General features: G+C 38.8%; 9 protein-coding genes, 4 long non-coding RNA genes and 3 pseudogenes across 20 annotated transcripts; 4 read left to right on the forward strand and 12 right to left on the reverse strand.

Moving 5' to 3' along the window:
- Positions 1 to 10633: 10633 nt before the first annotated feature.
- Positions 10634 to 18744, reverse strand: LOC114826128 (probable LRR receptor-like serine/threonine-protein kinase At3g47570). Its single transcript, XM_029105928.2, has 5 exons — positions 18635 to 18744; positions 17551 to 17766; positions 17380 to 17457; positions 11406 to 12563; positions 10634 to 11286 (listed from the first exon to the last, which is right to left on the reverse strand). Exons 2-5 carry the CDS (start codon positions 17570 to 17572, stop codon positions 10877 to 10879), a joined length of 1668 nt encoding a protein of 555 aa, XP_028961761.1. The 5' UTR covers positions 17573 to 17766; positions 18635 to 18744; the 3' UTR covers positions 10634 to 10876.
- Positions 18745 to 23175: 4431 nt separating this feature from the next.
- Positions 23176 to 25904, reverse strand: LOC114826130 (uncharacterized). Its single transcript, XR_003774995.2, has 2 exons — positions 25614 to 25904; positions 23176 to 23217 (listed from the first exon to the last, which is right to left on the reverse strand). It is a non-coding gene; the product is annotated as an uncharacterized lncRNA (long non-coding RNA).
- A 72-nt stretch (positions 25905 to 25976) lies between these two features.
- LOC108172075 (uncharacterized) lies at positions 25977 to 27515 on the forward strand. Its single transcript, XR_001788640.3, has 2 exons — positions 25977 to 26087; positions 27242 to 27515. It is a non-coding gene; the product is annotated as an uncharacterized lncRNA (long non-coding RNA).
- A 132-nt stretch (positions 27516 to 27647) lies between these two features.
- On the reverse strand, positions 27648 to 29576 carry LOC114825892 (probable LRR receptor-like serine/threonine-protein kinase At3g47570; annotated as a pseudogene).
- A 9411-nt stretch (positions 29577 to 38987) lies between these two features.
- Positions 38988 to 42438, reverse strand: LOC103419215 (probable LRR receptor-like serine/threonine-protein kinase At3g47570). The gene is made up of 6 exons (XM_070825287.1): positions 41916 to 42438; positions 41756 to 41843; positions 41517 to 41615; positions 41448 to 41451; positions 39762 to 40423; positions 38988 to 39628 (listed from the first exon to the last, which is right to left on the reverse strand). Exons 1-6 carry the CDS (start codon positions 42405 to 42407, stop codon positions 39213 to 39215), a joined length of 1761 nt encoding a protein of 586 aa, XP_070681388.1. The 5' UTR covers positions 42408 to 42438; the 3' UTR covers positions 38988 to 39212.
- A 2385-nt stretch (positions 42439 to 44823) lies between these two features.
- LOC139197810 (uncharacterized) lies at positions 44824 to 45774 on the forward strand. The gene has a single exon (XM_070825788.1). It carries the CDS (start codon positions 44824 to 44826, stop codon positions 45772 to 45774), a length of 951 nt encoding a protein of 316 aa, XP_070681889.1.
- A 4643-nt stretch (positions 45775 to 50417) lies between these two features.
- LOC103414215 (uncharacterized) lies at positions 50418 to 52448 on the forward strand. The gene is made up of 2 exons (XR_011583080.1): positions 50418 to 51842; positions 51917 to 52448. It is a non-coding gene; the product is annotated as an uncharacterized lncRNA (long non-coding RNA).
- A 2084-nt stretch (positions 52449 to 54532) lies between these two features.
- LOC114825893 (receptor kinase-like protein Xa21) lies at positions 54533 to 56415 on the reverse strand. The gene is made up of 3 exons (XM_029104939.2): positions 56403 to 56415; positions 55416 to 55958; positions 54533 to 55272 (listed from the first exon to the last, which is right to left on the reverse strand). The coding sequence occupies exons 1-3, from the start codon at positions 56413 to 56415 to the stop codon at positions 54833 to 54835; spliced, it is 996 nt and encodes a 331-aa protein (XP_028960772.1). The 3' UTR covers positions 54533 to 54832.
- Positions 56416 to 57055: 640 nt separating this feature from the next.
- LOC103408243 (putative receptor-like protein kinase At3g47110) lies at positions 57056 to 60571 on the reverse strand. The gene is made up of 2 exons (XM_029105929.2): positions 57874 to 60571; positions 57056 to 57755 (listed from the first exon to the last, which is right to left on the reverse strand). The coding sequence occupies exons 1-2, from the start codon at positions 60569 to 60571 to the stop codon at positions 57340 to 57342; spliced, it is 3114 nt and encodes a 1037-aa protein (XP_028961762.2). The 3' UTR covers positions 57056 to 57339.
- Positions 60572 to 62377: 1806 nt separating this feature from the next.
- LOC103432936 (peptidyl-prolyl cis-trans isomerase CYP18-2-like) lies at positions 62378 to 64541 on the reverse strand. Of its 8 annotated transcripts, none has more exons than XM_070824893.1 (5): positions 64420 to 64541; positions 63963 to 64080; positions 63759 to 63832; positions 63368 to 63501; positions 62378 to 62673 (listed from the first exon to the last, which is right to left on the reverse strand). In XM_070824893.1, exons 2-5 carry the CDS (start codon positions 64059 to 64061, stop codon positions 62579 to 62581), a joined length of 402 nt encoding a protein of 133 aa, XP_070680994.1. In that variant the 5' UTR covers positions 64062 to 64080; positions 64420 to 64541; the 3' UTR covers positions 62378 to 62578. The 8 variants fall into 8 exon arrangements, 5 of the variants coding, with proteins under 5 accessions (XP_070680994.1, XP_070680996.1, XP_070680993.1 ...); XM_070824895.1 differs by having other exon boundaries at positions 63759 to 63835; XM_070824892.1 differs by adding an exon at positions 63624 to 63685 and having other exon boundaries at positions 63759 to 64080.
- An 8070-nt stretch (positions 64542 to 72611) lies between these two features.
- Positions 72612 to 73931, reverse strand: LOC103432939 (probable LRR receptor-like serine/threonine-protein kinase At3g47570). The gene is made up of 3 exons (XM_008371165.1): positions 73694 to 73931; positions 72948 to 73412; positions 72612 to 72832 (listed from the first exon to the last, which is right to left on the reverse strand). Exons 1-3 carry the CDS (start codon positions 73929 to 73931, stop codon positions 72612 to 72614), a joined length of 924 nt encoding a protein of 307 aa, XP_008369387.1.
- A 4142-nt stretch (positions 73932 to 78073) lies between these two features.
- LOC103432938 (probable LRR receptor-like serine/threonine-protein kinase At3g47570) lies at positions 78074 to 81504 on the reverse strand (annotated as a pseudogene).
- Positions 81505 to 84177: 2673 nt separating this feature from the next.
- On the reverse strand, positions 84178 to 85930 carry LOC139197881 (uncharacterized). The gene is made up of 2 exons (XR_011583257.1): positions 85671 to 85930; positions 84178 to 84505 (listed from the first exon to the last, which is right to left on the reverse strand). It is a non-coding gene; the product is annotated as an uncharacterized lncRNA (long non-coding RNA).
- Positions 85931 to 91595: 5665 nt separating this feature from the next.
- On the reverse strand, positions 91596 to 95202 carry LOC103432810 (probable LRR receptor-like serine/threonine-protein kinase At3g47570). Its single transcript, XM_008371014.4, has 2 exons — positions 92350 to 95202; positions 91596 to 92237 (listed from the first exon to the last, which is right to left on the reverse strand). The coding sequence occupies exons 1-2, from the start codon at positions 95045 to 95047 to the stop codon at positions 91822 to 91824; spliced, it is 3114 nt and encodes a 1037-aa protein (XP_008369236.1). The 5' UTR covers positions 95048 to 95202; the 3' UTR covers positions 91596 to 91821.
- An 8385-nt stretch (positions 95203 to 103587) lies between these two features.
- On the forward strand, positions 103588 to 110124 carry LOC139197404 (probable WRKY transcription factor 7; annotated as a pseudogene).
- Positions 110125 to 120463: 10339 nt separating this feature from the next.
- Positions 120464 to 122747, reverse strand: LOC139197811 (probable LRR receptor-like serine/threonine-protein kinase At3g47570). The gene is made up of 3 exons (XM_070825789.1): positions 122444 to 122747; positions 121002 to 122159; positions 120464 to 120879 (listed from the first exon to the last, which is right to left on the reverse strand). Exons 1-3 carry the CDS (start codon positions 122745 to 122747, stop codon positions 120464 to 120466), a joined length of 1878 nt encoding a protein of 625 aa, XP_070681890.1.
- Between the last annotated feature and the right edge of the window lie 21432 nt (positions 122748 to 144179).

Here is a 144179-nt window from a genome sequence, read left to right on the forward strand (position 1 = left end):
AAGTTAAGCGAATTTGAACGAGAGCAATCCCAGGATGGGTGACCTACTGGGAAGTTCTCGTGTGAGTTCCCAGAAAAAAAAAACTGTAAGAGCATGCCCAAAGCGAACAATATCTTGTTACGGCAGAGCTGAGATTGGGATGTGATAGAATGGTATCAGAGCCACTCTGCCGTGTGGTGCTAGTATGCCAACGAGGACGTCGGGCCCCTAAGGGGGTGGATTGTAACATCCTACATTAACCAATGGATAAGGGGTGATGTGCCTTATATGTACATGCCCACCTCTATATAGCACGAGGCTTTTTGGGAACTCATTGGCTTCGGATTCCATTAGAACTCCGAAGTTAAGCAAGTTTGAGCTAGAGCAATCCCAGGATGGGTGACCCACTGGGAATTTGCTCGTGAGTTCCCAGAAGCAAAACCGTGAGGGCCTGGCAGGGGCCCAAAGCAAACAATTTCGTGTTACGATGAAGGTGGGGTCGGGATGTCACATCCCAATCTCGACTCCGTTGTAGCACGATGTTGTCCACTTTAGGCCCCGACCACGCCCTCACGGTTTTGTTTCTAGGAGCTCACAGGAGAACTTCTCAGTAGGTCACCGATCCTGAGATTGCTCTTTAGCGAACTCGCTTAACTTTGGAGTTCCTACTGAATCCGAAGCTAGTGAGCTCCAAAAAGGCCTCGTGCTAGGAAGAGATGGGCCCCTATCGCGGATTAACCAAGTAAGACCACTAGTGACCCCCTATCGCAGATTAACCAAGTGGGGTCGTGGTCTCCTCCTAGCCTTCAATTTAACAAACATTTCAATATGCAATTCGAATCACTTTTTCACAAATATTTACAATCTATGAATCAATTCACATTTAATAAAAATAGATTGATGGCCAATTATAAAATAATCACATTGTGAAATCCCATCCCCATAATTTCACCATTTATTACGTATCTCGTATTTTAAATTCATTTTTCTCGCTTACGTTATCTTTATTAGTTAATTTTAATTCCATCAATTTTAAGTTTAGTAATTGATTAGTTATCGAGTTGGAAATTTCATAATCAATCTTTATCTTTCGTTGACAATTCGAAGTTGCAACTAGTATTTTTAAAAAGATCTCAAACCCAGGAACGCATAGGCGAAAGCCGTTTGCGAGTTCGAAGCATCCTCATTCCCAATCTTATCCTTTCTTGTGTGCCCATACATCCCACGAAGCATCCTCATCTCCGCTACACCCATTTTGTGTCCGTGTTGATGCTTCACCGCCCAACATTTTGTGCCCTACAACATCGCTGGCCTTATTGCCGTCCGATAAAATTTTCCCTTGAGCTTCAGTGGCCTACGACGGTCACACAACATGCCGGATGCACTCTTACACTTCATCCATCCAGCTTGTATTCTATGGTTGAGATCTCCATCTAATTCTCCGTTCTCTTGCGAGATAGATCCTAGGTAGCGAAAACGGTCACTTTTTGTGATCTTCGCTAGATTGCTCCGGTCATTAGTGTGGATAAGTATATAAATGGATAGAGATAGGAAAGCAAACACAAGATGTACGTGGTTCACCCAGATTGGCTACGTCCACGGAATAGAGGAGTTCTCATTAATTGTGAAGGGTTTACACAAGTACATAGGTTCAAGCTCTCCTTTAGTGAGTACAAGTGAATGATTTAGTACAAATGACATTAGGAAATATTGTGGGAGAATGATCTCGTAACCACGAAACTTCTAAGTACTGGAGTGTGGTATCGTCTTGACTTTCCTTATCTGTCTCATAGGTAGATGTGGCATCTTCTCTGGAAGTACTCTTCCTCCATCCAGGGGTGGTATCTGTAACTGGTGGAGATGCACAAGGTAATGTATCAATGTCACTTGAAGCTTACTTGTAGTTTCAGGCTTGGTCAAGCGCGATACAAACCATGTAGTAGGAGTCCCCCAAGTCGCCGAGCTAGGGGATCTGCTGAAAGAGGTGACAGACAAGGTAAGCAATGAGAATAGATGATATGGGATACTTTTGCTTTTGAAGAAGTAACTTTCCACAGGCTTATTCTTGAACTGGGCTGGAAGGTTTTTTGGTTTCCTCCAGAGATAAGGCCGACTGAAGAATTTGAGGGTCAAAACAAGTCCATCAAATCTAGAGTACGTTCGACCCTGCTGATATGGGATATTTTTACTTTTGACAGAGTAATGGATGTATCGGCACGTGTGCTGTTACGCTTGTCTCCACATGCTTCCTTGTATCCTTCTCACTTGCCCTATCTGTTCCTCAGGCAGATGCGGGATCTTCCCTGGAAGCATAAGGTGTTGAAGATGAGTACTCGAGAGCAATGCCAGGTAAGGGGTTCCAGGCAGTCAGTTCCTGGCTGGAAGCTTGATTCTAAGTGCCGACTGATTGCTCTCATTCTCCTTGTCTTGCAGGTAAGAACAAGGCCAAAGGAAAAGACAAGGAAAAAGCATGATATGGGATACTCTTTCTTTTAACCCTGATGATATGAGATATTCTTGCTCTAGTATAGCTTGTTTACAGAGGTATTATCGGGGGGAAAGAAAGCTGAATATTTCGAAAGGCTTCGTTGGGAGTGCCCTCTCAGATAAGAGGAAGGGTTGAGCATTTTTGCAGGTCTGCCTGTCCGTTGGGGATGGAGGTCGACATATATAGGAGTCTCCCTAACATCAAGTAATAATGATATTCCTTTACCCTGCTTGGTCATAGCACGGTAGTGGGAGCTGCCAGCTTCACAAGTTTTAACTCTATCAGAGCACTTTGAAAAAGTGGTCTGTGGTATCTGGAAAGCTGATGTTGCGTGTGAAGATTACAGACAAGCTTTATCCAAGGAGATCCAGCTCTTGAAGTTGGGAAAGTGGTGCCTCTTTGGTTTTCGAACAAGCAATCCTGTCGGGGATCTGGCTCTCGAGATTCGGAGAACGATGCCTCTTCGATTTTTGAGAAAGCAATCCTATTTGGGGTCTGGCTCTCGAGATTCGGAGAGCGGTGTCTTCGATTTTTGAGAAAGTAATCATGTTGGGAGTCTGGCTCTCGAGATTCGAAGGGCGATGCCTCTTCGATTTTGGAGCAAACAATCTTGTTGGGAGTGTTTTCTCGAATGTGAGTAAAGGTTGGGCATGTTTGCTAGTCTACCTTGCCACGAAGCACATAGGTTGACACACAGGGACTTTCCAATTATCCAGTAGTGGTACTGTTCCTTTACCCTCTCTTCAATTTTTGAGAAAGCAATCATGTTAGGAGTCTGGCTCTCGAGATTCGGAGGGCGGTGCCTCTTCGATTTTGGAGCAAGCAATCTTGTTGGGAGTGTTTTCTCGAATGTGAGTAAAGGTTGGGCATGTTTTCTAGTCTACCTTGCCACGAAGCACAGAGGTTGACACACAGGGACTTTCCAATTATCCAGCCGTGGTACTGTTCCTTTACACTCTCTTCGATTTTTGAGAAAGTAATCATGTTGGGAGTCTGGCTCTCGAGATTCGGAGGGCGGTGCCTCTTCGATTTTGGAGCAAGCAATCTTGTTGAGAGTGTTTTCTCGAATGTGAGTAAAGGTTGGGCATGTTTGCTAGTCTACCTTGCCACAAAGCACAGAGGTTGACACACCGGGACTTTCCAATTATCCAGCAGTGGTACTGTTCCTTTACCCTTGTGGGTAATAATATGGTAGCTAGACCTTCAAAATTTATGTGTCTAAACTTTGTTAGTGTTGTTTCTTTGCTAATCTTTTACCCTTCTTGGTCAGAGCGATGTAGTGGGAGCTGCAAACTTCACATGTCTCAACTTTGTCAGATAACTTTGGCAAAGTTATATGTGGTACCCATGAGCTACTGTTGCGTGTGGGAAATGGGTGATTGAACAGTACGATTCATGTGCTTTCTACTTCGCCAGAAATCTTCGACAGAATGCCCATAAATTTCGCAAAGCTGAGTGTGCGTGTGACAGGTGCTGACAGGGCTGGAAAAGTAGGTGCCTCTTCGATTTCTGAGATCGGCCCTCGTGGTCTCTGAGCAGCCCAGCTTTTGAGAAAGCAAGCCTCTTCGATTTCTGAGATCGGTCTTCGTGGTCTTTAAGCAGCCCAGCTTTTGAGAAAGCAAACGCCTCTTCGATTTCTGAGATCGACCCTCGTGGTCTCTGAGCAGCCCAGCTTTTGAGAAAGCAAACGCCTCTTCGATTTCTTAAGCTTCATCGAGTGCAGATTTTTATAGGGGCAGACATTAAGTTCCAAAGCACACTTGAATATCCACCAGTAGAAGCTCCATTCTTGCACTTCTAAGATCTTGATTTGTCCGACCTCTTCTCTCTTCAACACCTTTGAAAATGTCTGGCCCCTCCGACCGTCGTTTTGACTTGAACCTTGTTGAAGAGGCAGCCCCGCCTTCTCCAGACAACATATGGCGCCCATCCTTCGTCTCCCCTACTGGTCCTCTTACCGTTGGGGATTCCGTGATGAAGAATGATATGACCGCTGCGGTAGTGGCCAGAAACCTTCTCACTCCCAAAGATAACAGACTACTTTCCAAACGGTCTGATGAGTTGGCTGTTAAGGATTCTCTGGCTCTTAGTGTTCAGTGTGCAGGTTATGTGTCTAATATGGCCCAACGCCTATTTGCTCGAACCCGCCAAGTTGAATCATTGGCGGCTGAAGTGATGAGTCTCAAACAGGAGATTATAGGGCTCAAGCATGAGAATAAACAATTGCACCGGCTCGCACTTGACTATGCTACAAACATGAAGAGTAAGCTTGACCAGATGAAGGAATCTGATGGTCAGGTTTTACTTGATCATCAGAGATTTGTGGGTTTGTTCCAAAGGCATTTATTGCCTTCGTCTTCTGGGGCTGTATCGCGTAATGAAGCTCCAAATAATCAACCTCTGATGCCTCCTCCTTCTAGGGTTCTGTCCAGTACTGAGGCTCCGAATGATCCCCCTCCGGTGCCTTCTCTTTCTGGGGCTCTACCGACTGCTGAGACTTCTCCTAAGCAACCTTTGTGAAGGCTCCCTCTTGTTTGTTTATTTTGACTCAAGTATATGTACATATTTGTAACTTATCGGGGATATCAATAAATAAGCTTTCATTCATTTCAACGTATTGTGTTAAATACACCAAAGCCTTATTCGCTAAGTTCTTTGAATTTTCTTTTGTTGAAGCTTGTATGTTGAAGCTTTGTGAGTGGAGCATGTAGGTTGAGGTAGTGTTCCCTTAATTTCCCGAGTGAGGAAAACTTCTCGGTTGGAGACTTGGAAAATCCAAGTCACTGAGTGGGATCGGCTATATGAATCTTAGAACGCCATTGTGTTCTGTCATGTGTCATGTCCTCCGTTAGATCCAAGTATTCTAAGTCTTTTCTTATGGTCTCTTCCAAAGTTTTCCTAGGTCTTCCTCTACCCCTTCGGCCCTGAACCTCTGTCCCATAGTCGCATCTTCTAGTCGGAGCGTCAGTAGGCCTTCTTTGCACATGTCCAAACCACCGTAACCGATTTTCTCTCATCTTTCCTTCAATTTCGGCTACTCCTACTTTACCCCGGATATCCTCATTCCTAATCTTATCCTTTCTCGTGTGCCCACACATCCAACGAAGCATCCTCATCTCCGCTACACCCATTTTGTGTACGTGTTGATGCTTCACCGCCCAACATTCTGTGCCATACAGCATCGCCGGCCTTATTGCCGTCCTATAAAATTTTCCCTTGAGCTTCAGTGGCATACGGCGGTCACACAACACGCCGGATGCACTCTTCCACTTCATCCATCCAGCTTGTATTCTATGGTTGAGATCTCCATCTAATTCTCCGTTCTTTTGCAAGATAGATCCTAGGTAACGAAAACGGTCGCTCTTTGGTATTTCTTGATCTCCGATCCTCACCCCTAACTCGTTTTGGCCTCCATTTGCACTGAACTTGCATTCCATATATTCTATCTTTGATCGGCTTAGGCGAAGACCTTTAGATTCCAACACTTCTCTCCAAAGGTTAAGCTTTGCATTTACCCCTTCCTGAGTTTCATCTATCAACACTATATCGTCTGCGAAAAGCATACACCAAGGAATATCATCTTGAATATGTCCTGTTAACTCATCCATTACCAACGCAAAAAGGTAAGGACTTAAGGATGAGCCTTGATGTAATCCTACAGTTATGGGGAAGCTTTCGGTTTATCCTTCATGAGTTCTTACGGCAGTCTTTGCTCCTTCATACATATCCTGTATAGCTTGGATATATGCTACTCGTACTCCTTTCTTCTCTAAAATCCTCCAAAGAATGTCTCTTGGGACCCTATCATACGCTTTTTCCAAATCTATAAAGACCATGTGTAAATCCTTTTTCCCATCTCTATATCTTTCCATCAATCTTCGTAAGAGATAGATTGCCTCCATGGTTGAGCGCCCTAGCATGAACCCGAATTGGTTGTCCGAAACCCGTGTCTCTTGCCTCAATCTATGCTCAATGACTCTCTCCCAGAGCTTCATTGTATGACTCATTAGCTTAATACCCCTATAGTTCATGCAATTTTGTATGTCGCCCTTATTCTTGTAGATAGGCACCAAAGTGCTCGTTCGCCACTCATTTGGCATCTTCTTCGTTTTCAAAATCCTATTGAAAAAGTCAGTGAGCCATGTTATACCTGTCTCTCCCAAAACTTTCCACACTTCGATTGGTATATCGTCTGGGCCTACTGTTTTTCTATGCTTCATCTTCTTCATAGCTACAACCACTTCTTCCTTCCGGATTCTACGATAAAAGGAGTAGTTTCTACACTCTTCTGAGTTACTCAACTCCCCTAAAGAAGCACTCATTTCATGTCCTTCATTGAAAAGATTATGAAAATAACCTTTCCATCTGTCTTTAACCGCGTTCTCTGTAGCAAGAACCTTTCCATCCTCATCCTTGATGCACCTCACTTGGTTTAGGTCTCTTGTCTTCTTTTCCCTTACTCTAGCTAGTTTATAGATATCCAACTCTCCTTCTTTGGTATCTAGTCGCTTATACATATCGTCATAAGCCGCTAACTTAGCTTCTCTCACAGCTTTCTTCGCCTCTTGCTTCGCTTTTCTATACCTTTCACCATTTTCATCGGTTCTATCCTTGTATAAGGCTTTACAACATTCCTTCTTAGCCTTCACCTTTGTTTGTACCTCCTCACTCCACCACCAAGATTCCTTTTGGTGTGGGGCGAAGCCCTTGGACTCTCCTAATACCTCTTTTGCTACTTTTCGGATACAACTAGCCATGGAATCCCACATTTGGTTAGCTTCCCCCTCTCTATCCCACACACACTGGGTGATTACTTTCTCTTTGAAAATGGCTTGTTTTTCTTCTTTTAGATTCCACCATCTAGTCCTTGGGCACTTCCAAGTCTTGTTCTTTTTTCTCACTCGTTTGATATGTACATCCATCACCAACAAGCGGTGTTGATTAACCACGCTCTCTCCTGGTATAACTTTGCAATCCTTACAAGTTATACGATCCCCTTTCCTCATTAGAAGAAAATCTATTTGTGTTTTTGACGACCCACTCTTGTAGGTGATCACATGTTCTTCTCTCTTCTTAAAGAAGGTGTTGGCTAAGAAGAGATCATATGCCATTGCAAAATCCAAGATAGCTTCCCCATCCTCGTTTCTCTCCCCAAAACCATGGCCACCATGAAAACCTCCATAGTTGCCTGTCTCCCTGCCCACGTGTCCATTTAAATCTCCTCCTATAAATAACTTCTCCGTCTGAGCAATTCCTTGCACCAAGTCTCCAAGGTCTCCCAAAATTTCTCTTTCGAACTCGTATCCAACCCTACTTGGGGTGCGTACGCACTAATCACATTGATAAGTTCTTGTCCTATTACAATCTTGATTGCCATGATTCTATCTCCTACCCTCTTGACATCTACAACATCTTGTGTCAAGGTCTTGTCCACGATGATGCCAACACCGTTTCTCGTTCTATTTGTGCCCGAATACCATAGTTTAAACCCTGAGTTTTCTAGATCATTTGCCTTACACCCAACCCACTTAGTTTCTTGTAGGCACATAATATTTATCCTTCTCCTCACCATAACTTCTACTACTTCCATAGATTTTCCCGTCAAGGTTCCTATATTCCACGTTCCTAAACGCATTTTGCTCTCTTGAACTCTACCCTTCTGTCCTAGCTTCTTCACCCTTCCCCGTCTAATAGGATCAAAGTACTTCTTTTGTGTGTCCCGTGTAAAGTTGATAGGAGCATATGCTCCCAAACAACTTTGAGTGGAGTCATTCGAAAAGAAGTTTCTATAGCCCCCTTGCTTATTTAACACTGCATCCGGGTGCCGATAGAGATACAGCGACCCTTGCTCACTTATCACTGTGCTCGGGCCACACAGCGCGCGACTTACGGGTGACGCCCTAGCTTTAGCTCGATTTCGTTCTGGATTCATTTTCATAAGGATTCGACGTGATCATGGAGTGCCGGCTATCGACTACCTGACGCCCTCCCCCTCCTCCTTTATCCGGGCTTGGGACCGGCAATGTAAGATAAACTTACACGGCGGAGTTGGAATATATATTTGATGGTTGATAAAAATGATGGATTGTGTTTTGGAATATATATTTGATGGTTTGATAAAATGATAGATTGTAAAGGACCATTACCCTAGTGTCATGGGGTTAGGTGACACTAAGTCTGCACCACGTAGCAATGGTACTGGATGGTCCTACTTGGTTAATCCGCGTTCAGGGACCATACTATTTGTGGATCGCGCTTGGTTAACCGCGTTGGGCGATCCTTATATCCTAGGTATGGCCATACACATTTAAAGGTGATCATGCTTGGTTAATCCGCATTGGGTGATCACCTTCCAATAGTTGTAGGAGTGACTCTGCTTGGTTAATCCGCATTGGGGGGTCACTACCTATTTGGTTATTTTCTTAGGGGTGACTCTGCTTGGTTAATCCGTATTAGGGGGTCACTACCTACTTGGTTACTTTCTTAGAGGTGGCTCTACTTGGTTAATCCGCTTTGGGGGGCCACTTCCTATTTGGTTACTTGCGTAAGCTTCGGCCAAAAGACGTCTCTTTAACTCTAGTTTTGAATGTATCTATGAATGTGGCTTTGAGAACTCTAATTTTTAATTTAGAAAACTCGTTGGATGTATGTGTGACTCTTTCGGAGTTTGCAAGGTTTGGTAGCGATTTCTTATGAATGATTTATATTCAAGGTTTATAAATTGTGAATGATGGCTGGTTTTATTATTAGTATCATATACTTTGTATTATTTGTCACTCACACAAGCTTCGTAGCTTATCCGGGTTGTTGTTTGCCCGGTGCACCATTTCGATGATGTAGGCACTGATTTTATAGGTAACAAGTCTGAGTAGCTTCGAAAGGTTCGTAGGTGGGGTAGCAGTACAATTATCAGAGATTTGGAGTGCTAGGTTACCCCTATATCCTATCTTGTACTTTATCTTTGGGACTTTTTTTTTAGCACCTCAAACTTGTTCTTAGTAAAGCAAAGATTATGCTTCTTTTTGGGATGTACATATTTGTAAATATTTTGTGGAGAACTTAGCCACCTTCACTTACAACTTTGCACCAACTGTTTTTGTTATGCCTAACAGTTTTAAAACCTGCATCGGGCTCCCTTGCTAGTGTATTACTACTAACCATATAGATTTAAGCCAAAAATAAAAAAATAAAAAAAATCGAACATGTAAAAAAATTGCTGGTCTCATGAAACTTCTCCAAATAAGTTACAAAAGGAAGTTTGAATTATCAAATGCATTAACAAGAGAAACCTTTCCAAGAGGTTTAAGATTATTGCAGCTGAGATGGAGCCTCTCCAAAATTGTATTCTGACATTTTATCAGACATAATTCCAAATTTCCAAACAAACATAAAGCTAATCTTGATCACTGACTTTCAATACCACACGTCAATTTAATCATTTCGTTAAAGTTTCGTCAATATTTTTTGTCCCACTAATTCAATCATAAGGCGCCATGTGAATGACCTATAAGAAACTAATTTTTTTTAAGATTTTAAACTAACAGTAAATAAGAAACTAAAAACCAAAACTAAAAGAAAAAAAAGTCATCATCGTCTTCATCAAGGTAAGCTCAAAAAGAAAAGGAATGCACCATGACACCATTAAAGCACTTGGCCTCATGAACTCACTCATCATTCTCTGTAGTTGGTTATTCTCTTCATGTCAACACAAAATACTCGTTCGTTGGTTCACTCTTAAAAAAATAGTTTTTTATAGTTAATTCACGTAGAGCCATATGATTGCATTAGTGCGACCACATCAGCACACAAACGAAAAATATTGATGAGATTTTAACGGAATGACTAAGTTGATGTGCGATAGTGAAAGTCAATGACCAAATTTCTTGATTTTTGAAACTCATGGACCAAAATGAGGAGTTGGATCAATGTCAAGGACCATTTACAATAAAAACCTTTATTTTGTGCAATCTACATGTCATCATTACATTAGATGTGTGGGTCCCACATACAAACTAATAGAATAGTTGACATAATTTTAATGGAATGAACAAATTGATGTGGGATAGTGAATGTCAGGGATGATAGTGATTGATTTTGAAAGTGATAGACCAAAATGATGAGTTTGATCAATCTTGGGGATCATTTGTGATAAAACCCCAATTAAAATTGATAAGAACAAGAACCAAACTTAGATTGACAAATTCCAAATTTCCAAGCAAACGTAAAGATGATCTTACAAATTAAGATCATTTACAAAACATACAAAATGAAATTGCAAAACGGGAAAATCCACCTCGTCATCATTCAGAAGATCACCATGCAAAGTTCAAGCATTGTCATGGGATTTTATTTATTTGACAATAACAGGGTATTATTACTCACTACTTGGATCGTCATCACGGATACTCTCTAGTCTCCAGGCATCCTAGTTCCAATTAGCACATCCCTTATTAGACTCAATTCAGCTACCACATTGCTCATGTCTTTTCGCTCTCTCGGCATAGCTACAGAACAAGCAACTCCTACTCTTGCAATGGAAGTCAAGCACTCCACAACCCTTTTTCTTCGATCATTTGGTGCATGATTCCCCCTATTACTTATGGGATTAGTACTGTTGCTGCTTTCTTCTATTTGAACAATTAGTGGATCACATATTTCTCCCATACGTTCAGGTAGAGCCATCATAACAAAATTATGCAGGTCCATACCACCTTTAAACATATCATCTGTCGGCCTCTTGCCAGTTAACATCTCCAACAACAGTATTCCATAGCTATACACGTCGCCATATGTTGACACCTCGCCTCCCATTCCATACTCTTAAGTTATATGCACCAAAACATAACTTTGTTCTTATGTGTGACTTCAAAAAAAAACTCATGCTATATACAAAACCATAGTGCAAGCACAAATAAAATATATACAAAAGAAAATTTACCTGGGGGAGTATAGCCTATGGTGCCTTTTATGACATTGGAACTGCTATCATGCAAAGGAGATGGGCAAGAAGCATCCCGGAGGCACCTTGCTAAACCAAAATCACCAACACAAGCAGTCATGTCACTGTCTAACAAAATGTTGGTGGGCTTTATATCACAATGAACTATTGGCATGTGGCAGCGGTTGTGCAAATAATCCAAAGCACACGCTACATCGATGGCAATGTTAACTCTTTGAGTGAGATTCAAATTCTTTGGCAGATTGGCTGGCCTATCCACTCCTGGAGCTGATATGTGCAGCCACTCATCTAGGCTTCCATTCACCATGAACTCATACACCAGGGCTTTGAAATCGTTTCCTTGAAAATCAATGCTTGAACAAGCAGTCAGTAGCTTGACAAGATTTTGATGCCTAATGCTCTTCAAGGCTTCACATTCAGATATGAAACTTTTAGAAGCTCTTGAAGTTTGAAGATTGAGTACTTTCACCGCAACATTTCTTTCTTCATGCTGATTGAGAACTCCCTTGTACACGGACGCAAAAGTTCCAGCACCAATTAGATTCGAAGAAGAGAACCCATCAGTGGCTTTGAGGAGATCTCCATAGGACAGTTTCAAGAGTGAAACCCCCAGTGATGATCCTAAAGTTGACTTAAGCGCTCTAGCCTTTCTTGATCGATAAAGAAGCGCAAGTAACAACACCAAGACCAAGCCAACAACCCCACAGGAAACTGAGATAATTAGGTTCAACTTAGGAGATAACCCTCGCTTAGCTTGAGTGGAGATGCACTTAGGCAATCTTAAGAGAGGTATACCTCCACAAAGCCGTGTGTTTCCCATAACAGATACAGCACTTGCATTCTTGAAAACTCCTTGGATTGGTACTGCACCGTCAAAATCGTTAAATGAAAGATTCAAATTCTGCAAGAAGGGGAAACTCTCCAAATAGTTGGGAATAATGCCAGACAAGTTGTTGTGAGAGAGGTCACAGTCTTCAATTCCTCTCAAAGAGCTCAAGGATTTAGGAATTGTCCCTTGCAATGAGTTCCCACTTAGATGCAGACTTCTCAAACTTGTGCAACTCCCTAAGCTTTGTGGAATCTCACCAGATAACTTGTTTTCAGAAACATCCAAGAAAACAATATTCAACCCGTTACCTACTTCCATGGGAAAGGATTCAGTAAGTTGGTTTCCAAATAGATTCAAGTAAACAGGTAAATTGATGACTTGTTTTGGAATTGGACCGCTAAGATTGTTGTGGGAAAGATCCAATTCTAACATAAACCTGCAGTCTCCGAGACTTTGTGGTATGCTTCCATTTAACTTGTTTGAGCTGAGACCCAATGTGCTTAATGAAGTTAGATTTCCTAGAGATGATGGAACATTACCTGACAATTCATTCGAATCTAGAAATAGGTCATAAAGCTTAGTCAGTTTACCTATTGAACTCGGTATAGTGCCTGCCAATAAATTTGCAAAAAAGCCTAGTCTCTCCAAGTTGATAAGATTTCCAACCCCGATGGGAATGTTTCCGCGTATCTGATTGTATTGAAAATTTATTTCCCTGAGCTTTGTTGAGAGATTGCTGATAGATTCAGGCAGCACTCCCCCAAAATTATTGAGGCCGGTAGCTAAAAATTCTAAATTGGTGCAATTAACTAGAGAAGAGATGAAATCCAAGTCACCTTCCTCGTTATTTCCAAGATTGTTCTCATCAAGTTCAAACCAATCCAAATTTGACAAGCGTGCCAGACTAGGCACTTTTCCAATAAACTTATTGGATGTGATAGAAAATACTGTAAGGTTTGAGGCGTTGGAGATTGAAGCTGGTATTGGTCCAGTGAATTGGTTGGTATAGAAAACAAAGGTTTCGAGGTTTGGAAATATAGTGTGGCCCAATCCAGGAGGAAGAGTTCCATGAAGGTTGTTTTGAAACATATAAATGACTTTAATTGACGAGAGGTTGTATATGGAGGGAGGGATGGTACCATTCAAATAATTTGTAGCCAGTGAAAAATGTATTAAGCTTTTCAACTGGCCAAGGATATTTGGAATACCTCCATGGAGATTATTTCCAGATGCAGATAACCACCAAAGAGAAGAAAGATTCCCAAAAGAAGGTGGGATTTTCCCATAAAAATTGTTCTTGCCTAAACTAAGTACCTGAAGCTTGGACAATGAGGCAATTTCAGTCGGAAGTTTGCCACTAAGAGTGTTGCCATATAACCGAAGGTCTTGGAGGTTAGAGCAACGTGATATGTTGAATGGAATATGACCACTAAAGGAGTTGTTTTCAAGGCGTAGTCTTTCCAAGCGGAACAAACGACCAATTTTTGGAGGGATGGTGTGGCTGAAGCTATTGTTCTGGAGGTATAAAGCCCTCAGAAAGCTCAGGTTTCCAATGTGGGGAGATAGGTGGCCGGCCAGCCTGCTTGATCGGAGGTCGAGCACTATAACCCTCTGGTGTCTGCGGCCACAAGTAATGCCTGGCCAATGACAGAAGTGGAGGGATTCATTCCAAGAGCTAAGGATGCCGAGGGTATCGGTAACGATTTCAGCTTTGAAGGCAAGCAAGGAAAACCTATCCACCTCACACACCGCTAAACGCGAGAAGGAGGCAGAGCTAAAAAGAAAGAGAAGAAAGACTGGTTGGATGAAAATAAACCAAATGCTAACATGAATACTTGAGAACTGCATTTTAGCTAGGCTGCAAAATGAGGCTCTGGATATTTAACCTTAGGTAATCGTAAGTTGACGCAAAGAAAGGAGTCAATTTTAGCGTCCAAATTGGGTTGGACGGCTGGTTTCTACGTGCATGCCGTGGTTGACGGGTTGGGGAACACAACACATAGCTTTTGCACTCGCAATAATTCTTAATTAAAAAATGCTACTCTTATCAAAATTTCATGCAATATTTGTATCAATAAAGGAAGGGCTTAACTCTGTCAAAAATTCTAATTTACCATATTTGTATTCTCTCTAATAGAGATGTGACCTACATGTGTTGATAGACCAACCTCTATTAAAAAAACGGTAGAAATAATAATACAAATATGTGATAAGCGTTGCACTACTCGAGTAACTTACACGTTGGTTCTTGATGAAAAAAGAAGACTTTGACATTTTACATTAGAATTATCATAAAAAGCAGAAAGTAAAACGTAGAGACCCACTAGCTAGTTTTCTACCGTATTGGAAGGTTCACGCAAAGTGGGTAAAACTAGAAGAAGTGCCCGTATTGGAAGGTTCATGCAAAGTAGGTAAGACTAGGAAAAGTGCCCGTATTGGAAGGTTCACGCAAAATTAGGTAAGACTAGAAAAAGTGCTCGTAAGTATGTAAGACTAGAAATCTTTAAAATATTTAGGAAATATGTCAATGTAGAAAACAGAGGCCTCTTATGCTGTGAGTTTCAAAACTGTATAGAACATGTAACATTTGTATATATAGCGATACTATTTACATACATGTGGAATGTAGGAAAGAAATTAATCCTTTTGTTCTGAATCAAGATCACTAATTCCAAAATACAATTTCAAGAACCATTTCCCTACAGTTGAACATCAAGAAGATCACTAATTCTGAAATACGGATTAAATTTCTCTCCATGTTAAAAACCATGTAAGCAGAGAGACAAAGGAAAGTACCAAAACTCTGAAAATTTTAACCCTTAGAGCTCACTCTTGTTATAAAAACTGACAAAAAAAAAAAAAAACCATAAGTTCTATATAAAAAAATTGTAATAATAGTATACTACCCAAAACCATAAAAGTGCAGAAAATAGCATTCTCCATATACACGAAAAATTAAGAACTGATTGATTCCCACGTATTCAACTTTCATAATACACAATAATTACAAATGGACAAGGATTGTCTGCCCTCCACTTTCGGTGCCCTCCCCGTGCTCTCCTATTTGTGTGATCACGGTTAAGCCACGTCAACATTTTATATGACTATTTATTTTTGTCTTGTTATATATATATAAAAACAATATAAAATGTGACGTAGCTTATTCGTAATCACACAAAACATGAGGGCACAGAAAGGATACCAAAAGTGGAGGGCAGACAATCCTCGTCTATTACAAATTTGGTTTCACAAAATCCCAAAAGGGAGAACTAAAAAGAGAAACTAAAATGTGAAGGATGAGGGTCCGCAGCCCTGATTTTCATATCCACAAACGCACAAATTCTTATATTTTCGAAAGCATGTGCAACCCAACACAAAAACTAAATAAAAACTTAAATAATACATGAATCATCTGTGTTTTCCTTTGCAAACAGCCAAGGGGATAGGAACTAAAATAAATTACCTGACCAACAACCTCTCAATAACCAAGCTTGAAAGCATAAAAACAAACCCTTCAATCTTTGTGTGCAAAATTAATATCACAATAAATTCAACCCCATTTCCACAATTAAGAATCAAATTTGATAAAAATACAAAATTTACAGAATTTCACCCAAACATAAAGAGAATAGTACTGTTAGATGCTGAGAAAAAAAAACCAAGAAAGAATGGAAGATGGATTTTACCTGAGGACTCGAGCTGGGTTCTGATTAGGGATGGGCAATGGTTATGAAGGCGGGTAACCGTGGTTAATTTACCCATAACCGTTTATGCTCATACCCGCATAACCGTTTACCCGTTGGGTAATTGCCTAAGCGGTTATACTCATACCCATAACCGATTATAAACAGTTAACCATACCCATAACCGCATACCCATTTAACCGTAACCGTTTAATACTCGTTTACCCATTTATCATTTTTAACCCGTTTATCCTTTTTTTTTACCATTACCCTTTTTCACCCGTCTACGTGTTTTTTAACAACTTGAAAATTAAAAAAACATTGTCATAATTTTATTTTTTATGACAATTAAACACCGTTATAGGTACATTCATCATACATTTCCATATTTTAATTTTTTAAGTCCTTATACCATTCCAATAATTGAAATAATAGTTTACAGACGATATTTTTAACTGTTACCAATGAAGGTAAATATAATATTTGATAAGTATTATTAGGTTACAAAAATTGTTTAAAAGACATTTATGTCAATTTCACGGTTACCCGTAAGGAATTTAAATTAATTTGGCCAATTCCTTGATGATGAGAATCATCATTCCTGTAGTAGTGTTATTGAGAGAATGACCGATGAATTCCTTACTAATTTATTGTGTGCTAAGTATTATTGGATCGAGAACATGGTTTGTGTTAGTTTTACATATATAAAATAAATGGTTAAACGGTTACCTGTTTATAACCATGGTTAATATCTATAACCACCCATTTAAATTTTGCAGGTAAACGGTTATACCCATAACCGTTTATTTATCTAAACGGTTACCCATAACCGTAATTGTTTAATTTAAATGAACGGGTAACCGCAATTATCCATAACTAATGGATATTTACCCATCCCTAATTCTGATAGAGAAGAACTCGAGCTGGGAAAGCTGAAAACAGGAATCGATACCCCATTAAGAAAAAATGATAAAGAAAGCCATTGATGTGTAAATTCTAGAACGAATTGCGGAGAATAAGGGGGGTTTTAAGGGATAATTTCTTTTAATTAAACTTTCACTTCAACCTTTATTAAACTTATAATTTAATTGGACAGGGTAGTTTTTAATCCTTTTAGTGCGAAACCAAAGTCCAAAAATCCACTCACTGCAATGGTATCATCATGGCATACACACAAAAAAAAAACATTCTACTAATCCTTTTTGTTATCATCATGGCATGATCCATAACGTGAGTCTAGTTAAAATTCCAAAAACCCAATAATAAAACAAAACATTCAAACAAATCTAACACCAAAAAAAAAAAAATACCATAAGTTCCTATGAAAAACCTGTATTTAACCAACCTAGTCTTTTCAAATGGAATTTGGTGTCTGAAAAATGAGAAATTCAAAAACTTTGCTGCAGAAATTAATAAAAAATAAAAAAAAACAAACACTTACTATGTATTATCACTTTAATTCTAATTGCCACTTCAATCTCCCTAGCTTTTGACGGTTCATGATCATACTCATAAAGCCCTGACCATGAAACCAAAATCATTACTTTGACAAATAAATATAACCAACAACAAAAACAACTAAAATTTTCAAATGGATTATGCCAAAAATTACCAGCCGAATTACTGAGCACCATGATATCGAGTCGGAAAACTGATTTGCAATGCTCCAACGAAGACTCAAGAAGGCCAAGGTGTCGAGGAATAAGGTGCAGTGATAGTATTATCCTTATCGAATACAATTATACAACACAAATGTATGTGCTGCAATTGACGGGCATTGTAAACTTGTGAAGCATAGCTTTGCAGGATACGTTTTTAGAAGTCAAGCCTATGCATATGAACGTAAAATGTTAAATACATTTTTCCACCAGTGTCTTAAGCAAATTTTAGATACATATTGAGATGTCTATAATTGACAGAGGCTTGGAGCTTGTGAAAGTCACATTCTCCATTGATTGAATACCATAAACCACAATTTTATTCAACAAGTTAAAAAAACATCAATTTTTCATTCAATTGAATAACATCCGCAAAATAACCCAAAATTCAAACCTTTCCCAACAATTGAAAAGAGTCGGTTTTATTTTCAGAAGTCAAGCCTACAAAGATAAGCATGTTCATTAACTTCATTAACATCCTCCATTTATGACAAACCTATCAAAACCTCAGAAAACCATAATATTCCTGAACACCAATCCCGCCCACCGTTGAAACAATTTCACCAAACCCAAATCAAAAGAACCAAATTTTAGCCAACAACTAATCAAAATAACATCGCACAAACCCCATAAAGTTGCACCAATTCCTACAGCCTGAATCAAAATTCCACTGTTTAACACACAGTGCTTTGGAACTGTGTAAATAATTTAAAATAAGAAAAAGTCCCAATCTTTTTATACTCACAAAATTTAAACAAAATGCAATCCCTAACAAAGATTTTAGAGAATAGAAAGGCCAATTCCACCCAATACAAATTACGAAAATTACAAAATAATTCAAATGCAGGCAATTTGATCGAAATCTGCAGAGCAAAAAACCCTAAAACGACAGAAAGAAAAACCCAAAATAAAATGAAGAACAAAAATCACTAATCACATAACCAAAATTAATAAAAAATAGAAAAACCATTATGAAAGAAATACCGAAATAAATAATCAGTGAGGGGTAAGGATGAAGTTGAGGAGGAAACATCGAACCTTGAGAACTGATCTTCTGGGTAGCGAATCGAGGAGCAGAATCGAGGGACGAACCCAAAATCTCAAAAACATCCAAATTAAAACATTGGACCGGATAGTCAGGCACCAAATGAAGGCCCAGTGAGTCGGCCCACCCCAACATAAAGCGTGCCGATATTTTTCCCGCGTGAGTTTTTGCCTTCGGGAGCATTTCGCTCATCAGTGCACTTGACTTAGACCTAGTTTGGGAGTGAGGTGCTTAAAAAAAAATCACCTATGAAAAAAAGCTGTGAGGGTTTTAGGTGTTTGGTAAACTGAAAAAAAAAAACTTATTTTGGAAGCTGTTGTGAGAATAAGCTGAAATCAAAGGAAAAAGCTGAAGCTGCTATTTGCAGCTTTGGAAAACTGGCTTTTTTTCAAAGCACACGGAGCTACAATACTTCTTTAATGAAAAGACCCACTATTAGACAGCTTTTTTTTCCAAAAGCACCTTTACAAAAAAGTTTACCAAACACTCTGCTGATTTATTTCACAGCCGCTTATTCTCACAGCAAATTTTTTTCAAAGCACAGCAATATCAAACCAGCCCTTAATCATGGCCTCGTTCACTCAGCCGGAAGACGACTCGGTCCCGAACATCGGGTCAACTCGCCTGTTCGATGACGATGGTTACCTGGGTTACGACCCCTGACTCTCCTCCCAGCGATTCGACTCCTTCGTCGACTCCGAGTCGCTCAAGGACTCCACCATCGATTCCCCAATCTTTCACGGCTCCGCCGTAGACGACGCTTTCACCACTCAGCCGGCGTCGAAGGCCTTCTCTCCTCCGTCTATCTACGCCGAATCGAACGGCCAAGGGTTTTATGGAGGGTTTGGCGGGTCCGACGATCCGATTTTGCCACCTTCGTCAGAGATGCTTGCTGAGGAGGGCTTCACTCTCAGAGAATGGAGGAGGTAGGGTTTTGAATTCCAATTGTTTGCGATTGAATCGATAGTTCTGTATAGCAATTAAATTTTGACTCTTGGTTGCAATTTAGTTGAAAGTTGTTGGTTTTGATTTGGCTTGTTCTTTCTGTTGCTGAGAAATTGAGTGGAAGTTGTTGTTTTGATTTCGGCAGTTTTCAATAACTGCATGCTTAGTGATCATATTTCTGATAACAAATTGTTAAATTGATTGTTTATCTAAAAAACAAAAACTTGTTAAAATGTTTATGATTTGGTTCGATCTTTCTGTTGGCATTACTGCAGAACAAGCAACTCCTATTCATGCAATGCAAATCAATCATACCTCAACTCTTTGTCTTTCCTCATCTAGGGCACGATATTCTTCATTGTCTGTGGCATTAGTACTAGTGTTACTTTCTTCTCTTTGAAGAAGCAGTGGATCACATACTTCCTCCACACATTTGGGCAAAGCCAACAAAATAACGTTCTGTAGATTCGTACCATCTTTAAACATGTCAGCTGTCAGCCTCTTGCCAGTTAGCATCTCAAATAGCAGAATTCCAGAGCAGACCCTAGGTCAATGGCAATGTTTACTCTCTGAATAAGATCTGAATGTTTCTGCAGATTGGTTGGCATGTTTACTCTTTGAACTGACCTATTCCGCCATTCTTCTAGGCTTCCCTTCACCTTGAACCAGTTAACCAAAGCTTTGAACTCGTTTCCTTGAGAATCGATGCTTGAACAAGCAGTCGGTAGTTTGACAAGATTTGGGTGCCTAATTCTTTTCAAGGCTTCAGATTCAGCTATGAAACTTGTAGAAGCACTTGAATTTTGAAGATTGAGTTCTTTCACTTCAGCAATTCTTTCTTCATGCTGATTGAGAATTTGCAGCCGAGAACTTCCACCACCAATCAAATTTGCAGCCGAGAACCCATCTGTTGCTTTTCTTGATCGGCAAAGAAGCACAAGTTACAACACTACGATCAATCCAACAACCCCATAAGTAATTGAGAGAATATTTTCAGCCTAAGAAGTAGTACTTTCTTAGATAAAGCATTAGGGCAATCTTAAATTAGGTGCACCGCCATAAAGCCGTGTGTTTCCCATGGTCGAAATTGCATTTGTGTTTTCTAAAATTCCTTGCATTGCTACTGCACCTTCAAAATTGTTAAATGAGAGGTTCAAATTCTGCAACTTGAAAGGCTTCAAGTAGCTGGGAATTCGCCGGAAAGGTTGCTACGAGAAAGATCGAAATATTCAATCCCTCTCAAAGAACTCAAGGATTCAGGAATTGTCCCATCCAATAAGTTACCTCTCATTGACAGAGTCCTCAAACTCATGCAACTCCCAAACAGTTCTGGAAACTCGGGCAATTCCTGAGTTTTTAAAAGGAAAACTAATGAAACGGGCTTGAAAACTTTAAGTTTTAATGATAAGGACAAAATAAAGGGTAAAATGAATAGTAACAGGATTGACTTTTTAGTGTAAAAATGTGGTTTTTCGTTAAAGTGAACAGTACCAGGTGCTTTTCGTTAAAATTCCCGTTTTTAAACCCCCAAAAAAATTTTGGAAATGATTTCGAAGCCTGAGCAAACTAATGGGCTGTTTGGTATTCTATTTAAATTCAACTTTTTAAACTCAAAAACAATTTTTCAAGTTTTAGGCCTTAAAAACTTGTTTGGTAGGCTTATTTTCAAAACTGAACTTAAGACTAACTCAAAAATATAGTCTATTATCTTAAAAAACAAAAAGTGAGTTTTTAGAGTTTTTAAATTTAAACTCACTCATTTCTTTTCTCTCATTCCTCCCCTCTCACTCCAAATCTATCTCTCTTTTTTCTTCTTTCTATCTCCCCCTTCTCTTTTTTTTTTTTTTTTTTTTTTTTTTTTACATTTTTCGTCTCTCCTCCAATCTACTTTCTTCATTCTCTTGGTTCTTTCTCTCACTCATCTTCCTCTCTATCTCCTATGATCCTCTCTCTTCTTTATCTTTCCTCCAATCATGTCTTACTTTCTTTCATCATCTTTCCTCTTTCTCCCTCGACCCTCTCTTTTGGGATCTCTTTGTCCAGTTTAAGTGAGAAGATTTAATATTTTTAAATTGCATACCAAACAAATTTTTGAGTCTTAAAGAAAATTGTTTTTAAGAAATGTTTTAAGAAATGATAAAAAAATTTCAAATAGGATACCAAACAAGCCAAAGATTACAAGTAGTTTTGCTGGAGGACTCAGTCATGGATGTAGGGAATGTTTCCCTCCAACTTGACTCTGAGCCGGGTTGAGAGATTGCTGATGGATTCAGGCAGCAATCCTCCAAAAGTATTCCAACCAAAAGATAAAAGTTCTAAATTGGTACAATTAACTAGAGAACAGAGGAAAGCCAAGTCACCTTCCTCATTATTTCCAAGATTGTTATTACTAAAGTAATAAAACTTCCAGATTCGACAGTCGTGCCAAACTAGGCACTTTTCCAGTAAACTCAATGTGTTGGATTTGATGTCGATAGAGGCTCGAGGCATTCGAGATTGAAATTGGCATTGGTCCACTGAATTGGTTTTTATTGTCAGTAATATTTACCATGGAAATCCAGCGTGGCCCAAGCCAGGAGGAAGAGTTCCGTGACAGAAAAGTATTCTATTGAAGAGAGGTTGTGTATGGCGGGAGGGAGAGATGGTACCATTCAAACAATTTAATTATAAGAACTTGACCAATTTAGTACTACAGTCTAGTCGTATATCTCTTCACTTGTAAGTGAGTAATCTTAGGTTCGATTCTCGTCAAAGACGAATTTGAACCACATTATTGCTAGCCTATTGTAAGAATAAACTCACCCCTTCCCCTCAGTGTAAATAATATCGTTGGTTCGAAAAAAAAAATTATAAGAACATGAACCAACCTTAAATTGACAAATTCCAAATTTCCAACAAAACATAAAGATGATCTTACAAATTAAGATCATTCACAAAACAAACAAAGTGACAAAAACAGGAAAATCCACTTCACTTGATCCAGTCCTCCTCGTCATCATTCAGAAGATCACCATGCAAAGTTCCAGCACAGTCATGGGATTTTATTTAACGATAATAGGGTATTATTACTCACTACTTGGATCGTCATCACGGATACTCTCTAGGCATCCTAGTTCCAGTTAGCACATCCCTTATTAGACTCAATTCAGCTACCACATTGCTCATGTCTTTTCGCTCTCTCGGCATCGCTACAGAACAAGCAACTCCTACTCTTGCAATGGAAGTCAAGCACTCTACAACCCTTTTTCTTCGATCATTTGAGGCATGATTCCCCCTATTACTTATGGGATTAGTACTGTTGAGGCTTTCTTCTATTTGAACAAGTAGTGGATCACATATTTCTCCCGCACATTCTGGTAGCGCCATCATAACAAAATTATGTAGGTCTACACCACTATTAAACATGTCATATGTCGGCCTCTTGCCAGTTAACATCTCCAACAACAGTATTCCGTAGTTATACTGTCACGCCCCGATCCCGACGTACGTCCAAGATCGACACGTGACGTCATCAAATACCTGTATCTCGAATATATCCCGCCTTTGGAATATGTACATAGCATAATTCAAGGTCCAAGTCGCATAATAATTTTTCGTAAGCTTTATGGCTGCATCTAACCTCCTCGTTACCCTAAACAGAGATCAAGTCATTCGTAGTTCATTGTTCACTAATTTAGACAATTATTCCAATGCAATCTAACAGGAATACATAGCATTCTGTAATCAATTATTAGAACTTGACATGCATGACATTACCAAGTTCCGGCTACAAAACAAACCAACATACCGTTCAAAGTTCTCATTCCATCCATTATATAAATTCCATATTTTTAGCACGATACTTCCATCCACAGCCTGTAACATATTGAATAACCAACGAAGCACATAATATTCTCAAGCCACATTGATCAATTAAAAATAATCATAATATTAACAACCAAAACCAAGGTCATTCCACAATCCCGTCAATCAATCAATTCATGAATTAAAGATATATGATCTTAGCATTTAATTATGTTAATCAACGCATGTAGAAACATATCATTTCACAATTTAACCCAGGGAACTCTGTATAATACCCTTCTTGGATTATGAGCAATAACATGGTAAATCTATTTTATATTCACAAGGTCTAATGTGGATAATCCTCATTCACTTGAATCTAGGGTTTTAGACTAACCCTTTGAAAATATGCGAGAGTAAGGATTCCGGACCACTCAACGGAATCCAACCAAATCGGGTTCCGGACCACACAACAGAACCACCATGTCAATCGGATTCTTGCAATCTATCCATACCTGTTGTATGTAAAATCAATTCCATCGAGCACAATTATAAATCTCAAATATAAGTTCGTAAATGTGAATACATAGCCAAGTCTCAATAACTCCGAAGGAGTCACCCAAACATCCAGCGACTTTTCTAGTTCAAACCACAAGATTCTCAAAATCCATCGTTCATATGTACATTGAACACTAGGTTAGAGGAACGCAATTCGGCCGAAGCCTACATCCTTGAAGCTGAAAACAAATCCAAGGGACCAAGACACCAAAGGGATTCCGGACCACTCAACGGAATCCAGACCAGGATACAATTCCGGACCATCACTCAACGGAATCGTGGTGTAAAAGAGATTCCGGACCATCACTCAACAGAATCGTAGTGTAAAAGGGATTCTAGACCATCACTCAACGGAATCTCGGAGCACCATGCATATAGAACCGAACCACTCGATGAAATACAAGTTGGATACGATTCCGGACCATCACTCAAAGGAATCCAAATAAGCATATGATTCCCCCATCACATGTACCAAGTACAACTAATCCTCCTCACTTCTAGAATGCATATGGTCCCCCAACGCGGATATACCAAGCAGGACCATCAATGTACAACTACTACATAGTGCAGAAAATTCAACACACCCAACTTACCCATCACTTAACCCCTATGGGTTACAACGTAATCACCTACACCAACAATTCCCATGCCCACCAACTCAAATGCCTCACAAGCATATAAGTTCTACAAAAATACTTCTAATAGGAATCTACGATCACATTGTCACAACATTTATTGGACTTACCATTCACATTACTAAAAAGATAATTAAACGCACATATATCATAATCATCATCAGTACTTGTAAAAAGAAAGAAGATGTAATAACTATAACTCTGCCACTAATATCCTTCTCCATGCTGACATGAACACAAGTACATCAATGGATATGTTTATGAATATGTCTACTGGAAACTTTCAAATTATTAATACGAATCATTAGACATACAATTCCGAAACCAAAACATGCACATGCTTAAAACACAGATAAGCCAGTCAACATAGCATAGAAATAAAAACCATCCTTTGTAATGAAAAGAGAGTCAACAAGTGATTTATTTGACGAAACGCTGAGAATGTGTGCGATTATCAGCAAAATTAATCAACAATCAGCTGCTGAATTGCGAAAACACAAACGCAAAGCTAAAATTGTTTTCATTTTCATTCGCTTCCATTTTCATTCGCAGGCTCCAACTACTATTCATTTTCACCTACTCAATATTCTTTGCTTAAATCTCATGCATGACTCCACTAGTGCTAATTTAGTAAATCAAGAACAAAGAACGTCACACAAAGTATAATTACAATTTACAATCAAAACAGAAATGTTTAGATCAATTCAATCACATAACCTCAAGTAATGATCATATGTTGGAAAAGAAAACTATCATCCCAATCAAATCTTAAAACAGCAACAACCCAGATCATATAACTCACAATTATACAGAGGAAGAACAAGAATTGGGGAAAATAATTGAATTTCACACAAAACCCAAATCAAAGAATTTATCTTAAACCTAATTGAATAAAGAACACAACTTTTAAATCTTTGGTTCCACTATTAGGGAAATTGCAAGATACACATCTATCAACAAAATTCAGGGTCACCCAAGATCAATAACAATCCCATCAGTACACAAAACATAAAATACTTGTGTGGTTGTGTGTTAGAGAGAGAGAGAGAACCGAGTGGGTGTTTGAGCTTGAAGGAGCTTTTGGTCATGGAGGATTAGCTTTGACTGTTTCTATAGCACTTCTGAGTTCCGATCAACCACAGAAAATGAAACAAATTAGGGTTTCTGCGAGATCAATGATTTGATTCCCCTCTTGCCTTCGAAGAAGAAGCTCTCCTCTCTCCCTCTCCTATTTCCTCCCTTGCAAAGCCAGGAAGAACGTGAAAGAACGTTCCCCCCCCCCCCCTTTTTCTCTTCCGCAATTCCCTTTTTTCCTTCCTCTCCCTGTTGCCATCTGGTCTCCCCCTCTAATTTTTCCCCCACTCCTCTTATAATAGCCGGTCCTTTTTTTTTTCCCAAAAAGTATTTGGGCCCTTTTACCCTAAGTGGGTTTTTTTTTTTGGTAATTTTTCCGATTTTGGAAATTTGATGGTGTTTGTGTACCGTTGCAGGTGATTGCCAAAGAATCTCTCTTCTGACTGCACAGGTATGAAAACAATAGTCCTGACATCACTGATACAAATCCTTGCTAATTTGTCGTCATGCTTAAGATTATTGTTTCAATCGGGTTGTGTTTTTGTCATAAGGAGGATTTCCGCAGGGTGAGAGAGGAATTGGCTGAAACTCGTAAACCAGTCATCGGTGGAATTGAATGTTAGGAGCAAAACTATTTTTCATTAGATAAGGAGTGAGCAATGTTGAATGCTATCAGTTCTCTGCCTTTACATGAAAACATAAATATTGACGAGAATTGCGCATCTATTGCATAAAATCATTTATTTTCATCCTATTTTACGTGTTTAGGAACTTGAATTGTCAAAATATACCATCCTATGCATTGGCGTTGAACCGTACGCATGCGTCCCTAATTTGCCTCCGGTGGAGGTTAGCCTTTTCTCCTCCCCCTTCAGTACTCATTTGAGTCTGTGACTCAAGTCTAACACTTAATCTTCTGTTTGGAAATGCCTCTGTTTTATTACTTGCTGAAAACACCTCTGTCAAATTTTTTTTAAAGGCCTTTTCTTTGTTTCATCTTATCTTCCTCCTTTTCTTTGTCCAGTTATGCCTATGTCATCTCTTTCTAATTTAAATGCACTCATTTAGTCACTCACATTGTATCTGAGAGCAGATGAAAAAAGAGGAAATGGGGATTATATATGTAAACTCTCTGTCTCAGCTTTGCTTATATGTCCCCCATTTGTTTTCTTATACGTCAATATTAGATGTGAATATTAGAACTGCCAATCCAAATTCACCTATTTGCTCGTCATGAGACTAATTAGAATTAGCTATCTTACGGATGTGTTAATTAAAAAAAGTCTAGCCAATTTTTTGCATGTTTAAGTAGTAGTAATTAAACTCAAAAGATGCTCAAGTGCTTGAATTTTTAACAATGTTCCATTAGAGGATCAAGCATTGTAACTTAATGCTGCCTCATTGGGTTGTCAGCTTTTGTATGGATGCAATTAGTAGAAATTACGTTTTCATTGCTACGAACAGTTTTGTTTTCATTGATGTCTGGAAAGATTTGGGAAAACGGGAAGAATTGTGTAAGAATGTAGGTTGGTGTATGTCTAAAATTAAAAGTTTTCTTCATGCATGTGTTTTTCTTTCTTCCTAGCTATCTATCTGTTGTCTCAGGTTTCAATTACATTCACACGATATTTTAACGGACTGGGCCAGAAGAACATCTTTTTGGCAACGATGAAGAAAGAAGAGTGAAGTCCTGAGGAACAATCTGAAAGTTGGGACGTGAAAAACAAAAATATTTTGGTGTGTATTATATCTATATGAACAGCTTAGTCTCCAACTTTTTTAGCTATGTAATGTGTTCTGTAAACACCTATCTTTTATTCCTTAATGAACATAAGGATGTAAATAGAGTTTGATATGGATGTAAATGGATTTTAACATATTCTACACGTTTAACACAATTAAAAACCTACGGCATCGCGCAGGTTCAATTGCCGGTATATACTACAATAACAAGTGTGTAAACAATCAATGTAAACAACAAAGTAAGAAAGATTGACAAATTTGAAGACTGGACAAACACAAACTTAGTAACGCAAAATATTAAACAGACAGAACACTAAACTTAAATAGACATCCAAGCAAGCGCAAAGATGATCTTACAAAGATCATTCACAAATCATACAATAAAAGCAACTGCAAAAATATAAAAACCGACAGACCACTCCACGCAAACTACTGTCCAAGTTTCATGGCAGTTGAAATAATGATGACAGGCTATTATTTCTCACTACATGGGCCTTGATCAGAGAAGCTCACTTGGTATCTGATTCCAGTTAGCATGTCCCTTATTAGACTCAATTCAGCGACCACATTGCTCATGTCTTTTCGCTCCCTCGGCATAGCTACAGAACAAGCCACTCCCACTCTTGCAATGGAAGTCAAGCACCGCACAACCCTTTTTCTTTGATCATTTGGGGTATGATTCCCCCTGTTACTTCTGGGATTAGTACTGCTTTTGCTTTCTTCTATTTGAACAAGTAGTGGATCACATATTTCTTCCACATGTCTGGTAGAGCCGTTATAACAAAATTGTGCAGGTCCATACCACCTTTAAACATGTCATATGTCGGCCTCTTGCCAGTTAACATCTCCAACAACAGTATTCCGTAGTTATACACATCGCCATATGTTGACAGCTCGCCTCCCATTCCATACTCTTTAAGTTATATGCACAAAAACATAGCTTTGTTCTTATATGTGACTTCAAAAAACTCATGCTATATACAAAACCATACTGGAAGCACAAATAAAATATATACAAAAGAAAATTTACCTGGGGGAGTATAGCCTATGGTGCCTTTTATGACATTGGAACTGCTATCGTGCAAAGGAGATGGGCAAGAAGCATCCCGGAGGTACCTTGCTAAACCAAAATCACCAACACAAGCAGTCATGTCACTGCTAACAAAATGTTGCTGGGCTTTATATCACAATGAACTATTGGCATGTGGGAGTGGTTGTGCAAATAATCCAGAGCGCATGCTACATCGATGGCAATGTTAACTCTTTGAGTGAGATTCAGATTCTTTGGCAGATTGGCTGGCCTATCTACTCCTTGAGCTGATATGTGCAATGACTCATCTAGGCTTCCATTCACCATGAACTCATACACCAGGGCTTTGAAATCGTTTCCTTGAAAATCAATGCTTGAACAAGCAGTCAGTAGCTTGACAAGATTTCGATGCCTAATGCTTTTCAAGGCTTCACATTCAGATATGAAACTTTTAGAAGCTCTTGAAGTTTGAAGATTGAGTACTTTCACCGCAACATTTCTTTCTTCATGCTGATTGAGAACTCCCTTGTACACGGACCCGAAACTTCCAGAACCAATCAGATTCGAAGCAGAGAACCCATCAGTTGCTTTGAGGAGATCTCCATAGGACAGTTTCAAGAGTGAAACCCCCAGTGATGATCCTGAAGTTGACTTAAGCTCTCTAGCCTTTCTTGATCGATAAAGAAGGGCAAGTAACAACACCAAGACCACGCCGACAACCCCACAGGAAACTGAGATAATTAAGTTCAACTTAGGAGATAACCCGCGCTTAGATTGCTTGGAGATGCATTTAGGCAATCTTAAGTGAGGTATACCTCCACAAAGCCGCGTGTTTCCCACAACAGATACCACACTTGGATTCTTAAAAACTCCTTGGATTGGTACTGCACCTTCAAAATCGTTAAATGAAAGGTTCAAATTCTGCAAGAAGGGGAAACTCCCCAAGTAGTTAGGAATTATGCCAGACAAGTTGTTGCGAGAGAGGTCAAAATCTTCAATTCCTCTCAAAGAGCTCAAGGATTTAGGAATTGTCCCCTGCAATAAATTTTCTCTCAGGGACAGAGTCGTCAAACTTGTGCAACTCCCTAAGCTTTGTGGAATCTCACCAGATAGCTTGTTTTCAGAAACATCCAAGAAAGCAAGAAGTTGTACGTTGCCTACTTCCATGGGAATAGATTCAGTAAGTTGGTTTCCAGATAGATTCAAGTAAATAGGTAAATTGATGACTTGTTTTGGAATTGGACCGCTAAGATTGTTATGAGAAAGATCCAAATATATCATAAACCTGCAGTCTCCGAGACTTTGTGGTATGCTTCCATTTAACTGGTTTGATTGGAGATACAAATTGCTTAAGGAAGTGAGATTTCCTAGAGATGATGGAACATTACCTGACAATTCATTTAAATGTAGATATATTTCATAAAGCTTATTCAATTTACCTATTGAATTCGGTATAGTGCCTGCCAATAAATTTGTTGAAAAGCCCAGTCTCTCCAAGTTGATGAGATTTCCAACCCCGTTGGGAATGTTTCCGCGTATTTGATTGTCATGAAAATTTATTTTCCTGAGCTTTGTTGAGAGATTGCTGATAGATTCAGGCAGCACTCCTCCAAAATTATTGAGGCCGACAGATAAAACTTCTAATTTGGTGCAATTGCTGATGGTAGGATACACTTCTGTGTCAACGATCCGTAAAACTTTGTAAAGAGGTTCAAACACTTGGCACACATGTCCAAAAAGCATGATCAAGCACTATACTTTCCACCATACGACCTGCATTTGAGCGGCTGAAATTGTGGTTGGCCCAATCGTCACTAGTGAATAGTTGGTTCAACCCTGCTTTCTTCTTAAGTAGGCTGTCTAATGCAATATAGTTGGTGGCGAATCGAGTGGTAGCTGGACGAATAATTTCTCCTTTGCAAAATTCACGCATCTTTGCCAACAAACAACTGTGATTGTAAATATAATTTGTGATCGTTCTAGCTATTTTTACCACAGTAGCAACATTCTCTCTCTTCCCCATTGCCTCAAACATGAGATCAATACAATGTGCTGCACATGATGTCCAAAACACATTATGATGCTTCATTAACTTTTTTTCCAGCTTTGACAAATGCAGAACCGTTGTCGGTCACGACTTGGACAACATTATGCTCTCCCACCTCCATGATTACATCCCTCAATAATTTGTAAATATACTTGTAGTTCTTTATATGGTCTGAAACATCAACAGACTTCAAAAAAATTGTCTTTCCCTTGGAGTATACCATGAAGTTTATGATAGATAATCTGGTCGGGCCGATCCATCCTTCACACATGATTGTGCAACCATTAGTTTCCCACTTTGACCTTGTTAACATACTCGCCAATGTTTGTATACTCCATATCCAAATATTTGTTTCTTATCTCATAGGGTGTGGGAGGTTGTACTCCAACACCGGCCTGTTGACATCCCACTACCATATTTTTGATATGATGTGATGATGCTTTCTCAGCAGGGACATTTTCATAGATAAAGAACTTGCTAATTAGACGCCTCATTCCCTTCTTCACATTACCTCGAGTGAAATAACTTCAAACACTCTTTTGACGTGCTTTGGATGACTTATATAAACTTGGGGCTATTGGTGGTGTTGGTTGTGATTCTCTAAGACTGCCTCCCCGTCTCATTTGTGCATCACCACTTGTCCCGGAACCTTGTGCTCTATTAGGAATTTTATGAAGTTGTTCTCTTTCCCATGCTGACTGTTTGGAGGCACGTAATGCTTGTTTCAAACTGCGTCGTTCTTCAGGTCCCATGTCATCATCACATTCGTCCTCATCGTCATCATCATCACTATCAACCGCTTGGCCATAGACTTCTCCCCGTAGCCCAGCTCGAATATTTTCCATTCCATGTGTTATCTTTTCCTTATGCTGTTTTTTATTTTTTAATAATGTGCTGATGAATGTCTTCACTTCTGGGGGGACATTATCGCATTGTTGGACATTTTTTGCTGGATCTAATCCACTAAGATGGTACTTAAGTCGTGTCACTCCGCCACTCTTCATTACCCGACCACAATATTTGCAAATTGTGCCATGTTTGTTTCCGTCTATTGGGTCTCCATGTTCCCAAGCTGAATCACGTTTAATAACTCCACTGGACATCTTAAACGTACCTATATTTATTTTTTATGAAAATTAGACAATTATTTTTTGGCCAAAAAATATAGTAGTGATGGCGGTTATATAAGAGAACCTAAATAATAAAGTTATTCTACAGAAGAATTAAATACGAAGTAAAGAAATGATTGTAAAAATTTAAGTAATTATAAAAATAATATGGAATAAAAAAATCTAATATTAATGAATAATAATCCAATTTGATAAAAAAATAATCCTAATATAAAACATAGTGATGAATAATAATCCAATTTGATAATAATCCAATTTAATAATAATCCAATTTAATGAATAATCCAATTTAATGAATAATAATCCAATTTGATAATTAAAAAAACCTAATATTAATGAATAATAATCCAATTTGATAATAAAACCTAATATTAATAAAATAATAAATAACATTAAACATATTAAAATTATCCTAGGGAATAATTATACAACATTATTTAATTACTTAAAAAAATTAACATGTAATTGTTAACATTACTTAATTACTTACAAAAACTAACATGCAAGTATTAATTACTTAAAAAATTAACATGTAATTGTTAACATTACTTAATTACTTACAAAAACTAACATGCAAGTATTAATTACTTAAAAAAATTAACATACGAGTCCACACAAATTTTTTTGTTGTTGTATAAATTACAATAATATAAATATAAGTTTGTAAACTTACTTTAAATATGAAACCCTTTGTGTTCAAGCTCTGGAATGGATTTGGAATGGCTTTGAAAGGGGTAAGGGAAGAAGAAGAAATGAAAATGCTCTGAATGGCTCTGATACTCCACCTCTGGAAAGAATATCACAGTGGCAGCTTTGAAAGGGGTAAGGGAAGAAGAAGAAACGAAAATGCTTTGAATGACTATGATACTCCACCTCTTGAAAGAATATCACAATGGCACACGGTTTTGAATGAAACCACCATCCATGGTCTGAAATTGTACAAGTTATAATTGTAAAAGTGGTTTGAAATTGTCAAAATAATTGTAAAAGTTGTCAAGAATCCTGAGTGAGTCATGTGTCTTCCTAACAGGAGGAACCCTACACACACACAACGCACGCAACCACACACGCACACAACGCACGCACACAAACATCACACACGCATACACACAGAGACCTCTATCTCTCTCTCTCGATCCTTCTCTATTATCTCCATTCTCCACTCCCACACACACATACACAGATCTCTCGATCTCTCTTCTCCCATCTCCCACACACACACCACGGCCTTCTGCTCCTCCCTCTCATTTCTCTTTGCACCGAGACCCACATACATCTCTCATTTCTCTCTGCACCGAGACCTACACACACACCACGGCCTTCTGCTCCTCCCTCTCCTTTCTCTCTGCACCGAGACCCACATACACCTTTCATTTCTCTCTGCACCGAGACCCACACGCACACCATCGCACCTGCTCCGGCGAGTTCCTTCAATTTCTCTGGTTAGGTAAGCTTCGGGTTTTTCTTTTTCTATTCTAGATCGAAGCTTAGATGTGAAATTGAAGTTCTATCTCGTGTTTTTGCAAGGTTTTTAGGATGAAATCGGCTCGGGAATAGGCACACCCATCTCCGGCGAGGCTGTGGGTGTCGACGAACTTTCCGAACACCTCCGACCATTTCACGGCAAACGGACGTTATAAAAACGTTCCTCTCGTCTTCTATTTCATTTTCATACCTAGATCGGAGTTTAGGGGGCTGTTTTACAGTCGGCCGGAGCTGTAGAAGCTCCGGTGTTCGTCTCCGACTTGCACAGTTCTGAAATTTCGCGATAATATCATGATATTTTGACGAAAACCCCTTGGATACCTATTAAAATATTGGTCTAGCGAAAAACCAATAATATCAGCGATATATCGCCGATATTATCGGCATTTTGTTCCTTGCTAATAAAATACTCGAAAAAGGCTAAATTCGCCTTTCATTTAATCCCCATATTAAACCTAAATATAAAAATCGATCCGCTTTAAACCCAGAAATTCGATACCAACCCCTCACCAAGGAAAGTACCATAAATTCTCACCCTTTAAGTTTTTTTATTTTTTTTATTTTTGGTCAAACGATATATTTTATCAAACCATAAAAGTGCAAAAAACAGCATTCTCCATATACACGAAAAATGAAGAACTGATTGATTCCCACATATTCAACTTTCATAATACACAAAAATTACAAATTTGGTTCCACAAAATCCCAAAAGGGAGAAGCATAAAGAGAAATAAAATGTGAAGGATGAGGGTCTGCAGCCCTCATTTTCATAACCATAAACGCACAAATTCATATATTTTTGAAAGCATGCGCAACCCAACACAAAAACTAAATAATACATGAATCATCTGTGCTTTGCTTTGCAAACAGCCAAGGGGATAGGAACTAAAATAAATTCCCTGACCAACTGTTGTGCTAGGATAATACCAAACCCGTTGGAACCAACTCAAGCTAACCCACATGAAATATATCAAATGGAATGCAAGAACAGAATATAAAAGACACCAAGATTTTAACGAGGTTTCTCAACAGTCAGTTTAACTGGAGTACGTCTTTGGAGCAGTAGGAGCTCACCCAATAATCCACTATCAACCAAATGGGAGTTTACAAAGTGTTGGCAAGCTCACAACCCAAAACCCCAATACAACCAATAGCTCTCACACACCAAAGAAACAAATAGAGAAAAAAATATAGTGATTAATTTCTTCTCTATACAAAGCTCAAAGCTATTACAACAACAACTACATTGGTGGGTGATTACTAACCAAAGAGAATAGCACCTTCTTCTTCTTTTTCTGCTCTCAGTTTTCTACTCTCTGCAGCTACCTTTGCTCTCTCAAAGATAGGCTACTAAAACAGAAATGGTGTACTCTACCTCTCTCTCTCATTCGGCTGCAACCTTCATCCATACAAGAGCACCCAATAAAAAATTCAAAGTATCCTTTACAAATATCATCATGACCTTTCTTTTTCTTTTCAACAAACATAATCATTTGTCTCCTCATAATGATGTTCCCACATCATTATGCCCTTCATTTTTTATTATATGCTTTTGGCCACTTCCACTAATTCAACACCAACAACCTCTCAATAACCAAGCTTGAAAGCATAAAAACAAACCCTTCAATCTTTGTGTGCAAAATTAATACCACAATAAATTCAACCCCATTTCCACAATTAAGAATCAAATTTGATAAACAATTCAAAATTTACATAATTTCACCCAAACATAAAGAGAATAGTACTGCTAAGTGCTGCAAAGAAAAAACCAAGGAAGAAAGGAAGATGGAATTTACCTGAGGACTCGAGCTAGGTTATGAGAGAGAAGAACTCGAGCTGGGAAAGCTGGAAACAGGAATCGATAACCCATTAAGAAAAAATGATAAAGAAAGCCATTGATGTGTAAATTCTACAACGAATTGCGGAGAATAGGGGGGTTTTAATGGATAATTTCTTTTAATTAAACTTTCACTTTAACCTTTATTAAACTCATAATTTAATTGGACAGGGTAGTTTTTAATCCTTTTAGTGCGAAAACCAAAGTCCAAAAATCCACTCTGGAATGGTATAATTTTCACTAAAACTCATTGCATACACAAATATACTAATCCTTTTTGTTATCATCATGGCATGATCTATAAAAATTCCAAAAACTCAAAAATAAAACAAAACATTCAAACAGATCCAACACCAAAAAAAAAAAAACCATAATTGGGACAATTTAATTCCCTTAATCTAAGGGAATTATCCAAGATTGACCGGAACACAAAATTCAGTTGGGTCTCCAAAACAGACAAAAACAAACAGAGAATCTTCATTTCTCAAATTTCTGAGAGAAAATTTAAGATTTTCGGACAAAAATTGGGATGAAAATTATGACTTCCACCAGAAAACCAGATCGATGGTTGAATCCAATCAAAAGAGAGAAGCTTACCCCTGGACTGAAGCTCGAAGAGCCTCCTTGGTGGTAGATGTTGTTCTACTGCGAGAGACAGTTGGAGAAGCAAGGCTCTGGTTTTTGGTTGAGAGAAACAAACATGAATCAAAGAAGAAGCAGTGGATGATTAACTTTAAAAACAACTAAAATCGAACAGGCAATACCTGAATTTATCTCTTCGGAGTATAGGCATGCAAAGAGAAACCAATTGTACCAATAACAAATTACTCTTCCACGAACTAAACATTAAACTACTATGCAAGTTCCAGTCTGGTGCAACGTTATCAACCATTTTTACCCCGGACTGGTTCAAGTCTCAGTAACCCACTGCAAAAATTGAAAACATTTATCTGAAAACATTACGAAATATATTTTAAGACTTGGCCTCTGACTTGTGAAGTATCTAAACTTACAATTTGTTTTATAACTTTCATTAGAGAAAAAGCCCAAACTCCTTTAATCCAATCATAATTACACACTGCAAGCATTTGATTCATATCATTAATTAGCATTAATCATAACCCGATCATGATTCATCGTATCCCAACATCAAAATCCAATGAAATTCCACTATGATAACATTAACAACGGTTAACTTTTGAATCTACAAACACATTTTCTAGTATCATGTCCCATGTTTCTTGATCATTGCAAATTTGCAACTACCAAAATCCAGAGGACCTCTCGAGCTTATGCATCACCATATGGTGCACCACAAAAAACATGTAAACTGAACAATTAATCACAATAAACGCTACATTCTCAGTAAAAGTGCGCCATATGGTAAAAGATGATCTTTCAAATTTGGAATGCAAGTTGGTAAACAACAATATCGTAGGCAATCATTATATAGTGTCCACAATATTAGGAATAAATGTGCATGCAGATGTTTGTTAATGTATCTCTAAGTAGATGGTTAATTTAGGTTGATGTATCTCTAAGTAGATGGTTAATTTAGTTCAAGATTACTTCATCAATTTGCCACTGAACTTTATGACCACTGTCACTCGCACTATTTTAATTAGAAATTTACTCCCTCACCGTTAAATTTTTACACATTCCAACCATGTCAATGATAAAAAGTTGCAGTAGCTCCAATTACCTATGCACAATGCCCTAAAATTTTCTCTAGGTGAGGTTTAAGTAATCAGGCATTTAAAAAATAATTCTTAATTCAAAAATGCTAGTTTTCTACCGTATTGGAAGGTTCATGCAAAGTAGGTAAGATTAGAAAAAGTGCCCGTAAGTATGTAAGATTAGAAAAAGTGCCCCGGCGTTGCCGCGGGTCTTTAAAAATATTTAGGAAATATATCAATATAGAAAACAGAGGTCTCTTATGCTGTGAGTTTCAAAACGGTATAGAACATGTAAGATTTACACAAACATTTATATAATACCGATACTATTTACATACATGTGGAATGTAAGAAGGAAATTAGTCATTTTGTTCCGAATCAAGATCACTAATTCCGAAATACAATTTCAAGAACCATTTCCATACAGTTGAACATCAAGAAGACCAATAATTCTGAAATACAGATGAAATTTCTCTCCATGTTAAAAAGCATGTAAGCAGAGACACAAAGGATGTGGTTTCTATTACTGGTAGGATTAGCTTGTAAAGACTTGTCCACTGTGTTTTGAATATTGGTCTCCACTGTAACCACTATTGAGAACTTTTTTTGTAGATAATTCCATTGTAAAAAGAAATCCATATTAGAATGCGTTTCTATTCATAACACGTTTAATACTTTTTAGTGGACCATGATCTAAAAATATCATATAATTGGTAGCGGTATGTACTTTTGGTAGATAATTTGTAATCAGATTGCAAAATATTGGGATGTCCAGTTCCCGCAGGAGTGTATTATCCTTAGCAGAGAGGGTACTTTTTGATATTTCGTAATTGCCCAAATGAAATCATGGCTAATGCCTAACTTAAAATCGCATTATCATATCGGAACAGACAAAGAGACTCAAGTTTTGCCAAATACACCACAATGAATATGCTTTGCCAAATTCCACAATATTAGGAATAAATGTGCATGCAGATATTTGTTAATGTATCTCTAAGTAGATGGTTAATTTAGTTCAAGACTACTTTATCAATTTGCCACTGAATTTTATGATCACTGTCACTTGAATTATTTTAAATAAAAATTTACTCCCTCACCGTTAAATTTCTACACATTCTAACCATGTCAATGATAAAACGTTGCAGTAGCTCCAATTACCTGTGCACAACGCGTTAAAATTTTCTCTCAGTGAGGTTTAAGTAATCAGGCATTTAAAAAATAATTATTCCAAAAATTTCAACAAACGTAATTAATTTGGTGATTAGCAATAGCATGCACTGATACAAACAAAAACTTGAATTCCAATGTCATGATGATTAACCTAAATCTAATGGGTAGTTTTCAAACAAAAATATGCGATCGTGATTTATACTGCAAAATTTGATCAAAATAAGATGATTATTAATCCAGCTGGTTTCTCCACACAAAAGTATAAACTTGTACGGCAATTACTACAATCTCAATCAAAATTCCACTGTTTAACACACAGTGCTTTGGAACTGTGTAAATAATTTAAAATCAGAAAAAGTCTCAATTTTTTTTTGAACTCGCAAAATTTAAGCAAAATGCAATTCCTAAAAAAGATTTTGGAGAATAGAAAGGCCAATTCCACCCAATATAAATTACGATAATTACAAAATAATTCAAATGCAGACAATTTGATCGAAATTTGCAGAGCAGAAAACCCTAAAAACAACAGAAAGAAAAACCCAAAATAAATTGACGAACAAAAATCACTAATCACATAACCAAAATTATGAGGAGACAAAAATCACTAACAATCGAAATCGAAATTTAATCCTTCCGTTAAAGTTTCGTCAATATTTTTTTTATCCCACTAATCCAATTATAAGGTGCCACGTGGATTAACTATAAGAAACTATTTTTTTAAGATTTCAAACTAAAAGTAAAATAAGAAACTAAAAACCAAAACTAAAAGAAAAAATAGTCATCATTGTCTTCATCAGGGTAAGCTCAAAAAGAAAAGGAAGGCACCACGACACCATTAAAGTACGTGGCCTCCTGAACTCACTCTTCATTCTCTTTAGTTGGTTATTTTCTTCAAATTTAAATTAAATTTGGATTTGATTTTATCGAATTTAGATTGAATTTTTTTTCCAGTTGGGGTCGTGGGATGCGAGAAAAATGTCAACACGGAATACTTGTCCGTTGTTCACTCTTAAAAAAATAGTTTCTTATAGTTAATTCACGTGGAGCCATATGATTGCATTAGTGGGACCACATCAGCACACAAACGAAAAATATTAATGAGATTTTAACGGAATGACTAAGTTGATGTGCGATAGTGAAAGTCAAGGACCAAATTTATTGATTCTTGAAATTTAGGGACCAAAATGAGTACTTGGATCAATATCAATGATCATTTGCGATAAAAACACTTACTAATAAGAACAAGAACCAAACTTAGATTGACGAATTCCAAATTTCCAAGCAAACATAAAGATGATCTTACAAATTAAGATCATTTACAAAACATACAAAATGAAATTGCAAAACCGGAAAATTCACATAGTCATCATTCAGAAGATCACCATGCAAAGTTCAAGCACTGTCATGGGATTTTATTTAACGATAACAGGGTATTATTACTCACTACTTGGGTCGTCATCACGAGTTCACTCTAGGCATCCTAGTTTCAGTTAGCACATCCCTTATTAGACTCAATTCAGCTACCACATTGCTCATGTCTTTTCGCTCTCTCGACATCATTACAGAACAAGCAACTCCTACTCTTGCAATGGAAGTCAAGCACTCCACAACCGTTCTTCTTCGATCATTTGGGGCATGATTCCGCCTATTATTTCTGGGATTAGTACTGCTACTGCTTTCTTCTATTTGAACAATTAGTGGATCACATATTTCTTCCACACGTCCTGGTAGGGCCATCATAACAAAATTGTGCAGGTCCATACCACCTTTAAACATGTCATTTGTCGGCCTCTTGCCAGTTAACATCTCCAACAACAGTATTCCGTAGCTATACACGTCGCCATATGTTGATACCTCGCCTCCCGTTCCATACTCTTAAGTTATATGCACCAAAACATAGCTTTGTTCTTATGTGTGACTTAATATAACTCATGCCACATACAAAAACATAGTGCAAGCACAAATAAAAAAAAATATATATATATATATATATAAAAGAAAATTTACCTGGGGGAGTATAGCCTATGGTGCCTTTTATGACATTGGAACTGCTTTCGTGCAAAGGAGATGGGCAAGAAGCATCCCGGAGGTACCTTGCTAAACCGAAATCACCAACACAAGCAGTCATGTCACTGTCTAACAAAATGTTGTTGGGCTTTATATCACAATGAACTATTGGCATGTGGGAGCGGTTGTGCAAATAATTCAGAGCACACGCTACATCGATGGCAATGTTAACTCTTTGAGTGAGATTCAGATTCTTCGGCAGATTGGCTGGCCTATCTACTCCTTCAGCTGATATGTGCAGCCACTCATCTAGACTTCCATTCACCATGAACTCATACACCAGAGCTTTGAAATCGTTTCCTTGAAAATCAATGCTTGAACAAGCAGTCAGTAGCTTGACAAGATTTCGGTGCCTAATGCTTTTCAAGGTTTCACATTCAGCTATGAAACTTCTAGAAGCTCTTGATGTTTGAAGATTGAGTACTTTCACCGCAACATTTCTTTCTTCATGCTGGTTGAGAATTCCCTTGTACACAGACCCGAAACTTCCAGAACCAATCAAATTCGAAGCAGAGAACCCATCAGTTGCTTTGAGGAGATCTCCATAGGACAGTTTCAAAAGTGAAACCCCCAATGATGATCCTGAAGTTGACTTAAGCGCTCTAGCCTTTCTTGATCGATAAAGAAGCACAAGTATCAACAAGAAGACCAAGCCGACAACCCCACAGGAAACTGAGATAATTAAGTTCAGCTTAGGAGATAACCCGCGCTTAGATTGCTTGGAGATGCATTTAGGCAATCTTAAGTTAGGTATACCTCCACAAAGCCATGTGTTTCCCACAACAGATACCGCACTTGCATTCTTAAAAACTCCTTGGATTGGTACTGCACCTTCAAAATCGTTAAATGAAAGGTTCAAATTCTGCAAGAAGGGGAAACTCCCCAAGTAGTTGGGAATTATGCCAGACAAGTTGTTGCGAGAGATGTCAAAATCTTCAATTCCTCTCAAAGAGCTCAAGGATTTAGGAATTGTCCCTTGCAATAAATTTTCTCTCAAAGACAGAGTCGTCAAACTTGTGCAACTCCCTAAGCTTTGTGGAATCTCACCAGATAACTTGTTTTCAGAAACATCCAAGAAACCAAGATGCTGTGAGTTACCTACTTCCATGGGAATGGATTCAGCAAGTTGGTTTCCAGATAGATTCAAGTAAACAGGTAAATTGATGACTTGTTTTGGAATTGGACCGCTAAGATTGTTGTGGGAAAGATCCAATTCTAACATAAACCTGCAGTCTCCGAGACTTTGTGGTATGCTTCCATTTAACTTGTTTGAGTTGAGATACAATCTGCTTAATGAAGTTAGATTTCCTAGAGATGATGGAACATTACCTGACAATTCATTTGAACGTAGAAATAGGTCCTAAAGCTTATTCAGTTTACCTATTGAACTCGGTATAGTGCCTGCCAATAAATTTGCAAAAAAGCCTAGTCTCTCCATGTTGATAAGATTTCCAACCCCGATGGGAATGTTTCCGCGTATCTGATTCTCTTGAAAAGATATTTCCGTGAGCTTTGTTGAGAGGTTGCTGATAGTTTCAGGCAGCACTCCTCCAAAATTATTGAGGCCGATAGATAAACCTTCTAAATTGGTGCAATTAACTAGAGAAGAGATGAAATCCAAGTCACCTTCCTCATTATTTCCAAGATTATTGTCATGAAGTTCAAACGAATACAAATTTGACAGGCGTGCCAGACTAGGCACTTTCCCAATAAACTTATTGGCTGCGATAGAAAATACTGAAAGGTTTGAGGCTTTGGAGATTGAAGCTGGTATTGGTCCAGTGAATTGGTTGGTGTGGAAAATAGGTTTGGAAATATAGTGTGGCCCAAGCCAGGAGGAAGAGTTCCATGAAGGTTGTTTTGAGACAGATGAATGACTTTAATTGATGAGAGATTGTATATGGAGGGAGGGATGGTACCATTCAAATAATTTTCACCCAGTGAAAATTGCATTAAGCTTTTCAACTGGCCAAGGCTATTTGGGATACCTCCATGCAGATTATTTCCATATGCAACTAGCATCTGAAGAGAAGAGACATTCCCAAAAGAAGGCGGGATTTTCCCGTAAAAATTGTTGTTGCCTAAACTAAGTACCCGAAGCTTGGACAATGAGGCAATTTCAGTTGGAAGTTCGCCACTAAGAGTGTTGCCATATAAGCGAAGGTATTGGAGGTTAGAGCAACGTGATATGTTGAATGGAATATGACCACTGAAGGAGTTGTTACCAAGGTGTAGTCTTTCCAAGCGAAACAAACGACCAATTTCTGAAGGGCTGGTGTGGCTGAAGCTATTGTTTTGGAGGTATAAAGTCCTCAAAAAGCTCAAGTTTCCAATGTGGGGAGATAGGTGGCCTGCCATCCCGCTTGATTGGAGGTCGAGCACTGTAACTCTCTGGTGTCTGCGGCCACAAGTGATGCTTGGCCAACGACAGAAGTGGAGGGATTCATTCCAAGAGCTAAGGATGCCCAAGGTATCGGTCACGATTTCAGCTTTGAAGGCAAGCAAGGAAAGCCTATCCACCTCATTCCCCACTAAACGCGAGGAGGAGGCAGAGCTAAAAAGAAAGAGAAGAAAGAGTGGTTGCATGAAAATAAACCAAATGCTAATATGAATACTTGAGAACTCCATTTTAGCTAGGCTACAAAATAAAGCTCTGGATATTTATCTATCCTTAGGTAACGTAAGTTGATGCAACAATAGGAGTCAATTTGAGCATCAGGTAGATCAAAATATGGTGCGGAAAAACCCAAATTGCTTTGACCGTTTCTACGTGCATGCCGTGGTTTATGGTTTTGGGGCTTCGGCACCTGCAAGAATTTTAAAATCAGAAATGCTACTCTTATCGCATTTTTCATATCATATTTGTACCTCATCTCTAATAGAGATGAATCTAGATGTATTAATGGATTCACCTCTATTAGATGGGTGGTACAAATGTGATATGGAAAACGTGTTCAAGTGTAGCATTACTCTTCTTAATTAGGTATTTAGAAAGCCATGTCAAGCTTGCAAGTTAAGTGAAAGGAGAAACTTTTCAGGTTGTCAAAAGGACAGTCAGGTACACCAAGTGTACTAATACAATTGGTTAGAAACTTGAAAAAAAAATTCAACCATTGTCTTATTACACGTGTACCGAGCCGTATTTCTGGCACACTGAAAAAATTCCTCTAGTGAAAGAACAAAACTGAATAAAAAAAATAAAACAGAGAGAATTATCATAGAAAGCAGAAAGTGACTTACACGTTAGTTATGAAATGTTCGGCCCAGGTAGAAAGTAAAACTTTAAGACTCATTAGCTAGTTTTCTACCTTAGTGGAATGTTAGCTAGTTTTGCACTTAGCTAGTTTTCTACCTTAGTGGAAGGTTAGCTAGTTTTGAACTTAGCTAGTTTCTACCTAAGTGCAATGTTAGCTAGATTTGCACTTGGCTAGTTTTCTACCTTAGTGGAAGGTCAGCTAGTCTTCCACTAGCTAGTTTTCTACCGTAATGCAAATGGTAAATTGGCTAGTTTTCTACTCTCACAATTATTACTCTTGCAAATTGCGATGCATCTGTGACGTAGCAAATACTCTTTGTTCTTCATTTTTTATGAAAGTATAATATTCATTAAGGAGATGAGAAAATGTACAAGAGGTTAGAAGGTTTAAAAGAGTGACCCCTGAAAAAAAATTTGCCGGGCTTTCAACCCGGAATCAAGAAAAAAAGTGGCTACCAACTTCAAAGTACGAAAACAAATTCAAATAGAACTATCCTCGATCACTGTCATCTCGATATGTTGACTAGATTGTCTCGTCTATGATTCTATGTTGTCTCGTTACATTCATAACAAATAAATCTTAAATAACGATGATGTTACTGTTGATATTGTTGATAGGGATACACACCATTTTTAGGCCCCGTTTGGTATATATTTTTTTTTCACCAAAAACTGCTTCACTTTAAAGCTAAGCAGTAAAAAAAATGTTTGGTAAAAGTAAAATATGCTGCTTATTTTAAAAGTAATAGCTTCCAGACAACAACTTTTAAAAGTAGCTTGTAGGTTGTAATATCTACATTAATTAATATTTTTAGAATGACATTATTTGCCTTCCACACATATTTTATCCTTTAGAGAATAAAGTGACCGTTATGACCTACCATTACAAACACTAACCTTACACTATCAACATCATTACCACCACCATAACCATAACCACCACTACTGCCATTGTCATTACCATCATTATTGTCGTCGCTGCCACCACCACCACAACTGCAACCGCCACCGCCACCACTGCCACCACTAGCACTACCATCGTCCTTAGCACTATTGTTACCTTTACACCCCAACCACCACATCCCACTATTAGCACCACCACCATACCTCCACTATAACCACAACCGCCACCATTGCCGCCACAACCACAACTGCCACCATCGACGATAGCACCACCATTAGCACCATTATTACCTCTACACCCCAACAACTACATCCTGCTATTAACACCACCTCCATTCCTGCTACCATCACCACCATTGCAACCACCACCACCACTACCACTATTACCACCATTGTCCCCACCACAGCTGTTGTCTCCCCACTCCTACTACTATATCTATTTTTGTTAAAGGAAAAGAAATCACCCAATCTGTACAAAGTGGACAGCAGGAATATAGCATGTGGATGCACATTCTGGACAGTTTGGACAGTTGCATGTGGATACCAAAATCCTTGTCAGCAAGTCCTTTGCACATGGTGGATGCACATCTGGGCGTGTCCTTTACATCATGGGCAGCAATGATGCCCATTGTTTCTTTATATTTAATTATTGCATGCGTGCTATCATTGTATTGTATGTATATATAATAGTTGTTTTCATTTGGTATAGAACCGAATAAACAAGCATTCTCCAATTCCATCTTAATATGGTATCAGAGCAGGATTAATCTTTGCTCTGCTCTGCTTTCACTCTTCCACTGCCATAACCACCACAGATCCTTCACAAACACCATTGTCAACATCATGACAGAACCAACCAAACCAGATGAGAAATCCATGGAATTCTCAGAGCCATACACCATACACCACTCAGATCATACAGGACTTATCTTGGTCTCCAAACCACTTGATGGGAACAATTATGGGCAATGGAGTCGTGCCATGCGCATGGGTCTCAACGCAAAGAACAAGATTGGGTTCATTGATGGAACCATTAAAGCTCCATCACTCCTGGATGCAAAATATGCAGCTTGGAAAAGATGCAATGACATGGTAACATTGTGGATTGCGAACTCAGTTCACTCAGAAATAGCAAGCAGCATCATGTACACTGAAAATGATGCTGCAGTTTGGAACGACCTCAAAGACAGATTTTCGCAGAGCAGTGACTCGAGGATCTACCAAATTCGACAAGAAATTGTCGAGAGTTGTCAAGGGCAGCTCTCTGTTTCTGTCTATTACACCAAGATGAAAGCCTTGTGGGATGAGTTGACGTCTTACCATGACCCATTCATTTGCACTTGTGCAGGTTTGAAAGGACTTGCTGAACGGGAAGAGAAAGAAAGGGTTATGCAGTTCCTGATGGGATTGAATGACTCTTACTCAACTGTACGAGGCTCGATTTTAATGATGAGCCCGCTCCCTGACACACGCCGAGTTCATGGTCTCATTCTTCAACATGAACGACAGATGGACGTGGCCAGTCGCCGCGATATGGGGACAAACTCTCATGCGATGCAGGTTCAGCGAACCTTAGTGTCGTCATCTAACAGCAAGCCCTTCAACACACTTTCAAGTAAGTCACTCAAGTGTACCTACTGTGATGGAGGTGGACACTTGGTGGACCGCTGCTATTACATTATTGGGTTTCTAGTGGGACACAAATGGCATGGCAAAAATGTGAAGCCAAGGAATAAGAGATCAGAAGCCAACAATGTCGAAGCTATCAAATCTGTCACAAGATCTATCTCTTGACAAAGTTCTTTATGTACCAAAGTTCCGCGTCAACTTGTTGTCTGTTAGTCGCTTGACAAGAACTTTGCACTGTATAGTGACATTCTATCCTGGTTTTTGTGTTGTGCAGGACATGGACACGAAGAGGGTGATTGGCCTGGGCAAGCATTTTGATGGGCTCTACTATCTTACACCAAGACAAAACCCTCACCTTGCCAACCACATCCATCGTACCACTAGTCTATGGCATCAGCGTCTTGGACATCCATCGGCCGCACCTTTACTTTCATTAGCCAAAAAATCATGCTGAAATAATTTTTGATTCCACACACATTTGTGAAGTTTGCCCTTTAGCAAAGCAAACCCGTTTACCATTTCATAACAGTGAAATCAAATCTTTCGCACCATTTGACCTGATTCATTGTGACATTTGGGGGCCTCACAAAAATCAAACACATACTGGGGCACGATATTTTCTTACTATTGATGATTTCACTCGTTTTACTTGGGTACATCTTATGAATTTCAAATCCGACACACAAACAATATTGAAATCATTTTTTTCTTGGGTCAAAACACAATTTCAACATGGCATTAAAGCTCTCCGTGCGGATAATGGTAGTGAGTTTCTTTCCATACGTTCCTACCTAGAATCATGTGGCACCTTTTTTCAACACTCTTGCCCTTACACACCACAACAAAACGGGGTGGTCGAACGTAAACATAGGCACCTTCTTAATGTTGGTCGTGCTCTTCGGTTTCAAGCCAATTTACCTTTACAATTTTGGGGAGAAAGTATTCAGACTGCTTGTTATCTCATCAATCGTTTACCTACACCCTTGCTCTCCCATAAGTCACCATACGAACTTTTGCATAACACACCACCAACTTATACCCACCTACGTGTTTTTGGATGCCTCAGCTATGCCACCAATATGACACCCACCCATAAGTTTGACGTCCGTGCTCGTCGTTGTGTTTTCCTTGGTTATCCTCTCGGCCAAAAGGGTTATAAGGTATATGATCTAGCCACACGAAAAATTTTTACCTCACGAGATGTAATCTTCCATGAGCACATCTTCCCTTACACATCTTCATCACCTATAGACCAAACCGACACACATGTTGCTCCCATTATTCATCCAACACAAGACACCGACTCCTCACCAAGCCTACTTCAAACGGTACTTGATTCACCACATGAACCTGTCACCATTGACACCATGACACCTGCCATCATCGACACCCCACATGAATCTACTACCATGGCACCTTCCTCAAGCCTTCCAATGGCACCTGCCACCATGTCACATGAACCTGTCACTACCTGTTCTCCGCCACCTGCACCACTAACTCCTCACCCAATCTCACTCCGTCACTCCACCCGTCCCACCAAACCACCTGCTCACTTCAAAGATTATGTGGCTCATCACTCCACCTTGTTCACGTCCTCAGAGGCCCTCTCTCAGTCCATGTCCAGCACGCGCTACCCACTGCATCGGTATGTTTCCTATTCCTGCCTATCTCTTGGGTATCAACGCTTTGTTTCTCATATTTCACACTTGGTGGAGCCAAATACCTACGAGCAGGCTTGCCAAAATCCCCACTGGGTTGCAGCGATGCAGGCCGAACTCACAGCTCTAGAAGAAAATAATACCTGGACTTTTGTTCCTCTTCCGCCCGGCCAAAAACCCATTGGCTGCAAATGGGTTTTCAAACTAAAGTACCAATCTGATGGCACTCTTGAACGCTACAAAGCACGTCTCGTTGCCAAAGGTTTCACCCAACGTGAAGGTATCGACTACAAGGAGACTTTTGCACCAGTAGCCAAACTCATCACTGTGCGTTGCCTCTTGACTGTGGCTGCTGTTCGCAATTGGCCCTTACATCAAATGGATGTCCAAAATGCTTTTTTGCATGGCGAACTTCATGAGGCGGTGTACATGTTGCCACCTCCGGGTTGTCGTCGACAGGGGGAGAATGTCGTATGTCGACTCCACAAATCTCTATATGGTCTTAAACAAGCATCCAGAAGTTGGTTTCGAGAATTCTCTAAAGCAATATGTACCATTGGTTTCTGCCAATCCAAGGCAGATTATTCTCTGTTCACTCAAGTCAAAGGTACTTCATTCACTATTGTATTATTATACGTTGACGACATGGTGATTACAGGCAACAATGAGGCAGAAATCAAGAACCTAAAGGCCTTCCTCAGCAGTCAATTTCGAATTAAAGATCTTGGACCTCTAAAATATTTCCTTGGAGTTGAGGTCGCACGATCGAAAGCTGGAGTCACAATCTGCCAACGAAAATATACATTGGACATATTGGAGGAGGCTGGCCTTCTTGGCGCCAAACCCACGAAGGTCCCAATGGAGGCCGATTTGGTCCTAATTCCCGCAGGCAGCACTTCACTACATGAACCTGCAAGGTATAGGCGCTTGGTTGGAAAATTAATTTATTTGACCATCACAAGACCAGAGATAGCATACACTGTCAACACGTTAAGTCAGTTCATGCAAGATCCACAACGACATCATCTCGATGCAGTGTATCGACTTCTTCGATACCTCAAAGGAGCCCCTGGACAAGGCTTGATGTTCTCTTCCCAAAGTGAATTGAATTTAATTGGTTACTGTGATGCAGATTGGGCACGTTGCCCCATTACCCGTCGATCAGTTACTGGTTATTGTATCTTCCTTGGAAAGTCACTGGTGTCCTGGAAAAGCAAGAAGCAAGTTACAATAGCTCGTTCCTCAGCTGAAGCGGAGTATCGATCCATGGCTGCAGCTACTTGTGAATTGAGTTGGCTGCGATATTTATTGGTAGATTTACGTGTTGAGCATCCCCAACCGGCAAGGTTATTTTGTGACAACCAAGCGGCTTTACACATAGCTGCAAACCCTGTGTATCACGAACGCACAAAGCATATTGAGATCGATTGCCACACTGTTCGTGAGAGAATTGAAAAGGGAGAAATTAAAACTTCCTATGTCAGAACGGGAGAACAAGTCACAGACTTGTTTACTAAGCCACTTCGTGCGCCTATTTTTCATACACATCTAGGCAAGTTGGGCGTCATCGACATTCACGCTCCAACTTGAGGGGCAGTGTTAAAGGAAAAGAAATCACCCAATCTGTACAAAGTGGACAGCAGGAATATAGCATGTGGATGCACATTCTGGACAGTTTGGACAGTTGCATGTGGATACCAAAATCCTTGTCAGCAAGTCCTTTGCACATGATGGATGCACATCTGGGCGTGTCCTTTACATCATGGGCAGCAATGATGCCCATTGTTTCTTTATATTTAATTATTGCATGCGTGCTATCATTGTATTGTATGTATATATAATAGTTGTTTTCATTTGGTATAGAACCGAATAAACAAGCATTCTCCAATTCCATCTTAATAATTTTGTCATTGTATACAATTATATTACTAATACATTAAAATTTACCAATGCTTTTACATTGTTTTTCTTACTCACAGCACTTTTTAAAACACAGTTAACCAAACAGTCATCTGCTTTATTTTACAACTGATTATTCTTAAAACACAACAGAAGCAGTTTTTTTTTAAAGCACAGCAATCCCAAACTGGCTCTTAGTCTGACACACAATCCTATTTAATTATGTCCCTTGTTTACGTATAATTTATTTAATTTTTTTGTTATAATAATAAAGAATGTGTGAGAAGCTAATAAGAGAGTGAAAATCACCTCCGTAATTGATATTGTTGATTTGTTACTGGAATAGTGCTATTTGAGGACATTACTTTAGTCTAAAGTAGGATCTCCAATTGCGCTGTTCAAGTGAAAATCATATCGGAACAGACAAAGGTACTCAAACTCAAGTGTCCCGCATGCTGACATCCAACAAACCAATCAAAACAAAAAATGCATAAAAGGGTCTCGAGTTTTGCCAAATACACCACAATGAAGATGCTTTACCCAAATGAAGGAATAGACTTACCATCATAGGAAACTCATGCCTCCTCTCTACGAAGCTTTGCTGGCTCTCTGTGTTTTCTCACCTGCAATTAGACCCAATGCGCAGAGGCATTTCACCCATGAAATTCTCAATCCAGAAACATCTAAAAACAGAGAACAAAGAACCCAGAAAACCGTGTGTGCGAGCGTGCATGTTTCTCTGGTATATTTTATCAAACAGATGATAGGCACTGAACAAAACATACATATGAATGTAAATGTTGTTTGTAAACTCAAATGGAACGCGCAAAATTACACTCTAACATGGTTTGGCAATTTCAGTTCATTAAGTGATTTCAAATTCAATAATCAGAATATAAAAGAAGAAATACGAAAAATTACAGTTAGAAGTCACACATCAGTTAAAGAGTTGAAAAATAAGCAAGCTTGCTTAGGGAACTATATTTAAATTTTTATCTCAGTGAGGTTTAAAGTAATCAGGCATTTAAAAAATACTTATTCTAAAAATTTCAACAAACGTAATTAATTTTGTGATTAGCAATAGCATGCACTGATACAAACAAAAACTTGAATTCCAATGTCATGATGATTAATCTAAATCTAATGAGTAGTTTTCAATTAAACAAAAATATGAGGGGGAAGAAATTGGTCCCATGTTCGAGCTTTTTCGTTCCAATCCAAATCGAGCAGGAAGGAAGAAGTTGAGGAGGAAACATAGGGCCATATATTGTCACAAAAACACAAAAACATCCAAATTAAAACATAGGACCAGATATTGTCAGGCACCAAATGAAGGCCCAGTGAGTCGGCCTGGCCCAACATAAAGCGTGCTGATATTTTTCCTGCGTGAGTTTTTGGGTTTGGGAGCATTTCGCTCATCAGTGCACTTGACTTGACTTAATCATGGCCTCGTTCGCTCAGCCCGAAGACGACTCGGTCTCGATCACCGGGTCAACTCGCCCGTTCGACGACGACGGTTACCTGGGCTACGACCCCCGACTCTCATCCCAGCGATTCGACTCCTTCGTCGACTCCGAGTCGCTCAAGGACTCCGCCACCGATTCCCAATCTTCCACGGCTCCGCCGTAGGCGACGTTTTCGCCACTGAGCCGGCGTCGGAGGCCTTCTCTCCTCCGTCGATCTACGCCGAATTGAACGGCCAGGGCTTTGATGGAGGATTTGGCGGGTCTGACGATCCGATTTTGCCTTCTCCGTCCTAGATGCTTTGATGAAGGGTTTGGCGGGTCTGTCGATCTACGCCGAATTGAACGGCCAGGGCTTTGAATTGCTGATTCATTCAATAATTGAATACTTGATCGAAATAGGCGTTGAAGAAGAGCCACAAAATGTTGACACGTAGCTCCCGACATCCGCTCAGCTTGGTTATTCATAACTTTTTACAAGATCGTAACTTTTATTCTCTCTGCTGGGACTGAACTTTTCGGAATTCAACTAAAGTGATGGTCACAACTGTTTAGGATTCGCTATGTAAATTTACAATGTTTCCCTGTTAGGCTTCATCGTAAAACAAATGCTACTAGTATTGGTTGTGTTAATGGTTTTCTGAACTCTAGTCCTTTGAGCTAAACATTTTGGAATTGAACTTTGTCACAACTTTGCGGTTTCTTTGCCTTTAATATCCATATCGATTTCTCTGGCATCTAACTTCTAAGGTATGAAGAAGCGAGGAGTTAACATGCATTTCTGACATTGTTTTGAACTTGTATTTTGGCGTTTCTCAGCTGTTCCTAGCTAATCAAGAGAAGTTTCATTGCTGAGGTAGACAAGAACTACTGGAAGGCAATTGCGGACCTCATCCCCAATGAGGTGCCAGCAATCGAGAAGAAGATAGGGACGAAGGATACGGAAAAGAAGCTATCCATTCTCGTTGTCCAAGGTCCAAGGCCTGGAAAGCCAACCGAGCTTTCAAGGATGAGGCAGATACTTTTAAAATTGAAGCATAATACATCTCCCCACCTTAAGCCTTCACCGCCAGACCCAGCTCCCAGCAAGGATGCAAAACCGAGTACTTCTGCTCCCCCCAAGGCTGCAGTTGTGGCGGCTACCCCCGAGGCTGTAGTTGCTGTTTCGTAATTTGCCTGGCGTTCTTTGTGAGGCGTAGTTCGTAGAAAACAAGTATTTCCATTACAACATTGTGGAGTTTTTCTTGTTTGGTTGAACATTTTCTGATGGGTATATTCCGTTCTTAGATTTTCTTGTTTCCATTGGCGATGGATTTCTCGGTGGACTGTTGTCTCCTTGAAGTCCGGGATGACCGAGATCGATTGATTCAGCGTCGTCGGAAATCATCGGGGCTGGATCAGAAACTCCCCCAACTGCGACAGCCAAATCACGGCGTAACAGAGAAAGTTCATGGCAGACGGGTGCCAGAGCTTCACGGAATGCAGCACGCACTGAAGCTTCAAAGGAGTCGAAGGCAGCTGAAACTCGCGCGTCCATGGCAGCGAGATGATAGGATTAGGATCACAAATCTCAGGACGCTATCTCAACCTGCAAGCTGCAATAGAAATGGCAAATGGAGAAGATGAAGTAGAAGGGAGCAGAGCTCCAATATATTTTTGTGTTCGTATTTTTTTTCTGTAAAAACTCTTCTGATTACAATACTGAGAGCTAGTGCTCTTATACAAGTTACAACTCTTCTGATTTTCAGTGTCCTTGATTTCAAGTGACTGGATGACGTTACATGACATACATTTGTGGAATGATTGAAATAATTTTTAACGGGTGGCACCACTAAACTATGTATTGGATTGGTTGCAACCTGCAAGTCAGAATTTATGTATAATAATGATTGCATTAGCTAAAAGACACAACTGATTATCGTTAACATTAGATAATTTGAAAGAAACAACTGAATACTTTATAGAAGAAAATGTTGGAGCAATTTAAAAAATATGAAAATAATATAAATTCTAACGATAATAAGAATCAAGAAGTCACAACCAAATTTAATTTGATATATAAACTCAAAACCAGCTGATTCACTGTTCACAACCACAGTTTTCTTCCCGTTTTGCCCCTGTTAAATTTGATTTATTACATCTCTGCCACACTCTGAGAAAATATATATACGTTTTATTTTTTTATTCTCTTCTCTTCTTCTGTCTTCCCCCTCTCGCTCCTCACCGACGCCGACTTACCGTTCGAACGAGAAACCCAAAAATCGACGTTTTCTGACGGCTGCCACTGCAACCACAACAATTCGACTCAAGAGAGTGCTAACAACAACAACATTCGAGCTTTGCGTGCTCGAATCTACCCTCGACCGAAGAGTTCCAAAAGCCCAGCTTGCGGTGTTTATTTTTCCGGGCAATTTCAGGCCTTTCCTACCTTTTTTGGGTCGGAGAGGGTAAGAGAGGAATTGGCTGAAACTCATAAACCAGTCATCGGTGGAATTGAATGTTAGGAGCAAAACGATTTTTCATTAGATAAGGAGTGAGCAATGTTGAATGCTATCAGTTCTCATATGCTGCCTTGACATGAAAACATAAATATTGACGAGAATTGCACGTCTATTGCATGAAATCATTTATTTTCATCCTATTTTGCGTGTTTAGGGAACTTGAATGAATGGTCAAACTATACCATCGTATGCATTGGCGTTGAACCGTGCGCATGCATCCCTAATTCGCCGCGGGTGGACGTTAGCCTTTTCTCCTCCCCCTTCAGTACTCATGTGAGTCTGTGACTCAAGTCTAACACTTAATCTTCTGTTTGGAAATGCCTCTGTTTTTTTACTTGCTGAAAACGCCTCTGTCAAATTTTTTTTAAAGGCCTTTTCTTTGTTTCATCTTATCTTCCTCCTTTTCTTTGCCCAGTTATGCCTATGTCATCTCTTTCTAATTTAAATGCACTCATTTAGTCACTCACATTGTATCTGAGAGCAGATGAAAAAAGAGGAAATGGGGATTATATATGTAAACTCTCTGTCTCAGCTTTGCTTATATGTCCCCCATTTGTTTTCTTATACGTCAATATTAGATGTGAATATTAGAACTGCCAATCCAAATTCACCTATTTGCTCGTCATGAGACTAATTAGAATTAGCTATCTTACGGATGTGTTAATTAAAAAAAGTCTAGCCAATTTTTTGCATGTTTAAGTAGTAGTAATTAAACTCAAAAGATGCTCAAGTGCTTGAATTTTTAACAATGTTCCATTAGAGGATCAAGCATTGTAACTTAATGCTGCCTCATTGGGTTGTCAGCTTTTGTATGGATGCAATTAGTAGAAATTACGTTTTCATTGCTACGAACAGTTTTGTTTTCATTGATGTCTGGAAAGATTTCGGGAAAACAGGATGAATAGTGTAAGAATGTAGGTTGGTGTATGTATAAATTAGCTCTCCCAATTTTCTTCTTTAATTTATTTTTCTGTTTATTTTGTTTTCATTGCTTAGCTTAATTATAAGTTAGGTGTGGTTGAAAATTACAAGTTTTCTTCATGCATGTGTTTTTCTTTCTTCCTAGCTATCTATCTGTTGTCTGAGGTTTCAATTACATTCACACGATATTTTAACGGACTGTGCCAGAAGAACATCTTTTTGGCAACGATGAAGAAAGAAGAGTGAAGTCCTGAGGAACGATCTGAAAGTTGGGACATGAAAAGCAAAAATATTTTGGTGTGTATTATATCTATATGAACAGCTTAGTCTCCAACTTTTTTTGCTATGTAATGTGTTCTACAAACACCTATCTTTTATTCCTTAATGAACATAAGGATGTAAATAGAGTTTGATATGGATGTAAATGGATTTTAACATATTCTACACGTTTAACACAATTAAAAACCTATGGCATCGCGCAGGTTCAATTGCTGGTATATACTACAATTACAAGTGTGTAAACAATCAATGTAAACAACAAAGAAAGTAAGAAAGATTGACAAATTTGAAGACTGGACAAACACAAACTTAGTAAAGCAAAATATTAAACAGACAGAACACTAAACTTAAATAGACATCCAAGCAAGCGCAAAGATGATCTTACAAAGATCATTCACAAATCATACAATAAAAGCAACTGCAAAAATATTAAAACCGACAGACCGCTCCACGCAAACTACTGTCCAAGTTTCATGACAGCTGAAATAATGATGACAGGCCATTATTTCTCACTACATAGGCCTTGATTAGAGACGCTCACTTGGCATCTGATTCCAGTTAGCATGTCCCTTATTAGACTCAATTCAGAGACCACATTGCTCATGTCTTTTCGCTCCCTCGGCATCGCTACAGAACAAGCCACTCCCACTCTTGCAATGGAAGTCAAGCACCCCACAACCCTTTTTCTTTGATCATTTGGGGTATGATTCCCCCTGTTACTTCTGGGATTAGTACTACTTTTGCTTTCTTCTATTTGAACAAGTAGTGGATCACATATATCTTCCACACGTCCTGGTAGAGCCATCGAAACAAAATTGTGCAAGTCCATACCATCTTTAAACATTTCATATGTTGGCCTCTTACCAGTTAACATCTCTAACAACAGTATTCCATAGCTATACACGTCACCATATGTTGCCACCTCGCTTCCCATTCCATACTCTTTCAAGTTATAAGTTATATGCACAAAAACATAGCTTTGTTCTCATGTGTCTTGAAAAAACTCATGCTCTATATATATATATATATATATACACACACACACACGTATGTATGTATGTTTATGTATGTAAAAGAAAATTTACCTGGGGGAGTATAGCCTATGGAGCCTTTTATGACACTGGAACTGCTTTCGTGCAAAGGAGATGGGCAAGAAGCATCTCGGAAGTACCTTGCTAAACCGAAATCACCTACACAAGCAATCATGTCATTGTCTAACAAAATGTTGTTGGGCTTTATATCACAATGAACTATTGGCATGTGGAAGCGGTTGTGCAAATAATCCAGAGCACACCCTACATCAATGGCAATGTTAACTCTTTGAGTGAGGTTCAGGTTCTTTGGCAGATTGGCTGACCTATCTACTCCTTGAGTTGATATGTGCAGCCACTCATCTAGGCTTCCATTCACCATGAACTCATACACCAGGGCTTTGAAATTGTTTCCTTGAAAATCAATGCTTGAACAAGCAGTCAGTAGCTTGACAAGATTTCGATGCCTAATGCTTTTCAAGGCTTCACATTCAGATATGAAACTTTTAGAAGCTCTTGAAGTTTGAAGATTGAGTACTTTCACCGCAACATTTCTTTCTTCATGCTGATTGAGAACTCCCTTGTACAAACAAATGCCTGTGAGGGCAAACAAATGCCTGTCACTGTTAGATTAAGACTAGGGAATTAATAGACATCACAGCCTTGTTAGTCAATAGAAAGATAATTGGATCAACGCGGTTTTTAGCTTTGATTTGTCAAACTATACCGATATTGACATAATTTATCTAAGAATTTGATTCATATTTTCCTACAGACAAATCTGGATATGCCTGCTCCCACACCCTGGACACTAATGTAGCAAAATTTCTTGTAAATGGGTTCAAAATCTAAATTAAATCCTGAAAATAAAATTTTAGGATTGTCTTCTGATGTTGACACGTGTCGCGCTATGATTAGCTTCTAATGTCAACATTTGTCGCGCTATGATTAGCCTCTTGGTTGGAGGGAAACTCTTCTGGATCCTTGACGGTATAACGTTGACTGGTGCTCAGTAGTTTCGGGATTGGTCAAGTATGGTACAAACAAACTCCATGGGCGAATCCGAACCCAACTCAAATAAATCTAAACCTACTTCAAACCCGAACCTGACTACACCCATAAGAACCCGTACCCAACCCAAATTGTAAAGGTTGGGTTGGGGTTGGTTTGACCATGCAACACGCCCAACCCACCCGAGTTCCACGCCTATCTCTAAGCTCTCTCTCTTCTCTTTCTCTCTAACCCTCGCTTGCGACCCTCTCTTTGGATCTCTCTATCTATCTAATTAAATTAGTAGTAATGCTTGAATCCACGGGGAGTTGTTGTAGTTTTTTTTTTTCCTTTTTTTTTAATTAAATTTTTTTTAAACCATTTTAAATCTCATACCAAACAAGTTCTTGAATCTTAAATAAAATTGTTCTTAAAAGATGTTCTTAAGAATTTTTTTTTAAAAATTATGAAAAACATTTAAGTACGATACCAAACACGCCCTAACCAAACTCTCTAAAATAAGATTTCTCTGCCTACCCGGCCTGTTACTTGGGCTACCAAAACCACCAAATGAGCAATGAGTAAATTTATTAACAATGCAAAAGGTGCGCTTAACGTTTATTTTTGCAGGCTGTGTACGAAAAGGCTTGCATACATACATACATACATATATATACATATATATACACACACACACACCAAACTTGAATTGACAAATTCTAAACTTAAAATTGCATAATTTAATTATAAGAACATGAACCAACCTTAAATTGACAAATTTCAAATTTCCAAGCAAACATAAAGATGATCTTACAAATTAAGATCATTCACAAAACATACAAAATGAAATTGCAAAACGGGAAAATCCACTTCACTTGTTCCAGTCCTCCTCGTCATCATTCAGAAGATCACCATGCAAAATTCAAGCACTGTCATGGGATTTTATTTAATGATAACAGGGTATTATTACTCACTACTTAGGTCGTCATCACAGATTCTCTCTGGGCATCCTAGTTCCAGTTAGCACATCCCTTATTAGACTCAATTCAGATACCACATTGCTCATGTCCTTTCGCTCTCTCGGCGTCGCTACAGAACAAGCAACTCCTACTCTTGCAATGTCAGTCAAGCACTCCACAACCCTTTTTCTTTGATCATTTGGGGCATGATTCCCCCTATTACTTCTGGGATTAGTACTGCTGCTGCTTTCTTCTATTTGAACAAGTAGTGGATCACATATTTCTCCCACACGTTCTGGTAGAGCCGTTATAACAAAATTGTGCATGTCCATACCACCTTTAAACATGTCATCTGTCGGCCTCTTGCCAGTTAACATCTCCAACAACAGTATTCCGTAGCTATACACATCGCCATATGTTGACAGCTCGCCTCCCATTCCATACTCTTTTAAGTTATATGCACAAAAACAGAGCTTTGTTCTTATATGTGACTTCAAAAAACTCATGCTATATACAAAACCATACTGGAAGCACAAATAAAATATATACAAAAGAAAATTTACCTGGGGGAGTATAGCCTATGGTGCCTTTTATGACATTGGAACTGCTCTCGTGCAAAGGAGATGGGCAAGAAGCATCCTGGAGGTACCTTGCTAAACCGAAATCACCAACACAAGCAGTCATGTCACTGTCTAACAAAATGTTGCTGGGCTTTATATCACAATGAACTATTGGTATGTGGGAGCGGTTGTGCAAATAATCCAGAGCATACGCTACATCAATGGCAATGTTAACTCTTTGAGTGAGATTCAGATTCTTTGGCAGATTGGCTGGCCTATCTACTCCTTGAGCTGATATGTGCAGCCACTCATCTAGGCTTCCATTCACCATGAACTCATACACCAGGGCTTTGAAATCGTTTCCTTGAAAGTCAATGCTTGAACAAGCAGTCAGTAGCTTGACAAGATTTCGATGCCTAATGCTTTTCAGGGCTTCACATTCAGATATGAAACTTTTAGAAGCTCTTGAAGTTTGAAGATTGAGTACTTTCACCGCAACATTTATTTCTTCATGCTGATTGAGAACTCCCTTGTATACGGACCCGAAACTTCCAGAACCAATCAGATTCGAAGCAGAGAACCCATCAGTTACTTTGAGGAGATCTCCATAGGACAGTTTCAAAAGTGAAACCCCCAGTGATGATCCTGAAGTTGACTTGAGCGCTCTAGCCTTTCTTGATCGATAAAGAAGCGCAAGTAACAACACCAAGACCAAGCCGACAACCCCACAGGAAACTGAGATAATTAAGTTCATCTTAGGAGATAACCCGCGCTTAGATTGCTTGGAGATGCATTTAGGCAATCTTAAGTGAGGTATACCTCCACAAAGCCGTGTGTTTCCCACAACAGATATCGCACTTGCATTCTTAAAAACTCCTTGGATTGGTACTGCACCTTCAAAATCGTTAAATGAAAGGTTCAAATTATGCAAGAAGGGGAAACTCCCCAAGTAGTTGGGAATTATGCCAGACAATTTGTTGTGAGAGAGGTCAAAATCTTCAATTCCTCTCAAAGAGCTCAAGGATTTAGGAATTGTCCCCTGCAATAAATTTTCTCTCAGAGACAGAGTCGTCAAACTTGTGCAACTCCCTAAGCTTTGTGGAATCTCACCAGATAACTTGTTTTCAGAAACATCCAAGATAACAAGATGCTGTAAGTTACCTCCTTCCATGGGAATGGATTCAGTAAGTTGGTTTCCAGATAGATTCAAGTGAACAGGTAAATTGATGACTTGTTTTGGAATTGGACCGCTAAGATTGTTGTGGGAAAGATCCAAATCTAACATAAACCTGCAGTCTCCAAGACTTTGTGGTATGCTTCCATTTAACTTGTTTGAGTTGAGATACAAATTACTTAATGAAGTGAGATTCCCTAGAGATGATGGAACATTACCTGACAGTTCATTAACTTGTAGATCTAGGCCATAAAGCTTATTCAGTTTACATATTGAACTCGGTATAGTGCCTGCCAATAAATTTGCATAAAAGCTTAGTCTCTCCAAGTTGATAAGATTTCCAACCCCGATGGGAATGCTTCCGCGTATCTGATTCTCATAGAAATATATTAGCCTGAGCTTTGTTGAGAGATTGCTGACAGATTCAGGCATCGCTCCTCCAAAATTATTGAAGCCGATAGATAAAACTTCTAAATTGGTGCAATTAACTAGGGAAGAGATGAAATCCAAGTCACCTTCCTCATTATTTCCAAGATTGTTCTTAAAAAGTGAAAACCGATACAAATTTGACAGGCGTGCCAGACTAGGCACTTTGCCAGTAAACTTATTGGATGAGATAGAAAATACTAAAAGGTTTGAGGCATTGGAGATTGAAGCTGGTACGGGTCCAGTGAATTGGTTGGAATCGAAAATAAAGGTTTCGAGGTTTGGAAATATAGTGTGGCCCAAGCCAGGAGGAAGAGTTCCATGAAGGTTGTTTTGAAACATATAAATGACTTTAATTGACGAGAGGTTGTATATGGAGGGAGGGATGGTACCATTCAAGTAATTTGAAGCCAATGAAAAATGAATTAAGCTTTTCAACTGGCCAAGCCTATTTGGAATACCTCCTTGCAGATTGTTTCCAAATACAGATAGCCACCAAAGAGAAGAAAGATTCCCAAAAGAAGGTGGGATTATCCCATAAAAATTGTTATTGCCAAAATCAAGTACCTGAAGCTTGGACAATGAGGCAATTTCAGTTGGAAGTTCGCCACTAAGAGTGTTGCCATATAAGTCAAGGTATTGGAGGTTAGAGCAAGGTGATATGTTGAATGGAATATGACCACCGAAGGAGTTGTTATGAAGGAATAGTTCTTCCAAGCGGAACAATCGACCAATTTCTGGACGGATGGTGTGGCTGAAGCTATTGTTCTGGAGATATAAAGCCCTCAGAAAGCTCAAGTTTCCAATGTGGGGAGATAGGTGGCCTGCCAGCCTGCTTGATTGGAGGTCGAGCACTGTAACCCTCTGGTGTCTGCGGCCACAAGTAATGCCTGGCCAATGACAGAAGTGGAGGGATTCATTCCAAGAGCTAAGGATGCCCAGGGAATCGGTCACAATTTCAGCTTTGAAGGCAAGCAAGGAAAGCCTATCAACCTCATTTTCCGCTAAATGCGAGGAGGAGGCAAAGCTAAAAAGAAAGAGAAGAAAGAGTGGTTGCATGAAAATAAACCAAATGCTAATATGAATACTTGAGAACTCCATTTTAGCTAGGCTTCAAAATAAAGCTCTGGATATTTATATATCCTTAGTAACAAAAAAGAGTCAATTATAGGTCAAGCAAATCAAAATATGGTGCGGAAAAACCTAAATCGCTTTGACCGTTTCTGCGTGCATGCCGTGGTTGATGGTTTTGGGGCACCTGCAATAATTTTTAAATCAAAAATGCTACTCTTACCATATTTTTCATATCATATTTGTACCTCCTTTCTAATAGAAATGAATCTAGATGTACTAATAGATTAACCTCTATTAGATGGGTGGTACAAATGTGATATGAAAAATGTGTTAATTGTGGCATTACTCTTCTTCATTAGGTATTTACAAAGCCATTTCAAGCTTGCAGATTAAGTGAAAGGAGAAACTTTTCAAGTTGCCAGAAAGACGGTCTGGTACTCCAAGTGTAATAACACAATTTGTTTGAAACTTGGAAAAAAGAAAATTTAACCATTATCTTATTACACGTGTACCGTGCCGTATTTCCGACACACTGAAAAAATTCATCTAGTAAAAGAACCAATCTGAATAAAAAATAAATAAAACAGAGAGTTATCATAGAAAACAGAAAGTGACTTGCACGTTAGTCATGAAATGTTCGGCCTAAGTGGAATGTTAGCTAGTTTTGCACTAGCTAGTTTTCCACCGTAATGCAAATGGTAAATTGGCTAGTTTTCTACTCTCATAATTATTACTCTTGCAAATTGCGATGCATCATTGTGACGTAGCAAATACTCTTTGTTTTTTTTATACGAAAGTACAATTTTCATTAAAGAGACTAGAAAATGTACGAGAGAACAGAAGGTTTAAATGAGTGACCCCTGAAAAAAAATAAAAAAATTGCCCGGATTTTCAACCTGGAATAAAGAGAAAAAAAATGGGCCACCAACATCAAAGTACGAACACGCATTCAATCATCTCGATATGTTGACATGTTGACTAAATTGTCTCGTCCTAAAATTTTCTCTCAGTGAGGTTTAAGTAATCAGGAATTTAAAAAATAATTATTCCAAAAATTTCAACTAACGTAATTAATTTGGTGATTAGCAATAGCATGCACTGATACAAACAAAAACTTGAATTCCAATCTCATGATGATTAATCTAAATCTAATGAGTAGTTTTCAATTAAAAAAATCTAGTAAGTAATTACAAATTATACAAACAAAAATATGCGATCGTGATTTATACTACAAAAATTGATCAAAATAAGATGATTTCTTCACTCCTATAAGACAAAAATACCTGCATCAATACTACATAAGTTCTATAGTTCCTATGAAAAACCTGTATTTAACCAACATACTCTTTTCAAATGGAATTTGGTGTCTGAAAAATGAGAAATTCAAAAACTTTGCTGCAAAAATTAAAAAACAAAACAAAACAAAAACCAAACACTTACTATGTATTATCACTTTAATTCTAGTTGCCACTTCAAGCTCCCTAGCTTTTGACGCACCACAACAAAAATGACCACTGTGCACAATAAATTATCTGTGCCCTTTGAGGCCAAAAAGCACCAACAATTGTGCCCATAGACCAATAGCAACAATGCAACAACTAAAATATTGTCTGTGCCCTCTATGGGCGTCACCATTTGTCAAAGGGCACAATAAGGCATGCTGTGCTGAAAAGTGTAAGCACAAATAAAGGTCCTTTTGTGCCCAATTCTGACAAAGTTGTCAAGTGACTGCTACCACCCATGTTAGCACATTTATTGTTATTGTGCCCAATATGTCAACTATTTAAAAAAATATTTAAAAACCCAAATCACCTACAAATTGAGATTTGAGGCTAAACAAAAAATTATTTTTTCATAAAATTAAAACAGCCCACAACCACAAGCATCTATAATATTACAATTTACAAAGATATTCACAACCATTATATATAAAAACAACTATAATTTTACATATTCTATCCCCAACTAAAATAAAACTAAAATTATAAAGGTTTAAGTGAATATCGGTTCTCTCAAGAATAAAAACATCAAATATTAAGGTTTTAAGTGAACCTGCACAGTTCTTTTCTCATCTTCTAGTTCCAAAATTTTCTTTCCAAAATGTTGCTTGATTGCCTCAATGTCAGACCCTTCAAAATTTACACAGAGCAACAAGAAATGAGTATGTAGTGGCTTCCAAATTTTCAAATTATGATTCTTTATCTTTTATCTCATGAGCTGTTGTATATCCTTCCTCCCACAGATTAATTGGTGTAATTCTGCTATGTATACATGCACTTGTTTGTGATTCAAACATAAAGACTTTTGCCTGACACTTCAGTAACATTCTTATATGGATGGCAAGCAATCCTCACACAAATTAGGACATAAAAATAGAATCCAAAGTCCCTATAATATAATTCTCACTCTTTCAAATGTAAAGAATAAAGAAAGAAAGATGCAGAATATCTCAAAATATGCCATTTCCTACAACATATAATAAACCCGAATTTAAAGAACTTAGGAGATTAGTTGGTCTGGAGTTTAATTGATAGAACACAGAAGTGTAATGGAAAAAAAATTATACACCTTGCGATGGGCATCAGAATTAACTATAAGATATAATCAAACTTTACCTTAATCTAAAAGCGCAAAGCTTTATATAATACCCAGGCTTGCAAAGGAAAGTAATCCCAAACCACGTAAGCACACATCAAGAAAAACCCAAACTTAGAAAGCTACAAAAAGGTCTACACATGGACATGCACATGGGAATAAGAATGAGAGATTTGGTACAACGTTGTAAAAAACAGTCTTAACATTACTGGGTAAAAGTTAGCATACCATCCAATGATGGGCACGGTGCCAACATGAAAAAGAACTGGCTTCCATTTGTATTTGGACCAGCATTCGCCATCGATAAGATGCCAGCTCCAATATGCTTCAACTCTTGTTTTATCTCGTCCTCAAACTTTCCCCTAAAACCCATTATACAAAACCAGTTCTTCACTATGGTTCTCAAATCTAATTAAAATCGGGGGTAAAAAAAAAAAGGCAAATTTCAATACATTATGGGAAATTCAAGGGAATTTTTTTTCACCCATAAATGGATTCGCCACCCTTTCCTGCCCCAGTGGGATCACCACCTTGCCCTATGAAATCCTACCCCAATTCCAATTTAACCGTCAGTAATATATAATAATTATATACACTACAAAAGCAGAAAATATGAAACCTGGATGAGTAATATCCTCTGCGAGCGAGCCCCATGAAGTTCTTGCAAGTCCTCGGCGAATGTTTGTAATAAAGCTACTATTTTTAACGATTTGAAAACACAAATAATGTCAAAGATACAAACTTTATGGATTGAATTGTCCGTTTGGTTACTGAGAAAGTGAAAGAAAATTGAAGGGAAAGTTTGGGAAAACGGAGAATTTACCTCGATGGTGAAGATGCCAATGGTGGTTTCTAGGGTGGCCTCCGGTGGCCCTCCTTTTTTGCTTGCCCACATCTTTCTGACTCGAAGATTCTCCTTCATCAAATCCGGATCAATGTAGCTTGAAGAAGACAATAGTAGGAAAGAAAATCAAATAGATCTATATATTTTTTGAAAATCAAATCAAATAAGAGAGAATTAGAGAGAGACCGAATCTAGGATTTGGGAAGGTAGAAAATAAAGATGGACCGAATCTGGGAGTTATGCTTTGGATTGGTTCATCAAAAACCACCAGATCGGGAAAAGGAAGAGAGACGGACCGAATCTGGGAAGGTAGAGAGAGAAAGGGAGTCGGAGAGAGAGACAGAGGTGAGAGAAAGAGAGTCTGAGGGAGGCAGAGCAGAAGATGAAAGTAGGGAGAAGGATAGATGAGAGAGGGGGAAAGAGAGATCATTTTTACCTCTTGCATTGAGGTCCAATTCCGGCAGCCTTTGCCGGAAATTGGCAGGAAAGCCCACGATCTCCGTTGCTTAGATCTGAAATTGAGGAAATTCAGCTAAGAATTTGGAGAAACAAACTTGGGAGTTGGAAAGAGGACGACAAGAGGATTCTGGAGGTATAATTAGACGGTCGTTGGTGACGGGTGAACAGAGCCTTTGTTGCGTGAAAGAGGAGGGAGAGAGCGGATGGGGGAGACAGGAAGATTGCTGAGGAGGTCCGGAGGACAAGGAGTTGAGTTTAAGAGGGGGGAGAGAGAGGAAAGGCGTGAACTAATGGGGCGTTTACGTAAGGGTAATGGAAGTCGAGAAACGGAATTGAATTCCGACTACGGATTACACCGGTGTTTACTAACTTAAGCGGAATAAACAGTTCAGCGGACCCTACATAAAATCGGGAATTGAATTCCGATATTGTCGGAATTGGATTACCTAGAAGAAGGTGGTATTTGGATTCCGGGGAGAAGGCTCCATCCGGAATCAAATTTTCCTTCCCAAAATGGCCTGCTCTCCGCCATCCTCTCCAGCAGCTCTCTGCTGCTCCGCCACCTCCTCTCGTTCCACCACCTCCAAATCCTCCATGTCCTCCTCCATAGGATTCGGCAAATCATCACAAGAGCATACAAAGGACTCGCTATCAATCACAATGCCTAGATCCCTCTCTGCCTCCGCATGCATTGCCGTGTCGAACGGTTTTGATTTGGGGCTTGCCTGCTATTCAACCCAACAAACTCATTGCTCTCTGTGCTTCAGATTATTGTATTCCTACACAGGCAGCCTTACTTGACTTCCCCATTTATATTCCCCTCCTCCCCACCATTCAGCATACCATCACCATGATTACATCAAATTTTCTATCTCAATTGGTTTCATCGACAATTTTCATCACAAAGATATCCGATATGGGAGCTGAAAAGTTGAATTTCGCAGACATGCAACCTTTTGAGCCAGTTCTTGAAGGAGAAGAGAACCCTCCAAGTCGTCCTCCCATAACCAAGAACTTGCTGACGACCATGGAGGCTGCTGCTTCGAACCCAGTTGATCAGACGGCTCAGACTCTGTCGTCAAAACCCAGCATTGATTTGCTTCCGTAGTTTACCAAAAACCCGAAGCGTCTTTGGGAGATCAGCAGCCTGGATCTGCTGCCCGGATGACCATTTTCTATGGTGGGCAGGTGCCGGTTTTCAATGATCTACAAGCTGAGAAGGCGAAGGAAATCATGGGTTTGGCTACAACTGGAAGCTCCAAGATTTTTGCTGGATTTGTGAAGAAATTGGGTTTTGAGAATCAGTCAAATGTTGTTGCTGAAAATAATTCTCAGGAAATTAAAGCGCCCCAGTACAGAAGACCTTCAACAGAATAAGGACATTTTAGTAATTATAGTGATTTTTATTCCGATTCACGTGAATTAGTAAACCACTTATATGAATTTCATTTCATTTTTACTCCGATTTCAGAACATTTAAGTAAACAGTTTTAACAGGAATCCGATTCTGACTCCTCCTCAATCCAATTCCTCTTCAATTCAATTCATCTATTTTGATTACGGTTACGTAAACGCGCTATAAATGTAAAGGAATTGAGAATGGGAAAAAGTAAAACCAAAGGACACGAAAGCCTACTTTTAATTTAAATATATTACATTGGAGAGCACGAAAACTTTTATTGTGCTTTAGTAAATTAATAAACAAATCTCATTTCTGACATTTAAGGGTGACACATGCAAGTAGGCACAAATACACTTCATTTTTGGCACACGCCGGTGTTCCTTTTGCTTAGAGGGCACATATAAAATAGTTTTGTGTTCAATGATACTCAAAACGCACAGATATGTATTGGTGCTCAATGAAAATGAAAAGGACACAGATCAATTGTGTTCTTAGCCCACTTTTCTTGTAGTGACGGATCATAATCATACTCATAAAGCCCTGACCATGAAACCTAAGTCATTACTTTGACAAATAAATATAAGGGAGACTTTGGATGAGGTCCTTAGCTATGAATATTGTTTGATTGAAACTTTGTTGGTTTTTAATTTTTTATCGAGGTCCTTAAAATCAATGTGATAATTTATTTCTATGTACGTTACTATATTTTTTAAATTACAAATTAGAAATTTTAGTTATTTATATAAATGAGACTAGCATTTGCCTATGAACACATTTTTTTAGAAAATGAGAAAGAGAGAGGGAGAGAGTAGGGGTGGGTTCGATTTAAATCGGTTCGGTTTTTTGCCAAAACCAAAACCAAACCGAAATTTCGGTTCGGTTCAATTTTTTTTCGGTTTTTTTCGGTTCGGTTTCGGTTTTTTGTTTTTGTTTTTTTCAAAAAATGAAAAACATTGAAATTTTAAATTTTAACATATCCAACACAATCATAACATAAGCATTTTAACTAGAATCAAAGACAATGAAAATAAACATTTAAAATTGAACTAAAATCATCAATCAAGTCTTCCAAAGTCCAAACTAACAACCTCACAACACAAAAATTGTACAAATGACTTAAAAAAGTTAAATTGTATGATGTTGTTCAAAGATCAGGGTTGTTTGCTTGTAACTGCATGTTGACAACTTGATTAGTAAAAGTAATACATGGGTGGATTTATTTAGTGTGTGTTGGATTTTTTTTTCATCACAAATTACCCAAGTAATCTACCCGAAATAAATTTTTATGGATTATGTTACATGTTATATGAGAGTAGATTTGGAAAAGAAAGCTGGGGTAGAAGTAGACAGTGCTTTGGAGATGGATGTAGGTACTTCAGGAGGATGTTTGGTTCCGGAACCTTATATGGGGGAGAAATAATAGGTTAGGGTTTAGAGTTTTTATAGGCCTTTTTTTAATATTTTGAGCTTAAAGTTTGGCAACACATTGGGTTTAGCACATTTTAACTTACAAATTAGGTTTAGAAAATAATACTCAAAACAAATAATTAAATTAAAAAATTAATTTAATTAATTCGGTTCGGTTCGGTTTCTAGATCACTAAAAGCGAACCGAACCAAAAGAATTCGGTTCGGTTTTTTCGTTCGGTTCGGTTTTTTTGGTTTCGATTCAGTTTGGTTTTCGGTTTTTTTCGGTTTTCGGTTTTTTAAACCCACCCATAGGAGAGAGGGAGTGTGGGAGGTTGTTGTTGTTTTTTTTTTTTAATATGGGAGGTATTTTAACATCACATGTAGGTGAGGTTTTAATTAAAAACAATAAAATTTGAACTTGTAAAATTACATTATTGCCCATCATTTTTTTGTGTGATATTATACTAATTTGTCTTTTCACCCTCTTTTGGTTGACAAAGAGAGTTTTATTAATTAGTAGAGATTTTAAATAAAAAACCATAATTTGTGGGATTGAAAATATTAAAATATAAATATACTATTGTGTGTGTGTATAAACATGAGTACATTCATCAAAATTAACCAAAAAAATTATTGTATCAAAACATGGGTACATTCTTCAAAATCACAAAAAAAAAAGAAAAAAATAAGATATTAGGCTTAATAACATTAGTAAATTTCTTCGATTAAACTTGACACAGATACATTTTAAAATCAAAGAAAAAATAATGTACCCATATAAGTTTAAAAATGGATTAAAAAAATTGAATAGATTTTATACCAAAAAAAAGGGACATTTTACATATAACAAATTGGTATATATAAGAATGAGTACATTTTAAGATTAAAAAGTTTTACATGAATGGGTACATATAATTAGCATGGGTACATTTAGCAAAATAAAAAGTACAAATAAAAAAAATATATGGGTACAAATACAAATAAACTTTAAAAATATGGGCACAAAAAGAAATTAATATATGGGTACAAATTAAAACTGAAAAGAAAATTGGTTCAAATTAAAAAAGAAATACTAATTGAAATGGGTACAAACTAAAACTAAAAATATATGATAAAAAATTTAGTCATAAATATAAATATACTAATTGTAACATTTTTAACATTAAATGAATATATTTAGAAATAAAAAATATTTTATTATTGAAATAATTAATGATTTTATTAATATCCAATGATCTTAATTAAAAATTGAAAATGAATAGGATTTTAATCAATGAAATAGCAAAAGGAAAGATGAGAACCTTATTTCTCCTAAATATAATTAACAACAAAAACAACTAAAATTTTCAAATGGATTATGCCAAAAATTACTAGCCGAATTACTGAACACCACGATATCGAGTCGGAAAACTGATTTGCGACTCTCCAACGAAGATTCAAGAAGGCCAATGTGTCGAGGAATAAGGTGCAGTGATAGTATTATCCTTATCGAAAACAATTATACAACACAAATGTATGTGTTGCACTTGACAAGCATTGTAAACTTGTGAAGCATAGCTTTGCAAGACACGTTTTTAGAAGTCGAGCCTATGCATATGAACATAAAATGTTAAATACATTTTTCTACCAGTGTCTTAGGCAAAATTTAGATACAAATTGAGATCTCTATAATTGACAGAGGCTTGAAGCTTGTGAAAGTTACATTTTTCATTGATTGAATATCATAAACCACAATTTTATTCAATTAACCAAACCCAAATCAAAAGAACCAAATTTTAGCCAACAACTAATCAACATGACATCGCAGAAACCCCAAAAGTTGCACCAATTCCACACTAAACACACAGTGCTTTGGAACTGTGTAAATCATTTAAAATCAGAAAAAGTCCCAATCTTTTTTTTTAACTCACAAAATTTAAACAAAATGTAATCCCTAACAAAGATTTTGGAGAATAGAAGGGCCAATTCCACCCAATATAAATTACGATAATTACAAAATAATTCAAATGCAGGCAATTTGATCTAAATTTGCAGAGCAAAAAACCCTAAAAACAACATAAAGAAAAACCCAAAATATAATGAAGAATAATAATCACTAATCACATAACCAAAATTAATGAAAATAAAAAAACCAATATGCATGAAATACCGAAATAAATAATCAGTGAGGGGGAAGAAATTGGTCCCATGTTGGAGCTTTTTCATTCCAATCCAAACAAAGGTGAGAGTAGATATTTTTAGCATTTTCCCTTGTCTACGTTTCTGTTTGCTTTTGTAGTTTCTTCCTTCGATTGAATATTTATAGAAGAATGAAGTGTCAATCTTTGTAATGTTATTCATCTCAATTTTCCTTTGGATTATATGTGCATTGTAATTAATTTTCCACACCTTTGCATCATTAAGGGTGTTGTCCGTGTTCAAATTACGTTTTTAAGGTTATCATCGATTGTGTCAGTGAATCGAGAGATCTTGTGTTTTTAGAAAGTGCAACAAGCATATTTGTAAGATTTACGAAATATAAATTCTTTTGGTGCATATTAGAAAAATTAAGTTTCTTTTGTCATGGGAAGATTGACAAACCTAATACCAATTGCCAATCAGTTAGTGGAAAGCTAATTGAAATTCATTTAGTGCATATTAGAAAAAATAGGGTTTAAGATATATAAAACTTTCTTTCCTTGTATTTTTATTCTTCTTATTATGGTCTGCAAACTATCAATTAATTGTACTAATAATATGGGCAGTATTAAATTCATTTTTCAGTTTGTATAAATTAAGGGTATTTGAGAGATTTTTAATATATTTGAAAGTTTTTATAGAAATCGACATTTTTGAAATTAAGGACTAATATTTGACTATATTTGATAAATACTGGCGTAAACATAAGCATGGTAATGTTGTGTCACTTAATACTACAATTTAGTGATAGTCACTTGTCAGATAAAGATCTTATGTTTAAATCCTAGAAGTGGTGAGTTCACAGCCAATTTATTTTTTAGCACCCTTTATATAAATATATATCTGTTTGGACCCGATTTTACATCATCGGCCCAAGCGATCGACACCGTTGAGTGGACATGATTCTCGACCGCCAGATGAGAAAGTGGAGATAATTTGATTATTAAAGGATAACATTATAATTATCTTTTAATATGAATTATCTCAGTATTTTTTAAACCAGATAAATAGAATGCGATTCATATCCCAAATAAGCGGTACAATTCGAATTGATTTGGGATGTCTGATAGCACTTGGAAGTAAAATGAATTTAAAATTTGTTTGATCAGAATGATGATGGCTATTGTGGATGAGGTGAGGATGAGATACGAGACCTAAGGGGGTGTTGTCAGATGAAGTAAATTGATGATGGACATGGCCTATATGCCGTGTCAAATGCTATCAGCCATATATATATATATATAATTGGCGACATTAGGTCTGCCAACTCATTGGAAAGGTGCAAACTTTGCTTTATATATATATATATATGTATATATTGGGTGGTTGATTAGATGGACGTTATCCAGGCATGCAGATTATCTTGGATTCGATGAAGATGAGTTTTAATAGTTTGGGAGTCTTTCTCAGCTTATCAACCAGTGCGTATTCGTCACTATAAATACAGAGTCGCATACAACGTTCAAAGGACCTCCAATTCAACACACAAAACTGCCCTGCGCAAACTCTCTCAACAACTTTGAGATTTTTTATTTTCTCTTTTCGCTGACACATCTTCCGTTGGCATCAACAACACTGTGAAAGCAACTGGTGATATCTTAAGTCGGCATAGATAGCTCTGTCACCGTAGAATCAGCCGGTCTCGTAGCATCTTCCGTTGGCATCAACAGCACTGCGGCGATGACAGTTGATTACCTATCCAAGTCTCGGTCAAGAAGGATTTCTGAATCCTTATTAGTCGAGGTCATCTCATCAGCCTTCTCGGCAAAGTGAGGTGTTACAGTTATTACATTCGGCACATTGAAAGCCGAATTTGATATTGAACTTCGTAAGAATAGTAACCTTGTCTTCAGGTTCGAGAGCCCAAGAGGCCGAGACGTGTTCCTTTCTCGGCCGCAATCGCAAGACGCAGAAGTCAGCCGCGCACCCAACGCAACATCAACAAAATTTACTCCTCAGTCGAGCTCGGCCGACGAGTTGGCACGCACCACATTTACCGAAGGACGTAGTTAGCTTATAGATTACTCGACCTGCACACCACGTAGGCTTGGTAGTTTTTAGGATCAACAATATCGTTGTATAAAAAAGAACATAGTAACGATTGTTTAGTAACGGTAAGCATGGTAAAATAAAGAAAATTGGGTTGCACCAAATGAAAGTCCAGTGAGTCGGCCTAGCCCAACATAAAGCGTGCCGATATTTTTCCAGCGCGACTTTTGCCTTTGGGAGCATTTCGATCAGCAGTACACTTGACTTAATCATGGCCTCATTCACTCAGAGCCCCAATCCGACTCAGTCCCGACCACCGGGTCAACTCGCCCGTTCGACGGCGACGGTCACTTGGGCTACGACCCCCAACTTTCCTCCCAGCGGTTCGACTCCTTTGTCGACTCCGAGTCGCTCAAGGACTCCGCCACCGATTCCCCAATCTTCCACGGCTCCGCCGTAGACGACGCTTTCGCCACTCAGCCGGCGTCGGAGGCCTTCTCTCCTCCGTCTATCTACGTCGAGTCGAATGGACAGGGCTTTGATGGAGGGTTTGGCGGGTCCGACGATCCGATTTTGCCGCCTCCATCGGAGATGCTGCCTGAGGAGGGCTTGGCTCTCAAAGAATGGAGGAGGTAGGGTTTTGAATTCCGATTGTTTTTCGATAGAACCGATAGTGTATAGCAATTAAATTTTGACTCTTGGGTGCAATTTAGTTGAAGGTTGTTGGTTTTGATTTGGTTTGATCTTTCTGTTGCTGAGAAACTGAGTGGAAGTTGTTTTGATTTCGGTAGTTTTCAGGAATTTGATATCAAATTGTTAAATTGATTGTTTATCTAAAAGACAAAAACTTGTTAATTGCTGCAGTGGGAATTACATATCGAAATGAGCGTAAGCTTGGGCCATGAATGTCCATTATTCAGTTTCATTTCCAAAAGGATTTGCAGAATTGGTAGGTGAAAAACAGTTCACTAAATTACATGGAGGTATACAGACTATAACAGATCATAAAATACAACACAACATTCTCGACAGTTTTAGGTCTTGACCGTATGGTCCCTAGGCGTCCTGTTTCCAGTCAGCGCATCCCGTATTTAACATAATTCAGCTACTACATTGCTCATGTCCATTCGCTCTCTTGGCATTACTGCAGAACAAGCAACTCCTATTCTTGCAGCGCAAATCAATCATACCTCAACTCTGTCTTTCATCATCTAGGGCACGGTATGCTGCATTGTCTGTGGCATTAGTACTAGTGTTACTTTCTTCTCTTTGAAGAAGCAGTGGATTACATACTTCCTCCACACATTTGGGCAAAGCCATCATGACAAAGTTGTGTAGGCTCAGACCATCTTTAAACATGTCATCCGTCAGCCTCTTGCCGGTTAGCATCTCAAATAGCAGAATTCCCGTAGCTATAGACATCACCATTAGCTGACACCTCACTTTACATTCCATACTCTATAATTTATTTTTCACAAAAATGAAAAGCCATGTTCTTTAAGTGTAACTTCAAAAAATTAATGAAACCTTTTATTCCGTTTGAAGAGCTTTCAGGTGAAGGAAGTATGGAATAAGCATCTGACAAATACCTTGCTGAACCGAAATCACCAAAACAGGTAGTCGGGCCATCATCCAAGAGAATGTTAATCGGTTTTAAATCACAATGAACTATTGGCTTGTGAGAGCGATTGTGCAAATAATCCAGAGCAGACCCTAGGTCAATGGCAATGTTTCCTCTCTGAATAAGATCCGAATGCTTCTGCAGATTGGTTGGCATGTTTACTCTTTGAACTGACCTATTCAGCCATTCTTCTAGGCTTCCTTTCACCTTGAACCAGTTAACCAAATCTTTGAACTCGTTTCCTTGAGAATCGATGCTTGAACAAGCAGTTGGTAGTTTGACAAGATTTGGGTGCCTAATTCTTTTCAAGGCTTCAGATTCAGCTACGAAACTTCTAGAAGCCTGTGAATTTTGAAGATCGAGTACTTTCACTGCAGCAATTCTTTCCTATGATGATTGAGAATTGCCTTGTATCCAGAATCAAAACTTCCACCACCCAATCAAATTTGCAGCGCAGAACCCATCTGTTGCTTTATGGAGATCTCCAAACGACAATTTCAAGAGTGAAACCCTTAGATATGATCCTCAAGTTGACACAAGTTACAACACTACGATCGATCCAACAACCCCACAAGCAATTGAGAGAATGTTTTCAGCCTAAGAAGTAGTCCTTTCTTAGAAAAAGCATAAGGGCATCTTAAATTAGGTGTACCGCCATAAAGCCGTGTGTTTCCCATGGTAGAAATTGCATTTGTGTTTTCTAAAATTCCTCCCTTGCTAAATGAGAGGTTCAAATTCTGCAACTTGAAACGCTCCAAATAGTTTGGAATTCTGCCGGAAAGGTTGCTATGAGAAAGATCGAAATATTCAATCCTTCTCGAAGAACTCAAAGATTCAGGAATTATCCCATCCAATAAGTTACCTCTCAGAGACAGAGTCCTCAAACTCATGCAACTCCCAAATAGTTTTGGAAATGAAGTGTTGTCCAAGCCAGGAGGAGTTCCGTAACCGAAAAGTATTCTATTGAAGAGAGGTTGTATGGAAAGAAATAAGATAACTTTAACGAAACTCTACTGTTTATTTTAACGAAAAACCACATTTTTATACTAAAAAATCAATCCTGATACTATTCACTTTACCCTTATTTTGTCCTTATTGTTAAAACTAAAAAATTTTAAGCTATTTTTATTAGTTTTCCTAAGAAATAATTTGAACCCATGGAAAGAAATAATAAACTTTTCAACCAGCTAGTTTTCTACCGTAATGCAAATGGTAATTTGGCTAGTTTTCTACCGTAATGCAAATGGTAATTTGTCGTCATGGTTAAGATTATTGTTTCAATCGGGTTGTGTTTTTGTCATAAGGAGGATTTCCGCAGGGTGAGAGAGGAATTGGCTGAAACTCGTAAACCAATCATCGGTGGAATTGAATGGTAGGAGCAAAATATTTTTCATTAGATAAGGAGTGAGCTATGTTGAATGCTATCAGTTCTCATATGCAGCCTTTACATGATAACATAAATATTGACGAGAATTGCACGTCTATTGCATAAAATCATTTATTTTCATCCTATTTTGCGTGTTTAGGGAACTTGAATGGTCAATATATACCATCCTATGCATTGGCGTTGAACCGTACGCATGCGTCCCTAATTCGCCGCCGGCGGACGTTAGCCTTTTCTCCTACGCCCTTCAGTACTCATGTGACTGTGACTCAAGTCTAACATTTGTTTTCTTATCCGTCAATATTAGATGTGAATATTAGAACAATGGCAATAGAACTGCCAATCCAAATTCACCTATTTGCTCGTCATGTTTAAGTAGTAGTAATTAAACTCAAAAGATGCTCAAGTGCTTGAATTATGAACAATGTTCCATTAGAGGATCAAGCATTGTAACTTAATGCCGCCTCATTGGGTTGTCAGCTTTTGTATGGATGCAATTACTAGAAATTATGCTTTCATTGCTACGAACAGTTTTGTTTTCATTGATGTCTGGAAAGATTTTGGGAAAACAGGAAGAATAGTGTAAGAATGTAGGTTGGTGTATGTTTAAATTAGTTCTCCCAATTTTCTTTAATTTATTTTTTGTTTATTTTGTTTACATTGCTTAGCTTAATTATAAATTAGGTGTGGTTGAAAATTTGAAGTTTTCTTCATGCATGTGTTTTTCTTTATTCCTAGCTATCTATCTTTTGTCTGAGGTTTCAATTACTTTCAAGAGATATTTTAACGGACTAGGAACACCTTTTTGGCAACGATGAAGAAAGAAGAGTGAAGTCCAGAGGAACAATCTGAAAAGTTGGATCACAAAAAGCAAAGATATTTTGGTGTGTATTACATCTATATGAACAACTTACTCTCCAACATTTTTGCTAAGTAGTGTATTCTACAAACACCTATCTTTTATTCCTTACTGAACATAAGGATGTAAATAGAGTTTGATATGGATGTAAATGGATTTTAACATTTTCTTCACGTTTAACACAATTAAAAAATTAAAAACATGCAGTATCGTGTGGGTTCAATTGCTAATATATACTACAGTAACTAGTGTGTAAACAATCAATGTAAACAACAAAGAAAGTAAGAAAGACTGGCGTTAACCAAGAAAAAAAAAAGGGTAAGAAAGACTGACAAATTTGAAGATTGGACAAACACAAACTTAGTAACGCAAAATATTAAACCGACAGAACACTAAACTTAAATAGACATCCAAGCAAGCACAAAGATGATCTTACAAAGATCATTCACAAATCATAGAATAAAAGCAACTGCAAAAATATTAAAACCGCCGGACCACTCCACGCAAACTACCGTCCAAGTTTCATGGCTGTTGAAATGATGATGACAGGCTATTATTTCTCACTACTTATGCCTTGAAGTGAGGGCAAACAAACGATCTCTTAAAGATTAGTAAGAGATGAAAGTCACTGTTAGATGACACAAGGATTTGGGAATTAATAGCCATCACAACCTTGTCAGTCAATAGAAAAAAAATTGGATGACCGCGGCTTTTGGCTTTGATTTGTCAAACTATACAGAAAATTGGATGAACGCGGCTTTTGGCTTTGATTTGTCAAACTATACCGATATCCACATAAATTTCTCTAAGAATTTGGTTGATATTTTCCTACAGACAAATCTGGATATGCCTGGTCCCACACCTTGGAGACAAATCTAGCTAAATTTCCTGGAAATGGATTTGAAATCTAAAATAAAGTTTTTCTTTTGAAAAGCCATACTGAAAAATGTATTACTACTAACTATATAGATTTAAGCCAAAAAAAAAAAAAAGTTGATCTCATGAAAATAAACCAAATGCTAATATGAATGCTTGAGAACTCCATTTTAGCTAGGCTACCAAATAAAACACTGGATATTTCTGTAACAGTAAGTATATCATTGCTCTTCTTAATTAGCTCTTTAAAAAGCCATGTCGAGCTTACAGATGTAGTGAAAGAAAACTGAAAAGGAAAAAAAAAACAGATAGACTTATTATAGATAGCAGAATGTGACTTAGACGTTATTTATTAAATGTTCGTATTGGGAAGAACAAATACGATTGGAAAAATGTGGTAAGTGTAGCATCATCCGGAAAAAAATGTAAAACGTAAAGACTCGCTAAATAGTTTTTTCTAGCGTAGAGGAAGGTTCATGCAAATGGTACATTGGCAAGTTTCTCCTGCAGTTGCCTTCATATGAGTACTCTCATAGTTAGTACTCTTGCAAATTGCAATGCATTATGCGACGTTGCAAATACGCTTGTTAAATCGATGTCATCTCCGTACGTCGGCATGTTGTTGACTAGATTGTCCCGTCTATGACTCCATGTCGTCTCATGACATTAACAAGAAATAAATAAATCCTTAATAATCATGATGTTATTGTTGATAATGATGCACATATTTTCCTAGTTTCACGCACGCTCCGATTTAATCATGTTTCTTGTTTTCAATTTGTTGGTCATAATAAAGAGAAATGTGTGGGAAGCTGATACAGGTGTACGAAAATCACTTCCCTAATTGATATTGTTTATTTGTTATTGGAATAGTGCTATTTGAGAACATCACTACCATAAAAGTGATATTTGATAACTTTTTTATCTGGATGTTTGTTTACAAAATGATACATTTACGGAGGTGGAGAAATAAATCTACCTGGGGTAGTATAGCCTATGGAGCCATTTATGACAATGGAATTGTTTTCATGCAAGGGAGATGGGCAAAAAGCATCCCAGAGGTACCGAGAAGTATCCCGGTACCTCTGGAATGCTTATTGCCAATCATAAGGTGCCACGTAGATTAACTATAAGATCTATTTTTTTTTTTAAGATTTAAAACTAAAAGTAAAATAAGAACTAAAAACCAAAACTAAAAGAAAAAAAGTCATCATCCTCTTCATCAGGGTAAGCTAAAAAAGAAAAGGAATGCACCATGACACCATTAAAATACTTGGCCTCCTGAAATCACTCTTCATTCTCTCTAGTTGGTTATTTTCTTCAAATTTAAATTAAATTTGGATTTGATTTTATCGAATTTAGATTGAATTTTTTTCCAGTTGGGGTTGTTGGATGCAACAAAAATGTCAGCACGGAATGCTCGTCCGTTGGTTCACTCTTAAAAAAATAGTTCCCCATAGTTAATTCATGTGGAGTCATATGATTGCATTAGTAGGACCACATCAGCACACAAACAAAAAATATTGATGAGATTTTAACGAAATGACTAAGTTGATGTGCAATAATGAAAGTCAAGGACCAAATTTATTGATTTTTGAAACTCAATGACCAAAATGAGGAGTTGGATCAATGTCAATGACCATTTGCGATAAAACCCTTATTTTGTGGAATCCACATGTCATCATTTCATTGGATGTGTGGGTCCCACATACAAACTAACAGAATAATTGACGAAATTTTAACAGAATGACCAAATTGACGTGGGATAGTAAATGTCACAGAATGACCAAATTGATGTAGGATAGTGAATGTCAGGGATGACATTGATTGATTTTGAACGTGAGAGACCAAAATGATGAGTTTGATCAATCTCATGGATCATTTGTGATAAAAACCGAATTAAAATTGCATAATTAATAAGAACAAGAACCAAACTTAAATTGACAAATTCCAAATTTCTAAACAAACATAAAGATGATCATACAAATTAAGATCATTTACAAAACATACAAAATGAAATTGCAAAACGGGAAAATCCACCTCGTCATCATTCAGAAGATCACCATGCAAAGTTCAAGCACTGTCATGGGATTTTATTTAACGATAATAGGGCATTATTACTCACTACTTGGATCGTCATCACGGATACTCTCTAGGCATCCTAGTTCCAGTTAGCACATCCCTTATTAGACTCAATTCAGCTACCACATTGCTCATGTCTTTTCGCTCTCTTGACATCGCTACAGAACAAGCAACTCCTACTCTTGCAATGGAAGTCAAGCACTCCACAACCCTTTTTATTCGATCATTTGGGGAATGATTCCCTCTATTACTTCTGGGATTAGTACTGCTGTTGCTTTCTTCTATTTGAACAAGTAGTGGATCACATATTTCTTCCACACGTTCTGGTAGAGCCATCATAACAAAATTGTGCAGGTCCATACCACCTTTAAACATGTCATCTGTTGGCCTTTTGCCAGTTAACATCTCCAACAACAGTATTCCGTAGCTATACACGTCGCCATATGTTGACACCTCGCCTCCCATTCCATACTCTTAAGTTATATGCACAAAAACATAGCTTTGTTCTTATGTGTGACTTCAAAAAACTCATGCTATATAAAAACCCATACTGGAAGCACAAATAAAATATATACAAAAGAAAATTTACCTGGTGGAGTATAGCCTATGGTGCCTTTTATGACATTGGAACTGCTATTGTGCAAATGAGATGGGCAAGAATCATCCCTGAGGTACCTTGCTAAACCGAAATCACCAACACAAGCAGTCATGTCACTGTCTAACAAAATGTTGCTGGGCTTTATATCACAATGAACTATTGGCATGTGGGAGCGGTTGTGCAAATAATCCAGAGCACACGCTACATCGATGGCAATGTTAACTCTTTGAGTGAGATTCAGATTCTTTGGAAAATTGGCTAGCCTATCTACTCCTTGAGCTGATATGTGTAGCCACTCATCTAGGCTTCCATTCACCATGAACTCATACACCAGGGCTTTGAAATTGTTTCCTTGAAAATCAATGCTTGAACAAGCAGTCAGTAGCTTTTCAAGGCTTCACATTCAGATATGAAACTTTTAGAAGCTCTTGAAGTTTGAAGATTCAATACTTTCACCGCAACATTTCTTTCTTCATGTTGATTAAGAACTCCCTTGTACACCAACCCGAAACTTCCAGCACCAATTAGATTCGAAGCAGAGAAACCATCAGTTGCTTTGAGGAGATCTCCATAGGACAGTTTCAAGAGTGAAACCCCCAGTGATGATCCTGCAGTTGACTTAAGCGCTCTAGCCTTTCTTGATCGATAAAGAAGCGCAAGTAACGACACCAAGACCAAGCCGACAACCCCACATGAAACTGAGATAATTAAGTTCAGCTTAGGAGATAACGCTCGCTTGGATTGCGTAGAGATGCATTTAGGCAATCTTAAGTGAGGTATACCTCCACAAAGCCGTGTGTTTCCCACAACATATACCGCACTTGCATTCTTAAAAACTCCTTGGTTTGGTACTGCACCTTCAAAATCGTTAAATGAAAGGTTCAAATTTTGCAAGAAGGGGAAACTCCCCAAGTAGTTGGGAATTATGCCAATCAAGTTGTTGCGAGAGAGGTCAAAATCTTCAATTCCTCTCAAAGAGCTCAAGGATTTATGAATTGTCCCCTGCAATAAATTTTCTCTCAGAGACAGAGTCATCAAACTTGTGCAACTCCCTAAGCTTTGTGGAATCTCACCAGATAACTTGTTTTCAGAAACATCCAAGAAAACAAGATGCTCTAAGTTACCTACTTCCAAGGGAATGGATTGAGTAAGTTGGTTTCCAGATAGATTCAAGTAAACAGGTAAACTGATGACTTGCTTTGGAATTGGACCGCTAAGATTGTTGTGGGAAAGATCCAACTCTAACATAAACATACAGTCTCCGAGACTTTGTGGTATGCTTCCATTTAATTTGTTTGAGTTGAGAGTCAATCTGCTTAATGAAGTTAGATTTCCTAGAGATGATGGAACATCACCTGACAATTCATTGGAATCTAGATATAGGTCGTAAAGCTTATTCAGTTTACCTATTGAACTCGGTATAGTGCCTGCCAATAAATTCGCAAAAAAGCCTAGTCTCTCCACGTTGATAAGATTTCCAACCCCGATGGGAATGTTTCCGCATATCTGATTCTCATGAAAAGATATTTCCGTGAGCTTTGTTGAGAGATTGCTGATAGATTCAGGCAGCACTCCTCCAAAATTATTGAGGCCGACAGATAAAACTTCTAAATTGGTGCAATTAACAAGAGAAGAGATGAAATCTAAGTCACCTACCTCATTATTTCCAAGATTGTTTTGATCAAGTTCAAGCAAATCCAAATTTGACAGACGTGCCAGACTAGGCACTTTCCCAGTAAACTTATTGCCTGCGATAGAAAATAGTGAAAGGTTTGAGGCATTGGAGATTGAAGCTGGTACTGGTCCAGTGAATTGGTTGGTATGGAAACCAAACGTTTCGAGGTTTGGAAATATAGTGTGGCCCAAGCCAGGAAGAAGAGTTCCATGAAGGTTGTTTTGAAACATATAAATCTCTTTAATTGACGAGAGGTTGTATATAGAGAGAGGGATGGTACCATTCAAATAATTTGAAGCCAATGAAAAAATCATTAAGCTTCTCAACTGGCCAAACCTTTTTGGAATACCTCCATGCAGATTGTTTTCAGATGCATATAGCACTTGAAGAGAAGAAAAATTCCCAAAAGAAGGTGGGATTTTCCCATAAAAATTGTTCCTGCCAAAATCAAGTTCCTGAAGCTTGGACAATGATGTAATTTCAGTTGGAAGTTCGCCACTAAGAGTGTTGCGAAATAAGTAAAGGTATTGGAGGTTAGAGCAACGTGATATGTTGAATGGGATATGACCACTGAAGGAGTTGTTATCAAGGACTAGTGTTTCCAAGCGAAACAAACGACCAATTTCTGGAGGAATGGTGTGGCTGAAGCCATTGTTTTGGAGGCGTAAAATCCTCAGAAAGCTCAAGTTTCCAATGTGGGGAGATAGGTGGCCGGCCAGCCCGCTTGATTGGAGGTTGAGCACTGTAACCCTCTGGTGTTTGCGGCCACAAGTAATGCCTGGCCAATGACAGAAGTGGAGCGATTCATTCCAAGAGCTAAGGATGCCCAAGGTATCGTTCACGATTTCAGCTTGAAAGGCAAGCAAGGAAAGCCTATCCACCTCGTTTCCCGCTAAATGTGAGGAGGAGGCAAAGCTAAAAAGAAAGAGAAGAAAGAGTGGTTGCATGAAAATAAACCAAATGCTAATATGAATACTTGACAACTCCATTTTAGCTAGGCTGCAAAATGAAGCTCTGGATATTTAACCTTAGGTAATCGAAGTTGACGCATAGAAAGGAGTAAATTTTAGCGTCCCAATTCGGTTGCACGGCTGGTTTCTATGTGCATGCCGTGGTTGACGGGTTGGGGAACACAACATATAGCTTTGGCACTCGCAATAATTCTTAATTGACAAATGCTAATCTTATCAAATTTTTCATACAGTATTTGTATCACCTTTCAAATAGAGGAAGGGCTTACGAATATATGTTGGTCTCATCTCTATAAAAAAATGCTAATTTTACCACATTTGTATCATCATTTGTATTCTCTCTAATAGAGATGAGACCCACATGTGTTGATGAATCAACCTTTATTAAAAAAACAGTAGAAATAATAGTACAAATATGTGGTAAGTGTTGCATTAATTTGAGTAACTTACATGTTGGTTATTGACCAAAAAAAAAAAAAGACCTGGAATTATAATAAAAAGCTTTTACGTTAGAATTATCATAAAAAGAAAAAAGTAAAACATAAAGACACTCACTAGCTAGTTTTCTACCGTATTGGAAGGTGTAGGTAAGACTAGAAAAAGTGCCCGTAAGTATGTAAGACTAGAAAAAGTGCCCGTAAGTATGTAAGACTAGAAAAAGTGCCCGGCGTTGCAGTGGGTCTTTAAGATACTAAAGAAAATATATCAATATAGAAAACAGAAGTCTCTTATGCTGTGAGTGTCAAAACTGTATAGAACATGTAAGATTTGTAAATAAATAAATAAATATATATATATATATATATATATATATTAGCGATACTATTTACATACATGTGGAATGTAAGAAAGAAAATTAGTTCTTTTGTTTTGAATCAAGATCACTAATTCCAAAATACAATTTCAAGAACCATTTCCCTACAGTTGAACATCAAGAAAACCACTAATTCTAAAATACAGATTAAATTTCTCTCCATGTTAAAAAGCATGTAAGCAGAGAGACAAAGGATGTGGTTTCTATTACTGGTAGGATTAGCTTGTAAAGGTTTGTCCACCGTGTTTTGAATATTGGTCTCCACTGTAACCACCTTTGAGAACTTTTTTTCTAGATAATTCCACTGTAAAAAGAAATCCATGTTATAATGCATTTCTATTCATAACACGTTTAATACTTTTTAGTGGACCATGATCGGGATTTTAATGTTGTATGTCAATATATAAAATAGAACAAAGCCATTGACAATCTAAAAATATCATATAATTGATAGCGGTGTGTGCTTTTGGTAGATAGTTTGTAATCAGTTTGCAAAATATTGGGATGTCTAGTTCCAGCAGGAGTGTGTTATCCTTAGCAAAGGGGATACTTTTTTATATTTCGTAATTGCCCAGATGAAATCATGGCTCATGCCTCACACATCTGTCATAAAAAAAATCTTAAACACAAAGATTCATCATTATAGCCTAAATTAACATCGCATTATCATATCGGAACAGACAAAGGTACTCAAACTCTAGTGTCCCACATGTTGACATCCAACAAACCAATCAAAAAAATTTCTCTAGTGAAAGAATAAAACTGAATTAAAAAATAAAACAGAGAGAACTATCATAGAAAGCAGAAAGTAACTTACACGTTAGTTATGAAATGTTCGGCCCAGGTAGAAAGTAAAACTGTAAGACTCATTAGCTAGTTTTCTACCTTAGTGGAAGGTTAGCTAGTCTTCCACTAGCTAGTTTTCTACCGTAATGCAAATGGTAAATTGGCTAGTTTTCTACTCTCACAATTATTACTCTTGCAAAATGCGATGCATCTGTGACGGAGCAAATACTCTTTGTTTTTCATTTTTTATGAAAGTATAATATTCATTAAGGAGACGAGAAAATGTACAAGAGGTTAGAAGGTTTAAAAGAGTCACCAGTGAAAAAAAAAAACTGCTTCACTTTGAAGTTAAGCATTAAAAAAAGTGTTTGGTAAATATAAAATATACTGCTTATTTTAAAAGTAATGACTTCTAGACAACAACTTTTAAAAGTAGCTTGTAGATTGCTTTTAAAAAGATTAACTTTTCAATAATACCATATTGAAGATGAAAAACTGAAAATAGTCCTTTGACTCATGTCCACGTTAGATTATATAGTCCATGTCATATTTAATTATTTTTTTACAAATTTATTATATTTGTAGTTTACCTATATTGCCCTTAGGTACAGATAAATGCCTATACGTTCTGGAATTGTGGATTCCCCACATCTCTCTGCATCTGTTACAATTCATCTCTCCATCTCCTCTTCATCGGTTACGATTTCATCTCTCCATTTCCGGTGTCGATGAAGTTTTCCCCTTTTTTCTCTGTTGATGACAATGTTCACGCTTCCTTTCTATATATTGATCCCGAAAATCAGTTTCTCTTTATTGGTTGGATTGTCTCATTATCAATTCATAGTAATCATCCTGATTTTCAGAATTTTCAATTGTTTGTTTAGGAGATTTGACCATTTCGTCTCATTTTTAAGTACACATTGTTAGTTCATTGTACTCACTTTTTTTTAATGTTTTATTTGTTTGTAGGAGAAATGGAATTGGCTATCATTGGCAGATGTAACCACAATGGAAACACTGTAGCTTTCCCAATTTTTGGGAACACGTCATTCGCCGAGGTTTGTTCACATGTTCGAGGTTTGACGAATTGGTTGTTGGTACTTTTAATCCAAAAATGGCAGCAATATCTATAGCTGTTATCGTCAAGCGCTTACCACCTATATCAAAGCATTTAAGATCCTTATTATAAGTCTCTAGTATATCAATAACATCGTAGTCGTTCTTCCATGCATCATTTGTCGCAATGCCTTCTCTGTATGTCTTGAACAAATCCCAAAATGGTGTCCTCTCCATAAGCTCAAGGTGGATAGGTTTGATATGATTTTGAAACTTTTGGTAGGCTTCTACAAAAATCCCCATGTTAGACATGTATTGTAGGAATGAATATTTACTCCTCTTTCGTGCCATAATTCTTGTAACCTGTGGATTCATACAATATGGAAAAGCATAAGAGTTTACACAATAATTGAAATGCATCAGGTATTACAGCAAAATGGATTAAATAAGTCCTCAGGTGGATTCAAACATAATTAGTACAAACGGTACAACTTTTTTTTCATACCGAATTGTTCGGAACTACACTATAAACATATTTATTTGAAAGTGTGCCCAAATTGAGCTTACCAAATCAAACAGACCTAAACATCATAATGTAAGTAATTGAATTCACAACCTAATTGACCATACCAAATCAATTGGACCTAAATGTACACAACATACCTAAATGAACGTACCAAATGGAGGGGACCTAATTGACCGTACCTAAATGAACGTACCAAATAGAGGGGACCTAATTGACCGTACCGAAAGGAGGGGACCTAATCGACCGTACCGAAAGGAGGGGACCTAATCGACCGTACCGAATGGAGAGGACCTAAACATAAGCAACGTAACCGTACCGAATGGAGAGGACCTAAACATAAGCAACGTACCTAACTGCCCCTTCCAAACCCAAAAGACCGTACAAAAATTACAAACATATATGATGGCATTGCACAGCCAGCAAAGACTTTAGGCCATATCCTCATTCCCTTCCCAACTAAGATGCACAATACACTATTTTTTCAATGAGCTTTCATCCCCCTGCTTCACATCCCATTCTACTTGCAATTTTGCAATGTTTTCAATATCATTTATCTTTTACGCTATCTCAAATGCTTTCATTTTTTTTAATAGTCCTGCACTCAATAAATTAAAAATGAGTCCAAGGATAAACGAAACGAACTAATTTGTATGTATAGAAAATGACCACAATGAAACCATATAGTGTACCTAACTGACCGTACCAAATGGAGATGACCTAACTGACCGTACCAAATGGAGGGGACCTAATCGACCGTACTGAATGAAACAAGAGCCAACATATACAAAATCTCCATAGAGGCCTTTCAACAAACACATGGTGTGCATTGTAAAAATCAATTATTGCTAAAACAAATGAAACTTATCGGACCAAAACATGCACACCATATGAAACAAGCTATACAAGTATCACCCCGTGTGTGTTGATTATGGTAGCTAAACACATATTCCACACCATATAGCTTATGATTACGACAAAAGAACACTACAAATAGTAGCTTACAAGTGATTCGTGGGTTCCGACGAAAGTAGCAAATCGAGGAAGTCGAACAATTGTAGCTTCAAACAGATTTTCATGGAGCAAGGGTCCTGACGGTTACAACAACTGAAATAATGCTTTGTGAGAGTAGACAACATGTTTGAAAATTTGAAAATTTTCATTGATTACAGCTTCAATACCGGATGAAACGGACTCACCGCTTTCTCTCTAAATCTCTCTTTAATGTTTACTGTTACGAATCTGAGAACAAAAATGTTGAGGTTACAGTTCTGACATTTAAGATGGCAGACATGTAAACAGTGGTAAAAACTGTGGTATTTGTATAGGTGACATGTCATGGTGCATTGAAATAAATGATCTTTTTTAGATACTGAAAACCTCTTAGGTTATATTCTAAAAATTATCTTTGGTAAGGACTAATCTCTAAGAGCCCCTTTAATAAAATGCAGAGTTAAGTCTTTAATACATATTTCAATTGTTGTAATATCTTCATTAATATTTTTAAAATGACATTATTTGCCTTCCACACATATTTTATCCCTTAGATAATAAAGTGACCGTTATAACCTACCATTACAAACACTAACCTTACACTATCAACATCATTATCACCACCATAACCATAATCGCCACAGCCACCACTGCCGCAACAACCATAACCGCTACTACCGCCATTGTCACTACCATCATTGTTGCGGTTGCCGCCGCCACTACCACAACTGCAACCACCACCACTAGCACCACCACCGTCCCTAGCACCATTGTTACCTCTACACCCCAACCACCGCATCCCACTATTAGTACCATCACCATACCTCCACTATAATCACAACCGCCACCATTTCCACCACAACCACAACTGCCACCACAGCCATTAGCACCATTATTACCTCTACACCCCAATCACCACATCCTGATATTACACCACCACCATTCATACTACCATCACCACCATTGCAACCACCACCACCACCACCACCACTGATAGAGTATAGAAATTGATGTATATGATGATGACATTTGTAATTAGATTAGAAGATGTGTTAGTTAAGGCAGTTAGCCTTGTTGTTGGAAGTGTATAAATATCTCAACCTTCTGTATTACTTAGTCATTACGAAATCTATCAAGAACATTCATTCTCTCTCTCTTCTCTTTGAGTTGTTATCTCTCTCTAGAATTTCTGTATACAATTTCATAGATTTAATTACATTTACATGGTATCAATAGCCATTGTTGCCTACGCTTGATCTTTGATCTTTCTTCTCTACTTCCGCTCGCCTCAACGGTGTCTTTGCTCTCGTAAATTTGTCTTCAGTATCTTCAATTCTCTTCGTCTTTTTGAAATTCTGATTTCTAGGGTTTTTCTCGGTTGATCATCTTCTTGCGTCGATCATTTCTTCTGCTCTTTTGGTTAGTGCATACCAGCTGTTTGCTAAAAGTTCTCATTGAGTTTGTCAGAAGCAATTTCAATGGTAACTGCAACGCAACTTCAACTTGTGCAATCCCCGATTACTGCCCTAATATCCTCTATTTCGACTTCGGTGAATGTCAAATTGGATGACTCCAACTACCTTAATTGGCACTTTCAGATACAACTATTGTTGGAGAGCAATGGAATTATGGGGTTTGTTGATGGCTCACATCCCTGTCTTCCTTAATTTTTCGATCAATTTGGTGCCTCTGGTATGAACTCTAGCTCTAATGCTTCTGTTGCTACGGCTGAGTGTGTGATTTGGAAAATGCATGATAAGGCTGTAATGCAACTGCTAACTGCTACCCTTTAGCCTGCTACTTTATCCTGTGCTATTGGTAGTAAGAGTTCTCAAGATATATGGATTCGTTTGAAAGAACAATTCTCTACTGTGTCTAAGACTAGTATCTTTCAAATGAAGTCTAATCTCCAAACAATTAAGAAGGGTTCTGATTCTGTGTCCTAGTATCTTCATAGGATAAAAGAGGCTCGGGATTACTTATCTGCTGCTGGAGTTTACTTTGCTGATGAAGATATTGTTATACTTGCTCTCAATGGTTTACCCTCTGAATATAGTACTTTTCAGTGTATCATTTGAGGTCGTGAGAATGTGATATCTCTTAAAGAGTTTCGATCTCAATTACTTGCTGAAGAGATTATTGTTGAGAATTTTACCACCGCACCATTTATTACTGCAATGGTTGCAAACAATGTTTCTAATTCAGGAAAGGGTACATCTGGTCAATCTTAATTTTTTTATGGAGGTTATAAGCCGTTTAATGGCAACAGAAACAAAGGAAAAGGCAAGTTTAATCAAGGGTTTAGGTCTTATCCACCCAAACACTCTTTTTCCACTCAAACACATGTGCTACCAACACTGAATCTGGGCATCCTTGGTCGCTCCCCAGTGCAGTCTTATGGCAATCCAAGTGCTCCCTTGGTGCAAACCTGTCAACTCTGTAATGCTGAAGGACACACATCACCATTATGCCATTCTAAACCTCCTGACAGAGTTAATTGTCAAATCTGTGGCAAACACAATCACAGCACATGGTATTGTTTTTATAATGACAAAGGTCCTAATTTTGTTGGCGCTACCACTCAGTTTTATTCGTCTCAGATGCATTCCTCAAACTTTGGTGCTCCCGATTACAATGCTCCTATTCAACAATCTGCAATGCATGGACAACAATTCTATCCTCAGCATCATTCTCCTCAATCTATGCTTACTGTGATGACTCAGTCACCTTCCGTGGCATCTACTTCTCACTCTAACCCTCAAGTGTGGCTCACTGACTCTGGTGCTACAAATCACATGACTTATGATCTCAGCAACTTATCTCTGGCATCTCCATATATATATAAATAAAAAAACAAGCCTATGCCGAGCACCAGCTCGCCGAGCTCGGCATATGTGATGTATACATAGGCAGAGCACGAGATGGCCTTCGGCTCAGTAAAACAACCTTTATTTAAACAAGCCTAGTGTGAATTGAGCAACCATGTCGTTAATGACGTAGACTCTCCATTGTGCTGCATGGGATGTTCCTCGGCCCCCTTTATTTTCTGAAGCATCGGCCTGCACGGCCGAATGGTGAAGAAAATAATTTATTTATTTTTTCTCTTTTTTTTGTGTACTTTTTGTACGAGGATTAAATTCTCGTTGCCTTCTTATTTTCTTAAGTATCAGTCAAGAGGCCAAATGGTTAAGAAAATAATTTAACAAATGGAAAGAAAAGTGGCCGAACCATAAATAGGAGGAGGCCAACGATGCTTTATTCCAAGCTGAGATATTTTAATATCAAAATTCTCAAATTGATTTCGCTCTAGGCCGAATAAAGAATTTTCTCCACATATTTTTGCCTTGGTAAAATATTTTTCATTTTCGGCCGCCGAATGTGTTGAACAATTATTATGCCCCCCAAGCATAATAACTTTGTTAATTTCGGCTTTTAACTCAATTAACTGAGCCAAACGAGATTTCTTCATATCGGCTTTATCACCAATAATCATATCGATTGGCGTGGTCTTGGCAGCTAGGTCTATGTCTTTAATTACCATATCAATCGATGTGATTTTATGGTTTGACGCCATGTATCGGTCTTGTTCGCCATTGGAGCACTCCTCTGACGAACCATTTTCTAAGTCGATTTCTGGCTCAGAAACTCGAACTTTTTCTTCTAGGCCTACCACAATTTCAGTCTCGATCGAACAAACAAGTGGCCTAGGTTCTTCTTCGGCCAGCTTGGTAATTTTAATAGGCCGAAGTTTGATTGTTTCTGGATCGGAAAATTGCCCCCATCTTCTAGACAACTTCTCAAGAACTTTACAGTATTCTTCAATGAATTTTTGTTGCTTCTCGACTCTTTCCTTGTATAGGCGCAAAATCTCACCCACTGAAGCTTGATTGAGATCTTGATATATCATGTGAACTTTGTAGTTTTAGCACTGGTCCCACTGGGCATGCCAAAATGTTGACCCTAAAAACTACCAAGCCTACGTGGCGCGCAGGCCGAGTAACTAATAAGCTAACTACGTCATTCGGTTGTATGCGGGGCGTGCCAACTCGTCGGCCAAGCTCGGCCAAGGAGTAAAATTTGTTGATGTTGCGTTGGGTGCGTTGCTGACTTCTTAATCTTGCGACTGCGGCCGAGGAAGGAACACGTCTCGGCCTTCGAGTTCTAGAGCCTGAAGACAAGGCTGCTAGTTCTGCGAAGTTCAATATCAAATTCGGCTTTCAATGTGCCGAATGTAGTAACTTGTAACACCTCACTTCGCCGAGAAGGCTAATAAGATGACCTCTGCCAATAAGGATTCGAAAATCCTTCTCGACCGAGACTTGGATAGATAACTAGTCGGCCCTGTCGTAGTGTTATTTATCCAAACTGAAGGTGCTTCATGGTTGGCTAATTCTACGGCAACAGTGTTGTTTATCCAAACTGAAGATGTTCGCCGGTTGCCTTCACAATGCTGTTTATCCAAACTGAAGATGTGTTGGAGAGAAAAAGAAAATAAAAAATCTCAAGATGTTTGAGAGGTTTCGCGTAGAGCGAGGGTTTGCGCATGGTAGTTTGTGTGTTGAGTTGGAGGTCCTTCTTCTGTTGCTATTGCCTCTATATTTATATGACTGAGGTACTTGCTTTGCACGGTAAGATAATGTTGCAGATTTTAACTACAACTCTAACTCCTGAAGTTGATTCGCATCAGAAACCAGAAACCAAGGCATATCCTTCAAACTGAGCCGTGGGATTTGTTCCAAGACTTTTCAAACCTAATAAAAGTCCATCTAGGCTTATCACATCACATTTCAAGCCCACTTAGGCTTCTCATCTATCACCAAAACTCCATCAGTAGCCTTTATCCCATGCATGAATAATAAAATGAAATATAATCCCATCATAATTAAAAGCCTAGCCTAGCTAGGCTTTCTTTTCTTGTCATATGCAGGTTACGGCATATATATATATATATATAATTATATAGTAAGCAACCTTTCACACGGCATGCACAAGCCAAACCCATCATCAATTCAATTCATCTGACAACATCCATAAATAACACAGCCTACTTAGGTCTCCTATCTCACCATTATCCAAGTCTTGCAAATCCCATGTTATGCCACGTGATAAGAATCCAAACCGAGTTGCTCTAACCGACACGCTACACTGCTAACAAATCCCCCAAATTAAATCGGACTGTTTCACCTATCTCTCCGTTGGGATATAATTCACATCTTATTTATATGGTTTAAGAAGATGCAGATAATTCGTATTAAAAGATTATTATGATAAAAACCATAATATTATCCTTTAACAAAAATATCTTCACTTTTCCATCCGACGGTTGAGAACTATACTTACTCAACGGCCTTGATTACATGGGCTGATGGTGTAAATTTGGGTCCAAACAGTTCCACAACTGGTTTCTGCATGCATGCCATGGTTGACGGTTTGGGGAACACAACAAACAAGTTTGGGACTTGCAATAATTCTTCAAAAATGCTATATACTCTTACTACATTTTTCATATTACATATGTATCATCTCTTTAATAGGATGAGACCACATGTATTGGTGGGTCGTACTTCTATTAACAAGGTGGTACAAATGTAGTATGAAAAATATAGTAGGTATATCATTGCTCTTCTTAATTAGCTCTTTAAAAAGCCGAGTCGAGCTTGCAGATGTAGTGAAAGAAAACTGAAAAGAAAGAAAAAAAACAGATAAAGTTATCATAGATAGTAGAATGTGACTTAGATGTTATTTATTAAATGTTCGTATAGGGAAGAACAAATACGATACGAAAAACGTTATAAGTTTGATGAATCTCAGAGACCATTTGTGGGATAGTGAATGTCAGGGATGAAATTGATTGATTTTGAAAGTGAGGGGCCAAAATGATGAGTTTGATCAATATCAGAAACCATTGGTGATAAAAACCCAATTAAAATTGCATAATTAATCAGAACAAGAACCAAACTTAGATTGACAAATTCCAAATTTCCAAGCAAACATAAAGATGATCTTACAAATTATGATCATTTACAAAACATACAAAATAAAATTGCAAAACGGGAAAATCCACCTCGTCATCATTCAGAAGATCACCATGCAAAGTTCAGGCACTGTCATGGGATTTTATTTAACAATAACAGGGTATTATTACTCACTACTTGGATCGCCATCACGGATACTCTCTAGGCATCCTAGTTCCAGTTAGCACATCCCTTATTAGACTCAATTCAACTACCACATTGCTCATGTCATTTCGCTCTCTCGGCATCGCTACAGAACAAGCAACTCCTACTCTTGCAATGGAAGTCAAGCACTCCACAACCCTTTTTCTTCGATCATTTGGGGCAAGATTCCCCACATTACTTCTGGAATTAGTACTGCTGCTGCTTTCTTCAATTTGAACAAGTAGTGGATCACATATTTCTCTCACACGCTCTGGTAGAGCCATCATAACAAAACTATGCAGGTCCATACCACCGTTAAACATGTCATCTGTCGGCCTCTTGCCAATTAACATCTCCAACAACAGTATTCCGTAGCTATACACGTCGCCATATGTTGACACCTCGCCTCCCATTCCATACTCTTAAGTTATATGCACAAAAACATAGCTTTGTTCTTATGTGTGACTTCAAAAAACTCATGCTATACACAAAACCATAGTGCGCAAATAAAATATATACAAAAGAAAATTTACCTGGGGGAGTATAGCCTATGGTGCCTTTTATGACATTGGAACTGCTATCGTGCAAAGGAGATGGGCAAGAAGCATCCCGAAGGTATCTTGCTAAACCGAAATCACCAACACAAGCAGTCATGTCACTGTCTAACAAAATGTTGCTGGGCTTTATATCACAATGAACTATTGGGATGTGGGAGCTGTTGTGCAAATAATCCAGAGCACACGCTACATCGATGGCAATGTTAACTCTTTGAGTGAGATTCAGATTCTTCGGCAGATTGGCTGGCCTATCTACACCTTGAGCTGATATGTGCAGCCACTCATCTAGGCTTCCATTCACCATGAACTCATACACCAGGGCTTTGAAATCGTTTCCTTGAAAATCAATGCTTGAACAAGCACTTAGTAGCTTGGCAAGATTTCGATGCCTAATGCTTTTCAAGGCTTCACATTCAGATATGAAACTTTTAGAAGCTCTTGAACTTTGAAGATTGAGTACTTTCACCGCAACATTTCTTTCTTCATGCTGATTGAGAACTCCCTTGTACACGGACCCGAAACTTCCAGAACCAATCAGATTCGAAGCAGAGAACCCATCAGTTGCTTTGAGGAGATCTCCATAGGACAGTTTCAAAAGCGAAACCCCTAGTGATGATCCTGAAGTTGATTTAAGCGCTTTATCCTTTCTATATCGATAAAGAAGTGCAAGTAACAACACCAAGACCAAGCTGACAACCCCACATGAAACTAAGATAATTAAGTTCAGCTTAGGAGATAACCCGCACTTAGATTGCTTGGAGACACATTTAGGCAATCTTAAGTGAGGTATACCTCCACAAAGTCGTGTGTTTCCCACAACAGATACCGCACTTGCATTCTTAAAAACTCCTTGGATTGGTACTGCACCTTCAAAATCATTAAATGAAAGGTTCAAATTCTGCAAGAAGATGAAACTCCCCAAATAGTTGGGAATTATGCCAGACAAGTTGTTGCGAGAGAGGTCAAAATTTTCAATTCCTCTCAAAGAGCTCAAGGATTTAGGAATTGTCCCCTGCAATAAATTTTGTCTCAGAGACAGAGTCGTCAAACTTGTGCAACTCCCTAAACTTTGTGGAATCTCACCAGATAACTTGTTTTCAGAAACATTCAATAAAACAAGATGCTGTAAGTTACCTACTTCCGTGGGAATGGATTCAGTAAGTTGGTTTCCAGATAGATCCAAGTAAATCAATGTATTGATGAATTGTTTTGGAATTGGACCTCTAAGATTGTTGTGGGAAAGATCCAAATATAACATAAACCTGGAGTCTCCAAGACTTTGTGGTATGCTGCCGTGTAACTGGTTTGACTCGAGATACAAACTGCTTAATGAAGTTAGATTTCCTAGAGATGATGGAACATTACCCGACAATTCATTCCAACCTAGAAATAGGACATAAAGCTTATTCAATTTACCTATTGAACTCGGTATAGTGCCTGCCAATAAATTTGCAGATAAGCTTAGTCTCTCCAAGTTGATAAGATTTACAATCCCGATGGGAATGTTTCCGTGTATCTGATTCCCCTTAAAATATATTTCCCTGAGCTTTGTTGAGAGATTGCTGATAGATTCAGGTAGCACTCCTCCAAAATTATTGACGCCGATAGATAAAGCATGTAAATTGGTGCAATTAACTAGAGAAGAGATGAAATCCAAGTCACCTTCCTCATTATTTCCAAGATTGTTCTCTTGAAGATCAAGCCAATACAAATTTGACAGGCGTGCCAGACTAGGCACTTTCCCAATAAACTTATTGAATGAGATAGCAAATAGTGAAAGGCTTGAGGCATTGGAGATTGAAGCTGGTACTGGTCCAGTGAATTGGTTGGTATGGAAAGCAAAGGTTTCGAGGTTTGGAAATATAGTGTGGCCCAAGCCAGGAGGAAGAGTTCCATGAAGGTTGTTTTGAAGCACATAAATGACTTTAATTGACGAGAGGTTGTATATGGAGAGAGGAACGGTACCATTCAAATAATTAACCGCCAATGAGAAAGCCACTAAGCTTTTCAACTGGCCAAGGCTATTTGGAATACCTCCATGCAGATTATTTGTGTGCACAGATAGCTTTTGAAGAGAAGAAAGATTCCCAAAAGAAGGTGGGATTTTCCCATAAAAAATGTTCTTGCTTAAATCAAGTAACCGAAGCTTGGACAATGAGCCAATTTCAGTTGGAAGTTCGCCACTAAGAGTGTTGCCATATAAGCCAAGGTATTGGAGGTTAGAGCAACGTGATATGTTGAATGGGATATGACCACCGAAGGAGTTGTTATAAAGGAGTAGTCTTTCCAAGCGGAACAAACGACCAATTTCTGGAGGGATGGTGTGGCTGAAGCTATTGTTTGGAAGGTTTAAAGCCCTCAGAAAGCTTAAGTTTCCAATGTGGGGAGATAGGTGGCCGGCCAGCCCGCTTGATTGAAGGTCGAGCACTGTAACCCTCTGGTGTCTGCGGCCACAAGTAATGCCTGGCCAATGACAGAAGTGGAGGGATTCATTCCAAGAGCTAAGGATGCCGAGGGTATCGGTCACGATTTCAGCTTTAAAGGCAAGCAAGGAAAGCCTATCCACCTCATTCCCCGCCAAACGGGAGGATGAGGCAGAGCTAAAAAGAAAGATAAGAAAGAGTGGTTGCATGAAAATAAACCAAATGCTAATATGAATACTTGAGAACTCCATTTTAGCTAGGCTGCAAAATGAAGCTCTGGATATTTATGTAACTGTTAGTTGACGCAAAGAATGGAGTCAATTTCAGGGTCCGAATTGGGTTGCACAGCTGGTTTCTGGAGGAAAATTGGATCACAGCCTTGTTAGATTAAGACTAGGGAATTAATAGACATCACAAATGCCCGTCACCGATAGTATATGTGATTCGTCACCTGTTCTTAGTATACGTGGCGCCCGATTCCTCACATATTTTCAAGCCCAAATGCCAATCTTGACTGAATTTATGACTTTATAAGCGTCACAAATCCTAAAATTATGTGATGAATAGGTATATCGTCACATGCTCCTTTAAATTGTTTATATTATATTTTAATCCATTTATTCTTTTACATTTTATCATTTTAGTAATTAAACTAACATTTCAGCTTAATGTAATTCTGTAAATGGCAAGTACATACTATGAAACTCAATGAAAAAAAATTCTTATAATTCAAATACGGGTAGTTTTTACATTAACATGTATACAGTAACCTACAATACATCCCAATTGTAGCTTGAAAAAGATAATATCATAACTAAAAATATTGAATTGGAGTTGTCTGCTACAAAATCTGTAGCGAAGAAACTAGCCTTTTGAATAGGTTCAATCTTTAAAGCACCAGCTGCATCACCACTTTTTATTTTGTAATCCCTTCCAGTAGACATATCAAGAACTGTTTCACTCAAACAAAACGGTTAGGTGACCCAAATGTTGTTCAAACGCATAACTTACAGAAAACATTATAGCAAGTAAAAAAGTGTTGATTTAGGTCGTACCCAGTGCACAAGGCTCCCGCTTTACGCAGGGTCTGGGAGAGGTGAATGTCGGCTAGCCTTACCCCCATTTTATGGAGAGGCTGCTCCCAAGTCTCGAACCCGAGACCAACCGCTCATGGGCGAAGGCACTTGCCATCGCACCAAGTGCGACCTCTAAGTAAAAAAGTGTTGATACACAAGATATATCCCTTCTACAGTACACTTGACCAAAGGGTATACATATTAACACCTCTTTTAAGTTATTAAACCACTTTACCGGTATATATTTGTAACAACACCTGGAAATATAGGTGGTGATATAACGAAAACCATGATTCACCTGCAAAAGACAGAAATGGATTCACACAAGTTATTTGCTGGCCAAGCTAGTTGGACCTTTTTTCCATATTAGTGGACCTAACCGAACACAAAGAGACCATTCCTGAAAAACAGTAAGACCCAAATATTCAAATCCCAAATGACGACTAATTTATACATAAACTAAAATATCAAACAAAAATCCATCACAACAAAAGAGAATACAACATGCACACAATTACTCATATGAGCTAACAAAAGGGTTAGAAGTCAAGCAACCAAGTAACAACCTGTAATTGAAAATTATTATAAAAAAAATGAGTTAACCAAACATCCGAAATGATCCAAATGTCGATTCCCAAACAAACACAAGAAAGAAAAATATTGAAGTATATTACAAAACTCTACTAATCTACACTAGTGAAGGGAGACGAGTTTGAACTTGAGACGCAGTTGGTTGACTAAGAATGTCAGGGCAATCCATCACTCATTATTGACTCTTTGTTTCTTTTTTCTTTCTCTTACATGAAGAAAGTTGAGGTTGCACGCCAAAACTAAATGAAAATAGACCTAACTTTTCTCATAATACAAGATTTAACTTTCCAATGTTAGATAGCACCACACAACATTTTTCCCTTTCTAAATCACGACCTCAAAAGAACTTACCTCACATGCATTCTATCATGTCCTTTTAAAAAAAGAAAAATTACTATTATTAAGGAGTGAGAGAAGAGTTCGAAACTATTACATTAATTGAGAGAAATGAAGAGTTTCGAACCAAGACACATAAGTAGAAACTCAACACCCAATCCAATATGAATTACTAATTTAGATTTGAGATTAGGTATCGAATAGTGAGTTGAATTAAGTTAGGACAAGTTAGACTCAACCAACTAAAATTGAACCATATACAACTAGTATTGTAGGATAAGTGTTAGGTTATATGGTCATCTTTTCCGATGGACCCTTTGCCTATGAATTATTCTCAAATGTCACATATCACCGTATATATTGTTATCTTTCTTTTTCACAGCACGCCAAAATTGATAATTAAAAAATCTGCCTTAATGGCCAAATTTGTGACACATGAACAATTATGCACAAAAAAAAAATATATATATATATATATACACACACGAGACAAAAAGGAGTGGACAAAATAAGAACACATATATGAAAGAAGAGCAACTACCAATTGAGCCCCATTATATTTATGTGGTCCCTCCAAATATAATATCCTCTCACGTCAAAGCTGTGACTTTGTCAAGTGTGTTTTACAAGAAAACTCCTCGGAAAACTCATCGGTAACAAATAGATTTTTCAATGTGACCAGAACATAGGATGGTACATCACATGTAACTATACAAATGGTGAGATACGTGTATTATTAAAATTTTCTATCACTTATATAAAAACACGTGATGTAACACTCGTGTTCCAATCACAATAAAAAATTTCTCTCGGTAATTGACAGTGACAGAGCTAACAACATTTTTTCGCAGACCAAGATATGAAGCTTGAGTACCACTTTGGCTAGCTGTTTTTTGGCCATACGCTTTGAGTCACTTTTTGTTAAGTATCTTGCCATATATATAGTGGTCAAGGTTTGAACATCACCAATGATCTTGGCAAACTTACGAATGCACAAGTGTATACCGGCTCCGATCACGTCAATGGCGTTAATGGTGGTCAAGGTTTGAACATTTCTCACATAGGAACCTCCTACCTACAATCTCCCACTAAATCTTATACTATCTCTAATACCTTATATTGTCCCATTGCTTTTCAAAATATCCTATCTATCAATCAATTTTCTTCTGATAATGATTGTTTCTTCATCCTTCACCCACATTTTTTTCGTGTTCGGGATATTCGAACGGGGAAGATCCTTTATCAGGCCGCAGTAACACTAGACTATATCCATATGCAAGTTTCAATTCCAATAAAAGCCCTGGATTTTTTGCGTGCATGGGAGTCAAAGTTGATGATTGTGTCTGGCATTCAAGACTTGGTCATCCATCATCTTTTATTTTAAAGCATTTAGTGTCTATTAGTCAACTGCCTATTACTAGGCAGTCTTTCACTTCTGTCTGTCATTCATGCCCTCTGGGCAAAAGTAAGAAACTACCGTTTTCTTTATCTAATTCTATATCGCATTTTCCTTTACAACTTATTCATTCTGATGTATGGACATCCCCAACTTTGTCAATTTCAGGATTTCGTTACTATGTTATTTTTATTGATGATTATTCCTGATATACTTGGCTATATCCTTTAAAATTAAAATCTGATGTGTTTCCCACTTTTGTCAAATTTAAAACTGAAATGGAGAATAAATTTCAACGTAAAATTCAAACTTTTCAAACTGATGGAGGAGGCGAATATATCAATAATTTTTTAAAAAATTACTTGGAAAAACATGGTATTCATCATCAATATACTTGTCCTCACCATCCTGAACAAAACTGTATGGCAGAACGCAAACACCGTCATTTGGTTGAAACTGAACTTAGTGGTGGTTTGGGAGTGAGGTGCTTAAAAAAAAAGCACCCATGAAAAAAAGATGTGAGGGGTGTTTGGTAAACTGAAAAAAAAAGGCTTATTTTGGAAGCTGCTGTGAGAATAAGCTGAAATCAAAGGAAAAAGCTGAAGCTGCTATTTGCAGCTTTGGAAAACTGGCTTTTTTTCAAAGTACACGGAGCTACAGTGCTCCTTTAATGAAAAGACCCACTATCAGACTGCTTTTTTTTTTTTTTTTTTTTTTTTTTCCAAAAGCATTTTTACAAAAAAGTTTACCAAACACTCTGCTGATTTATTTTACAGCCGCTTATTCTCACAGCAGCTTTTTTTCAAAGCACAACAATACCAAACCAGCCCTTACTCTCCTTGCTCATGCATACATGACTCAAAATTATTGGGCTGAGGCTTTTCATACAGCTAATTTTCTAATCAATCGCCTGCCAACCAAAGTTCTCAATCTCACTTCTCCATACACGAAATTATTTCAATGAGAACCATCGTATGAATTTCTCAAAGTTTTTGGGTGTGCATGCTTTCCATATTGGACAAGGATTGTCTGCCCTCCATTTTTCCATGCCATCCTGTTTATATGGTCACGGTTAAACCACGTCAACATTTTATATTACTATTCATTTTTGTCTTATTATCTTTATTTAAAAAATAATATAAAATGTTGACGTGGCTTAACCGTGACCACACAAAACAGGAGAGCATGGAAGGGCATGGAAAAAGGGAGGGCAGACAATCCTTGTCCTTCCATATTTACGTCCTTACATGTCAAATAAGCTTCAATTTCGTTCCAAGAAATGTATCTTTTTAGGTTATTCACTTCAACAACTCGAGTATATGTGTCTTGATTCGTCAACAGGTCGTGTTTTTATGTCTAAGCATGTCATTTTTTATGAACAGTGTTTCCCATTTCGAGGAATGTCCAGTGCTACTCCTCCTGCATCTCTCATACCTAATAGTACTCCTTCTGTACATAGTCCTCTTGAATTATTTTTCCCATCCCCATCCCCATCCCCATCACATCCGGCCCCTACTCTACCCCACAACCAACTCTCTCTATCTTCTATCTCCAATACACAACTCACCACATCCTCTGACTCCCTCTCCTCTCCCAATGTCCCTTTATCTCCATTCTCACCTACCCTACCCCACGCCTTAAACCCTAGTTCATCTACCCTACCCCACGCATTAACCCATAGTTCATCTACCCTGCCACCTTTAGACTCCTCTGTCATCTCCACCACTTTACCCGTGTCCCCTTCAGAACCTCTCTCCCTTCATCCCATGGTCAGTCGTGCCAGAGATGGCATCCATAAACCTAACCCTAAGGGCTGGTTTGGTATTGCTGTGCTTTGAAAAAAAGCTGCTGTGAGAATAAGCGGTTGTGCTGTGAGAATAAACGGTTGTGAAATAAATCAGCAGAGCGTTTGGTAAACTTTTTTGTAAAAGTGCTTTTGGAAAAAAAAGCAGTCTGATAGTGGGTCTTTTCATTAAAGGAGCACTGTAGCCCCGTGTGCTTTGAAAAAAGCCAGTTTTCCAAAGCTGCAAATAACAGCTTCAGCTTTTTCCTTTGATTTTAGCTTATTCTCACAGCAGCTTCCAAAATAAGCCTTTTTTTTTCAGTTTACCAAACACCTAAAACCCTAACAGATTTTTTTCATAGGTGTTTTTTTTTAAGCACCTCACTCCCAAACTAGGTCTAAGTATGCCCATACCTCCACCACTAATGTTTTGACTAAGCCCACTTGTTACATTCATGCCCACAAATTTCAGGAATGGAAAACTGCAATGGCTGACGAGTTCAATGCCCTTCAACGAGCTGGCACCTGGTCATTGGTTCCCTACCACCCTTCCATGAATGTCCTTCCCAACAAATGGGTTTTCAGAATCAAACGGAAACCGGACGGTTCTATTGACAGGTTCAAGGCACGACTGGTTGCAAATGGTTTTCATCAACAACCTGGCCTAGATTATGGGGACACATTCAGTCCCATGGCTACTCATTCCACCATCATTCTCATCATTGCTCTTGCAGTATAGTTTGCTTGGCCCATTCGACAACTGGACGTACAAAATGCTTTTCTCCATGGTTCTCTGTCTGATAAGGTCTATATGAAACAACCCACAAGTTTTGTTGATTCTCAATTTCCAACACATGTGTGTAAACTGAAACGATCTCTCTATGGTCTCAAGCAAGCCCCAAGGGCATGGTTTCACTGTTTTTCCAACCACTTGGAACATCTTGGGTTTGTAGCTTCTCAGGCAGATTCTTCTCTTTATGTTTACTGTCATGGTTCGATTCAAATCTACTTACTCATTTACGTTGACGACATACTCATCACATGCAATAATATTCAGTGCATTAATACTTTAATACGGGACATGGGAGTTGCTTTCTCCATGAAGGATCTTGGTCCTTTACATTATTTCTTAGGCATGGAGGTTCATTGGTCTAGTCATGGCATGCATTTATCTCAGTCCAAGTACATTATGGATCTACTGCAACGCACAATATGCTTGATTGCAAACCAGTTTCCACCCCAGCAGTCAGTGGCAAACACCTTAGTCTTTATGATGGCGAACCACTATCAGACATTACTGAATTTCGTAGTGTGGTCGGTGCTCTTCAGTATCTCACGTTCACACGTCCGGATATTGCGTTCTCTGTTAAACAAGTTTGCCAATTCATGCACAAACCTACCACTACACACTGGATTGCAGTCAAAAGAATTCTTCGTTATTTGAAATCCACACCTAACCAGGGTCTTGTTTATAAACCTGGCTCTCTAACTCTTTCTACATTTGCCGATTCAGATTATGCGGGAGATCCTGATGATCACATCTCCACTGACGGCTATTACATCTTCATTGGCTCTAATCTTGTATCCTGGAGTTCCAAGAAACAAAGAGGTGTCTCCTGTTCCAGCACAGAGTCTGAATATCGTCAGCTTGCAATTACAGCCGCCATAATTTCATGGTTTCGTAAGATCTTTAATGACCTTCATCTCCGACTTTCTCCCCCAAAGATCTGGTGTGATAATATTTCTGCCATTTCCATGGCCTCTAATCCGGTCTTCCATGCACAAAACTGTCACGTAGAAGTGGACTACCATTACATCCGCGAGAAGGTTACTTGCTGTGAACTTTAAGTGGGCTATGTTGCTACCCAAGATCAGGTTGCCCATTTTTTTACTAAAGGCCTGTCTGCTTATCGGTTTAACTATCTTCTGTCCAAGCTTCCCGTTCGACGGCAACCGCTCAACTTGCGGGGTGTGATAAACCAAGTTCAAATTCAAAGGTTCCTGCCACAACATTCACTGAAGATCATAGCCAAATCAGTCAAAAAGAAGGCTGAGATAAACCTTATATGTTGCAAGTGTTATCTTTTGTATTATCTGTGAATAGGTTATTTATCTTTTGTATTATCTGTGAATTATCCTTGGTTTGAAGAGTTTTTTCTTCATCCAAATACTTCTTGTAATCTCTATAAAAACATCAAATGGAATACGCTCACATCATTGAGCACATTTACTTATAATCTCCACATGTGGTTTGGTCTCTAGGCATCCTGTTTCCAGTTAGCACATCCCGTATGTAACATAATTCAGCTATGACATTGCTCATGTCCATTCGTTCTCTTGGCATTACTGCAGAATAAGCAACTCCTATTATTGTTAGTTTATAAGTGTATATGCTGAAATGTAATAAGAATTCAGTTTAAATGTCAACCTTTGGATTATAGTCCAAGTGTGCAGCTAAGATGTAATCTTAGAGTAAGTGATATTTTATGCCATGTGTCATTACCTTATAGGGTAAATGAATGAAGGGCTAGATTTAAATGATGTGATGAAGGAATATTCTATTCCTAATTGCTACATGTGCTCAATGTGCGTGTGAATCATTAGAAATCATCTCAGTTTTGCTTCTTCAAGCTCTAGCTTTCCCTCTCTTAAACTTTTAATCCCTAGTATTCATAGATTGTTGATTTGAAGAAACTTACATACAAGATAATAGTCTATATGCTAACATGGCCTCAGAGCCATGTTCGATCAATTGATACTCGGCGTTTGGATCTGTGAAGGGCGCTACCCAGCAATCGAGTCGATTGTGATCTGAGTTTAACATGGCAAGATCAGGTAGTAGTGAGGTGAGAGCACTGATTTTCAATGGCGATAATTATGAGTTCTGGAGTATTAAGATGAAGACAATTTTCAAATCTCACGGGCTGTGGGATCTGGTTGTGAGAGGATTCGAAAGTTCAGATTCGAAGGATGATGGTGAATCTGATGGAAAGAAGAAAGAAAAAGAGGGATCGAGTAGTATTGAGAAGATAACTCTAGCCGAGAGACTGATGAAAAATGCTAAAGCTCTGGGTCTGATTTAAGGAGCTGTTTCAGATGAGATCTTTCCCAGAATCTCTCATGAAGAAACTTCAAAAGGCGCATGGGATATTTTGCAGCAAGGGTACCATGGTGATAAACAGGTTAGAAGTGTTAAATTGCAAGGTCTTCGTAGGGAATTTGAATATACAAGAATGAGAGATGATGAATCACTTTCTGTTTATCTTACAAAATTATTTGATATGATAAATCAAATGCGGAGTTATGGAGAGGAGTTATCTCGAGAGAGAGTTGTTCAAAAGTTATTAATTAGTTTGCCATCAGCTTATGATTCTATATGTTATATTATTGAGCATTCGAAGGATTTGGATGTGATTGAGGTACAAGAAGTAATAGCCTCTTTGAAGAGTTTTGAGTTACGACTAGATAGACATTCTGAACACAAAACTAAGAAAGCATTTGCTAGTCTTAATGTGAATCCCAAACCAACAAAATTCATTGGAAATCAAAGTGCAAAGTACCATAAGAATTGGAAGGCAAATGGGAAGAAGTGGGATAACAAACCCACAGATGGTGCTAGAAATTCTTGTAAACATTGTGACAAGTTGCATTTTGGTGAGTGCCGATTCAAAGGTAAACCAAAGTGTTATAACTGTGATAAGTTTGGTCATCTTGCAAGGGAGTGCAATAACAAGAAACCAGTGCAATAACTCAATTATGCAAATAAGGTAGAATCTACACCCACCATGTTTTATGCTAGTAATCAAACTAATACTAGTGTAAAGGGCTGTGATGATGTATGGTATGTAGATAGTGGGTGTAGTAATCATATGACTGGAAGGGAGGATTTACTTGTGGATATTAATAAGAATGTAACTGCAAAAGTTGAAATGGGTACTGGACAGCTTGTTGATGTAACTGGTAAAAGAAGTCTTGTAGTTGAAACTAAAATAGGCAAGAGATATATCAATGAGGTTATGCTTGTGCATGGACTGAAAGAAAATTTGCTCAGTGTGGGTCAAATGATGGAGCACGGTTATTACTTGGTGTTTGGAGGTCACAAGGTGGAAATCTATGATGACAGTTCATATTCCAACATGGTTGCTAGAGTACCAATGAAGGGAAATCAAAGTTTTCCAATGAAATTACAGTCTGAATACATATTGCTTTCAAGGCAAATGTATGTTTCTCTACTGCTATGTGGCATAGAAGATTGGGACATTCAAACATGAGCAGTTTGAAATTGATGCAGGAACAAGAAATGGTAGTAGGGTTACCAGAAATTAAAGTAATTAAAGGAGTATGTGAAGGTTGTGTTCTTGGTAAACAATGTAGAGAAGCATTTCCAAGGGAAGCTACTACTAGAGCATCAATTCCTCTAGACCTTGTACATAGTGACATTTGTGGCCCAATGCATACAATTACAAAAACTGGAAATAGATATTTTCTCACTTTCATAGATGACTACACCAGGATGTGTTGGGTTTATTTTTTAAGGCATAAATATGAAGTTCTCAGTGTGTTTAAAAGGTTCAAAGCTACTGTGGAGTTGCAGAGTGGATATAAGCTAAAGCAACTTAGGAGTGATCGAGGAGGTGAATACACCTCAATGGAGTTTAACAGGTTTGTTGAAGATGTAGGCATGGAAAGAAAACTGACCACTCCATACACACCACATCAAAATGGTGTGGCAGAGCGAAAGAACATAACCATTGTGGAAATGGCTAAGTGTCTCATGTTGGAGAAGGAAATTCCACTTGAATTTTGGGCTGAGGCAGTCAATACCTCAGTGTATATCCTGAATAGATATCCAACCAAAGCTTTAAATAAGAAAACACCTTTTGAAGCTTACAGTGGGAGAAAACCAGGAATTAAGCATCTAAAGGTGTTTGGTTCATTGTGTTATGCTCATGTACCAAGTCAACAGAGACAAAAATTAGATTTGGCAAGCAAGATGTGTATTTTCTTGGGGTATGGTAGTTGTGAGAAGGGATATATGCTTTATAACATTGAATCTGGAAAGGTGACTGTTTCCAGAGATGTTGTGTTTGATGAAGAGGCATGTTGGGATTGGAATGCACAAAAGGAAAGAAGGGTGAGTATCCAAATTACTGAGATGTCAGAAGAAGAACAAAGCTATGAAGGGAGTGCTTGTGATTCTGAAACACAATGTGAAGCTAGTGAAGAGAATGTTGTGCAAAGCTCAGTTACTGAAATTTGTGATCAAGAAAGAATGACAGGTCCACAGGATATTGATCACACTCTTCTCAAGTACAGAAGTATTGCAGAAATATATGAGAAGTGTAATCTTTGTATTATAGAACCAGAATGTTTTGAAGAAGCTACCAAGGATGAATCATGGCAAAAGGCTATGGAAAATGAAATTTCTATGATTGAGAAGAACAATACTTGGGATCTTGTTGATAGACCATTTGATAAACCAATCATTGGAGTCAAATGGGTTTATAAAACAAAATTAAATCTGGATGGTTCTGTGCAGAAAAACAAAGCAAGGTTAGTTGCAAAGGGTTATTCCCAGAAGCTTGGAATCGATTTTAATGAAACTTTTGCACCAGTGGCAAGACTTGACATTGTGAGAACTTTGGTGGCCCTTGCTGCACAAAAGGGATGGAAATTATTTTAATTAGATGTAAAGTTTGCATTTCTAAATGGAATGTTGAATGAAGAGGTGTATATGGATCAACCATCTGGTTTTGTTATACAAGGCAAGGAAGACAAAGTGCACAGGCTCAGGAAAGCTTTATATGGCTTGAAACAAGCTCCAAAAGCTTGGTATGAAGAAATAAATTCCTATTTTGCAAAGGCTGGATTCCACAGAAGTCCGAGTGAAGCTACACTTTATATCAAGACATCTCACAGTGGCATTCTCATTGTGTCACTATATGTTGATGATATTATCTACATAGGAAGTTCAAAGGAGATGATGGTTGAGTTCAAAAGTGAGATGATGAGACAATATGAGATGACTGATCTAGGATTACTTCATCACTTCCTTGGTCTTGGAGTACTGCAGACAGACAATTACATTTTCTTGCATCAAAAGAACTATGCAAAGACTTTGCTTGAGAAATTTGGACTTAGGGATTGCAAGCCTGTTGCAACACCATTAGCTATGAATGAAAAGCTTTCAAAAGTAGATGGAAGTGATCTGGCAGATGAGACTTTGTATAGGCAAATGGTGGGAAGTTTACTATATTTGACAGCAACAAGGCCATATATCATGTCTGCAGCAAGCTTATTGGCTAGGTTCATGCACAATCCTACCAAGAAGCATATGGGGACAGCTAAGAGAGTTTTGAGATACATACAAGGCACTGTGAACTATGGAGTTGTTTATCAGAAGGGAAAAGGAGTAGTGTTGGTTGGTTACTATGATAGTGATTGGAATGGAAGTGAAGATGACATGAGGAGTACATCTGGCTATGCATTTAATCTCGGTTCGGCTGTGTTCTCTTGGGCCTCAATCAAACAAAGCAGTGTTGCTCTTTCAACCGCAGAGGTAGAATACATCAGTGCAACAGAAGCCACTGTACATGCCATTTGGCTAAGATTTGTACTCTCTGATTTCGAGGAAGAACAAGCAGAACTAACTCAGTTGTTGTGTGATAATACTTCAGCAATTGCCATATCAAAGAATCCAGTTCATCCTCACAAAACCAGACACATTAATCGAAAATTTCATTTCATCCGAGATGTACTTCAAGATGGTGAGATTGATCTGGTATACTGTAAGACTGAAGAACAGGTTGCAGATATATGCACTAAAGCTTTGGCAAGGGATCGATTTGAATTTCTGAGGACAGCTTTGGGAGTGATTTCAGCACATCACTTAGAAATGAGTGTTAGTTTATAAGTGTATATGCTGAAATGTAATAAGAATTCAGTTTAAATGTCAGCTTTTGGATCATAGTCCAAGTGTGCAGCTAAGATGTAATCTTAGAGTAAGTGATAGTTTATGCCATGTGTCATTACCTTATAGGGTAAATGAATGAAGGGTTAGATTTAAATGATGTGATGAAGAAATATTCTACTCCTAATTGCTACATGTGCTCAGTGTGCGTGTGAATGAATAGAAATCATCTCAGTTTCGCTTCTTCTTCAAGCTCTAGCTTTCTCTCTCTAAAATTCCCACTTTCTTTCTCTTAAACTCTTAATCTCTAGTATTCATAGATTGTTGATTTGAAGAAACTTACATACAAGATAATAGTCTGTATGCTAACAATTATTGCAACGCAAATCAATCATACCTCAATTCTTTGTCTTTCATAATCTAGGGCACGATATCATGCATTATCTGTGGCATTAGTACTCGTTAACCAAAGCTTTGAATGCTTCTACAGATTGGTTGGCATGTTTACTCCTTGAACTGACCTATTCAGCCATTCTTCTAGGCTTCCTTTCACCTTGAACCAGCTAACCAAAGCTTTGAACTCGCTTCCTTGAGAATCAAGATTTGGGTGCCTAATTCTTTTCGAGGCTTCAGATTCAGCTATGAAACTTCTAGAAGCACTTGAATTTTGAAGATTGAGTACTTTCACTGCAGCAATTCTTTCCTCATGCTGATTGAGAATTGCCTTGTATACAGAGTCAACTTCCACCACCAATCAAATTTGCAGCCGAGAACCGATCTGTTGCTTTTCTTGATCGGCAAAGAAACACTAGTTGCAACACTACGATCAATCCAACAACCCCACAAGCAATTGAGAGAATATTTTCAGCCTAAAAAGTAGTACTTTCTTAGATAAAGCATAAGGGCAATCTTAAATTAGGTGTACCGCCATATAGCCGTGTGTTTCCCATGGTAGAAGTTGCATTTGTGTTTTCTAAAATTCCTTGCATTGCTACTGCACCTTCAAAATTGTTAAATGAGAGGTTCAAATTCTGCAACTTGAAACGCTCCAAATAGTTTGGAATTATGCCGGAAAGGTTGCTATAAGAAAGATTGAAATATTCAATCCCTCTCAAAGAACTCAAAGGATTCAGGAATTGTCCCATCCAATAAGTTACCTCTCAGAGACAGTCCTCAAACTCATGCAACTCCCAAATAGTTTTGGAAACTCGTGCAATTCCTGAATCTTTAAACCTCCAAAATATTTCTGGAAATTGGCATTGGTCCGCTGAATTGGTTTCCATTGTAAGCAACATTTACTATGTTTGGAAATAAAGTGTGGTCCATGCCAGGAGGAAGAGTTCCGTGACAGAAAAGTATTCTATTGAAGAGAGGTTGTATATGGAAAGAAATAATAAACTTTTCAACTGTCTGAGGCTATTTGGAATAGCTCCATGCACATAATTTTTTTGCTACAGATAATACTTCAAGAGAAGTAAGATCTCTAAGTTGTTTGTTTTAACTTTTGTGTATATGAAATTTTAACTAATATTGACGCTTTTTGGTTCAAAATTTGTATAGTTATGCAAAATAATGTGTTATAAGGTTGAACTCGATAAAGTTGGACGAATCCGAACCCAACCTGAATAAATCTGAACGTACTTCAAACCCGAACCAGACTAAACCTGTATGAACCCGAACCCAACCCGAATTGTAAAAGTTGGGTTAGGGTTGGTTTGACCATGCAACAAGCCCAACCCGCCCAAGTTCCACGCCTATCTCTACGTGCTCTCTCTTATCTTTCTCTCTCACCCTTGCCTGCGACCCTCTCTTTGGATCTCTCTGTCTTTCTAATTAAATTAGTAGTAACGTTCGAATCCACGGGGAGTTGTAGGGTATTTTTCTTTTTCTTTTTAATTATTAAAATTTTAAAATCATTTTAAATATCATACTTGTTTATACCATATTTAGGGCCTCCGTATTTAGACCTCGTATAAATACTCGGGGGACTCAAATGTAATTATATAATAAGGGAAGGGGCAAATATGTAATAAATGATGAGCCTTTATTCTATAAAAAGACCCCTCACCCTCACAAATAGAGGGCCTCATTCTCACCCTCAACAGGCCAATTCCTAAGCCTTCTCACCCCTCTCAAAGCTCTCACTCTCATTTAGAGCTCTCTCTCCCTCAGAAATATAATCAGTGTGGACGTAGCCCAAATCTTGGGGTGAACCACGATACACCTTGTGTTATTTACATTTCATACAGATTCACGGTCGGATTTACGTTGTTCCAAGACCTCTGGTTTTGTGCATCAACATTTGGCGCCATCTGTGGGAAACGACACGAAAAACTATGTCGATTCTTTCTCAATTTTTCACCTCCACCGTGGATCTGCAAAACCCACATGGAGACACAGACACAGAGCTCTATCTCTCTCTCCACGCTCACCAATCCATTCCAAATTCCAAATTCCAAATTCCAGAGCCATAATCAAAATCTCTCATAAATGAAGGTCTCCTTATGGGGCAACCTCTGGGATAGTGTGGTGGAACTGACCAAAGGGGCACGGCAAAAGGGGCAGTGATCCTATGCTCTGGGTTCCTTTTTTGCAGAAAAGCGGGAGGATAATGTTGTGAAGGAAGCGGCATCTGCCGAAATCCAGAGCGTCGAGAAGTTTATTAGCTTGATTTCACAACACCATCACCAGTCCGTGTCGTCGAACACGGAAGATGCAACAGAGTATAAAGCGGTGATGGAAATGGCAGTAACCAAGTTCAGGAAGGTCATTTCGTTGTTGGACAGAGGAAGAATCGGCCACGCCCTATCCCGGAAAGCTCCGGTAACCCAAATTCCGATATCTTCAATTGCAGAACCCCGGGATCAAAGAACAGAGCAACCTTTTGTTCTCAACAATCTACTGCGTTCAAGATTTACTGTCTGACGCTGGTGGTTCACCTTTCACCGCTGCCATAAAAATCCTTATCTAAAAACCATTCCGGTTGCACTGACAAAAGGTATTGGGTGCGCTGAGAGGAAGATGGATTCTGCCGCTGCTGCTACCACCAATTTCTCGCCTTCAGCACCCAAAACTGCCGCGAACTCGTTCATTTCTTCTTTAACAGCTGGGGACACTGCTGAGCAATCGGTCTTTTCTGGATTTCAATCCCCCAGTCCCACCATGTGCTAATGTAAAGCCGGGCCTAGACATGAGGAAGGTGTTTTAAAGAACCAGGGGCTAGAAATGCTGTATTAAATGCCGACTTTTCTAAAGCAATCCAAGTTGCATTTGAGCTTCACAGGCCATAAGCTTTATCAGTGCTTTTCTAAAATTTAGAGGAAGAGAGAGACTAAAGAAGCTTTTCTGGAAAAGCCGACATGGACAACACAAACAAATCAAGATAAGACCCTTTTTTTTTCTTTATTATTTTGCTTTATCATTATTACTTCTCTAAACCACCACTAGAGAATGATGAAACAACCCACTACTCAATCGGAGATAATTGCAGAAAGCAGAAAAGCAAAAACAAAAGTAAAGCAGAAGATGCCATCAATTTTTGAAAAAGAAAACTTTCATCATACATGTTCCCACTTTTCTGAAGAAGCCACTGGAATACGCACATGGAAAAAGATCTGCAACAACCCAGTACGCAGTAGGTGCAGTACTCACCAACGATCTGCAACTGTCGAAACCTTTGTTTTGAGTGATGTAATTTATTTTTTATCTTTCGGAGACATCTGTATTAACCCCATCAGAGGGTAATAATAGTAAAAAAAAAAACGGCAAAGCCCAAAATAAATGGGCTGGAATGTTGTGTGGAGAGCAAAGGCCCATAAGCCTAAAATAGCACCAACTAGGTCATCAAAAGTACGCCCAGTACTCCACAATTATTCGGCAACCCGCCGCTATTACCACCAACCAGTTGATCAAAAGTAGGCCTAGTACTCCAAAATTATTCGGCAACCTGCCGCTATTACCACCAACCAGGTGATGAAATGTACAACCCGTACTCTAATATCATTTGGCAACTAGCCATTCATGTAACCAACCCGATGATGAAATGTACAACCCGTACTCTCCTTCATGCCACCAACCAGGTGATCAAAAGTACGCCCAGTACTCCAAATTATACATGAGCATTACTCATGTCATTCATACATAAACATTCATGAGCATCACTCATGACAATCATACATAAACATTCATGACCATCATTCATATCAACATTCATAAGCATCACTCATGTTAACATTCATGAGCATCACTCATGACAACATCCATGAGCATCACTCATGTCAATCAACATAAACATTCATGAGCATCACTCATGTCAATCAGCTTCAAAAGCTTCATTTACAGAGCTCTAGCTTCGAAAGCTTCATTTACAGAGCTCTAGCTTCAAAAGCTTCATTTACAAAAGCTCCAGCTTCGAAAGCTTCATTTACAGAGCTCTAGCTTCAAAGCTTCACTTGCAAAGCTTCACCTATAAAGCTTCAGTGCAGGGTATACAAATACCGCCTCTGAACAACCGCCATTTAGGCCCATACATGGATTCAATTTGAAGTCTCCAGCCAACAGACTCTATTGACCGAAGACTTGGGGGACTACATTATGTACCATATATTGGGCCTCAACTGGGCCTCATGAAAAATACTTGGGGGACTTAGCCCATTATTTATGTATTAAGGAGCGAGCTCTTATTTTATGAAAGGGACTCCCTCACTTTCATTAGAAAGCACCCATTATTCATGTACTGAGGAGCGAGCCCTTATTTTATAAAAGGGACTCCCTCACCTTCATTAGAGAGCAACGCCGCCAGCTGAGCAACCGCCTCGCCGCGAGCATCACTCATAACTCATCACTTATGTATTGAGGAGCGAGCCCTTATTCTATAAAAGGGACTCCCTCACCACCATTAGAGCAACCGCCTCGCCGCGAGCATCAACTCTAGCCCATCATTCATGTATTGAAGAGGGAGCCCTTATTCTATAAAAGGGACTTCCTCACCTTCAACACCACAAGCCGAGCCAACCAAGGCAACATAAGCCACGAGCCTCGCAGCCTCGCAGCATGTGCTACTTATAGTTGAGCATCATTTCAGATTGGGCACCGCCTCATGTCGAGTATCAGTGCTAGACGCCATCTAGTTACTTCAGCCCACACATAGATTGAATTTCAAGTCTCCAGCCAAAAGACTCTCTTGACTGAAGACTTGGGGGACTACTGTTTATACCATACTTAGGGCCTCCGTATTTAGACCTCGTATAAATACTCGGGGGACTCAAATGTAATTATGTAATAAGGGAAGGGGCAAATATGTAATAAGTGAGGAGCCCTTATTCTATAAAAGGACCCCTCACCCTCACAAACAGAGGGCCTCATTCTCACCCTCAGGAGGCCATTTCCTAGGCCCTCTCACCCCCCTCTTAGAGCCTCACTCTCATTACAGAGGCTCTTACATTCTCTCCCTCACCTCTCAGAGAAATACAATCAGTGTGGACGTAGCCCAAACCTTGGGGTGAACCATGATAACTCTTGTGTTATTTACATTTCATGCAGATTCACGGTCGGATTTACGTTGTTCCAAGACCTCCAGTTTTGTGCATCAACAATACTAAACAAGTTCTTGAATGTTAAATAAAATTGTTCTTAAAAGATGTTCTTAAAAAATATTTTAAAAAATAATGAAAACATTTAAGTACGATACCAAACACGCCCTAAACACACTCTCTAAAATAAGATTTCTTTGCCTACCCGGCCTGATACTTGGGCTACCAAAACCACCAAATGAGCAATTTGAGTAAATTTATTAACAATGCAAGAGGTGCACTTAACGTTTATTTTTGCAGACTGTGTACGAAAAGGCTTGCATACATATATACATATATACACACACACATATACATATACATACATACATATATGTATATATATATATATACACACCAAACTTAAATTGACAAATTCTAAACTTAAAATTGCATAATTTAATTATAAGAACTTGAACCAACGTTAAATTGACAAATTCCAAATTTCCAAGCAAACATAAAGATGATCTTACAAATTAAGATCATTCACAAAACATACAAAATGAAATTGCAAAACGGGAAAATCCACTTCACTTGTTCCAGTCCTCCTCGTCATCATTCAGAAGATCACCATGCAAAATTCAAGCACTGTCATGGGATTTTATTTAATGATAATAAGGTATTATTGCTCGCTACTTGGGCCGTGATTACATATTCTCTCTAGGCATCCTAGTTCCAGTTAGCACATTCCTTATTAGACTCAATTCAGCTACCACATTGCTCATGTCTTTTCACTATCTCGGCATCGCTGTGTGGATGAGCCTTCCTTCACGGCACATAGGCAGAGCTATGGCCATCGGCGCCGCTCACCTCTCTGATTTCTCTCCCTTGACTTCTTCATCCAGATTTCAGGGCACTGTACACCGATTATTCCCAAAATCAGGTAAATTTTGGAATTAATTTAGGGTTTGAGATTTAGGGTTTGTGAAATATAAATTAGGGTTTGTGAAGTCTAGTCTTGATTTTATTAAAAATTTGCATGGTTCTAGATTAGGCATTGTTCTTGATTTTATTAAAAATGTTGGTTGATTTTTAGTTTAGATGTCTGAAGCAATTCAATTTCTGGAGAGATTTTTAGTTTAGCTGTACTCTCATCTTTGAAGTGTTAATCTTTGAAGTAATTCAATTATCTGCATAATTTGCAATTTTGCAAAATGGAACAGGAAAGTGTTGGTTGATTTTTACTCTAATCTCTGAGGTACTTCAATTTGCATAATGGAAAAGGAAAGTGTTGGTTGATTTTTAGTTTAATCCATTAAATTTAGATTTTTCACAGCCTGCAGTTGCACCAAAATATATAGAACATTAACATAGGGTCAAGTTCAATGGTGAAGATATACCAGATAAATTAATAGCAAGGAAAATAATCAAAATATCAGCATCAAAGTTCTTAATTCTGACACCAAAATTGAATTGGAGGGGCCAATAGGGTTCATTCCATCGATTATATATTGCTTGCATTCATCATCCCGATTATATATTGCTTGCATTCATCATTCCACCGATTATAAATTTAATAACTTGGTATTTGTAATTAATGTGGGCCTATTTTGTGAGATTAAACATTAATATTAGTAGTGATGTGAACTTGGATTAGATCTTTAGATCTTCAAAAAGTCTTGTATCCAACTGTTTCAACTAGTTCCAAGATGGAGACTCAAAGCGAGAACCAAGATATTGAACCAATTAATCTTGATCAAGAATTGGACCAAAGTGAATCAAGCTTTGATGACACTGGTAGGAAGAGAAAAAGAACCTCAGTTATCTGGCAGCATTTTGAGGAAAAAAGTTTTTGTGTGGAGGTGAAAGCTATATGTAACCATTGTAAAGCTAGGCTAGCATCGGGCTCCACTGTTGGTACTTCATCTTTACTTTCACATGTTAGAACATGTCCTATATTGACGACAAAGAAAAAGAGTCCATTTATAACTGGTGATGGGTCTGTTAAACATGGTGCATATAGTTTTGATGAAGGTAATGCTAGGACAGAGCTAGCTTATATGATTATCTTACATGAGTATCCTTATCTATGGTGGACTACTTGGGTTTTAGGAGGTTTTGCAATTCATTGCAACCCTTATTTAAGGCTATTTCTAGAAGTACTATCAAGAGGGATATTATGAAAGTATTTGAATGTGAAAAGGGAGAGACCATGAAGTTGTTGCAAATGAACAAGAGTAAAATAGCAATCACAACTGACATGTGGACTTCAAGTAATCAGAAGAGAGGGTTTATGGCTATCACTTCTCATTTTATCGATGCTTTGTGGACGCTTCAAAGTCGAATTCTAAGGTAATTTATCGAACTAATACCATATCTTTCTCTCCTGGTGGGGTGGGGGCCTTTCTAGTTGTTGGAGCTTTCTAGGGTTAGGGGAGAAAAGTAGTATTCTTTGGTTTTTCCTGCATGTTCAAGTGTATAATATTTGAAGTCGCAGAATTGTTTAAAGAAAGCAATTTCAACTTTTGTTCTTCTCTTAGCTGTGTACATTTTTGTAATTTAAAGAAGTGTTTGGATTGGTTGTTTTGTTCTGGTGGTTGTGGAGTTCTTCACTTTCTTGAGTTAGCTTTCATACTTTTGACTAAGTTTGGAAACTTTAAACATATTTTGTACCATATTTTCGGTTCATACATCGAGTTCTCTTTTTCTAAGTTTGGAGACTTTAAAGTTCTAAACAATTTTGGACTCCATTTTTACAATAAGAACTCGACCAATCAATTACTTAGATCAAAGGTACTATTAAAACACTACAAATGGACTGCAAAGACACTAAATTAAGGACTTATAAGCAGTAGCTTATAAGAGATCTGGCTAGGTCTTCACTTTTTGTTTCCTTTTTACATAATCTGGAATATGTCTTGTTTACTGATGGAAGAGATCTTGCTTCTGTGTATTAAATTTTAGTGTTGGATTTATTGCCTAGCACATCATGTTACTCTGAGTTATGATAATTAAGTGGTGTTTTATAACAGGTTTGCATATGTTCCATGCCCACATAATGCCGAGACACTTTCTGCTATAATGATAGATTGCTTATCAGAGTGGAATATTGATGGTAAGTTGTCTGCTCTCACAGTAGATAATTGCTCTACAAATGATACCATGATTGAGGATATAGTGACATATTGCAAGCTTTCACTTGTGTTAAACGGAGAATTATTTCATATGCGTTGTTGTGCTCACATACTTAATTTGATAGTTAAGGATGGATTGGATGTGATTAGGGATAGTATTGAGACTATTCAGAATAGTGTTGCATATTGGTCTGGGACAACAAAAAGAGAGGAAAAATTTGTTGAGATAGCTCAACAAATGAAAATTAAGTTCTTTAGGAAGTTAGTCCTTGATTGTAAAACTAGGTGGAACTTGACGTATGTGATGCTTACCACTGCATTGGTATATAAAGATGTATTTCCTCGTTTAAAGCAGCGTGAGCCTTCATATAAAAATGTTCCAAGTGAAGAAGATTGGGCGAAGACTAACATGATTGCTAAAAAGTTGGAGATCTTTCACCAAGTGACTGAGTTATTTTCTGGGATCAAGTATCCCACATCAAATCTTTATTTTCCAAATGTGTGTCAGATTAGGATTGTAATCTGTAAGTGGTTTGAGTCTGACCATGTTGAAGTTAAGTTAATGGCAACAAAGATGTCAATCAAGTTTGAAAAGTATTGGCATAAAATTCATAGTGCTATGGCAATTGCAGCTATTCTTGATCCAAGGTTCAAGATGAAATTGATCGAGTATTATTTTTCTCTTATTTATAAAGAGAATGCTCCATCGGAAATTGAGAAAGTCTTTGACTTGGCTCTTAAGTTGGTCAAAGAGTATGAATTGAAGCATAGACCTGGGCTTCGGTCTTCTGAATCTTCTTCTTAGACTGATTTTCCATCACAGTCATGTGATCTCAAAGTTGGTGATCCTTTAACATCTTATGACCAACTTGTTATGGATTCTACTATCGGTAATGAACAATCTGACTTAGACCTATATTTGGGGGAGAAAGTCTTGCCTAGGACTCAACATTTTGATATATTGTCATGGTGGAAGACAAATGGGATTAAATATCCTATTTTGCATCAGATAGCTCAAGATATTTTTGCTATTTCTGTATCTACAGTAGCTTCAGAGTCTTCATTTAGTACTGGTGGTAGGATTATTAGTCCACACCGTAGCCGACTTCATTCAAGCACAGTGGAAACACTCATGTGTTCTCGAGACTGGATGTGGGGTCAGATGCGAGGTACTTACTGTAAAATTTCATATAAATTATGTATATGTTCAAAAATTTACTACTATTGAACCAGATTCAAACTCTACTCGTGTTGAAGATTCTTCATTCGGTGATGATACTGATGTGAATGTGGTAAAAACTAATCTTTATTTTTGTTTTTTACTTTGGAGTTATTGGTGATACTCATTCAATTTATGCATACTAATTCAATTATACATTTGTTTTGTATGCCTCTTTTGGTGACAACGAGTCGATGATACTTTGTGATTGAACGTGTTCGAAAGTGTTTAGTTTCAGAATATTTTGGAGCTTTGAATTCTAGTATTCAAGATAATGACTACTTTTTGTTTTTAGAAACTTTTCTTTTTAATCATATGGATTATAATTAAAGACTTGTTTGGGTGTAGCAGAAAAATATTGTTCGCAAACTATTATTTCAATTATTGGAATTATATGAGGACTTAAATGATTAAAATAGGGAAATGTATGCTAAAATGTACCTATAGCGGTGTTTAATTGTCAGAAAATGAAAATTATGACAAAATTTTCTTTTGTAATTTTCAAATTGTTAAAAAAAAATAATGTAGACGGGCGAAAAAATGGGTAAATGAGTAAAAAAAAAAAAGGATAAACGGGTTCAAAAACGGGTAAACGAGTAAATAGTTATGGTTATGGTTAAATGGGTAAATGGTTATTGTTAAATGGGTACACGGTTATGAGTATGGATAACCGTTTATAAACGGTTATGGTTATGGGTATAACCATTTTTGCAATTATCCAACGGGTACATGGTTATGCGGGTATGAACATAAACGGTTATGGGTAAATAACCGTGGTTACCCGCCCGCCATAACCGTTGCCCATCCCTAATTGTCGGCACCAAATGAAGGCCCAATGAGTCAGCCTAGCCCAACTTAAAGCGTGCCGATATTTGTCCTGTGTGAGTTTTGCCTTTGGGAGCATTTCGCTCATCAGTGCACTTGACTTAGGAATGTATTCAACTAGGATTTTGAGAGATTTTAATTCTTTTAAGTATTCAATCAGGATTTTAAGTGATTATCTGAAATTCAATGTGTACTCAATTAGGATTTTAAGATAGTTTATTAAAATCTTTAGAAATCCGGGTAAAATTTTAAAGAAGTTTATAACATTCCAGGTGTATTAAATTAGAATTTGAATTTAAAGAATTTGGAAGAGTTAAGAAATTAAAGGGAATTGGAAAGCTTTTTTGGTGTATTTTAAGCATCCACAAATTTCCCCAATCCTCATAAGATTTCGAGAGAATTGAATCAAAATTTTACATAAAATCTCTACAAATCAGTTAAACTCCATAAAAATTCATAGACTTATAAATCCATTAAAATCTCTCAACTTCCCGATTCAATACAACCGTTAATCATGGCCTCGTTCGCTCAACCCGAAGACGACTTGGTCCTGAGCACCGGGTCAACTCGCCCGTTCGACGACAACGGTTACCTTGGCTACGACCCCCGACTCTCCTCCCAGCGATTCAATTCCTTCGTCGACTCCAAGTCGCTCAAGGACTCCGCCACCAATTCTCCTATCTTCCACGGCTCCGCCGTAGACAACGCTTTCGCCACTCAGCCGGTGTCGGAGGCCTTTTCTCCTCCGTCGATCTATGTCGAATCTAACGGCCAGGGCTTTGATGGAGGGTTTGGCGGGTCCGACGATCCGATTTTGCCGCCTTCGTCGGAGATGCTGCCTCTGAAGGGCTTCACTCTCAAAGGATGGAGGAGGTAGGTTTTGAACCGATAGTTCTGTCTAGCAATTAAATTTTGACTCTTGGGTGCAATTTAGTTTAAAGTTGTTGGTTTTGATTTGGTTTGATCTTACTGTTGCTGAGAAATTGAGTGGAAGTTATTGTTTTGATTTCGGTAGTTTTCAAGAATTGCATGCTTAGTGATCAGTAATAGTCTTTCTGATAACAAATTGTTAAATTGATTGTTTATCTAAAAAACAAAAACTTGTTAAAATGTTTATGAATTTAACATGCCGATTGTTTGTATAAGATTGCGGAGCTGAATTCGAATCGAAAAAAGATAAGTGATTGTTGTCAAATTGTAGTTATTGACTATCAGAAAGTGATTTTATGTTTGCATTGAAGGTGGTGGGAGAAATAAATGGTTGAATTCTGTGAGGTTGTAAGGGAGTTATAATAATCCGAGCTTTTGTGACATTCAGGCAGAATGCGATTCATCTCGAGGAGAAGGAGAAGAGAGAAATGAGTTGTTGGTTCAAATAATTGAGGAAGCAGATGAATTCAAGGTGGGATTCAACCAGAAGAGGAAGATCACTACTGAAAATAACAAGGCTGCGAATAGGGAAAGGGAGAAGGTTAGACCAAATTAGCTTTCCAAAAAATTATGATCGGCACGGCACAATATTTTGTTTCAATGAGCTTTTCTAGTAATGTCGATTTACTTTACTGCCTCACTTTTAAGTTTTTGGTTGGAATGCATAGGATTCTTTCGACTGATGCTCATAGTTTGTTTGTTTATTTCATTTAACTTACGTTTTTGAATTGCTGATTCATTCAATAATTGAATACTTGATCGAATTAGGCGTTGACGAAGAGCCACAAATTGTTGACACGTAGCTCCCAACATCCACTCAGCTTGGTTATTCATAGGGCGGTCCATGAGATTGATTAAACTCATCATTTTGATCCCTCATTTCCAAAATCAATTAATGTCGTTCTTGACATTCACTACCACATATCAATTTAGTCATTCCATTATATATTCTGTTAGTTTGTATGTGGGACCCACAAATCTAATGAAATGATGACATGTGGTTTTCACAAAATAAGGGTTTTTATCGCAAATGGTCTCTAACATTCATCCAACTCCTTATTTTTGTCCCTGAGTTTCAAAAATCAACAAATTTGGTCACTGACTTCCAATACCACACGTCAATTTAATCCTTCCGTTAAAGTTTCGTCAATATTTTTTTGTCCCACTAATTCAATCATAAGGTGTCACGTGTATTAACTATAAGAAACTATTTTTTTAAGATTTCAAACTAAAAGTAAAATAAGACACTAAAAACCAAAACTAAAAGAAAAAATAGTCATCATTGTCTTCATCAGGGTAAGCTCAAAAAGAAAAGGAAGGCATCACGACACCATTAAAGTACTTGGCCTCCTGAACTCACTCTTCATTCTCTCTAGTTGGTTATTTTCTTCAAATTTAAATTAAATTTGGATTTGATTTTATCGAATTTAGATTGAATTTTTTTTCCAGTTGGGGTCGTGGGATGCGAGAAAAATGTCAGCACGGAATACTTGTCCGTTGTTCACTCTTAAAAAAAATAGTTTCTTATAGTTAATTCACGTGGAGCCATATGATTGCATTAGTGGGACCACTTCAGCACGCAAACGAAAAATATTGATGAGATTTTAACGGAATGACTAAGTTGATGTGCGATAGTGAAAGTCAAGGACCAAATTTACTGATTCTTGAAATTTATGGACCAAAATGAGGAGTTGGATCAATATCAATGACCATTTGCGATAAAAACACTTATTAATAAGAACAAGAACCAAACTTAGATTGACGAATTCCAAATTTCCAAGCAAACATAAATATGACCTTACAAATTAAGATCATTTACAAAACATACAAAATGAAATTGCAAAACGGGAAAATCCACATAGTCATCATTCAGAAGATCACCATGCAAAGTTCAAGCATTGTCATGGGATTTTATTTAACGATAACAAGGTATTATTACTCACTACTTGGGTCGTTATCACAGGTTCACTCTAGGCATCCTAGTTTCAGTTAGCACATCCCTTATTAGACTCAATTCAGCTACCACATTGCTCATGTCTTTTCGCTCTCTCGGCATCATTACAGAACAAGCAACTCCTACTCTTGCAATGGAAGTCAAGCACTCCACAACTGTTCTTCTTCGATCATTTGGGGCATGATTCCGCCTATTATTTCTGGGATTAGTATTGCTGCTGCTTTCTTCTATTTGAACAATTAGTGGATCACATATTTCTTCCACACGTCCTGGTAGGGCCATCATAACAAAATTGTGCAGGTCCATACCACCTTTAAACATACCATCTGTCGGCCTCTTGCCAATTAACATCTCCAACAACAGTATTCCGTAGCTATACACGTCGCCATATGTTGACACCTCGCCTCCCGTTCCATACTCTTAAGTTATATGCACCAAAACATAGCTTTGTTCTTATGTGTGACTTAAAATAACTCATGCTACATACAAAAACATAGTGCAAGCACAAATAATATATATATATATATATAAGAAAATTTACCTAGGGGAGTATAGCCTATGGTGCCTTTTCTGACATTGGAACTGCTTTCGTGCAAAGCAGATGGGCAAGAAGCATCCCGGAGGTACCTTGTTAAACCGAAATCACCAACACAAGCAGTCATGTCAATGTCTAACAAAATGTTGTTGGGCTTTATATCACAATGAAATATTGGCATGTGGGAGCGGTTGTGCAAATAATCCAGAGCACACGTTACATCGATGGCAATGTTAACTCTTTGAGTGAGATTTAGATTCTTCGGCATATTGGCTAGCCTATCTACTCCTTCAGCTGATATGTGCAGCCACTCATCTAGACTTCCATTCACCATGAACTCATACACCAGAGCTTTGAAATCGTTTCCTTGAAAATCAATGCTTGAACAAGCAGTCAGTAGCTTGACAAGATTTCGGTGCCTAATGCTTTTCAAGGTTTCACATTCAACTATGAAACTTCTAGAAGCTCTTGATGTTTGAAGATTGAGTACTTTCACCGCAACATTTCTTTCTTCATGCTGGTTGAGAATTCCCTTGTACACATACCCGAAACTTCCAGAACCAATCAGATTCGAAGCAGAGAACCCATGAGTTGCTTTGAGGAGATCTCCATAGGACAGTTTCAAAAGTGAAACCCCCAATGATGATCCTGAAGTTGACTTAAGCGCTCTAGCCTTTCTTGATCGATAAAGAAGCATAAGTAACAACAAGAAGACCAAGCCGACAACCCCACGGGAAACTGAGATAATTAAGTTCAGCTTAGGAGATAACCCGCACTTAAATTGCTTGGAGATGCATTTAGGCAATCTTAAGTTAGGTATACCTCCACAAAGCCACGTGTTTCCCATAACAGATACCGCACTTGCATTCTTAAAAACTCCTTGGATTGGTACTGCACCTTCAAAATCGTTAAATGAAAGGTTCAAATTCTGCAAGAATGGGAAACTCCCCAAGTAGTTGGGAATTATGCCAGACAAGTTGTTGCGAGAGATGTCAAAATCTTCAATTCCTCTCAAAGTGCTCAAGGATTTAGGAATTGTCCCTTGCAATAAATTTTCTCTCAAAGACAGAGTCGTCAAACTTGTGCAACTCCCTAAGCTTTGTGGAATCTCACCAGATAACTTGTTTTCAGAAACATCCAAGAAACCAAGATGCTGTGAGTTACCTACTTCCATGGGAATGGATTCAGTGGTTTCCAGATAGATTCAAGTAAACAGGTAAATTGATGACTTGTTTTGGAATTGGACCGCTAAGATTGTTGTGGGAAAGATCCAATTCTAACATAAACCTGCAGTCTCCGAGACTTTGTGGTATGCTTCCATTTAACTCGTTTGAGTTGAGATACAATCTGCTTAATGAAGTTAGATTTCCTTAAGATGATGGAACATTACCTGACAATTCATTTGAACGTAGAAATAGGTCATGACTCATAAAGCTTATTCAGTTTACCTATTGCCAATAAATTTGCAAAAAAGCCTAGTCTCTCCATGTTGGTAAGATTTCCAACCCCGATGGGAATGTTTCCGCGTATCTGATTCTCTTGAAAAGATATTTTCGTGAGCTTTGTTGAGAGGTTGCTGATAGTTTCAGGCAGCACTCCTCCGAAGTTATTGAGGCCGATAGATAAACCTTCTAAATTGGTGCAATTAACTAGAGAAGAGATGAAATCCAAGTCACCTTCCTCATTATTTCCAAGGTTGTTCTCCTGAAGTTCAAAAGAATACAAATTTGACAGGCGTGCCAGACTAGGCATTTTCCCAATAAACTTATTGGCTGCGATAGAAAATACTAAAAGGTTTGAGGCTTTGGAGATTGAAGCTGGTATTGGTCTAGTGAATTGGTTGCTGTGGAAAATAAAGGTTTCGAGGTTTGGAAATATAGTGTGGCCCAAGCCAGGAGGAAGATTTCCATGAAGGTTGTTTTGAGACATATGAATGACTTTAATTGATGAGAGATTGTATATGGAGGGAAGGATGGTACCATTCAAATAATTTTCACCCAATGAAAATTGCATTAAGCTTTTGTTGACCCGAAAAACTACCAAGCCTGTGTGGCGCGCAGGCCGAGTAATTAGTAAGCTAACTACGTCCTTCGGTTGAATGCGGGGCGTGCCAACTCGTCGGCTGTGCTCGCCGAGGAGTAAAATTTGTTGATGTTGCGTTGGGTGCGCGGCCGAGTTCTGCGTCTTGTAATTGCGACCGAGGAAGGAACATGTCTCGGCCTCTTGGGTTCTCGAACCTGAAGACAAGACTACTATTCTTACGAAGTTCACAAATCGTCGTTGTCGGATTCGGTCACAGTGATGGTATTCGTCAGAGTAAACTCACGCCGAATCGACATCAAAGTGTAAGGGCACAAATACTCAAAGCGTATATATGTCTTAACAATAAACGTGGTTCGGCCGTCGAAGTGCCGAACTCTAAATCCCACTTGAGAGTATCCAATCATAAACTAACACGACGTGCAATGTGTCGAGCCTAATAAACTGTAACACCTTACTTCACCGAGAAGGCTAATGAGATGACCTCGACCAATAAGGATTCGGAAACCCGCTAGATCGAGACTTAGATAGATAACCAGTCACCCTCAACGCAGTGCTATCTATGTCGACTGAAAATGCTGCGAGATCGGCTGGTTCTACGGTGACAGTGCTATCTATGCCGACTGAAGATATCACCGGTTGCCTTCACAGTGTTGTTTATCCAAACTGAAGGTGTGTCAGCGAAAAAAGAAAGGGAAAAAATCTCAAGGTTGTTGAGAGAATTTGCGCAGGGCAGTTGTGCATTGAATTGGAGGAGCTTGAACGATGTGCATCCTCTTCTATTTATAGCATCAGGTCCTCTTTAGATCGAGTTAAAATCCTACTCGGATTAGGACTTCTTATTCTGATCGAACAATATCTCGACCAATCCCATTTTCATAAGGATTTTGAACCCAATCCTTTATCAAGCCGGATTCACTTCTGGTTTACCAATATCCATATCTTGCCGAGACTCTTTATTGCGCCAGGATTCAATTACTCATCTCGCAGCATGACTTGGCCGACCTAGGTTAGGAAGCCCATGAACTAAACGGTCCATGGCAACCTTTTCGTAAGGTCTTCTGGGCCAAAAATAAATCTCGGCCCAAACCACTATTTTGGGCCTAAACATTGCCCCCTCGCTTCTGAGGGCTTTTTCGGCCTGAAGTCTCTGGCCGAACCCTGACCGTGAAGAAGCGACACTAGACTCTGTCTCCCGAGGTGCATTTATGAAGCACTATAGCACGATCTTGCTCTCGTCAGATATCTCGCCAAGTGTCTTCTTCTCAGTATGACCTGAAGTATCCTTTCATTATTACCCCCTTGATCCACAAGATTTTTAATTTCCTCAAGATGTGCGGGTGTCCAAACGTCCATAAATCATCATACCTGTTGCAGCATGCCATCGTGCACTCTCGATTTACGAATCTTTTGGTACCCTCGAGATCGAGCGGACACCAAAACGTCATTTCTTCATAAAAGGACGCCGTCACAATATCATTATGACCCCTTAATCTGCGAGTTTTTTGGTTCTTTCTCCTGAGTCTGTTAATATTCTCCATAACTCCATAATTATTAGCAATCTTCCCAAGCACTTACCCGTTTGATCTTCCATTCCGCGAGTCTATAAATACCTGGCCTTCTATTATTCATTCTTTATGCTCTCAGATTTTCCAAACTCTCATTTGTTTAAAGAAACCCCCTGATTTTCTCCCAGAAAAACCTTCAAAACCATTTCTAATGGCCTCCTTTATCTCCAAGCTCTCTAAGGAATGCAACAAATGTGGGATGATAATTGATCAGCGCTCAATCAAGACTCTGTGCTTTGAGAGCGATATGAGCACCCCCACCAGATCCTTGGTCCACTTTTCAAGGATGCAGTGCCACCAGCCATCACCAAACTCTTCAAGGAGCAGTGTCTGACACCTTTACTATAGGGGTTTGAATGGTCGATGTGGGATTCAGCAAAACCCCAAGGCTTCTGGCCCTCGACCACTGCGACCTGGGCAGCCTAGGTTGCACGGATGGAGAAGATCTTCGGCGAGCAATGGAAAGCTCTCGGCATTTATGATGCTATTCGTCTTTCGTCTATGGAGTTTGTCGTGGACAAAGAGCTTCTTATGGCCGCCTCAAGCTTCTGGTGTTCAACTACCAACACTATGATCCTTCCCCTCGGCCCCATGGGCCCTACCATCCTTGATATTACCGCGATCCTAGGGACTTCCCCTTTCGGCATCCCGGTTGACGCCACCATTTCTAGGTACCCATCGACCCTCGACCTGAAGGCGCTTTTCAATGATCGGGCCATCGAGACGCTGAGCGGAGAGGGTCAAGAACCCTCAAAGGAGGAAGTTAAAAAACTTTATAAGAACTTCCTCAACTACAACACTCTTTACCTCCACTTTGCCGGCCGAGGGGAGGAAGACCTACGGCGGGGACAACACGAAGCCTTCCTCTTCTACTGGTATAACAAATTTATTTGTTGTACTAAGTCCAACAAATGCTTGGTCGAAAACATGCCCGTGGCCGAAGCCCTGGCTAGCGGTCACACCCTGGCGCTTAGTCCAGCCATTCTTGGCCATCTCCTGCACTGTTTGGCCAAAATGACCCTTCACAAGATCGACCCACACCAGAGTGGCCCCCTATGGGTATTCCAGCTCTAGCTGCAGGTTTATTTCGTCACCATTTGGTCAGAGCTTGCTAGCTTCTCACCTACTGAAGCGCTCGGCCTTCAGGTGGCTTCTCGACCAGTACCTCATCACCAAGCTGGAGACGTATTCAGATACTTCTTCGGCTTTGATGCCCTTTTCGACGACGAATTCTTGATCTGCCGTCGTCGAGAATATCCTGTGTCGATCAAACTTCCCACATCAGCATGGAGTGCAGATGATGATGCTGATCTTTGTCAACCCTGGGGGTCGCTTGTGCTTACCCGCGACCTTCATTTCAGGTGTGATACGCATCGAGCAAGTTGGGAAGTATATCACCCCCAATTCATTGCTCGGCAACTTGGCTATCTTCAGGGTTGCCTGGTGCCTCTTCTTACCTCTCGCTCCCTGCTGAGCCGAGGACGCCTATCTGGCTCTTCAGACAATGAGTGTAAAGATGAGTTTCAAGAACGGTGCAAAAAATTCCACCTTCGACCAACCATTCCAAAATCTCTTAGTATTGACATTTTTGGTGATTGGTGGGAAGAGTATACCCAAAACGTTTTTGGTGCTCCGGTCGAAGACGTCCTGAAGAAGATCTTCGACGATCGACCCAATAAGGCCTCTACCCCCCAATCTCAAGGTAACGGTCTATTTCTACCTTCTTCCTTCGACTTTGAACTCTACTAACTTGCTTTTGCTTTCTCAGGTGGTCGGTCACTGAAAAAGGCAGAAGTGGTCGCTGCGGCTGCGGCTGGGAAAAAATCGACCATCTCCAAAAGGGCTAAGACTACCGCACATGCCTTGCTGAGCAAACGACCTCGTCAAGAGGCTGAGACGGCCCTTGACCTCCCTCAACCCACAAAACGGGTTAAGAAGCTGGCGAGGAAAGGAGAACGGGAGATTCATGTTATCTCCAGTCAAACTATGAGAGCGACGACTCCTAGTGTTTCCCCTTCTACCCTTGTCATCAAAGCTTCGACAGAGAGACGGCCAATTCCGGCCAAAGAAACAACCCTTGCACGGCCTGTTTCTCAAGCTGTTGGACCAGTTGTTGCTCTATTGGTCGAGGCGTCTGCAGTTTCAGGGTTAGCTGATGCGCCTGTCTTGGAATGGGCGGTCCCCTTGGCCGAGAAAAATCTTCCCGAAAATCCAAAAACCATGGCAGTCGTTCTGGAAGAGAGCGACGGGAGTGATGAGATTCCATTGACGAGTCACTTTCAACCACGCAATTCGCCTCCCTCTTTGTCCGAGGCAGTTGTCCAAGTCGGCCCTTCTATGGCCAACCGAGGCAAACGTCCTGCCGTTGAGCCAGAAGCGACGGCGGAAACACCTGTTCATCCGCAATACCACGACATCAACATTCCTTCCCAAGAAGCCACCTCGACCTTCGTAAGTACCCCTACCGTTTTTCTTTGGTTACGTTTCTACCTTGGATCTCTAAACCAGGATGATACTGAATGTCAAGTGCCTACCCATTCTTTTCATCGAAAGTTCTACGCGCCGAAGGGTGTTATCTATATTTCTTGGCCGCCTCAGTGGCCATCGAACATAGATAACCTCCATCGGCCGCGTGAACTGAGAAGCAATCTAAGACACTGGGCTCGGCCATTAAGTTCTTTAGGTTCGAGCAACGAACCTGAAGATATGGCCGAAGTCTCCTCTCGGCAGGTTTAAAACAAAAACCTTCTTGTTATATTCTTTCATAATTTCCTTGTACTTAAAATGATTTTTTGTGTGCAGCCTTCATTGGAAGTCGAATTTAATGCCCTATTGTCAAGCACTTCTGGAGCGGCTGGTCCTTCGGCCGCTACGACTGCACTTACCGATTCAGCTGCTCTGGTTTGACTACAAGAAGTTTTATCTCTCTCGGCGTCACAAGTCCTTGAGTGCAAATGGCTCGATTTGTTGGGTGCATGCCTGAACGACCTTAGAGCAGATGGTCAAATGAGCGCTGAGGCTATCATTCAGGCGTCATCCACCTTGGAGCGAGTTCGGGAATCCTTCAGTATTTTCGAGAACGCCTTTCAGTCTGATGATGACTTGAAAACTGCACTGGCCGCTCAAAACACTCTTCGTCCGAATATCGATGCCTTAAAGACGAAAGGGGAAGCCTTGGCCGACCTCGACCGGCAAATGGCTGAACTGGCAAAACGGAGGTCGGCCCTTGCTTCTGAGCTTGCGAGGGACTTTGAGTCGGGCGGCAAATCTTGTCTAATCGAATTTACGGCGAACACGAAGCGAGTCGAGCAGCTGAAGTTGGACAAGAAGAACAGGCATGCCGAGGTCATAATGGGCGAAGTGAGGTGGCTGGAGCTCAAGGCACTTCTTGGAACTCTTCTTCCTTCATCGCCTTAGAACATTTTGATTGAAGCCTATCTTATTAATGAAATGAAACAAGCTTTTACTCTTGCATATCTCATGTGACTGGGTAGTATTTTTTTAAGAATTTTCCATTAATTGGTAACTTATGAATAATACCGGTTCGATCCCTAAGATGGTATGCCCCCTTACCGAGAACTTTATGGACGACAAACGGTCCTTGCTGAATTGAATTCCTACGGGTAACAAAATTTGCCAAACTAACTCTCCTTCGCCGAACGTTTTTTGTTTGACTCTTTGTTATAAGCTCGCTCGGCAATTTTCTTTTGTGCCACTAGAAGATTGTAAGCATCAAGTCAATCTTCTTCCAAATCTTCTAACTCTTGTAACATGGCCTGGTTGTATTCGGCATTGGACAAACTACTCTGCTCGACCACGCGTAAAGAATTTACACTTAGCTCGACTGGTAACATCGCGTCATGTTCATAGGTTAACGCATATGGGGTGGTCCCCGTTGCCAACCAGGGTGAAGTTCGGTATGCCTATAAGGCTTTATTCAATTTTAAATGCCACATGCCAGGTCTTTCTTTAATCATTTTTTCGAGAATACTGATCAAAACCTTATTACTTGCTTCGGCTTGTCCATTCACTTGTGGATAGTATGGTGTGGATTGCTCAAGCTGAATTTTTAAGCTCATCGTATACTCTTTGAACCTTTCGGCTGTGAAGACTGTGCCATTATCAGTTATGATCGTTTCTGGTACGCCGAACCTGGTCACAATATGTTCCTCCACAAAATCGCAAACCTCCTTGGATGTTAATTCGGCGTATGATCTTGCTTCGACCCACTTAGTGAAATAATTCGTTGCCACGAGTATCCATGCATGTTTCGCTGCTCCAGAAGATGGTGTGATTTTGCCGATTACGTCCATTGCCCATCCTTTGAACGGCCAAGGTTTGGTGACCGAATAAAGTAATTCGGCCGGGGCCCTTTGGATGGGTCCATGAATTTGACACTGGATGCATCTTCGTGCATACTCGATACAATCTTTCAATATGCTTGGCCAAAAGTAACCGTGCCGGTGAAGTAGCCAACGTATCTTGCGTCCTAATTGATGGGCTCCGTAAATTCCTTCGTGTACCTCTATGATTGCTCGGGCCGCTTCTTGCGGGCCGAGGCATAACGTAATAAACCGTCCTCGCCTTTTCGATACAACTCATTCTGGTACGAGACGTAGTTTGTGGCGTGGACCCTTGTCTTTTGGTCGTGTTTGCCTCTAGGATTATCAAGGTATTGCATAATTGGCCTTCTCCAATCGCTTGGTAGCGTCTCGACCACGCAAACATCTACAGGATCCTTTCGTTCCAACAACAAATGTAAGGACATTACTCGCGTACGGATAACTTGGTCGCGCTAAAGGACTTGTTGATTAACCAAAACCGGATATGATTACCGTAAAACGAGTATCATTGGTCCACACTTGCCCCTAGGAGCTGTGCTCCGGAGGCTATCTGAGCGAGTTCGTTCGGGACGGTGTTCCGTCCACGGGAAATATGATTGAACGTGATACCATCGAATGACTCGGCCAAGTAACTGGCCACCATGATAGGGCGCCAGAGTGCAACTCATGCACCGAAATGTTCCATTGAGTTGGTTAATCACAAGCTCCGAATCGTAAAAAACGATGACACGAGCAGCGTGCAAATCATGAAGTACGCTAAGGCCGATAACAAGGGCTTCGTACTCAGCCTGATTGTTGGTACAATCGAAATCCAACTTAAGGGAAAAGAACCAACAGTGTTGGTGTGGGGACTGGATGACGATCCCCACGCCGGCCGATGTTGATATGCTGGAGCCATCGAAATACATCGTCCAATAATTGTCACATGCTTCCACCATTCTGATTTCAACATCTTTTCCCCCGAACCCATATGGAGAATAGTGGTAGACTAAGAAATCAGCAAGCGTTTGTCCTTTGACGGCTTTTTGGGGAACGTACTACAAACTAAACTCCGATAGTGCCAGTGTCCATTTCCCGATTCGGCCTTTGACTATTGGCCGAGTAAGCATATATCGAATGACATCTGTATGGGCGATGATCTGCGTAACGGATGGGAGCATATAGTGCCGGAGTTTGGAGGCGGCGAAGAACAAAGCCAAGCAAAGTTTCTCGAAGGGTGAATAATTAATCTCGGGAGGATTGAGGTGTCAGCTAAGATAGAAGATAGCTTGTTCTCGCCCAGTATCAGTATCTTGCGCAAGGAGGCAACCAATGGATTCTTCGGCCATTGAAATGTAAAGCTTAAGGGGTTTATCGCGTCAAGGCGGTACAAGGACAGGCGAAGTTGCAAGAGCAACCTTGATTTACATGAAAGCCGCTCGATGTTCTTCACGCCACTCAAACTTGTCTGAGTCCTTAAGTTTCAAAAGAGTAGAGAATGCCGTCATTTTACCAGCAGAATTAGCTATGAAGCGGCGAAAAAAATCTATTTTCCCCAACAAGGACTGAAGTTGTTTTTTGGTCGTCGGATATGAGGCGTCAATAATTGCACGAGCTTTGTTCTCGTTTACCTCGATGCCGCGATGGTGGACAAGAAATCCTAAGAAGTTACCGGCCGACACACCAAAGGCACATTTGGCCGGGTTCATCTTAAGGTTATGTCGACGCATGCGAAGGAAAGCTTGCCGAAGATCATCAATATGCATTCGGCGACTTTTCAATTTGATCACGACGTCATCAATATACACTTCTATGATTGTGCCAATCAGGTCATGGAAAATAGTGTTCATCGCACGTTGATATGTGGCACCAGTGTTTTTTAGACCGAATGGCATGACTACCCACTCATAGGTTCCAAGTGCCCCCGGGCAGTGGAAAACAGTTTTATGAACATCGACCTTGGCAATAAATATCTGGTTATAACCGGCATGGCCATCCATGAATGACAATATGTCATGATTAGCCGCGACGTCGATTAGTAAATCTGAAATTGGCATATGATATGCATCCTTGGGTGTTGCCAGATTCAAATTTCAAAAATCAATGCAAATGCGTAGGGCCCCATTTTTCTTGTGCACTGGTACGATATTCGCCAACCACTTAACGTATCAAGCAGTTCGGATAAACCCGGTATTTAACAGTCGAACAATTTCATCTTTTATGCCAAGTTGTACTTCGGTCGAGAATCGTCGAGGAGGTTGTCGAAAAGGCTTGCAACCAGGTTTGATACGTAATTCATGTTCGACAAGGGTCCGATCAAGACCTGGCATCTCATGATAACTCCAAGCAAAACAATCTTTAAACTCGTGAAGTAATTGATGGAGTTCAACTTTCATGGCATGGGGTAATAATGCACTAATAAATAGCGGCCGAGGATCGTCGGCCGTTCCAACATTTATTTCCTCTAGAGGATCCTTAACTTGGGGGCGGATGTCGTCAAGCTCGACCGGTGCGACCCGAATTTTATCCAACGATAATACCAGGCTGTTATCCTCTTCGGCTAAGAATTCTATTAGTTGATGCTTGAATGCAAGTGCTTGGAAATATCATACCAATAGGCCAACATGCGTTCCATCGTGGATGAAACCGCGGCCCCGACGCCTCTCGCTTTTGATGTCAATCATCAGCGGTGGGCAATAAATTGGCCAAACCGAGTCTCGCCGAATCCTGGTGTATAGTCTCGGCGTCTACCTCGATGGCTTTTTGGACTGAGATCCGAGTCGGCCATCCATCTTCGTTAAAACCTTGTAGGGTAATATAGCCGACGTGATCATCATAATAGCGGGCCTGAATCATGTTTGTTTCAAATGGCTAAGTATCAGCCGGGTGGACTACAACTGATTTACCATCCCAAAATATGAGAACTTGATATAAAGAAGAAGGAATGCAATTCGTTTGATGAATCCAATCCCTACCAAGTAAAGCATTATATTCGGTCTTGGAGTCGACGATAAAGAATGCGGTCATGTGATTGCGACCTGCGATGTTTACCTCTAGAGGGAGTACTCTTTTGGTCTGAGACTTGTCACCGACAAAGCTACTCATGGTTATTCCTGAAGGAATGAGTTCGTCGACGGATCGTCATAATGCTTTCATGACGGATACAGGCATGATATTGACTATTGCTCCGCAATCGACGAAAATCTTGGAGATTAGGTAGCCTTCAATATGGGCCGTGACATACAATGGTTTTAAATGTTGAAGATTAGTCAAGGGAGAACGGGGAAACAAGAGGTCCAAGGCTGTTTTCAGTTTATCGTCGCCATTAATTAACTCGTCTTCAGTGGTAGTGACGAAATCAACTTGTGTTGCCTCCTCGACGACCACATCACCATCCAAGGAACTTGGTTGGTGTGTAGTCAGCTGAAATTCAGCAGGGAGAACATGGACCATGCTGATTTCCATATTTTCAAGAACTGAATGGCCCATTGGATCCTAGTCGTCATCTTCCGGAGTGGAGAGGATTATATTATCTTGTGTTGGAGCATTCGCGGCCAGATCGCTGTGTGTTTCAACATAATCAGGCGCTTGTGTCACACCATCCGACGTTGTATCCTGTTGACTGTCGTCTTCGGGCTTGTATGCATCTGATGTCAGACTCTGTTCCTGCCGCAGTTTGCGAGCTCGTTCCTCATAGGCGATCCGAGCATTCCGGGTGTCTAGGTAAGCGTCCAGACGTGTCACCCGCTTTGTCTCATCGGCCGTTAAACCGAACAAGGAGACGGCCGAAAAAACTTCGAAGTGATACCGAAGATGTTGAAGGTCTTCAAGAGAAAAATGAAGTTCAGCTGTGTCATTGTCCGTGTATGGATCGACCTCGAAGCCGAGAACCCTAGCCTTTCGAATGTGCTGAAACCTGGCTTTCAATGCTGGATCAGTGGTTTTTTAGATGATCTGGTCAGCATCGGGGCAAGTTAATGCCAGGTCAAGAGCTTCTTGGCAGGCCTTCGGCAACCCATACAAGTCATTGGCAGAATATTTCTTGTGAAATTCTTCCATATATTCCAATGATTTGCCAAAGAATAGAGGGTGCAGATTTCGTCGAACTCTGATTAGAAGTTATTTCAACGGTGACGGAGGCAATTGGCTTTCAGCCCCTTTCTTAAATTGCTTGAAACGAGCTTTCATTTCCCCGGGCCGAAGAAGAAGTTTGATGCACTTCTCGGCTGCTTCAATGGTAGTTTTGAAGTCCCGATTGGTTTCCTTCTGCCCTTGTAATTCAGCCATGATTGTTGGGGTTGGCCGATCATCTGCGCTTCCTGCTGTCTCTTTCGGCTGCCATTTAGTGGCCGAAACAGGCTGGGCCACTTGTCGTCGAGCCAAGCAATTTATACTCTGACGTCGACGTATCTGAGATTTAGATAGCGCGGTATACATGCCGATGGGAGAATTGTAACTGTACCAACGTTGGTCACGTGGTTCGGGTGGCCTGAAGGTTTTTTGATTTACTGATGAACTCGAGCTACTGGAATTGCGGGAATAATAGTCCTCATTGTAAAACGATGCGTCGAAATCAATGCGATGTCTAACCAGTATAGGACCATCTGTCAGTTTCCTTGGGCCGAGCCTGTCGAATACTTTCTGGCGCTCGCCTTCACTAGGTTCGGGTGGTTGTTGACCCTAAAAACTACCAAGCCTACGTGGCGCGCAGGCCAAGTAATTAATAAGCTAACTACGTCATTCGGTGAATGCAGGGCGTGCCAACTCGTCGGCCGAGGAGTAAATTTTGTTAACGTTGCGTTGGGTGCGCGGCTGACTTCTGCGTCTTGCGATTGCGGCCGAGAAAGGTTACTATTCTTACGAAGTTCAATATCAAATTCAGCTTTCAATGTGCCGAATGTAATAACTGTAACACCTCACTTTGCCGAGAAGGCTGATGAGATGACCTCGACCAATAAGGATTCAGAAATCCTTCTCGACCGAGACTTGGATAGGTAATCAACCGTCCTCGCCGCAGTGCTGTTGATGCCAACGGAAGATGCTGCGAGACCGGCTGATTCTATGGTGACAGAGCTATCTATGCCGACTTAAGATATCACCAGTTGCTTCCACAGTGCTGTTGATGCCAACGGAAGATGTGTCAGCGAAAAAGAAAGAAAAAATCTCAAGTTGTTGAGTTTGCGCATGGCAGTTTTGTATTGATTTGCAGGGGGCCGGAATGATGCGCAGCCTCTTCTATTTATAGCAACGGCTCCCCCCAAGGTCGAGTTAAAAACCTACTCGGACTAGGTCTTCTTCTCCTGATCAGCACCAACTCGACCAGTCCTATTTTCACTAGGATTGTGAACCTAGTCCTTAATCGAGCCAGATTTGCTTCCGGGTCCTGCCGAGACTCCTCATTGCACTAGGACTCGACTTCTTGCGTTATGACCTAGCCGACCTAGGTTTGGAGGCCCACGTACTGAACGATCCATGGTATTCTAGTCGCAAGGCCTTCCGGGCCGAGAATGATTCTATACTCGGCCCAAACTATTATTTTGGGCCCAAACAGTGGCGCGTTGGAAAATAAGTCGATCTTGAGTCGAGGCTGGGAGCTTTGCTTTCGGATGTATTGTACTGGGGTAAATTCGACCTTCTCTTTTCCTTTGCTCTTGGGTAAACATGCCTTTACCATGCCGACTGTCGCCGAAGGGAATGGATCTGTATCAACCGTCATGCATTTTTCAGGAAACTTCAACTTGCCTTTGTCAATCCAGCTCTGGATATCATCACAAAATATGACACAATTGTTTGTTGCATGCTTTGTCGAGTTATGGTATTTGCAATATGTCCTTCCTTTAAGTTCTTCGGCCTTGGGAATATTATGCTCTGGCCGAAGTTTAATGATCTTTAATGATAGCAATTGATCAAAAATGGCTTCGGCTTTTGTGATATCAAAGGTATAAACTTTTGATGTCTTTGCTGTTTCCTCAGTGGCTGAGCGGGTTTTGACCTCCTTGGAATTAATTTGAGTCAACACCTTGCACACTTATGGTTTATCTATCACTATCTCGGCCGCGTCCACACTGACGTACTGAGATTCCTCGCCTTCGGTGGACGCGTAATTGACCGTAGAGTTTTTGTAAATCGTCCCTCGAGATGGGGGTTTCGACATTTTCTCTTCTCGGAGCAAATAGTCATATTGCTCGACATGCTGGGCTAATTCATACATATCCCGAAAGTTTGCCCTTAAAAATTTCTTTTTGTATTCTACATCGAGTTCGTTCAAAGCAAGTCTGACAAACTCAACTTCTGGGAGAGGTACTTGGTACCAATTCCTGGCCGATTTAAATTTGATAAGATAATCCATTAGTGACTCATCAGATGCCTGAGCCATCCTTGCCAACGAGGAAACTGACATTTCCATCTCTAGCCGATAAAATTGCTCGTGAAATCTCTCGACCAATTCCTCCCAGCTTTGGATGGAATTAGGTAGGAGGTTGATATACCATGCAAATGCTGAACCTGTCAATGAAAACTTGAACAGCCGCAGCTTGTGAAAATCACTATTGACATCTCTGCATTGCGCGGTGAAACGAGCCACATGTTCTAACGAGGATAGGGACAATTCTCCAGCAAAAAGACTAAAATCTGGAATTTTGAAACCTTTAGGGTATTCGAACCGTTCCACGTAAGCTGGATATGGATGGATGAATTTAGGGAACTTCGGACCCTTTTTCATGGCCGAATCAATCATCCGCTGGACTCGGTCATATCGACGGACGTTACTTCCACTCTCTGGTCGGGTTCATCTATCCTCCTACTCGATCCTCCTTTTTTCTCTAAGTCAATTGGCTTAAGCCGAGTAGGGATTGGCTCGGCCTGTACTATTGGCAACAGATTATTCCTTGGTGGCAATTGCCGGGAAAGATCAAATGGCCTGTCGTCATAGACCTTGTTAACTAATATTTCAAGCAATCTGTTTTGTACCTCACCGGTACTGAGTATCGCGTCGTGCAGTTTATCGATTCCTCGACTAAACGTCTGTTTAACATCCGAGACTGTTCGTCAAGTCATCTTCGAAGAAACGATCTTGTTGGTGGATCAGAGCCTTCACCACCATCCTCATCACAGTACTCTACTATCCCTTTATTGAGAACGCATGTGTTTTTGTTAGGTTTTTCTAAACTGCAAAGCTGACCGCTGAGACCAACTTCCTTTTCTCGACGAGTCGCGCTTGTGGACTCTGGTATCACGACACTAAAGGGATTCTATGCTTATGATATACTTTGTCATATGTTCTGAATTGGCAAATCGATTGTTGATTTTCCCATATTTGTTTTCTTTTTAACCAATCGTGTTTAAATTGGCATGAACTTCGTAGTTTTAGCACTGGGTCCCACTGGGCGTGCCAAAATGTTGACCCGAAAAACTACCAAGCCTACGTGGCACGCAGGCCGAGTAATTAGTAAGCTAACTACGTCCTTCGGTTGAATACGGGGCGTACCAACTCGTCGACCGAGGAGTAAAATTTGTTGATGTTGCGTTGGGTGCGCGGCCGACTTCTGCCTCTTGCGATTACGACCGAGGAAGAAACACGTCTCAGCCTCTTGGGTTCTCGAACCTGAAGACAAGGCTACTATTCTTACGAAGTTCACAAAGCCTACATGGCACGCAAGCCGAGTAATTAGTAAGCTAACTACATCCTTCGGTTGAATACGGGGCATGCCAACTCGTCAACCGAGGAGTAAAATTTGTTGATGTTGCGTTGGGTGCGCGGCCGAGTTCTGCGTCTTGCGATTGCGACCAAGGAAGGAACACGTCTCGGCCTCTTGGGTTCTCGAACCTGAAGACAAGGCTACTATTCTTACGAAGTTCTCAAATCGTCGTCGTCGGATTCGGTCACAGTGATGGTATTCCTCAGAGTAAACTCACGCCGAATCGACACCAAAGTGTAAGGGCACAAATACTCAAAGCGTATATATGTCTTAACAATAAACATGGTTCGGCCGTCGAAGTTCCGAACTCTAAATCCCACTTGAGAGTATCCAATCATAAACTAACTCGACGTGCAATGTGTCGAGCCTAATAAACTGTAACACCTCACTTCACCGAGAAGGCTAATGAGATGATCTCGAGCAATAAGGATTCGGAAACCCTTCTCGACCGAGACTTGGATAGATAACCAGTCACCTTCGACGCAGTGTTATCTATGCCGACTAAAGATGTTGCGAGACCGATTGGTTCTACGGTGACAGTGCTATCTATGCCGACTGAAGATATCACCGGTTGCCTTCACAGTGCTGTTTATCCAAACTGAAGGTGTATCGGCGAAAAAAGAAAGGGGAAAAAATCTCAAGGTTGTTGAGAGAATTTGCGCAGGGCAGTTGCGTGTTAAATTGGAAGAGCTTGAACGATGCGCAGCCTCTTCTATTTATAGCATCAGGTCCTCTTTAGATCGAGTTAAAATCCTACTCGGATTAGGACTTCTTATTCTGATCGAACAATATCTCGACCAATCCCATTTTCATACGGACTTTGAACCTAGTCCTTTATTAAGCCGGATTCACTCCTGGTTTACCAATATCCATATCTTGCCGAGACTTCTTATTGTGCCAGGATTCAATTACTCATCTCGCAGCATGATTTGGCCGACCTAGGTTAGGAAGCCCATGAACTAAACGATCCATGGAAACCTTTTCGTAAGGTCTTTTGGGCCGAGAATAAATCTCGGCCCAAACCACTATTTTTGGCCTAAACAGCTTTTCAACTGGCCAAGGCTATTTGGGATACCTCCATGCAGATTATTTCCAAATGCAACTAGCATCTGAAGAGAAGAGACATTCCCAAAAGAAGGTGGGATTTTCCCGTAAAAATTGTTGTTGCCTAAACTAAGTACCCGAAGCTTGGACAATGAGGCAATTTCAGTTGGAAGTTCGCCACTAAGAGTGTTGCCATATAAGCGAAGGTATTGGAGGTTAGAGCAACGTGATATGTTGAATGGAATATGACCACTGAATGAGTTGTTACCAAGGTGTAGTCTTTCCAAGCGAAACAAACGACCACTTTCTGGAGGGATGGTGTGGCTGAAGCTATTGTTTTAGAGGTATAAAGTCCTCAAAAAGCTCAAGTTTCTAATGTGGGGAGATAGGTGGCCTGCCATCCCGCTTGATTGGAGGTCGAGCACTGTAACTCTCTGGTGTCTGCGGCCACAAGTGATGCTTGGCCAACGACAGAAGTGGAGGGATTCATTCCAAGAGCTAAGGATGCCCAGGGTATCGGTCACGATTTCAGCTTTGAAGGCAAGCAAGGAAAGCCTATCCACCTCATTCCCCACTAAACGCGAGGAGGAGGCGGAGCTAAAAAGAAAGAGAATAAAGAGTGGTTGCATGAAAATAAACCAAATGCTAATATGAATACTTGAGAACTCCATTTTAGCTAGGCTACAAAATAAAGCTCTGGATATTTATCTATCCTTAGGTAACGTAAGTTGATGCAACAATAGGAGTCAATTTGAGCATCAGGTAGATCAAAATATGGTGCGGAAAAACCCAAATTGCTTTGACCGTATCTAAGTGCATGCCGTGGTTTATGGTTTTGGGCCTCGGCACCTGCAATAATTTTTAAATCAGAAATGCTACTCTTATCGCATTTTTCATATCATATTTGTACCTCATCTCTAATAGAGATGAATCCAGATGTATTAATGGATTCATCTCTATTAGATAGGTGGTACAAATGTGATACGAAAAACGTGTTAAGTGTAGCATTACTCTTCTTAATTAGGTATTTAGAAAGCCACTAGTAAATTTTGCCCGCACGTTGTTGCGGGAGCGAAAATATAACTATAGATTATGTTTTTAACATATAAATATGCAAAGAGTTATAAATACTAAACATAAAATGAAACAAATATTTTTACAAAGCTGTGTAAGTTGATATAATTTACAGAAAATACATTATCAAATGCCTTATCATCAGTACACAAAAATGGTTAATCTAGTATTCCCCCTTGACAGTGATCCTAAAGAGCCCATTGTTTATATACATAAAAAGAACGGAGAATTCATGTTAGGATCAACTATTTACGCACACAAAAAAATGTGAAATCAATACTTCTTTTTTTTGGATAACACATGCCAACATCCTTTAACACATGAGCAAAAGTTTTTTGGTTGAAGCAGTAACTGCAGAAAAAACAATATTGATCATCAAAAAAAAAAAAAAAAAAAGAAGCTAAAAATGAAAGAAAAATAGGAGAAAAGGAAATAAGACAGCAAACGTGCAGAAAAGAAAAGAGAAATAAAAGAAAAGAGCTTACAAACATACGTTGTTTTATCACATTTTTTAATTTTTTTTTGGTCCTGCCACCCATTTTTTTATTATTATTTTATCTTTTTCTGAACTAAAAGAATCTTGCCACGTTAAGTTTAGCTTGTATTTTTTAATTTTTTCTTTTGCCTTACGAAAGACTTGTCGTGTCACGTCGGGTTTAACTCACATTTTTCAAGATTTTTATTGCCTTACCATCAGTTGCTTTATCACATTTTTTAATATTTTTTTTGTCCTGCCATCAATTTTTCCTGCCATAAGTTGTTTTATCATATTTTTTTAATATTCATTTGTTCTGCCACCATTTTTTTTTATCATTATTTTATCTTTTTCTGGACTAAAAGAAGACTTGTCGTGCCACACCGGGTTTAACTCACATTTTTTTAGATTTTTTTGCCTTAGAATCAGTTGCTTTATCACATTTTTTTTAGATTTTTTTTGTAAGAATTCTCATAAAAAGATTAAAAAAAAGGCTCAGTATATTTTTTGCTCTATCATGGTCATCAGTTTAGGTAGCAATCATTTATCCTAATTCATTTTCAAATTAGGATTCGAATTCAAAATACAAAACACGAAAATCCAAATTAAACAGAAAATTCAAAATTCACAATGCAAAAACCTAAATGCATCTAATATTTATTAACCCAAAAGAAGCAAAAGCTAGTCATGATAACAATTTGATCAGTTAAGAAAATCTCTTTCTTTTATCATTTTACAACACTCTTGTTTTCAAAAATATTTAAACAAAGTGATCTATATCTTTTAAATTTCTGTCTCTAAGCAAACCTCTACCCTATCGCACTGTCAGCAACCAATTTTTTGCCTTGCTACCTAAATCCATACATATACTCTCTTTAAAATTATACTCTCTTTAAAAATTCTATACCTTGATGATAAAGAGCTTGCAAAGCCGCAATGAAAAACTGGAAATTCGACCAACAACTTTTGCTGCAACTAAAAATCAAAGAAGATCAGAAAAGTACACCCAAAGCTTGAAAAAAAATTAAATCACACACAATCAGAAAAATAGAAAACTCACCAGTAAACGTTGATCGTATCCTTAACTTTTTCTGAAATCAAAAATCAAAACACATCAGAGAACCACACATAAACCACGAAAAAAAAAATTGAAATTATATAGCTGATGCACAAATGGTTTGCAAACGCATATACAAAATTTCCAAAAAACAAAGACAAACGTTTCCTGAAATGAAAAGAAAAGCAAATCATAGAGCCAAACCGAAGACCACCCCAAAAAAATTTAAATTTTGTTCAACAAAAAGCCCAAAAGAAAGAGTAGATTTTATATACACGCCTTGAACACAAAGAGCTTGCGAAGTTGCACATGAAAGCCCCAAAATTAGGCCATGAGCGTTTCCTGAAACCAAATAAGCATACATATCAAACCCCCAAAATGAAAAAAAAGAAAATTTAAAGAAAAAATCCATCTGCAAATCGAAAACCACCGAAAAAAATTAAATCAGATACACTGGAAAAAAACACAAAACTTAATGGAACAACACTGGCGTGGAAGAGAAAAAAAAGCAGAAGGTGAGAATGGAGAGAGAGAAGCGAACGGAAAGAAAAAGCTAAGAAGAGGTTGGAAACGGAACAATAGAAGAGCAGAAATGGGTATGGGAAACGGAACAACGAAACAAAAAGCAGGCTGTGTATAGAGCGAGAAAAGCAAACCTCACGATGACCAACACGTGGTAAGAGAGGCCCCGGTTCCCCCAACTTTTCCAGCCTCCTTCTGTTAAATTCACTGTGTATCACATTTTTTAATATTTTTTTGGTCTTCCCACCGGCTATACATTTTTTGGGATTCAAAAATTAAGAACGTATACATTTTTATTGTTTCTTGTGCCACAAACCATGTGGCCCGGTCTTAATCACATTTTTTAAATATTTTTTTGCTCTTCCCATCAGCTGTACATGGGTGTAAAAAATTAGGAAGGTATAAATTTTTATTGTTTGTTGTGCCACAAACCACGTGGCCCGGTTTTAATCACATTTTTTTAATATTTTTTTGTCTGCCCACCAACTAGGTTTAAAGAATTAAAAAAAGACTAAAAGAAAGACTCCACAGATGGAGGAACAGGTGAATAGAAAGGGCAAATTCGAGATTTTACTGTACAAAAAAGACAAAAAGTAACTACTGAAGACTAACTTGAGGGGTATTTTGGTCCGCACACTGCCCTAGAACAGTAACCATCGGTTTGGGTTTTAGTATATATAGAATGTCAAGCTTGCAAGTTAAGTGAAAGGAGAAACTTTTCAGGTTGCCAGAAAGACAGTCAGGTACACCAAGTGTACTAATACAATTGGTTAGAAACTTGAAAAAAAAAATCAACCATTGTCTTATTACACGTGTACCGAGCCGTATTTCCGGCACACTGAAAAAATTCCTCTAGTGAAAGAACAAAACTGAATCAAAAAAATAAAACAGAGAGAATTATCATAGAAAGCAGAAAGTGACTTACACGTTAGTTATGAAATGTTCGGCCGAGGTAGAAAGTAAAACTTTATGACTCATTAGCTAGTTTTCTACCTTAGTGGAATGTTAGCTAGTTTTGCACTTAGCTAGTTTTCTACCTAAGTACAATGTTAGCTAGATTTGCACTTAGCTAGTTTTCTAGCTTAGTGGAAGGTTAGCTAGTCTTCCACTAGCTAGTTTTCTACCGTAATGCAAATGGTAAATTGGCTAATTTTTTACTCTCACAATTATTACTCTTGCAAATTGCGATGCATCTGTGACGTAGCAAATACTCTTTGTTTTTCATTTTTTATGAAAGTATAATATTCATTAAGGAGATGAGAAAATGTACAAGAGGTTAGAAGGTTTAAAAGAGTGACCCCTGAAAAAAAAATTGCCGGGCTTTCAACCCGGAATCAAGATATCTTAAGTAAATTTGACTAGATTGTCTCGTCTATGATTCTATGTTGTATCATTACATTCATAACAAATAAATCTTAAATAACGATGATGTTACTGTTGATATTGTTGATAGGGATACACACCATTTTTAGGCCCCGTTTGGTATAGCTTTTTTTTACCAAAAACTGCTTCACTTTAAAGCTAAGCAGTAAAAAAAATGTTTGGTAAAAATAAAATATGCTGCTTATTTTAAAAGTAATAGCTTCTAGACAACAACTTTTAAAAGTAGCTTGTATGTTGTAATATCTTCATTAATTAATATTTTTAGAATGACATTATTTGCCTTCCACACATATTTTATCCCTTAGAACATGAAGTGACCGTTATGACCTACCATTACAAACGCTAACCTTACACTATCAACATCATTACCACCACCATAACCTAACCATAACCACCACTACCGCCATTGTCATTACCATCATTAATGTCGTCGTTGCCACCACCACCACAACTGCAACCGCCACCACTAGCACTACCACCGTCCCTAGCACCATTGTTACCTTTACACCCCAACCACCACATCCCACTATTAGCACCATCACCATACCTCCACTATAACCACAACTGCCACCACTGCCGCCACAACCACAAATGCCACCATCGACGTTAGCACCGCCATTAGCACCATTATTACCTCTACACCCCAACCACCACATCCTGCTATTAACACCACCTCCATTCCTGCTACCATCACCACCATTGCAACCACCACCACCACTGCCACTATTACCACCATTGTCCCCACCACAGATGTTGTCTCCCCACTCCTACTACTATATCTATTTTGTCATTGTATACAATTATATTACTGTTACATTAAAATTTACCAATGATTTTACATTGCTTTTCTTACTAACAACACTTTTAAAACACAGTTAACCAAACGTTCATCTGCTTTATTTTACAGCTGATTATTCTTAAAGCACAACAGAAGCAGTTTTTTTTTAAAAAGCACAGCAATCCCAAACCGGCCCTTAGTGTCATGCACAATCCTATTAAATTATGTCCCTTGTTTACGTTTAATTTATTTAATTTTTTTGTTATAATAATAAAGAATGTGTGAGAAGCTAATAAGAGAGTGAAAATCACTTCCGTAATTGATATTGTTGATTTGTTACTAGAATAGTGCTATTTGAAGACATTACTTTAGCCTAAAGTAGGATCTCCAATTGCACTGTTCAAGTGAAAATCATATCGGCATAGGCAAAGGTACTCAAACTCAAGCGTCCCGCATGCTGACATCCAACAAACCAATCAAAACAAAAAACGCATAAAAGGGTCTCGAGTTTTGCCAAATGCACCACAATGAAGATGCTTTACCCAAATGAAGGAATAGACTTACCATCATAGGAAACTCATGCCTCCTCTCTACGAAGCTTTGCTGGCTCTCTGTGTTTTCTCACCTGCAATTTAGACCCAATGCGCAGAGGCATTTCACCCATGAAATTCTCAATCCAGAAACATCTAAAAACAGAGAACAAAGAACCGAGAAAACCGTGTGTGCGAGCGTGCGTGTTTCTCTGGTATATTTTATCAAACAGGTGATAGGCACTGAACAAAATATACATATGAATGTAAATGTTGTTTGTAAACTCAAATGGAACGCGCAAAATTACACTCTAACATGGTTTGGCAATTTCAGTTCATTAAGTGATTTCAAATTCAATAATTAGAACATAAAAGAAGAAATACGAAATATTACAGTTAGAAGTCACACATCAGTTAAAGAGTTGAAAAATAAGCAAGCTTGCTTAGGGAACTATATTGTGCAATTTAGTTGAAAGTTGTTGGTTTTGATTTGGTTTGATCTTTCTGTTGCTGAGAAATTGAGTGGAAGTTGTTGTTTTGATTTCGGTAGTTTTCAAGAATTGCATGCTTAGTGATCAGTAATCGTCTTTCTGATAACAAATTGTTAAATTGATTGTTTATCTAAAAAAATACAAAACTTGTTAAAATGTTTATGAATTTAACGTGCCGATTGTTCGTATAAGATTGCGGAGCT

The sequence above is a fragment of the Malus domestica genome, chromosome 07 (genome assembly GCF_042453785.1).
Source record: "Malus domestica chromosome 07, GDT2T_hap1".
NCBI classification, from domain to species: domain Eukaryota; kingdom Viridiplantae; phylum Streptophyta; class Magnoliopsida; order Rosales; family Rosaceae; genus Malus; species Malus domestica.

Coding starts and splice junctions, on each gene's coding strand:
- LOC114826128 (XM_029105928.2), bottom strand. CDS start 17,572: ATGGTGCTCAGTAATTCGGCTG. Junction 12,564..17,379: donor AATTAAAGTGATAATACATA/GTAAGTGTTTGT, acceptor CCATGGAAGTAG/GTAACGGGTTGAATATTGTT. Junction 11,287..11,405: donor CATAGGCTATACTCCCCCAG/GTAAATTTTCTT, acceptor ATATAACTTAAG/AGTATGGAATGGGAGGCGAG.
- LOC103419215 (XM_070825287.1), bottom strand. CDS start 42,407: ATGCAACCACTCTTTCTTCTCTTTCTTTTTAGCTCTGCCTCCTCCTCG. Junction 41,616..41,755: donor AATGCAATTTTCACTGGGTG/AAAATTATTTGA, acceptor CTATTTTCCACA/CCAACCAATTCACTGGACCA. Junction 39,629..39,761: donor CATAGGCTATACTCCCCCAG/GTAAATTTTCTT, acceptor ATATAACTTAAG/AGTATGGAACGGGAGGCGAG.
- LOC139197810 (XM_070825788.1), top strand. CDS start 44,824: ATGACAGAACCAACCAAACCAGATGAGAAATCCATGGAATTCTCAGAG.
- LOC114825893 (XM_029104939.2), bottom strand. Junction 55,273..55,415: donor CATAGGCTATACTCCCCCAG/GTAAATTTTCTT, acceptor ATAACTTGAAAG/AGTATGGAATGGGAAGCGAG.
- LOC103408243 (XM_029105929.2), bottom strand. CDS start 60,571: ATGGAGTTCTCAAGTATTCATATTAGCATTTGGTTTATTTTCATGCAA. Junction 57,756..57,873: donor CATAGGCTATACTCCCCCAG/GTAAATTTTCTT, acceptor ATAACTTAAAAG/AGTATGGAATGGGAGGCGAG.
- LOC103432936 (XM_070824892.1), bottom strand. CDS start 64,061: ATGAAGGAGAATCTTCGAGTCAGAAAGATGTGGGCAAGCAAAAAAGGA. Junction 63,686..63,758: donor AGAGGATATTACTCATCCAG/GTTTCATATTTT, acceptor GAATTGGGGTAG/GATTTCATAGGGCAAGGTGG. Junction 63,502..63,623: donor GGTGGCGAATCCATTTATGG/GTGAAAAAAAAT, acceptor AATGGGTTTTAG/GGGAAAGTTTGAGGACGAGA.
- LOC103432939 (XM_008371165.1), bottom strand. CDS start 73,931: ATGAGTTTGAGGACTCTGTCTCTGAGAGGTAACTTATTGGATGGGATA. Junction 73,413..73,693: donor AAACACACGGCTTTATGGCG/GTACACCTAATT, acceptor GAATTGCTGCAG/TGAAAGTACTCGATCTTCAA. Junction 72,833..72,947: donor CTCTTCAAACGGAATAAAAG/GTTTCATTAATT, acceptor TGATGTCTATAG/CTACGGGAATTCTGCTATTT.
- LOC103432810 (XM_008371014.4), bottom strand. CDS start 95,047: ATGGAGTTCTCAAGTATTCATATTAGCATTTGGTTTATTTTCATGCAA. Junction 92,238..92,349: donor CATAGGCTATACTCCCCCAG/GTAAATTTTCTT, acceptor ATATAACTTAAG/AGTATGGAATGGGAGGCGAG.
- LOC139197811 (XM_070825789.1), bottom strand. CDS start 122,747: ATGCCTAGTCTGGCACGCCTGTCAAATTTGTATTCTTTTGAACTTCAG. Junction 122,160..122,443: donor TGCAAATTTATTGGCAATAG/GTAAACTGAATA, acceptor CCATGGAAGTAG/GTAACTCACAGCATCTTGGT. Junction 120,880..121,001: donor CATAGGCTATACTCCCCTAG/GTAAATTTTCTT, acceptor ATATAACTTAAG/AGTATGGAACGGGAGGCGAG.